Here is a 138,737-nt window from a genome sequence, read left to right on the forward strand (position 1 = left end):
ACTACTTTTTCATATAAGAAAAAATTTGGAGAAGCCTTTGGGATTGCTGGCCCTACCCACCCCCAACTGAATCACCTAAGGCCCAATATGAGCATGACTTTCTGCATATTTTTAGATTTAGATTAAGGGCAGTGGCCATGAGGGAAGTACTACTTCTCACCTGAAGGACAGAGGATAAAGTGCGATGGCTTGTTAGAATGGACAAGATTCTTCTTTTTCTTTCTTTCCTTTTTTTTTTTTTTTTTTTTTTTTTTGTGAGGTAAGGTCTTGCTCTGTCACCCAGGCTGGAGTGCAGTGGCACAATCTTGGCTTATTGCAGCCTCGACCTGCTGGGCTCAATTGATCCTCCCACATCAGTCTCCCAAGCAGCTAGGACCCCAGGTGCCCACCACTACACTAGACTAATTGGTGTATTTTTGAAGTGACAAGGTTTCGCCATTTTGCCCAGGCTGGAGGGCAAGTTTCTTAACATCTCCAGGTCTTGCTTATTTAATTCATAAAAATGAAAAGAGTAACAGTATCCATATAATAAGTTTGATGTGCATCTTATACAGGATGAGGCACATAAAGGAATTATTGCAGTGCCTGGAACACTCAATAAATGTTAGCTGATATTTGTTTGAATGTGCACAATCTGTCAACACGGGAGATTTAAGAACAATCTCGTATTTCCAGATTCCTTTTTTAGGTCCAGACACTAGGTGTCACTGCTGATGTTTAGTACTTTTCAAACAGAGGGTAAAAAAGTTTTAGCAGTTGCAACAAAAGCAAAATTGACAAATGGGATCTAACTAAACTAAAGAGCTTCTGCACAGCAAAAGAAACTATCATCAGAGTGAACAGGCAGCCTACAGAATGGGAGAAAATTTTTGCAATCTATCCATCTTACAAAGGTTGAATATCCAGAGTCTACAAGAAACTTAAACAAATTTACAAGGAAAAAACAACTCCCTTAAAAGGGGGCAAAGGACATGAACAGATAATTCTCAAAAGAAGACATTTATGCAGCCAACAAACATATGAGAAAAAGCTCAACATCACTGATCATTAGAGAAATGCAAATCAAAACTACAATGAGATACCATCTCATACCAGTCAGAATGGTGATTATTAAAAAGTTAAGAAACAACAGATGCTTGTGAGGTTGTGGAGAAGTAGGAAGGCTTCTACACTGTAGGTGGGAATGTAAATTAGTTCAACCACTGAGGAAGACGGTGTGGTGATTCCTTAAAGACTTAGAACCAGAAATACCATTTGACCCAGCAATCCCATTACTAGATATATAGGCAAAAGAATATAAATCATTCTGTTACAAAGATACATGCATGCGTATGTTCATTGTAGCACTATTCACAATATCAAAGACGTGAAATCAACCCAAATGCCCATCAATGATACACTGGATAAAGAAAATATGGTGCATATACATCATGGAATAATATGCAGCCATAAAAAGGAACGAGATCCTGTCCTTTGGAAGGACATGGATGGAGCTGGAAGCCATCATCCTCAGCAAACTAATACAGGAACAGAAAACCAAACACTGCATGTTCTCATTTACAAGTGGGAGCTGAATGATGAGAACACATGGACACAGGGAGGGGAACGACATACACTGGGGCCTGTGAGTGGGAGGTGGGGTAGGAGGAGGGAGAACATTAGGAAAAATAGCTAATGCAAGCTGGGCTTAATAGCTAGGCGATGGGTTGACTGGTGCAGCAAACCACCATGGCACACATTTACCTATGCAACAAACCTGCACATCCTGCACATGTACCCTGGAACTTAAAATAAAAATTAAAATTACAAAAAAGTTCTAATAAAAACAAGGTGCTGGGAGTGGAAGAAGAAGGGAAAGTAGAGATTGCCCTCTTAAGAACACAAACCTTGATGCATTTCTTTAAATGTTATATTAAAAGTGAGTTAGCCTTAGAAAAATTGTAAGGCTTAAATCAATGTACTTAGACATCAATTAAGTCAGTACGGTTTGCTGATTTAACCAATTAAAGTTGACACAAAAATAAATAGTGCTATTATATTTAAAAAGATGCTGCTTCTGCTGAAAGGCTGAAACAATGGAATCAGCCTCAAAAATTAGAGGCATGGAGGAAGAGATGGAAAAGGGATGTTAACCAACAGCTGAATAATAGAAGGAAGAAAAACAGTAAGAGACAAAACAGCCTACAGATCTTGTGTTTACATGATGGGTAACATTAGATAAATATGGGCCGGGCGCGGTGGCTCAAGCCTGTAATCCCAGCACTTTGGGAGGCCGAGACGGGCGGATCACGAGGTCAGGAGACCGAGACCATCCTGGCTAACACGGTGAAACCCCGTCTGTATTAAAAAAATACAAAAAAACTAGTTGGGCGAGGTTGTGGGGGCCTGTAGTCCCAGCTACACGGGAGACTGAGGCAGGAGAATGGCGTAAACCCGGGAGGCGGAGCTTGCAGTGAGCTGAGGTCCGGCCACTGCACTCCAGCCTGGGTGACAGAGCGAGACTCCGTCTCAAAAACAAAACAAACAAATATTAGATAAATATGGATCTTTTCCTTCCCATTAAATATTTAGTCAATTTATTCAAATGTTGAAGCCTTCTTTGAAATATTTTCCTCAGTCTGTATATGTATAGAACATCAGATTAATAAAAATATATAGCTAAAAGTAAAAATTCCCATATTCAGTGTATATGTAAGAGAAATGGAATTTCAAACTGTACTGATTTTGTTAATTGCATTTGAGGTTTGAGACAGGAAATACTACTTTTTAGCAAATATTGAGAAAAGAGGTGGTGGCGGGGATTTAGAAGCACACCTACTCTCCATTCACCATAGTTGATCGACTGCTGCGGAGAGTCTTAGCCCAGGAGGAGGGCAGGCATTTACTTTGCAGAGGAAAAAGAGTAAGAGATGGGCAGCTAAATAAATCTAAATTTTTCTCTAAGCACTGTTCACAAATCAGTTCATTTGAGGCTCACTATAACCCCATGATACAGGTACTATAATTATTCCCATTTTACAGATGAGAATGCTGAGGAAGGCCAGGTTAATTACCTAAAGCATTTGGGCTAGTTAGTAGGTTTGATAAAACAAGGTTTCATTAAGTTGAGTTACATGTTTCTAAAAAATATTGTAAGATAAAGTCAATCATGTTCATCTATCCACCATCTTTCTGATCTTCTTAATTAAACATTTTGTATAGTTTTAAGTACGTATAGTACACATTTGTTCCACTCTTCTCGTTTAGCATAACTTTATAAGTGTTGTCTTGTAAATACTTTTTTAATGTGGTGAACACTTATTTTTAGTGACAATAGGAATTATGGTGTGCTCCAGAGTGCCCTTAGAATTCTCAGAGTTGGTTTGGGGCCAGGAGTGGAGATAGGTCAGGAGCACAAACAGGCCGGTCTTGGTTCTTACCCCTACCCACTTGCTTCCTCTAGAGCTGTTGCTCTTTAAAAAATGAAGTATTTAAAATCAATTTGCATATTTAGTGCATACTATTCATTAAAGAAAGGATGCCATAGTCAAAATAGTTTAAATATCATGAGTTAGCCTGTAATTTAGAATTCCTCTAATGAAGAGTTAGGTTCGTTCCATTTGTTGTTGTTACAGAAAATATCGCTATGAGCAGCTTCGTACACATGCTATTTTTGCTTTTCCTCTTAACCGTTTCCTTACTTTAAATTTCCACTAATTTAGGCCTAGAGGGTATGAACATTTATAAGCATGTTAAGCAGCATTGACAAATTGCCCTGGCTAAGGCAATTTACAATTGCAATGCACGTGTACTTGCTGTTTATTTGCAACCCAACAGTGACAGCTTTGAAAAACAAACCAAAAAACCCTGCATATATAAAAGACAAAAAATAAAACAATATAAAACCTAGCAGTGTAAATTAGTGTATTTGGATCATCCTAATTTAAAGGTAGCTTGTCTACCATGTTCCAAGTGAGGCTAACTGGCCAAGCTCAATTGGTGCCACCAAATTTTAGCTCACAGAATGTGCTGTAGTAGGTGGCTGGAAAAATAGTGAGAAAAAAGGTTAGCTGTGAATAAGAAGCCTGTCAAGATTAAAAAAACAAAAAACAAAAAACTTCAAGAGCCAATTTAAAAAGCTATTCAGGAATCACAGAAAAGGGAAGACACACTGGTCCTTTTGGAATCTTGAGAGCCATCATTGAGGGGCTGCAATTTGGGCAACTGAACTTTTCCAGAAGATTTCTTCACTCTGATATTTAAATGGGGCAGAATGTAATTAGTGCTGCTTATTCACAAGGCTGCGTTGGAGGAAATGTTAATGTATTTATTTTCTACAGGTAGTGGTTTTTAAATATCACATTACCAAGGACAAAGAAAAATGGAAAGAGAAAAAAAATCACTCATATTTTCACCCCTTACCAGTGATAACTCTTACTATTTTGCCTTTTAGAAATTAAAATAAATGAGTCTTTAATGTATCTTGCTCTAATACAATTTTGGTAATTAGCATCACTTTTTATAAGCCGGATAATGCATTGGTAAATTGTTCTTATAAATCTCAGTTTTGCATAAATTTTTTTTTTTTTTTTTTTTTTTTTTTTTTTTTTTTTTTTTGAGATGGAGTCTTGCTCTGTCACCCAGGCTGGAGTACAGTGGCATGATCTCGGCTCACCGCAACCTCTGCCGCCCAGGTTCAAGTGATTCTTCTGCTCGGCCTCCCAAGTAGCTGGGATTACAGGCGCCTGCCACCGTGCCTGGCTAATTTTTGCAGTTTTAGTTGAGATAGGGTTTCACCATCTTGGCCAGGCTGGTCTCAAACTCCTGACCTCGTGATCCACCTGCCTCGGCCTCCTAAAGTGCTGGGATTACAGGTGTGAGCCACTGCACCCGGCCAGATTTGAGTAATTTATAATGTCCTTTATATTATGAAGGCTAAGGCTACTTTATATCCAAATGCGCTAGTTTACTTCTCTTAGTCAAACATATAAACCCACCTGCAAGCTCAGCAGAGAGGACAAGGAGCAATTGTACACTTTTCTCACCTCCATATGACATCACCCATGACACGGTAGTGGCAAATGGCTGAAGGATGTCACACACTGCCCTGCTGGCTGGTGCTAATCTCTCTTCTCATGAAGCAGAGACATTCAGTCTATGGTGTCACATGGATGCCAACATTAAGGTTGGAGCAAACCAGGTCAGAGTCTTTATTAAAGTTCAAGAAGACACTAGGATTTTAATTGTTAAAAGTCATATGTTTACCTTTTAGCACAGAAAAATTGGCTTTTAGGCCTGGCTCTATATTCAGTAGGGATTGGATTAATGAGGCCATAGGATACCCTGACTTCACACATTCACACTCAGATCCCATGAAGGAACCTGGAAATTGTGTATGTGATATGACGGTCTCTTTGGAAGAAGACTTTTCTTCACACCCATCACTTTAGTTCAGGCCTTTATTGTCATAACCTTCCAACTCTCTTGCTTCAGTCTGACTCCCTGACCACTATACTCATCATCGCTAGAACACAGAGCTGGTGGTATTTTTCCCTGGCCACACACCTTTCATGAGGGTTACATTGACAACAGAGCAGAGTCCAAACCCCTTATTCCTGCCTTCAAGAGCTTTCTTTCACTCTCTAGCTCCAACCCCTTTTTCCACCTCATTTCTTCCCATTCCCTGGCCAGCCCCCTTGTGTTCCAATCTCTCCAGACAACCTTGCCATTCCCTAAGCCAGCTCTGTTTTTCTCTTCTTTTGCTCTTGTGCATGCTTTCTTCCCTTCTATGAAATTCCCTTTCCTGGAAGAAAGCAGATTGCACTCTCCTTTAAGGACCAGCATAAAGATAGCATCTGAATCTTCTTTGACCATTCCTGCATTGAGCAGAATGAAGAGGTTTTTCAACTCTGCTCTGTTGTGATTTGTTCATAGCACTGTCCACCTTGTTGTGCAGTTCTTTGTATTCACATCCCCCATTGCTGGTCAACTGGAGCTCCTTAGGAGCAAGGGTGTGTCTATTACATGTTTGTATCCGCAGAACTAGCAGTACCAGACACATAGTAGGTGCTTGTTTAATACTTTGAAATAAACTCATTCATTTATAAATGAATATGGTCACTGTTAAATTAATAAAAAAGTAAATAATAGTTGCTTCACAATATTTGTTATTTATTTATTCGACCACCCTTTACTGAGTTCCTACTACACACAAGGCACTGTTATGGGCATTGGTATCAAAAATGAATAAGACATTGTCCCTGACTTGAAGTGACCCACTACCTTGTGAGGGAGATAGCTATATAGTATGGAAATATTCATCAATTTATTTTACAAAATAGAAAAACATTCTTACATTTGGATTTCTTTCTGCATGAAATTAAGGTGGAGAGTGGTATTTTAAAAGCAAAAGTAGAAAAACATATAAAGTATATGTAATTTCTGGTTGGTACTATTCAGAAAAGATAGGTTTAAGAATAAGTCATCTTTCCTCTACTGCAAGGGTATAAATCCTGGGTGTTTCTGATAAATGTGTTAGAATTTAGATTTTATTTTTCCACCAGAGACAGCCACCCCCACAGTAGACTGCACTGCCAGGGAAAAGAACAGTGAGCTAGGAATACACACAAACACAGAGAAGCTGCTCCCTTTGCTGCCAGAACCCTGCTGAGATTCTCTGCTATTCCAGGAATCCATAGTACCAGCAGCAAAGCAATGGTATCTCCATAAACATCCTTGGCCTTCTGATAAAGTGACAAGATAAAGAAGAGTTTGACAAGATAACCAGGAGAGAGTTTTGTATCAGTCTTTGATTTCAGCATAAACCTCTCTCATAGGCTTGGAGTGAGTGCTTGCTAGAGCTTTCCTCTAGTTCGGCCAAGTGAGACAAGGAGTCCCAGTTATTAATGAACTCTGACATGTAAAGAGAAAACCTGAGGTAGTCAACTGACATTTTATAAAGGTCAGAGGTTACTGTAAAAGAATGTTTGCAGAGACAACAATCATTCTTCTATTATACAAGGAGGAAAATCCAGATGCAAAGAATGGTAAGACTAGAGGAGACATCAAGAGGTCAGGTAGTTCAGCCCTTGCCTCCAAGCAGGAGGACATTCAATCATCCAAAAAAAAAAAAAAAAAAAGAAAGAAAAAAGAAAAGAAAAAAAGAAAAGAAAACAGCCAAGAGGAAATAAAATGAACTCAATAAACTGGATCCTATTTTGGAAATCAAATGTTTTTCTAGCAAATGGCATCAGTTAACACTTGCATTCTGTAGAGCTGATGCTCTAAAATAGCATGGAACCCTGGAGACATTTTAGAATTTTAAAAATTTGTATTATTAGTTTTCTTTACTCATTTCTTGAGGGCGAGTTTATTTTTAAGATTATGAAAGATAATACAGCATTGAATTTAATGAATAATGATGTATCCTGTAAGATGGGTGGCCTTTAAGATATCATGGAAACAAATGTCAGCCCTACGATAGGAGAAGGTGATATGGGAGTGAGTATTGACTCCAGTTATAGAAATGCAAAACTACCAGACACATGATGTAGTGGAGAATCAGAGGCATTTGTTATGAATATTTTTAGCAAAGCAATGATGAGCTATTCAAAGCATAAAAAATAGTATTTATCAATTTATTGGTCCTTCTATGATATCATTTGAACCATTTAAATTAATGTATTATCTCTCTTCTCTTTCCTCTCAGCTTTCCAGAAGTTCAGTACAACTTCTGGAAACAAATCTGATACCTTTTGCTATCATTTACGAGAGAAGAGTAATAGGCAGGTTGAAAAATTAGTCTGTTCATCTATGACTTACAAGTCTTTAGAAGTTGACCTGGGTAATGGCAGTAAAGACAAGTTTTGGCTTGATAATTAAAGACTATGACTTACACTAAGAGTTACACAAGCTAGGTATTATGTCTGAGATGAGAGAGCTTTTTGGAATGGATACAGGACAAAGGCCCCAAGAAACATGCTCAGAATGGGCATTGCACGAAGGTGGCTATCCTCCTTTTTATGAAAGATCTTTGAACTGTTTGAAATTGTGGTGGACAGAATAATGGCCCTGAAAGATGCTGACATTCGAATCCCCAGAACCTGTGGCTATATTACCTAACATGGCAACAGAAACTTCAGAGATGTGAATAAAGGTATAGACTAAGAGATGGGAGATTTCCTGGATCATCCAGGTAGACTCAATGTAATCACATACATTTTTGAATGCAGAGAATCTTTCCTGGCTGGGATTGGAGAAAGGAACGGCGATGACACAAGCAAGGTCAGAGAGAGTGTGCACTTTGAAGATGGAAGAAGTGGGCCATGACCCAAAGAGTGCGAGTGGTCTTTCTAAAGCTGAAAAAGTCAAAGAAACAGATTTGATCTTAGAGCCACCAAAAAAGGACCTGAGCCCTGCTGACAATTGCTTTTCATGCAGTAAGATCCGAGCCATGTAGAACTTCTGACCTAGGGAACTATAAGATAATAAAGTTGTGTTGTTTTAAGCCACTAAGTTTGTAGTAAACTGTTATGGAAGCAATAGAGAACATACAACAATGCATTGTGATAATAATTAAAAATCCCTGACCAGGTGTCTTGAGTCTAACTTACAGAACAAGGATGCAATGAACAGCTGGCTGTGGCTCTTCATGGTAATCTATTGGTAGGCAACTCCCATTCAGTAGTGGGCCTTATTAGAAGGGAATTAATCGTTCTTTTGGAATAAGGAGAAAATAAAATCTTCAGCCTCTGCCTGGAAAATCTTGAAAAGATCACACAAATTCTCATGGTGGAAGTTGATTCTCACTGTTTCAGTTAATTGCTGAGAATTAACCTTTACTTATCACTTTATGAAATATTTCAGTTAATCTTGACACCAATCCTGATTTGTGTTCTCCCATTTTTACATAAGAAAAACTGCAGGTAAGAAGTTAAGGCAACTACAGGTAAGAAGTTAAGAAACATTTTTACAACTCCAAACAGAAACTCTGTAACCATTTAGCAGTTATTCCCCATTCCACCTTTCCTTCAGTCCATGGTAACCTCTAATCTACTTTTTGCCTCTACGAATTTCTTTATTTTAGCTATTTCATATAAGCGGAGTTATACAATGTTTGTTCTTTTATGTTTGGCTTGTTTACTTGGCGTGTTTTCAAGGTTAATCCATGTTGTAGCTAGTATGTGCCAGAACTTCATTCCTTTTTATGGCTGTGTTATGATATTCCTTTGTATGCACATACCATATTTTGTTTATCCATTTATCTATTGATGGACACGTAGGGTTTTTTCCTCCTTTTGGCTATTGTGGATAATGCTGTTTTCAATTCTTTGGCTATTTTGGAGTTGAATTGCCAAGTCATATGGTAGTGTTTACATTTTGAGGGACTACCAAACTATTTTCCTGTGGCTGCATTATTTTTAATTCCCACCAGCAATGTATGAGGGTTCCACTTTCTCCACATCCTTCCCAACACCATCGTACTAGTTGTTAATATCTAAAGGTATCTTATTGTGGTTTTGTGTAAATGAACTTATACATTTACAGCAGTTGCTGAGAATGTCGGTTACAATGAATAGAACCATTCACGTCATCTTTCTATAACATTGAAGTTGGATCCTTTCTGTCTTTTAATTTTCCCGAGTTTTGTGCATGTAAAATCACTTTTGGATGTTTACTACCACTCCCTTGTTTCCCCCAGTCACTAGTGTTCTAGCTCTTGTCCTAGCTTAGAGAGCCAGGTCATCTAGGAAGAGACTCAGGAACAGGGAAGAAACTATAGATGGAGCAATTTTGTGCAATAGGGAAATGCATGTGGTATATAAAAGAAGGCAAGATAGTAGTGTACATAAGGAGTTATATGGCTATAAAGGAATATAAAAATTTATGTAGAGGAAAGAAAACATGGGTGTATGGATGGAAAAGCAATGGAGGAAATGATAGCAGCAAAGCAGGTACACTCTGAATATCAGCCAAGACTGGAGGAGCCATCCTTCAGAGTCATCATGTCTCTGACTTGTGGCTTCATTGTAGAGAGAAAATAGATATGGATTCCCTAAACCCCATTTAATGTAGGGTGATCATGCCCCCTCTTTTTTTCTCTCGGGCAGAGAGGTAGCTCCTGCAACCCTGATAAGTTTGGGAAATCCACTTCCCCAACCCACCTTGAACTGCCACAGTAGATCAGACATAATTACACAGTACATTGGCCCAGTGGATCTGGTAAAAATAGTCTGTGAGATTTAGGAAACCTGAAGTTCCACTCAAAAGGAAAAAATGGTGTTTCTCTCTCCCCTCCCCCCACAAGGAGATGCTCTTTATTAAAATCTTAGATTCTATATTTGATTGGTTATCCCTGAGCAAATGTGACCTCATGATGGGAGAGCATACTTCACTGTCTCTATGACACAAGATTTAACCTTCAAAAAAAATTATGCACCAGAAGCTTGACAATATGCATGCCATTTCACCTTCTGTAATTTATATCAAGAAAAAAAATCAAAGCAATGTGCCAATATTTATGTGAATATTATGCAAGATGATTGCTACAAAGTTGTCTATCAAGAAAAATTGACAACCACCTAAATGTCCAACAGAAAGAGTTTGTTAAACAAATTGTGGCTTACCCATTTACTAGAATACTATTTTGTCATTAAATTGTAAGTTGTCATTGTAAGTGTAAATTGTCATTACATTGGGGAAATTATTAATTCACATGAAAGAACATTCACAAATTATTGACAAAAGAAGTGAATTATGGAAGAATTAGGTCTCAATTTGTAATTATCTATATATTTTTATCAATCTGTATACCTCTCTATATATTTATCTTTATCTATATATCTACCTCTGTATCTTCAACCATCTCTCTATCTCTATCTGTATATCCATACATGTATTTCTGGAAGATTATACATCAATATCTCAATAGTAGTCTTTGGACAGAAGGATTATGGGTGATTTATGTTCATTCTTAAGCATTATTTGTATTTTCTAATTTTCATTCAATGAACTCACATTCTTCACCTACACGTCCTGGAAAATATCAGATGGTGGCAACTTCACAATTCTGGTAATAAAGAGGGCTTCTTCCCCTGCACAAATGCATGATCATACCCCTGTATCTTCCCATATTTAGAACAGTAACATGACATTCTGGGTGTCCTTTTAAAAAAAAAGTATTCTAAATTCTCCTTAGAGAAGACCAGCAAGATAAAATTCTACAAGGCAGCAAATGCTGATGTGGAGACTAGAGATGAAGATGGTTCAGCAATGACGCATCTTACTGGTTTGGTCACAGAAAAGAGTGTGTTGCCAGTTCCCGCTGTCGGGATGCCTTTTGTGTTCTGCGTCTTTTTTTTAGCTCAGGGATTATCAGGGCAATGTTTCCATGCCAGAGCATTCAATGCAACAGGGCCCACCTAAATTCAGAGCTCAGTGTGATTACTACCAGCTTTTAAGAACTTTGCTAGTTAAAAATTTATCTCTTGCCAACAGAATTTCTTCTTATGGATGACTTATTCATTCAGGAAGTAAGCAAATAATGCTATGGTGACTTCAATGCCCTACAAAGGCATTTACGCAGAGTTAATTTGAGTAGGGTATAATCTTTCAGTTGCTTTGTCAATAAAACATCCAAATTTTCTTTTCCACACTGACACTTTACATACTTGGCTTCCATAGTCTATAGGCATCTGGGGACTCACAGGACCAGATGATCTAACACCAGTTATGCTGTCAATAATGCTCTGTGGTGAGGATGGAACTCAATATTCCTTAGTTAATCTATACATTCATTTTTAAGTATAAATAAAATAGTAATACTGTATTTTCAAATTGTTATACTACAGAGTGAGATACAGATTTTTAAAAATTAACTAATTTCTTTTAGAGATGGGGTCTTGCTATGTCGCCCATGCTAGACTGCAGGAGCTATTCACAGGCATGTTCATGCCTCAGTACATCCTCAGGAGGATCCTGAGACCAAGTGATCCTCCTGCCTTAGCCTTCTGAGTAGCTGGGACTACAGCTGCACACCACCATGCCTGGATCAAAAGTTAATTTTTGAAGTTACTTCTGAAACATCGTGCCATGATAGGCAAGGTTGAGCAATTGTTCCGTCCCTAAGTCTGTTTCTCTGGAGACTCCCACTAACAAGGTCCTGAAACAAATTAGAACAGATCTAAAAAACATCAGGTCACAGATCGAGAAAGATGTTTAAAAATTGAAACCATAGCCAGGTGCGGTGGCTCACTTCTGTAATCCTAGCACCTTGGGAGGCTGAGGCAGGCAGATCACCTGAGGTCAGGAGTTCGAAACCAGCCTGAGAAACATGGTGAAACCCCATCTCTACTGAAAATACAAAAAATTAGCTGGGCATGGTGGTGGGCACCTGTAATCCCAAACTTGGGAGACCGAGGCAGGAGAATTGCTTGAACCCAGGAGGCGTTGCAGTGAGCAGAGATCGCGCCATTGCACTCCATCCTGGGCAACAAGAGTGAAACTCTGTCTCACAATAAATAAATACAAGTGAAAAATTGAAACCATGCACAAAGAATTGGGTTATTTACTCAGTCAGGTTAAGAGTATGCAAGAATATCTTCAACCCAGTAAATAGAAAATCAATTGAATTACTTTTTTCAGGTAGAGGGATCTGGGAAATCCCTTAGCAATATCTTTTAAGTGGGTTCTTGAAGTTTTCTATACCCTAGTTCTCATCTAAACTTGAAACAACTTTCTCATTTTCTCTTAAAAGTGTATCTTCTAAAAGACAATATATTTTTTTCTTTTCTTTCTGTCTTTCTTTCTGTCTTTCTTTCTTTCTTTTTTTCTAAGATGGAGTCTCACTCTGTTGCCCAGGCTGGAGTACAGTGGCATGATTTTGGTTCACTGCAGCCTCTGCCTCCCAGGTTCAAGCGATTCTCCTGCCTCAGCCTACTGAGTAGCTAGTACTACAGGTGCTCGCCACCACACCTGGCTAATTTTTGTATTTTTAGTAGAGACAAGGTTTCACCATGTTGGCCAGGCTGGTCTCGAACTGACCTCAAGTGATCCGCCCACCTCGACCTCCCAAAGTGCTGGGATTACAGGCATGAGCTACTGTGCCTGGCCAGACAATATTTCTATTTAATAGATTCAACAAACATTTGCTGGATGTGAACTCTGCCTCTGGTCTTTTATATGTGGTCCCTCAAAATATTCTTTAAGAAACAATGTTGCTCCAGAATAGCCTCAAAAAGTGTCACCAATTTGCATGTAGGAAAAGGATGTTCAGAATACACTAACCTTTAAAACTGGTCAGCCTTTGCACTAACCAGTTTTTCCTCCTCTCATCTTGTCCAATTCTTATCTATCCTCTTCTTTGCTGGTCATGTTACTTTAAGTAGACTTGTTCCATAAATAAAGGTTAGAAAATGGAAGATTTTGTAAGTTAATAATAATAAAAAATCCAGTGCATTGTCTATGTAAGCCTTGCATTCTCATTTTATAATTCTGGTTGACATTGTTTGTATTATTTCCATAAGTCTGCTTCTTTTTCCTTTCCCTAAGAACAACAAAATATCACTCAGAACAAAAACAAAACAAGCTTACCTTATCGACAAATGAATTGTCTGTATGAGTGAACAAATGTTTATTGAGTAGCTACTATATGTAAAGCAGTTAGAATATGATAATACAATGATGAAGTCCCTGACCTCATGGGAATCTCGAACATCAATTAGTAATTATTAGTGCGATACATGCTGGGAAGCAGAGTAACATAGGAACATCTATTGCTTTCCTTTTTTCTTTTTTTTTTAATAGCTCACCCTAAAAGTTAATGTTTCTATTTGTGCTTCTGTGCATCAAATGAATTATTAAGAAATATATAATGAATTCATATACAGAATACAAAGTATGTTCAGAGAATAAAAAAGCAACAGCTCGAGGCAGGAAGAATATATTACATTTCAGGAACTGTGATCTTGGAATCTCTCTGTCCATATTATCTATTCTTCTTTCAATGCTAGCAGCCCGTTGACTGTTTAATTTTTTTCTTTTCCTTTTTTTTTTTGAAACGAAGTTTGGCTCTTGTTGCCCAGGCTGGAGTGTAATGGTGTGATCTCAGCTCACTGCAACCTCTGCCTCCCAAGGTCAAGTGATTCTGCTGCCTCAGCCTGCTGAGTAGCTGGAATTACTGGCGCCCACCAGCATGCTGGGCTAATTTTTGTATTTTTAGTAGACACGGGGGTTTCACCATGTTGGCCAGGCTAGTCTCAAACTCCTGACCTCAGGTGATCTGCCCGCCTCGGCCTTCCAAAGTGCTGGGATTACAGGCGTGAGCCACCACACCTGGCCTTGTTTCATTTTTTTGTGTTAATTATCTCTGTATGGATTTAGCAGAGATCTATGGCATTTCTAGTATGACACTGCCATCTTGACCAAATCTACTTATAAGTACTGTTCTTGCTTCAGCAGAGCAAGAGATTTGCCATCTTTCTTTACATGCTGATTCCTTCATTACCATTTAATCTACTTCTTAGTATGTTTTTCTGACTACACTGTCGAGTTTAACCTGCCTAGGTAAACACAGAATTACACAACATCCCGAGGTTTGTAAACTTAAACGTCTCTCATTTCTGGCTTTGTTAACCGGTGTGACTTATGAAACTGTGCTTGTTAATTTTGGTTTATTAGATTACACAGTTCTTGAGGGTAGAGGTCATCTCATGAAACGTTTATAAACTTGATAACATAAAATACAGTGGAAATACCTTGAAGTCCTATTAAGTCATTTAGTAATATTTTGTTGTGGGAAGAAAGAAGTATTATTGTTTCTGCTCCAAAAATGACCAGATAGAAGTGATTTAATTTCATTTTTTAAAATCAGGCAGATATCTGTAATTCTCCTGTACTTTATGTACCATAGAATAAATATGAGTGCTTATAAAACGCTGCAATATCAGAGGTCACTTAGGAGCATATTGTATTTCTAATGGCTAGTGACATACATATTTATACTCATTGCTTTTAGACATACAAAGCAATCAAAAATATACTCTTTATTCACTTATTGCTTATCTACAGTTTTGCTGCTTAGATGCCAAACACACTTTTCTTCAGAATTTTAGGACATTATGACGACTTAGGAAAAATTAAACATAATTTGGCTCTAAGAAAGAGTACTATGTTTTAATAATTTATTTATTTTTGAGACTGAGTCTCGCTCTTTCGCTCAGGCTGGAGTGCAGTGGCCCGATCTTTGCTTACTGCAACCTCTGCCTCCCAGGTTCAAGCAATTCTCTTGCCTCAGCCTCCTGAGTGGCTGGGACTACCGGCACATGCCACCATGTCCAGCTAATTTTTGTAATTTTAGTAGAGACGGGTTTCACCATGTTGCCAGGCTGATCTTGACCTCTTGATCTCAAGTGATCCATGGACCTTGGCCTCCCAAAGTGCTGGATTACAGGCATGAGCCACTGTGCCCATTTTAATAATTTATATATATATACATATCTTTAAAGTGTATCTTGAAAGAAAGTTTATTTGGCAGTTAAGGGTTCAAACACCACCTCCACAAATACTGGAATTCCCATCCTGGCTTTGCTACTCTCCAGCTATGTGGCCTTCTACAGAAGCAGCTACTAGAGCTCTCTGAACCTCAATTTTCTCATCTGTAAAATAAGGATAATAATTGTACATAATTCACAGGGTTGATGTGATGATGAAATAAGATATGATTTCTAGGTAAGCCTAAACAAATATTGCTTGATTTCATTTAGGTATTTATTTAGCAAATACTACCCAATGTGCAGTCACAGTTCTAAGTCTTGGTAAATATTAATTAACTAATTTTTTTCATTTAATACTTCAATCTTCATAACCTTGTAAGGTAGGCAATTTTATTACATCTATTTTATAGATGAGGAAACCAAGGGGCTGAGAGGTTAAGATAACTATTCGAAGTCAAAAGACAATACCAGAGCCAGGCTAGCAACCTGGGCCATTAGGCTCAATAATTCATACTCATTTTTTTGTTTTGTTTTGTTTTGAAATGGAGGTTCACTGTTGTTTCCCAGGCTGGAGTGCAATGGCACGATCTCAGCTCACTGCAACCTCTGCCTCCTGGGTTCAAGTGATTCTCCTGCCTCAGCCTCCCGAGTAGCTAGGATTACAGGCAGGCATCACCACGCCCGGCTAATTTTGTATTTTTAGTAGAGGCGGGGTTTCTCCATTTTGGTCAGGCTGGTCTTGAACTCCTGACCTCAGGTAATCCGCCTGTCTCGGCCTCCCAATGTGCTGGGATTACAGGCGTGAGCCCCCGCGCCCAGCCAATAATTCATACTTTTAAACAATGCTGCCTTGTTTTATTTATATTTATATATTAATTCAACCAAGGTACTTAACTCCTACCACATGTCAGGAAATGTCCTAGACACTTGGGTTATAAAGATAAAGACGTCTCCAACCTTGACAAGATCATGGTTTAGTGGTAAAAAAAAAATTCGTGAACAAATAACTATAATATAATGTAGAAGACATGTGCAGTGGGCTATGTAAGCACAGTGGAGAGAAAGTTTAATGAAAGTTCTAACCTCCACATTTAAGGGGCTGTGGGAGAGGTACACATGGTTACACACATGGCATATGCCTAATAATTTGAACATTATAAATCAACTTTTATACAGCTACTTTTATAATGACAAAATTAAAAGTACATGTAAAGTTACGATTTTTTTGTGACCAAAAGTCAGTATAATATCAAATACAACTGATTTAAATATTCATGGATAAATCTGTGTATTCAATTGAATATTTGGTAATGTTTAGATGAGTAATAAAATAAAATAATTCATAAATAAAATGTATTTATTCCACAAATATATTTTTCTGGCCTTAATTTTAGCAAAATAGTGAATTATAATTTTATGATCAAGATTTTTACATAATTTGTATACTATTGACAGTAATAATGTAAATATCTAAAAATATACTTGTGTTCACAATGCATAGAATGTTAACATTTTAAAATCAACTTGTGCCAGATGTGGTGGCTCACGCCTATAATTCCAGCACTTTGGAAGGCCGAGGAGGGTGGATCACTTGAGGTCAGGAGTTCGAGACCAGCCTGGCCAACATAGTGAAACCCTGTTTCTACTAAAAATACAAAAATTAGCTGGGTGTAGTGGCACATGCCTGTTATCCCAGCTACTTAGAAGGCTGAGGCACGAGAATTGCTTGAACGTGGGAGACAGTGGTTGCAGTGAGCCAAGATCATGCCAGTGGACTCCAGCCTGGGCAACAGAGAGACTTTGTCTCAATAAATAAATAAATAAATAAAGTAAAACAATATACAAAATTAAAAATTTGTAATTTTCATATTTTTTAAAATGTATTTTTATATCATCTATTAAAAATAAAATGTATGATATAAAATCAAAGTATTAAACAAGACATTTTTGAAAAATTAGTTAAGGCTGAAATTTGTAATTCAATTTTTTGAAAATTTAATTACATTGTATTTTTATAAAAAGAAAACAATTCCCAATTCTAGCAATCAGTGTCCATCTAGTTGCCAACTGGATTGATGTGTCACACATGTTACATCTAGACCAACTTACATGCACATTTAAGAGTAATATGAATTGCTTAAAATTTCAAAATGTTCCTCAGCTGCCATGTGCAACTGCTATGAATACTCATTCATTTGTGAGTATCTCTAGAACCATAAATTTGAGCACAGACAAGAAAATGTGTACTTGGCTCTGTCTTCTGAGAACTGGGAATAACAGTTTATTTTGTAAGAATCTACTGCATATATGTTGTTTGAAGAGAATGACTACTGTGGCCTCTCTTGTCTAAGTGCTATTGCTGCTCAAATTCTCCCCATGCTCTGCAGCAGTCTCCATCTCCAGCATTGGCAGTGGCACAACTCACAAAACCTTGCCTCGTTCAGACACAGTGGCCTTTTGTTTCAAGGACATAGGACTAAAGACTTGGAGAGGTATTTCCTTGGGCCCTCAATCATTTTAGTTATGACAACAGATATTTAGGGCTATGGGTTCTGCTGTGCCAGTCTGAGCATCAGATACAAAAAGACAGTTATGTGTATATGTTTCTCAAGAAATTTATTTTTGTTTGTTTATGATGTGTGAGGTCCTCTAAAGTACAGGGTTTAGCCCAGGTCTCCTTCTAGTTTAGGTCTAAGGGTCTGTGTGACTATTTCTTATGGGACCAAAGAATTTTTTAGAATGACACAGATATTTGCTTGCATCTTGAAGAAGATATAGCACCATGAGACATGCTACTGACTGTGGAAAGGCACTGAGGAATATAATAGTGTAACCTGTTAAGGGAACTGAAGACACGTCTGTATGGCTGGAGCACAGGTTGCTTGAGGGGAGTAGTGGGAGGTGAAGCAGGAAAGATAAGTTAGGACACATCCCAGAGATCTCAAGAGCCATTTTAAGGAACTCGGAGTTTATCCTAAATCAAAAGAGGAACGTAAAGGGTTTTATACAGGGAAATAGTTGATTATATTGAATCCTGGATGGGGGAGTATAATTAAGAGAAGGGCAACCATAGAGGCAGAGGCACCAGTTAGGGTGGTGATTAGCCCTGCAAGAAGCAAGGATGACTTTAATAATGATGTGTTAGTGGACTTGGAAATGATGAGGGAAGTTAAGAGGGATCCGGGATAAGTTGAGAGACTGGGTGTCTGTGTCGGGGTGGCACATTTTAGTTGTTTAATAAATGTTGTTTGGGTAAAGTTTGCTCCTGTTTCCAGTGCCTCCAGCATTTTTTTTTTTTTTTTATTATACTTTAAGTTCTAGGGTACATGTGCATAACGTGCAGGTTTGTTACATATGTATACTTATGCCATGTTGGTGTGCTGCACCCATCAACTCGTCAGCACCCATCAATTCATCATTTATATCATGTATAACTCCCCAATGCAATCCCTCCCTCCTCCCCCCTCCCCATGATAGACCCCAGTGTGTGATGTTCCCCTTCCCGAGTCCAAGTGATCTCATTGTTCAGTTCCCACCTATGAGTGAGAACATGCGGTGTTTGGTTTTCTCTTCTTGTGATAGTTTGCTAAGAATGATGGTTTCCAGCTGCATCCATGTCCCTACAAAGGACGCAAACTCATCCTTTTTTATGGCTGCATAGTATTCCATGGTGTATATGTGCCACATTTTCTTAATCCAGTCTGTCACAGATGGACATTTGGGTTGATTCCAAGTCTTTGCTATTGTGAATAGTGCCGCAATAAACATACGTGTGCATGTGTCTTTGTAGTAGACTAATTTATAATCCTTTGGGTATATACCCAGTAGTGGGATGGCTGGGTCATATGGTACATGTGGTTCTAGATCCTTGAGGAATTGCCATACTGTTTTCCATAATGGTTGAACTAGTTTACAATCCCACCAACAGTGTAAAAGTGTTCCTATTTCTCCACATCCTCTCCAACACCTGTTGTTTCCTGACTTCTTAATGATTGCCATTCTAACTGGTGTGAGATGGTATCTCATTGTGGTTTTGATTTGCATTTCTCTGATGGCCAGTGATGATGAGCATTTTTTCATGTGTCTGTTGGCTGTATGAATATCTTCTTTTGAGAAATGTCTGTTCATATCCTTTCCCCACTTTTTGATGGGGTTGTTTGTTTTTTTCTCGTATATTTGTTTGAGTTCTTTGTAGATTCTGGATATTAGCCCTTTGTCAGATGAGTAGGTTGCAAAAATTTTCTCCCATTCTGTAGGTTGCCTGTTCACTCTGATGGTAGTTTCTTTTGCTGTGCAAAAGCTCTTTAGTTTAATTAGATCCCATTTGTCAATTTTGGCTTTTGCTGCCGTTGCTTTTGGTGTTTTAGACATGAAGTCCTTGCCCATGCCTATGTCCTGAATGGTACTACCTAGATTTTCTTCTAGGGTTTTTATGGTATTAGGTCTAACATTTAAGTCTCTAATCCATCTTGAATTAATCTTCGTATAAGGGGTAAGGAAAGGATCCAGTTTCAGCTTTCTACTTATGGCTAGCCAATTTTCCCAGCACCATTTATTAAATAGGGAATCCTTTCCCCATTTCTTGTTTCTCTCAGGTTTGTCAAAGATCAGATGGCTGTAGATGTGCGGTATTATTTCTGAGGACTCTGTTCTGTTCCATTGGTCTATAGCTCTGTTTTGGTACCAGTACCATGCTGTTTTGGTTACTGTAGCCTTGTAGTATAGTTTGAAGTCAGGTAGCGTGACGCCTCCAGCTTTGTCCTTTTGACTTAGGATTGTCTTGGCAATGCGGGCTCTTTTTTGGTTCCATATGAACTTTAAAGCAGTTTTTTCCAATTCTGTGAAGAAAGTCATTGGTAGCTTGATGGGGATGGCATTGAATCTATAAATAACCTTGGGGAGTATGGCCATTTTCACGATATTGATTCTTCCTATCCATGAGCATGGTATGTTCTTCCATTTGTTTGTGTCCTCTTTGATTTCACTGAGCAGTGGTTTGTAGTTCTCCTTGAAGAGGTCCTTTACATCCCTTGTAAGCTGGATTCCTAGGTATTTTATTCTCTTTGAAGCAATTGTGAATGGAAGTTCATTCCTGATTTGGCTCTCTGCTTGTCTGTTGCTGGTGTATAAGAATGCTTGTGATTTTTGCACATTAATTTTGTATCCTGAGACTTTGCTGAAGTTGCTTATCAGCTTAAGGAGATTTTGGGCTGAGACGATGGGGTTTTCTAAATATACAATCATGTCATCTGCAAACAGGGACAATTTGACTTCTTCTTTTCCTAACTGCCTCCAGCATTTTAACTACACTATCACATACCCTTGTTTAACTGTGGTTGATTTGCATACATTGTTTCAATACTTCGAATTGCAAAGTGGGTACATTCTTACCAAGAAAAGATTCACTCCAACAGAGTGGTGCCACTAAGTTCTCAGTGAAGCTGGTCTGTTACTGTTACACAGCTGTGTTCATTCCTATTATTAGGTCCTTGGGTCCAAGTTCATCTCATGGGTCCATCAGGTCATAGATAACTGTGATATAATGTACAATGCGCATCAACAAGTTTTCTGTACACAGGAAAAAACCTGCCATTCAGTTACCTTTCGTAAGACTCTGTCCACATTGCCCAGTGGGAAACATTTGGAATCCTTTTCAAATTTTCCAAATAGACTATAACTTCACAGAATGCTTCCTTTGTTCTTTAAAGTGTTAAATCATTTATTTTTAAATCAGGTTTAACCTAACACAACTTTAGTTTTGGTTTGCTTTATTTGATTTCAAGTAACCTTTCAAAACAGGTCGGGAGCAGATTTATAATAATGTAGCTTGAACTTGGCTTGGAAATTTGATAATGGCAGGCAAAGGGGACTATGTTGTTCTTGTATCTCTTTTTAAAAGCCCTCCTTATTTACGCCTTTTCATAGTTGGGTCAACTACACTGCTTGATGCAAACTCAATCCAAAATATAACCTGAGCTTAAACAAAGGAAGGGATATGAGAAGCCCACCCTAACAACTAGGAACTCCACACCTAGCCAACCCTGCTACTGCTATTGACCATGTGATCTGGTTCCAATAACTGCTTCTGTCCAATTCTGTGTATCTGAGTCCAGGCATTGTTAATCAAGGTTGTCTAAAATACGGACAATAATACACTTTCACTCATTTTTTTTTAATACAGAAATTGAAGTCTGGTTCCTCAATCTCAACTTTGGGACTGGGGCTCTTAATTGTGTGTCTACATTCTGGATTATCCAGCTGGTCCTGGCTTTTTTTCCAGGGCACACCATTATTTTGTATCTAAAGTTTTAGCATGGACTTACTATTTTTTGTCAGTTGCATTATCTTTTACGTATTTTAGTTTGTACAACAAGATGGCTTTTATTTAATGATATCTATTCTTCTCAAGTTAGGCCTATTCATCTTGCATATTCCTCATCCCAGGAGAAACGGCCAACAACAGGTTTCAAACCCTTCTATAGCATTCCAATTTGTTGAGCAGATTAATTGTATCCTGGAAGAGAGGCAAATTTGTAGCTCATACACCAGTAGAAAAACCTTGCTGGATAACTAGCAATAGGAAGTCAAAGTTAAATCATTATTCCTCTGCCTTCCTAGCATGTGGTTGTGTACATATGATAGTATGCATTTAATTCCAATTGGTCTTACAGTTAAGTCTCCTCAGTAGGATTGTAAGGTCCTTTTGACGGGGTCTATTCTTATTCATTGCTGTATGCCTTGCAGCATGAGGGTAGTGCTTTCCAGGTGGTAAATGCATAGTAAATGGTTGAAAAACTAAAGACATATAATAAAATTAGAATGTATAAGATTCTCATTAATAGGATCAGTGTCTTATTCATTTACCTTCTTTATACTAATGTAATATTTTCCACATAGTGAAATACCTAGTAAATGTTTGAATAGTAAAGACAGAATTAGAGTATCACTTTTTGAATGTATATTTACTCTCTAATTTTTTTGCTGCATAGAAATCAGCTGTCATATTGGTTTTTTTGTGCTTGATTTTTCATACAACATATTATTCTTTTTTTTTTTTTTTTTTTTTTTTTTTGAGATGGAGTGTCACTCTGTCACCTGGGCTGGAGTGCAGTGGTGTGATCTCGGGTCACTGCAACCTCCCCCTTCTGGGTTCAAGCGATTCTCCTGCCTAAGCCTCCCGAGTAGCTGGGATTACAGGCGCCCCCCATCATGCCTGGCTTATTTTTTGTAGTAGAGACAGCATTTCACCATATTGGCCAGGCTGGTCTTGAACTCCTCATCTTGTGATCCACCCACGTTGGCCTCCCAAAGTGCTGAGATTACAGGCGTGAGCCACCATGCCCAGCCCGTATTATTCTTTTTTATGGTGAGAACAGCTGCACCTCTGTTCAAGTCAACTACATTGAGTGCCCACTGTATGCTTTAACTTCTCAAGTTCTTCAAGAGACACAAACATGAGTGATTAGATGAATCACTGCCTTCCTTATTTTTTTCCTCTCACCTGCTCTTTTTGCATTCTGTTGTCTAAAAGAAGAGATATAGCTATTTAGGAAGTAGTGGCAGGAGGATCTCTTGAACCCAGGTTTGAGGCTGCAGTTTGAGGCCCTATCTTCTCTAAAAGAAGATAGAGTCTTTTTATATGTTTATCATATGCCTTATGAAGCTAGATCAACTACACTGCTTGAAGCAAATTCAGTCCTGCTGGTCTCCAAAACAAGAAAAAAAGAAGAGAGAAATCAAGTGCATGCGTACTATGAAACATGACAAAGGGGAAGAGCTTGGGGAGATGCTCATCTAATGTCCTGGGGGGAGCGCTACGCTGGGTAAGGCTTGTATCCAGCTGTGGGAACTTTCTAGAGGGGTGGCATTTGAAATCAACATGAAAGTATGGCCAGGATTTTGACTGAAGAAGTAGGAGACCATTGGAGAAGAGAAGAACAAGAGTAGAGACAGAGAAGCAAGATATGTCTAGAGAATGTCAAATGGGTTTGTGAGGCTTAATGTACAAATAGCAAACAAGTGGGAGGTAAGTCTTACAAGGACAAGGTAGATGGAAGACACATTGTGAACTTTAGGGAACCTGTACTTAACTTGGGAAGACAGTGGGGAGTCATAACCATGAGTGCGTGAGTGCATGAGAGAGTGTATGTGTGTGTGTGTGTGTGTGTGTGTGTAAGGAGACAGAGAGAAAGATAGGAGTAGAGGGAGGGCTCCCAACGATAGCAGGCTATTATAATCACTTGAGGATCTTTGAGAAAGATACTGAATCAGCCCAGATCTCTAGAGTGAGAATATTAAGGTGACTTGGGAAACTGTACTTACCAAAACCCCCAAAACTCCTCAGGTAATTTTTATTTCCCAGGTTTGGGAGTCACTTGTGGATTATAGATTACTGGCCAGGAAATTCTGTTCACTAATTTATCAAAAGTCTATTGAAGTCAGCCTTGCAGTGGATCATGCCTATAATCCCAGCATTTTGGGAGGCCGAGGCAGTTGGATCACCTGAGGTCAGGAGTTCGAGACTAGCCTGGCCAACATGGAGAAATCCTGTCTCTACTAAAAATACAAAAATTAGTTGGGCATGGTGGTGGGCACTTGTAATCTCAGCTACTCTGGAGGCTGAAGCAGGAGAATGGCTTGAACCTGAGAGGTGGAGGTTGTCCTGAGCTGAGATTGCACCACTACACTCTAGCCTGGTGACAGGGCGAGGCTTTGTCTCAAAAATTAAAAATAAAAATTAAAAGAAAGTCTATTGAACACCTACAATGTATCAGACACTGTGTGAATTGCTGGAAATATGGAAAGGAAGACAACAGACACTATCATTGATCTCATAGAGTTTACAGCCTACCAGGATTAACCAACACCAAATGAGTAATTACACAAATTATAACTATACTAAGTACTGTTCAGGAGAAGCACGGGGTGCTGTGAGAAAACGTAATGATGAGCCTGACAACTCTGGTTAGGGGAGACGACCCTGACGAGGTAAAATTTTAATCAAAAGCTCAGGACTCAGGCGAAAGGTTTGAGAGTCACTGTAAGTAATTCAGAGTGAAATAATGACTTGAAACAGGGACAAGAGTGAAGGGGGAGATGGATGAGCTTCTGTTTCTGTTTGCTTGGTCCAATAAAATCAAGGGGAAAAATATGTCAAGAAAAATCATCAGAAAATAAAGCAAAACTTGAGCTATCATTTTGGCAGAACTATGGATTTCCCAAGTTTTTAATAAAATTGGTGCCATTTCCCAAACACTTAATGCTTGGCTTGGGCTGTGGTCTCTGGAATTGAGTCTTTGTTAACTTCTTCGGTGCAACAGAAAACTGTATTTCTGCTGAAATAAGGAATTGAAAGTTTATATACCCTTCTTGAACACTGCCAATCTACAAAAATCCAAAAATATCCCTCTTTTCTCAATTTTAGAAAGAAAATAAATGCCTGAGAGATCTCTCGGCTCTAAACTATTTCTCTAGGTATAACTTCTCTCTTTATCTATCATTGAATCTTAGCTATCTAAGGAAGCAATAAATGTTTCCAAGAACTTCCATTTATTTTCTTTTACATGTTATTTAAGCTGCAGAGCTTTCTGAGACTTTTCATTTCTGTGGAAGTAACAAATGCTGCTGTTTAATCTGTGTTCTACCTGAAAGCTTAGATTTCTTTTTGAGGTGATTTTCTGATTAACTCAGTTAATTTTCTGATTTGTATAGGGATTTATTTTCCTGGAAATGGCTTAATGATTAGCTCTAGTATTTACAAAATAAAAATAACTTCCTGACCTGCTATTCAGTTCATATGGTGAGTGGAAGGAAATGGCTGTTTTTGATATTCAGTTGACATGCTAGGATTCTACCATTAAAAATTTCAGGGAAAATTCAGATTTCAGAATTGGGAGTGTCTTTCTCAAATGAGCCCAGTTCTAAACTTTACCTAGATTCACCTAACTTTACTCCTAGCCCAATCTTTTTCCTCTCTCATCTTCAAAGAAGTGGTAACCCTTTTTAAAGTTTCCATTTGGTTCACAATGGCCCCTAAACTGCATCTGCTCCTGCAGCCTATAGCCTATCTTCCTAAATGTCAGTGAATTCAATGGGATCTCCACCCCATGTCCAACCACAGTTGATAGGACCATAGCTGGGTCCTATCCAAGCCAGCTGGGGTGCTTTTCCTGGGAATATGGAACTGGAACTAGAAATACATCTGTTTCTTCATGTGGTAGGTATCATTGTTCCTGTAAAAGAAAAAATGTAGGAGATAGCTTGTGACATAGGAAGTTTAGTCCAAGAACACTGCTCTTGATAACAGAAAAAAAGAGGAGGATAATGATAAGAGAAATATTATGTTTGAAAAATTAGAAGGGATCACATCAAGCTCAGTGGTGACATTGATTAGAGCCATGTTTTAGGGATTTCCACCTTGCCAAGCAGCCCCTGAGCTACAGGAAGCTCCTCCTGCCTCATCATCTCTGTGCACAGTGGGGCTGGTGGGAACCAGCTTTGAGAGGCCATCATGAACCGTGTTTTGAGTAGTTTGAGATGTTCTTGTGACATCTAAATGGAGATATCAAATAAGCATTGGACGTGGGCATTTGAAACAGTCTTGGATAAAAATGTAAGTTTAAGATCATAAACCTAATAAAGGTTTACATAGCCTTTGAAGCCAAAGTTATGGATAAGTGAACCTTATTATAGCAAGTTTAAAATTTTGCCATTTAACTCTTTTTTCTTATATTGAACCTATGGTTTTTTGTTACATGATTTTTTTTCTTTCTTTTTTTTTTTTTTTTTTTGAGACGGAGTCTCGCTCTGTCGCCCAGGCTGGAGTGCAGTGGCCAGATCTCAGCTCACTGCAAGCTCTGCCTCCTGGGTTTTACACCATTCTCCTGCCTCAGCCTCCCAAGTAACTGGAACTACAGGCATTCGCCACCTCGCCCGATGAATTTTTTTGTATTTTTTTAGTAGAGACGGGGTTTCACCATGTTAGCCAGGATGGTCTCAATCTCCTGACCTCGTGATCTGCCTGTCTCAGCCTCCCAAAGTGCTGGGATTACAGGCTTGAGCTACCGTGCCCGGCCTACATGATTTTTTAAATAAGACTTCTTCTGGAACACACCCTTTGTATTAATAGTGAACAGACGGTACCAATTTATGCTCTTCTCAGCAACATATGACAGTTCTTATTTCTTTGCATCATTGACAGCACTGTGTATTGTTTTAAAATCTTTACTAATTTAAAGAATGTAAAGAATGATAGAACATTATTTTAATCTGTAATTCTTTGATTATTAAGTTGGGTCATTTAAAAATGTATTTATTTATTATTTGTATTTCTTCTTTACTAAATTGCCTCTTTATGTCTTCTTGACATTTTCTCTTGGAAATTCAATTTTTATGTTAAAAGTTGTGAAATCTTTTTACAAAGCAAGGACATTGTTCCTGTGGATGCCAGTTATATTGAAACATTATTCCCAGTTGTCATTTTCCTTTTCATTAAATTTTTTTATTGTTGCTGCTTTTACCAACATATTTAATTTTTCACAGTTCAATCAATTATTCTGCCATTTCCTGGGTTTTGCCTTTGGTGTTTTTGAATAAAATTCTCCTACCAAATATTATTTAAATATTTATGCATTTTCTAGCATATTGATGGTTTCATTGAAAAATTTAACCCATCTTGGATATATTTTAATATATGAGTGAGATCAGGTTCTAACTATTTTTTTTAAGTAGCTAAATGTTATTCTAGCACTGTATGATTCTGTTATGCATGTTTGCTTCTGCTGGCAATTTAGGTCATCTAATAACGTAATAGAAGGTAACATACTTAAATAGCATAACATGCTTCTACCTGTAAGGGGTATTGAAATATTTATTAATGACTTGGGAAAGATATACTCTAGTTTTTGAGAGAAAAAATAAAGCCATTTAAAGTTTGTTCCTCTCTAACATAACTGCTATATCTATCTTCTCATAGTTAGGGGATTAGCATCCAAGATGCCATTGTGAGAAAACTCTAGTTATTGGGGGAACCTACACCCAATATTTCAACGTAGGTTCTTTCTATTTTCCGTAAGTGTCAGCTGGCTAAGAAATAAAGAGAGACAGTATAAAGAGAGGAATTTTACAGCTGGGCTGCTGGGGGTGACATCACATGTTAGTAGGACCATGATGCCCACCTGAGCCTCAAACCAGCAAGTTTTTTTAAGGGTTTCAAAAGGGGAGGGGATATAAGAACAGGCAGTAGGTACACATGCTTCAAAGGGCAAAAAGCAGAACTACCAATAAGGGTCTAACAAAGATCACATGCTTCTGAGGGAACAAGACAAAGGGCAAAAGCAGAACTACTGATAAGGGTCCAACAAAGATCACAAGGCAAAGCGCAAAAGCAGAACTACTGATAAGGGTCTATGTTCAGTGGTGCACATATTGTCTTGATAAACATTTTAAACAACAGAAAATAAGGTTCAAGAGCAGAGAACCGGTCTGACCACAAATTTACCAGGGCAGAGTTTTTCCCCACCCTAGTAAGCCTGAGTGTTTTGCGGGAGACCAGGGTGTATCTCAGTCCTTATCTCAACTACACAAGACAGACATTCCCAGAGCAGCCATTTATAGACCTCCCCCGATGAATGCATTCCTTTCCAGGGTATTAATATTAATATTCCTTGCTAGGAAAAGAATTTAGTGATGTCTTCCCTACTTGCACATCCATTTATAGGCTGTCTGCAAGAAGAAAAATATGGCTCTTTTTGCCCAACTCCACAGGCAGTCAGACCTTATGGTTGTCTTCCCTTGTTCCCTAAAAATCAGTGTTATTCTGTTCTTTTTCAAGGTGCACTGATTTCATATTGTTCAAACACACATGTTTTGCAATCAATTTTTATAGTTAACACAATTATCACAGTGGCCCTGAGGTGATGTACATCCTCAGCTTACGAAGATAACAGGATTAAGAGATTAATATAAGACAGGCATAAGAAATTATACAAGTATTATTTGGAAACTGATAAATGTCCATATTAAAATGAAATCTTCACAATTTATGTTCCTCTGCTCCAGCTCCAGCTGGTCCCTCCATTCCGGGTTCCTGACTTCCTGCAACATCTAGTAAGTGCACTTGTGATCTGAGCATTCTAAAGTCTTCAAACACATGCCCTTTGTTCACCAGTTCACTGTTTTGGTACATGGTGAGAGTGTGCACATATTTTTGAGACTCCAAGTTACTCCTTATGACTTACTTCTTTATTGAAAGCAAGATTTTATACAAGAATCCTATGGCTACTTCTCCACATTTCTTTCAAACATGTTATATTTCTATTAAAATATTTTTTACTCTTTTTATTTTTTCCCTTAGCTTTAAGTCTAGGAACACAAAATCAGCTACCTTTTGTTAATTGGTTAAATACCTCCATCTATAGCTCCATTTTGCCAAAGTAGGTATACTCATTTGTACAGTAGCTATGTCTGTCTGTCTGCCTATCTCTTTGTGTATCTACTGAGATTAAAAATTGGTAACTATATTAAGAGTAATAAGAAAATCCATGCAGTGTCTCATGGAGATGAGTTGATAAATAAACATTTGGGGTTTATAGATAATCAAGAAGATAATGCTTATAAAATAAGTATTTCCTTATGCTTTCATGGTCTTGGATGCAGAGAATATTGATGGCTTTTAAAATGATTTTGGCCCTTTATTTATCCGATGATGTCTTCCTCAATCAAACTTTCTCTTCTATGCCCTTTTATTCTCATTTATAATCTTTTATTACCAGTAATAAACAATTCACTAAGGTTTGGGTTCTCTTTTTTAAAAAAATCTTTTTATATCTCTTCTGCAATGAAACCTTATATCAACCCAAAGTAATACTTTTAGAGGAGAAAGAAATAAAAGATAATTCATGAATGATACCAGAAATATACTGTCATTCCATTTGTAGGTATGTGTTATAAAGAATGAGGTAGAAAAGCAAAAATAAATATTATACTAGGATGCAAGATCAAGAGAGACGTGGAGTCCATTTTTAAGTTTTTAAATAGTTTAGAGCAGGGATCTTTTCCTGAGGTTCAGGAATGACTTTGTGATGGGAAAGGAAGCAAAAGACTGAGTTTCTAAACATTCTAAGACTCATTGCAGAATTTTGGCTATATTTGATTATTTGACTTTTTTTTTTTGGTAAGGAAGAGAAGTTTCATAGCTTTAATCACATATTGGTAGGAATCTGCCACCACAAAACAGAGAAAGACCACAGATAGGGAGTTCCTAGAGTTATAATAAATAGATATCTGCTCTTCTGAGTCATGTAAGGAAATTAAATTTAATGAAAATATTTCTTTTTCTTTATTTCCTTTGCTCTAATTCCTATTACGATGAATTTAATGTATTTTGAGTCATTTGCTAAACCTTACATAAATGAACAATGTAGAAAATATGAACAGTGTAGAAAATATTTTGGACTCACAATTTAACAGAAGGGTACCATAGTGATAAGTGTACAGCAGGGTATTTCTGAAGGGCAAGTGAAAAGACAGAAAACAGAATGGAGTAGAAGCACTCTTTATCCTTGAGCCCACGCTGGGCCTCACCAGCTGGCTTATCATTCTAGATGCCAATAGATGCGGCATAAAGAAGGTCAGCTGCCAAACATCATGGAAAAACCAGAGAATCCTTGCAGGATGTTTAAATTCTTTACGTAAGTTGACAAAGGATGCGGACGTACAAGAGGAGGGTGAGTCAGTGACACATATGAGTTACACTCTCAGATGATCCAATGCCTAGTCCACATACCTTCTCTCAACAGCTGTTTTTATCGGCTACTTCAGAGAAATTCATAATGCATCTCATGAGTTCTGCCAAATATATGAAATTCTGGCAGAGGCAGTAAGGGGAAACATGCTTCCCAGTTGGCATTTGCCTTAGGGATAATGTTTGATGGTCATAATGTATTTTGTGTCACATTTTTGCCCTTTCCATGATAAGACTTACAGACTTATATCTAAATGCTGGAATCCATTTTAACCTTCTTAAAAAATATTTGGACCATCAAGTCAAGTGTTTTTCAGATCCTTCCTATGAAACTTATTTCTAAATTGTTTAATTTCTTTCCAGAAAATGTTTTCAAATGAACATCTTTTGCAAATGTGTTTCTCAACTTAAGCTCATATCCCTCTTTAGCACTCACCTTTTGAGAGCCTTTCATAACTTTATAATTAAAATCCTATCAATACAACTCATGTAAAGTAATAACATCCTAGGCCAGCTGTAAGTGTTGTAGGCTTTCTCAATATTTGGCATATATAGAGTATCATACACAGTTGGATTCCTTTGCAAAGAAAGTATTTTATATTTAGAGATTGCATATGGGGGCAGAGCTAATGTGTTATTTGAGTCCGTTATATTTGTATTTTTTTTCAATTAATAAATTCTAAATTTCCCAACTTTGTGTAGAAAAACAAATCAATTTTGATTAAAAATAAAATAAAAACAAATTACATTTTAATAAACAGGATTCACCTAAATTCTAGGCCCCAAGTCAAATATTTCAAAAGAAGTCACTTAGTATGGTTTTTAGTTGTAAAACAAACACAGCCTTTGCAGAAAGGCTTACTTAGAGCAATGAAGAATCTGCTTACGGTTTTTAAAGCAATTTTACTAAAGCTTACAGAAATGAACAATTGGGCTTGGTCTCTACTACTTAAAATGAGATAACTAAAGTAAATAACAAGATTAAACACTGGACACAGGATTTGTAGAATTCTGGATGTAGATATGGCTTCAGCAATATAGGAGGAATAAGTTCTCGTGTTTTACAGCATAATAGGATGACTATGATGAACAATAATTTATTGTATATTTTAAAATAGGTAGAGGAAAGGATTTTGAATATTCTCAACACAAAGAAATTATAAATGTTTAAGGTAATGGATATGCTAATTACCCTGATTTGATAATTACACATTGTATACATGAATCAAAATATCACACTGCTTGCCTGGGCAACATAGAGACACCATGTCTCTACAAAAAAAAATTAAAAAATTAAGCTGGCATGGTGACATGCATCTGTAGTCCCAGCTACTCAAGAGGCTGAAGTGGGTGGATTCTTGAGCCCAGGGATTTGAGGCTGCAGTGAGCTATTATCACACCATCACACTCCACCCTGGCTGGCAGAGTGAGACCTTGTCTCAAAAAACAAACAAAAAACACCACATTGTACTCCATAAATATGTACAATTATTGTGTGTCAATTAAAGATATAAACAGCATAAGGTGAAGTGCACATCTGATTAAAAGATTGCATGATGTTTCTATATGATTCTAAGCACAAATGACTTCTTTAGCTTTTTTTTTTTTTTTTTTTTTTTTTTTTTTGGAGGCAGTCTCGCTCTGTTGCCCAGGCTGGAGTACAGTGGCGCGATCTCGGCTCACTGCAAGCTCCGCCTCTCGAGTTCAGGCCATTCTCCTGCCTCAGCCTCCCGAGTAGCTGGGACTACGGGTGCCCGCCAACACGCCCGGCTAATTTTTTGTATTTTGTTTAGTAGAGACAGGGTTTCACCGTGTTAGCCAGGATGGTCTCAATCTCCTGACCTTGTGATCTGCCCGCCTCGGCCTCCCAAAGTACTGGGATTACAGGCGTGAGCTACCGTGCCCGGCCGACTTCTTTAGCATTTTTATAAACCACTCACTTGTGACTTTTCTTCCAATTCTAAAGTAAAGATTCGCCATGCAAACTAACTAGTTGTAATAATGGCAGAGCAGCATTGTCCTTGCTAACGTGGGGAGAAGAAGTGAAAGCAATATCCAGAAGCATCATCCTCCTATATAAAAGATAATCTTTTTGATCACAGACAACACAAATGGTAGCAATGTTGGGCCAGCATAACGATATTAAATCCAGTTGTCATCTCAGTTGTATTTTTGTCTTCAGGAGTAAGCAAATGAATTTCTCAATATTTTATCTTCAGCTGCTTTTAGGTTGTTACATTTGAGGCAAAATACTCTTGCAAGTAAAGTAAGATTTTTGAATGTAAATAGAGTAGAAACTTAATGGTCTTAGAAACTGAATGCATAATAGAAAGAAAGAGATAAAATTATTAGTTCAAATAAACTGAAAAAAATAGACATAAAAATCACTCAGTTGTAATTTTAAAGAATTCCTCAAACTAAACTTGAATTTAAGCATAAGCTTATGCTTACAGATTACTATTTGCTAGCTTACTAATTATTACTTGAATTAGGCAGTAAGAACTAAAATTTAAGTTTCTTAGTTTTACAGGTTGATTTGAAGGCATGCTATCTTGCTAGTACTGAAATACATTTATTTCTTAAAAATTACTATTTTACTGGATTATGTCAGAAGCAGGACTGTGTTCTTGAGGAAGGACAAGTTTCTTCTCCAACTCATCAAAATGAAGCTCTCACTGTTCTGCCCTTCAGAGGTTGGGTTGGGCGGTTGTTGTGCTGAATGGGGACAGGGTTATCACCTTCAACATTTGACAGAAGACTGCGGAATTGTGCCAGCTGGAAGGATAAAATATTTTAAACATAGAAAGTTTTTAAAGTTACATAAAGCGTTTTATTTACAGTATTACTGTAAAAAAAGGTCAATATTACTAATGCACTAATATTTAGAAAACTGAGTTCGAAATTGCAGTGATATCACTAACAGGAAGAGAGAAGCCCCAGATCCTTTACATTCATTCCTTTGAACCAGGCATTTTGCTTTAATTATTGATGACTGGGTTAAAGTATCAACTTTTTTTTTTTTTTTTTTTTTTTTTTTTTTAGTTTTTTTATTTTCTTTATTTTTTACTTTTTTAATGTATTTTGTAGAGACAGGGTTTTGTCATGCTGCCCAGGCTGGTCTTAAACTCCTGAAATATGTGATCAGCCCATTTTGGCTTCCCAAAGTCCTGGGATTACATTTCTTTTTATTAAGTAATTTAATTAATTTATTATTTTTTTTTGGGGGGGGTTCGCCTTTTTTTTTTTTTTTTTTTTTTTATTTTAAGTTCTAGGGTACATGTGCATAACGTGCAGGTTTGTTACATATGTATACTTATGCCATGTTGGTGTGCTGCACCCATCAACTCGTCAGCACCCATCAATTCATCATTTATATCATGTATAACTCCCCAATGCAATCCCTCCCTCCTCCTCCCTCCCCGCTCCCCATGATAGGCCCCAGTGTGTGATGTTCCCCTTCCCTAGTCCAAGTGATCTCATTGTTCAGTTCCCACCTATGAGTGAGAACATGCGGTGTTTGGTTTTCTGTTCTTGTGATAGTTTGCTGAGAATGATGGTTTCCAGCTGCATCCATGTCCCTACAAAGGACACAAACTCATCCTTTTTTATGGCTGCATAGTATTCCATGGTGTATATGTGCCACATTTTCTTAATCCAGTCTGTCACAGATGGACATTTGGGTTGATTCCAAGTCTTTGCTATTGTGAATAGTGCCGCAATAAACATACGTGTACATGTGTCTTTGTAGTAGAATACTTTATAATCCTTTGGGTATATACCCAGTAGTGGGATGGCTGGGTCATATGGTACATCTAGTTCTAGATCCTTGAGGAATTGCCATACTGTTTTCCATAATGGTTGAACTAGTTTACAATCCCACCAACAGTGTAAAAGTGGAAAAATTCCCTTTGAAAACTGGCACAAGACAGGGATGCCCTCTCTCACCACTCCTATTCAACATAGTGTTGGAAGTTCTGGCTAGGGCAATCAGGCAAGAGAAAGAAATCAAGGGTATCCAGTTAGGAAAAGAAGAAGTGAAATTGTCCCTGTTTGCAGATGACATGATTGTATATTTAGAAAACCCCATTGTCTCAGCCCAAAATCTCCTTAAGCTGATAAGCAACTTCAGCAAAGTCTCAGGATACAAAATTAATGTGCAAAAATCACAAGCATTCTTATACACCAGTAACAGACAAGCAGAGAGCCAAATCAGGAATGAACTTCCATTCACAATTGCTTCAAAGAGAATAAAATACCTAGGAATCCAGCTTACAAGGGATGTAAAGGACCTCTTCAAGGAGAACTACCAACCACTGCTCAGTGAAATAAAAGAGGACACAAACAAATGGAAGAACATACCATGCTCATGGATAGGAAGAATCAATATCGTGAAAATGGCCATACTCCCCAAGGTTATTTATAGATTCAATGCCATCCCCATCAAGCTACCAATGAGTTTCTTCACAGAATTGGAAAAAACTGCTTTAAAGTTCATATGGAACCAAAAAAGAGCCCGCATTGCCAAGACAATCCTAAGTCAAAAGGACAAAGCTGGAGGCGTCACGCTACCTGACTTCAAACTATACTACAAGGCTACAGTAACCAAAACAGCATGGTACTGGTACCAAAACAGAGCTATAGACCAATGGAACAGAACAGAGTCCTCAGAAATAATACCACACATCTACAGCCATCTGATCTTTGACAAACCTGAGAGAAACAAGAAATGGGGAAAGGATTCCCTATTTAACAAATGGTGCTGGGAAAATTGGCTAGCCATAAGTAGAAAGCTGAAACTGGATCCTTTCCTTACCCCTTATACGAAGATTAATTCAAGATGGATTAGAGACTTAAATGTTAGACCTAATACCATAAAAACCCTAGAAGAAAATCTAGGTAGTACCATTCAGGACATAGGCATGGGCAAGGACTTCATGTCTAAAACACCAAAAGCAACGGCAGCAAAAGCCAAAATTGACAAATGGGATCTCATTAAACTAAAGAGCTTTTGCACAGCAAAAGAAACTACTATCAGAGTGAACAGGCAACCTACAGAATGGGAGAAAATTTTTGCAACCTACTCATCTGACAAAGGGCTAATATCCAGAATCTACAAAGAACTCAAACAAATATACAAGAAAAAAACAAACAACCCCATCAAAAAGTGGGGAAAGGATATGAACAGACATTTCTCAAAAGAAGATATTCATACAGCCAACAGACACATGAAAAAATGCTCATCATCACTCGCCATCAGAGAAATGCAAATCAAAACCACAATGAGATACCATCTCACACCAGTTAGAATGGCAATCTTTAAGAAGTCAGGAAACAACAGGTGTTGGAGAGGATGTGGAGAAATAGGAACACTTTTACACTGTCAGTATCAACTTTTTAATTTCAGCTGGGGTATGTTGGGCGAGTGATGTATTAGCTTGGTACCTTAGTTTCCATATAGTACTTACTTCACTGTGTTGTTGTGAAGATTAAATGGGTTAATACATGCAAAGCCCTTAGAATGATGCTTGACATACAGCATGTGCTCAATAAATGTCAGTTAGCAACAGGCTAGAATGCTTGTCCTGTGGGTTTGTTATGAGAATTGGCTAACAAAACATATGTAAGGCACATAATAAAAGTGGTTGAGCAACCAATGATACTTACTATAATCACAATTATACATAACAGTTAATGAGATATTTTGCTGAATATTTAAAAGTTTAAGCTCCACAAAAGGAACAAAAATATTTTGCCAACTATCAAGGTATGCCAGCTGAGAGCCACAGTTCCCCAAAATCTTATTGAAATGTCCACACAGTTTTTCTTTTATTTCTGAAATGCTTAAGAAGATATTTAACAGGTCGGATATTTCCTTATTAAGGAGGAAAGAGTAGTGGGAGTCATTTTTTTTTTTTCTGCATAAAGGTCAAAAAATTGTATTATAATGCAGTTTTGGATAGTTTAATAAACCGATGTCCCCAAATTATTATTTTTAAGTTGGGAGGAAAAATGAACTTCTCACAAAGCTGATTGAAATAATAATCTCTCTCACTGATACTACCAATTAAAGTAATATTCCTGCTACATATTCCCAGTTCCCATTCATTCACAACTCTACCTGCTCTGAGCTGACACTGATGCTCTCCTTACAGACGATCCAGGTTACACTCTCATAAAGAGGAGGATGAGTCAGAGAGCCAGAGTAGGTCCAGAAATCCAGGGATGAAGGAAAGAGAGTAGAGGGGTCAAAATCTGTGAACGGGGCTCGTTTGCCCTGGAAGAAAATAATACATCATTACAGCATGATATAAAATACTTATATGAATATATGTGACATATATATATATATATGCTATATTATCTTGTTATACATTATGTAGACATTTTAGCTAAGAGTCATTGATTTTTCTATTTAGTATTTCTTGACTGGTGTGTTTGTGGGTATAAACAGTAATATCAACAGAAGAAAAAAGATGAAAAATGTGTTACATGTAAGTTTTTGACCAAGACATCTTCTTCCTTCTTCATTTGGTTGCAGATAAGCAAAGATGCAAAAAACGTTTTTACAATCTGTATCTTTAAAAGATATTTAACTTCTAGTATAATGCTTTTATTTTTTCTCTAGGAATGATGGCAGATTCTATGTCAATGGCAAAGATCTTTATTGACATGCATATTGGTTGTTTTAGTTTTATTCTATTTATTCTTATCATCTTTTCTGATTATTACTGGTGTATAGGAAATGTACTGATGTTTGTATGCTAATCTTTTATGCTTTCTGTATTTTAGATGATTCTTCTGGAGTGTTCAGGTGGATGCTAATGACGATATCAACTGCACATAATGATAGTTTTGCTTTTGCTGTTTCAATATCTGTCATAATATGTACTCTTTCATTATTTTGTTGCACTGATTAGGACCCTTATTATAATTTTCAATTATGATGGTCACAGTGGCAGCTTGGTCTTGTGCCTGATTCAAATGAAAATGCTTCAAGTCTTTCACTATGAAGTAAAATGTTGATACAAGTTTCTAGGTAAAATTCTTTATCAAATTCAAGAAGTTTTCAGGCAGTTTTCTTTCATTTTGTTTCATCCTAAAGAAAGGGCATTAACCTTTATAAAATGATTTTTAAGCATTTAACAAGTGGATCATGAGGTTTTCTTCATCTTTAGTTAATATATTGAATTAATTTAAGATTTTCTAATATTGAGTCATTCTTGTATTTTTGGGATATACTCTACTAATTCAGAAACTACTCTTTTAATACACTGTTGAATTTGATTTATTATAATAAATTTTAGGATTTCCTTTAGCTATATTCCTAAGAAAGTTTATGCTGTGTTTTTTGTTTTGTCTGTTTTGTAGTTTTGATACCCGGTTTTGGTATCAGATTCCATTAAATTGACCGGAAGTTTTGTGTCTGTTCCTTCATCTGGGCAGTTTAGTTAACACTGGCGTGATTGTTTCTTAAAAGTTGAGTAATCCTTTTCCATGAAATGGTCTGGGCCTAGTCTTTTCGTTTAATACATTTTGACTATTGTTTACATTTACTTTTAGGTTCTCAGTCTATTTAGGTATTCTAACTCCTTGTGAGTCAATTCCCTTACTTCACATTTTCTTGGAAAATTATCCATTTTATCTAAATGTTCAAATTTACTGGCATAATGTTATAAAAAATTTTGTCTCTTAAAAGTTTCTTCTATATCTTTAGTCATGACCCATTTATTTCTAATAATGTTTTATATGTATGGCTTTTTTTCTCTTTATCCAGCTTCCCCATATTCTGACTTTTTTGTTGTTCTTTGAAAGAATCAACTTTTCAATTTATTGATAAAATTTTATCCTTTACTTAGTCATCATTTTTCTTTTTAAAATTTATTTATTTAAGATAGAGTCTTGCTCTGTTACCCAGACTAGAGTGCAGTGGCACAATCTCGGCTCACTGCAGCCTCCACCTCCCGGGTTCAAGCGATTCTCCCACCTCAACCTCCTGAGTAGCTAGGACTACATGCGTGCGCCACCATGCCTGGCTAATTTTTTGTATTTTTAGTATAGATAGGATTTCACTATGTTGGCCAGACTGGTCTTGAACTCCTACAATCTCAATCCTGAAACCTCAGGCAATCTGCCCGCCTCGGCCTCCCAAAGTGCAGGGATTGCAGGCATGAGCCACCACACCCGGCCGTAATTTTTCTTTCTTATTTTATTCTTTTCTGCTTTTATCTTCACTAATTATTTCCTTCTATTTTCTTTTCATATTTTTTTGATAACTCTTGAGTTGAGGGCTTATTTTTTATCTTCTGTCATTTATACTTTATAAGACACTCACTTAAGTTTAATCTTTTCTAGAATCAGCATAAATCAGATTTATTTTACACAAAAATATGACAGTTCTCCATGCTGCAAAAAAATGACAAATCTCTGACTTATGGTTTAACTACTTACCATTAAAACAATAAAGCTAACTTTGTGTATATCAAAAAAATCCATTTTTTGAGTTGACTAATAAGAGTTATGGTTATCAAAGATTGCATATCAATCGTATCTCAAAAGAATGCCCTTTACTTCTGAATTTTTGTACTGCTAAAAAACTAGAGATATCTTTATTTATCAAATGGAAAATCACAATTTCGTTAGATACAGTTTTTCAAGCAAATTTAAATGGCTATGTAATCTGCTTTTCTACAGGCCATATTCTGCTGAAATAAATAAACCATAACTATGAAAAACAAAAAACCAAAACAATTCCCTGCATTAGAGACTTTCTCAGAGGTAGGCAATGTTGAAGTAGCACCTTGATTTTTAGTTGGTAGCTTTTGCTATCGCCTTCCTACTTCCGGTTTTAATACTTCATTAAATGATTTCCATAGATTTGTAAATTCTTGTTCTCTGATTTAAACTACTTATTTAGTGTATTTACCTTGGTTTTAATTGCATGGAGGGCATCAAGTACTTTCTGTAGCTTTGGGTTGGCCTCACCAACCTGGAGATTTAAGAAAATAAAGTATGAGATAAAGATTATTGTCAATCAAACACTTCTTAGCTAAGCTTTAATTTTTTTTTTTCAATTAGCAACTGACGAGAGGTAAGGTATTTTCTCTCTGCTTTAGAAGGAGAAGTTTTTCAAGCTGTATGTCTTTGAGAGCCTTTGTACTCTATAAATCGTTTATAATATGTACCTACGGATAAAGTAGCAAACAAAAAACTTGATTAAACTTGATTATTGGCAATATGTTCAAAGTTTTACAGGGCAAAATCTAGAAATTTATCAAAACTGACATGAAAACGAATCTCTTATTTTGGTCTGTTATGTTAGTTATCATTACTACAGTTTTTGGCATATTGTAAGTGCTCAGTAAAGATTAGGTAGAGATGCTATAATTTCAAGAGTTACTTAGTTACCCAGGCATATCCAATTTAATAATAACTTTTTTGTAGAACTTTTCAGGGATTCTTCTATAGAGTATTTGAGCAACATCTCCCGTTTAAAAAAATCAACCGAATGTTCTTTGTAAGAAAAAATTCTCTTTATTTCTTTCCTAATGAGATTTTTAAATTGATAAATTTCTGAATCTATGGTTTCAGGTTTCCTTATTAATATTTAATAATATTTCTTTCCTGATGAGATATTAGATTAATAAATTTCAGAGTCTATGAGGTAAGAAGTTTAGAGGAAGGGGAATTTGGAAGAGCTGGAAAATAGAAATTCCTTTTTCCCTATGAACACCTTTCTATGTCACCTCCACCTGAAACTCATTTCTCTCAGAGGCAAAAGCAGAGATAAAACCAAGCAATAAAATACTAGGGAACTATTTTTTCACCTGTAGTCATCGGTTGAATGGGAACTTTAAAATAAGAAATTCTAAAATATATGTTGCCTTATTTCCTTCTATTTTGAGGTCTAATTGGAAGCAGAGCTGTGTAACTTAACTACCTGTAACTCACCTTCATCAAAACACCAATAACTGCCAAACCATCAGCCTTTGAGACAGCTTCAGCAAGGCTGGAGTATTTTGCAGAATTCCAGTGAACTACATGAAGCTAAAAATGATACTCTGGTTAATTAATTATTTATACCAGTATGACGACAAATGTAAGTTATAAGTTAACTTGTTACCATATGATGATGTATCTTGGCTTAGATACATAAAACTTATGTGAACCTTTATCCAGTGGATTAGAGGAGTTACCTTCTTATTCTTAGGAAGGGTTATCTGTGTGCCAAGTAGAGATTGCAAAACCTGGAAACAGTAAGAAAAATGTCCTTTCCTACAATATTGTTATTTAATATTACTCTTTTGAATATATCTCTCTTTGTTATGAAAGGATCAGGAAACATGACTAACTAGTTTTTGGGAAAATGATTGAAGTAATTTTCTATCACATGAGGTACTTTGTAGTAAATTCGTGAGAAAGGGTTCCTGGAGTATCTGGGAGTCTCGGCCAAGAACAGATTCTTTCAGGCACATTAGTGCCCTTTTCAGACACCTCTCAAATAAATATCTCCAGTTTAATGTCTCTGCAAACTTTAGATTTATATATCCAAGTATGTATGTATGTATTCTTGATTTCTCTACATGGATGTCTAACAGATGTTTCAAACTTAATCTGGCCAAAATAGAACTCTAAATTTCCTTCTTGCCAAACCTGCTTAAATTTACCTTCTTAGGATAAGGTTTTTTAATTGCTCAATCAATAAGTACAACAATTATCATTCATTTCTTACTTTCCCCACCTATCAACATTCACATCTTACAGATTATACTTCATCACAACTTTGAGTATTTGCATTAGCTTTTAATATTCTCTGGAATTTCCTTCCCCATGATCTTCAAGTGGCAGACTTTTGTCTTGAGTTAGGGTTGAACTCAAATGCCACTCCTTAAATAATTCTTTTCTGATCATCCAACATAAAGTAACCACCACAAATCAAAACAATTCTATCCATATCACTTATTTAATCTCTCTTCTTCCTATTCTCCTCCCTCCCTCCCTCCCTTCCTTCTTCCCTTCCTTCCTCTGAAATTTTTATTTTCCCTACCAAATGCAAGTTCTGATCACAAGTACTTTTTAAAAACAATATCTCACGCCTGTAATTTCAGCACTTTGGGAGGCCAAGGAGGGCGGATCGCGAGGTCAGGAGTTCGAGATCAGCCTGACCAACATGGTGAAACTCCGTTTCTACTACAAATACAAAATTAGCCGGGTGTGGTGGCGCATGCTTGTAATCCCAGCTACTCAGGATGCCGAGACAGGAGAATCATTTGAACCCGAGAGAAGGAGGTTGCAGTGAGCCGAGATCGCACCTCTGGACTCCAGCCTGGGTGAGAGAGCAAGACTCTTTCTCAAAAATAAATAAATAAATACAAACAAAAAATAAATAAAGAGAGTATCTGGCATATTGTAGGTGTTCAATGAATATTTGTTGAATGAAAAAAGAATGATTAAGACAGTATATTACGAGGGATCACTTATTGCAATTTCCTCTGACCATGCCAGTCTAGATTCTGTCCCTACTTGTAATCAATTATTCTTACATCTGTATTCCTGTGCTTCTTTGTGAATAGTCATACTGCCATTTACTACTGTATTTATTTAATCACAATAATTTATGCCTACACTTCCCTGCTTGAAAAGGGCTTGCTTGTGTCTCTATGGAAATGTTAAGTAACATTATTCAGCACATGCAACATAAAAGGTGCTGGTCTAAGTGTGCTCTGTATGGGTTTACTCTTTTCATGCTGTTAACAATCATTGAGATGGATACTGTTATATTATCTAGATTCTCTATATAGGAATATTGGAGTGTAGAGTGATTTGTTCGAAGTTGTACAGCTAGTAAGTGGTCGAGCTTTGATTCAAACCCTGGCAGTCAGCTGGGTACTTGCATTCTTAAGCAACAGGCTGCACTGCCTCTCAAATCTAGTGTCTTATAGGTATCCCAAGAAGGTTTATTGAATTAAATTTAATCACATGCTAAACTTTGTGGCTAAGTGTCTCTCATATCTAGCATGGGTTATATTGATTTTTCTCAATTTAGATGAGAGAGTCACTAATTTAGTTTTCTTGGATACTACCAACTGTCTTTCCAAAAAGATAATGCTAATTTAGGCTGTTAGTCTATTTAATTTTAATCTATCTTCAATTTTATGGAGGGGAAAATCCAATGAACAGATTCTTGCAGCATTGAAAGGTGTTAGTCATGCTTTACAACACAAGATAAAGCAAGTTTTATTTGTACACAATCACTGATATTCTATCAGAAAAAAAGATACATATACTTTGTAACTTGGCAATCTGCCCTGTAAAAATCTATCCTACATAATTACTTTCACTAGCACTTTTACTTTCACTTTCACTATATATGTACAGATACATTTACTGAAGCATTTTTTTAATAAAAGGAAAAGAAAGCAATTAAACAAAAATTGTATGTTGTGATTGTTCATCAATAGAAGGTAGTTAAATAAATTATGATGTATTCACCCAAATGAAATACTATGCAGAAAGGAAAAAAGTGAGGTGGAATTCAGTCTTCTGGTTTTAAAAAAATTATCATGATAAATGGGTAAATAGAAAAAAGCAGGTTGCAAAATTAAGTATATTATAGAATTCATTTTGATGAAAGCAAAATTAAAAAGTCAGCCTGCATATATGGGTACACATGTATTTTATAATTCACACAGCCAAAGCAAAGAGCAAAATTTCTCCCATTTTAATCTCCCAGACCCTCTGTTGACAGTTTGGTGTACATGTCTCCAATTTTTCTTTGGATGTACAGATAATAATGTCCTGAAATAAGTCACACATTCCATGTGAGAGCAGTTTAAGAGCCAGGGAAGCTCAGACCCTCATCTGGGTGTATGCTGTTCTCTGTGACCATTGCTATGGTTGAATTCAAGCTCTTAGTAGAGTCTCATTGAATTGTCCCAGCTTGGTCACAACCATACTGCTGGTGTGTCCAAACTTGAACATTTAAATAATGAGGAAATGGTGGTGTGTTCCATTTGGGGTTAGAGCTTTAAATGAGAGCTCTAACCTATGAAGCTAGCTATGATATCAAGGTAACAGTTTTTGAGGCATTCTCAGGGAAAGGTGAATCTTGGACTCAGGAGTTTAGCTGCCTCTTTCCACATGAAAAATTTCCCTCTCTTGCCAAACGTTATGTGTCTGTGCTTGATTTTAATGGAACCTGGGAGTTCATTACTGGAATACTCATTCCTTTGGAGTCGTTATGATGTTGTTTTAGGAGAGAAGGGAGAAGCTGCTTCTGGGAGTACTCTCAGGGTAATTATCTCTCACTTACTAAATTACATTACCTCGCTAGAATATTTCACTCCATCCACTGTATGTTCGGAACCACACTCATTTGTACTGCCCCAGTGAAAATGGAACTGAAAGAGCCTATAGCTGTCGGAGAGAGGACCACCTTTCAGCACTGGAAGAAAAGGGAACCAATTGTTAGTCTGATGCTCTGCAAACTCTAGCTTATCTTTGCATTTAATATAAACCAACACTAAATTGTGTTGACTAGAAGTGAAAACAAACATTAGTGCCTAAACTTTCATCTTGTTTTACCCCACATCCACGAGGATGACAGTCATATGTATGGTACACCCCTGACTGTGGCACTGATGAGATATTCCATGAGTTATATACATTTCCCAGCACACGAGCTGTAATTTTACCTATTTCTAACTCCTAGAAGGCATATTGCAAGGTGAGTGAATTATATCATTACAGGGCTGTCCTTGAATCTCCTTTTATTTGCAAGTTTATTCCTTCATTCTTTCAACAAAGATAATATGCATAAAAAATCTTTAGTAGTTTATTTTGAGTAATGAACCATTCATCACCTACTCTGCAACTGATGAAGACACAACAGTGTATCTTGACAGCTTTGTTGAGAATCCTTGACCAAGGACCAAGAGAGAGTACCAGTGGGGCAGTGGGGCACTTTTAAAACTTTGTTTGGAGAGCCTATCCAATGATAATATTAGTTAAATGCACATAATACCAGACCTCATCTAATATTAATAATGGACATAGCCCCAAGGTACTTAAAATTTAGGCCTCAGAAACTTGTAAACAAGTTTAGCATTTTAAATCAGTAGAACAGTTTTATGGAATTGTCATTTAATAAAATAGTCAATAAACCTTCATGAAAAGCTAACTCTGTAGCAAAATTTGTTCCAGATTCTGGAGTATAAGGATAATTCAGTCACTGCTTTGTTTTTCTTTTCTACTGTGCTTGTTCATCTTCATCTCAATTAGAAAATATTTTTCTTTTCAGTTGTTATATTTGTAATGACTGGTTCACTAGACCTTTCTGGATAAATACTGTTTATTCAGAGAGAGTGAAGTGAACACACAGATACCGGAATGACCAGAAGAGATGTGATGGTGACTTTGAGAAGAAAGGCTGAAAATACAGAGCTGGGAATTCCAAAAATTGTCTTTACCACCTGGGCGTTTTCCAGAAGTCCAAGATGTCTCACTAGATTACAGCAATGCTGCACACAAGCACAAAAGACTTAGAATGGGTATCATGTTTCTCGAGTACTATTTTTTAAACTTCCCCAGTAGACTGTAAGAAAAAAAATATCAGCAGGGTCTTTCAGCTCACCTGATCGGTTATCGGTGTCCTCAAAATTTACATGGAAGGAATGTCCCACATTGATAATTTCTTTGGCTGTGGCTGGGTTGTAGGAGACACTAATAGGTTTCAGAGAGGTGTCATGTTTGGTTTCACTGGTTTTAATATCAACAGGGGACTGGTTATTTCCATTGGCAATGGGATATAGCTTGCTCCATTGTTCAGGACCTACAAGGACAAACACGAGTAAAATCGATACTTTATCAAATGCCTGATTCCAAGTTTTAGGAGTGTAGTTACCTATTTGCTTATTAGATTAGGGTTTAAGTGTATTAAATGATATTCTGTTAAGATTAATAAAAATTCTGTGTTTGAAAATGTCCCTTTTCTTTCTTTCTTTCTTTCTTTCTTTCTTTCTTTCTTTCTTTCTTTCTTTCTTTCTTTCTTTCTTTCTTTCTTTCTTTCTTTCTTTCTTTCTTTCTTTTTTTTTTTTTTTTTTTTGACAGAGTCTTGCTCTGTCACCCAGGCTGCAGTGCAGTAATGTGCTCTCGGCTCACTGCAACCTCTGTGTCCCAAGCTCAAGCAATTCTCATGCCTCAGCTTCTCAAGTGGCTGGGATTACAGGCATGTGCCACCACACCTGGCCATTTTTTTTGTATTTTTAGTAGAGATAGGGTTTCATCATGTTGTCCAGGCTGGTCTTGAACTGCTGACCTCAAGTGATCCACCTGCCTCAGTCTCCCAAAGTGCTGGGATTACAGGCATGAGCCACTGCACCTGGTCTCTTTTCTATATTATACTATAAAATAGTGTATTTGTCAATACTACTAATATAGATCTATACTCATAGTATATAGGATTAGACTATACATGTTTTATTATCAGCAATAGATTTCTAATACAAGCATACCTCATTTTATTGCATTTCACTTTATTGTGCTTTGCAGATATTGCATTTTTTACAAACTGAGGATTTGTAGCAATCTTGCATCAAGCAAGCTTATTAGGGGCATATTTTCAACAGCATGTGTTTACTTCACGTCTCTGTGTCACATTTTGGTAATTCTCACAATATTTTAAACTTTTTAATTGTTCATATATCTATCATTGTGATCTTTGATGTTACTATTGTAATAGTGTTGTGGCACCATAAACTATGTCCAAGTAAGATGATGAACTTAACCTGTAAATGTTGTGTGTGTTTTCACTACTTTACTGACTGGGTGTTCCCCATCTCTCTCCCTCTCTATAAGTCTTCCTATTCCCTGAGACAACAATATTGAAATTAATCTGATTAATAACCCTACAATGACCTGTAAGTATTCCAGTAAGAGGAAGAGTCACATGTTTCTCACTTTAAATCAAAAGCTAGAAATGATTAAGCCCAGTGAGGAAGGCATGTCAAGAGTTGAGACAGGCCAAAAAGTAGACTTTTTGTGCCAGTTAGCCAAGTTGTGAATGCAAAAGAAAACTTCCTGGAGAAAATTAAAGGTGCTACACCAGTGCACACACAAATGATAAGAAAGCAAAGAAGCATTACTGCTGATATGGAGAAAGTTTGAGTAGTCTGGATAGAAGATCAAACCAACAACCACATTCCCTTAAGTCACATCCTAATTAGACAAGGTTACAGCGCTCTTTAATTCTGTGAAGGCTTAGAAAGGCAAAGAAGCTGCAGAAGAAAAGTTAGAAGCTAGTGGAGGTTGGTTCATGAGATATAAAGAAAGATGCCATCTCCATAACATGAAAGTGCGAGGTGAAGTGGCAAGTGCTGATACAGAAGCTGCAGATAGTTACGCAGAAGATCTAGCTAAGATAACCAATGAAGGTGACTACACTAAACAACAGATTTTCAGAGTAGACAAAACAGCCTTCTATTGGAAGAAGATAGCATCTAAGTCTTTCATAGCTAGAGAGGAGAAGTCAATGCATGGTTTCAAAGTTTTAAAAAACAGCCTGACTCTTTTGTTAGGGTCAAATGCAGTTGTTGACTTTAAGTCGAAGCCAACACTCATTTAGTATTCTGAAAATCCTAGGACCATTAAGAATTATGCTCAATCTACTCTGCCTGTGCTCTCTAAAAGGAACAATAAAGCCTGAAGGACAGCACATCTGTTCACAGCCTGATTTACTGAATATTTTGAAGCCCACTGTTGAGCTCTACTCCTCTGTAAAAGAAGATTCCTTTCAAAATATTACTGCTCATTGACAATGCACCTGGTCACCCAGGAGCTCTGATGGAGATGTACAAGGAGATTGATGTTATGTTCATGCCTGCTAACACAGCATCTATTCTGCCGTGTATGGATCAAGGAAAAATTTCAACTTTCAAATCTTATTTAAGAATACATTTTGTAAGGCTATAGTTCCCATAGATAATAATTTTTTTATGATGGATCTGAGTAAAGGAAATTGAAGTTGTCTAGAAAGGATTCACCATTCTGCATGAACATTCATAATTCAAGGGAGAAGGTCAAGTTGTCAACATTAATAGGAGTTTGGAAGAAGTTGATTCCAAAGTCATAGATAACTTTGAGCCTTCCCAACCTTCAGCAACCACCACCTGATCGGTCAGCAGTCATCCACATTGAGGCAAGACCCTCCTCCATCAAAAAGATTAATACTTGGCTAGGCGTGGTGGCTCACACCTGTAATCCCAGCACTTTGGGAGGCCAAGGAGGGTGGATTATGAGGTCAGGGGATAGAGACCATCCTGGCTAACACGGTGGAACCCCATCTCTACTAAAAATACAAAAAAAATAGCTAGGCGTGGTGGTGGGCGCCTGTAGTCCCAGCTACTCAGGAGGCTGAGGCAGGAGAATCATTTGAACCTGCGAGGCGGAGGTTGCAGTAAGCCTAGATCGTGCCATTGCACTCTAGCCTGGGCGACAGAGTGAGACTCTGACTCAAAGAAAAAAAAAAAGTAATACTTCTGAAGGCTCAGATGATCACCAGCATATTTTAGCAATAAAGTATTTTTAATTAAGGTATGTATATTTTTTAGACATAATGCTATTGCACACAATAGACAACAGCATAGTGTAAACATAACTTTTAAATGCCCTGGAAAACTCCAAATTTTATGTGACTTGCTTTCTTGTGATATTTGCTTAATGATAGGGGTCTGAACCTGAACCTGCAGTATCTCTGAGGTATGCCTGTACATATATCAAACATATTTTGTAGTCAGTCATACCCCAAAAGACAATGATAAGAATACACACAAAGATAGAATAATTATTTAAAGCAGGCAGTTCAACAATTAACCTATGGCTGTACTGTTATTTTAAATGCTTAATATCTCTTCTGTTGGAAATGGAAAGAAGCTATCATTTTGATCTATATAAACAGGAGAACTCTTACCATTTTTGTCATCATATCCCCAGTCTGGACTTGCCATTATCTTCTACTGAGTTTTCTTTTTCTGAAAACAAAAATAATACCTGGAATAACTAACTGCAACTGTGCGTGCAGGAGACACCTTAAATCCCTGCTTGGGCATTTTTATAGAAACTTATTTGCCCTTAAAAGGACATTATTTCATCATCTCTGCTTATCAGGGAGTACACATATCTAAAAAAGGTGTTGTAAAAAATTCTACAAGGGCTATGTTAGTTTCAATTGCTTTATTTTCTTATATTGTAAAAGAGAATTATCAAATCCTAGATTTTATAAAGCCAAGTCCTGTTTCACTCATGTTAGTAGAAGATATGACTTAATATTATCATATATAAATCTTTAGATTTTCTAAATGAAAAATACTTTGTACACTTAAGATTTCCAACTCTACCTTTGTTAGTTACTTAAGCAATACAAGCAAAAGTAATTTATCAGGAGAATAATTTGTGTGTTTACAGGCTGATCTGAATTAGTATCATAATGTTAATTTAAAATCAGATAATTAAATTACTAATCATTTGTAATATATGTTATTTATAATGGTACATTTTATAGATGTACAGGGTAAGAATAAAGTTCATTTTGGAGCAATATTGGGATTCATAAATGAAGAAGATTTTATTAATATTAAAGTTAAATATGGCCCAATATTTATTTGATACATCAAATTGGTCTACTAGAATGAAAGTCTTCTTTTTTAATAGTTCTCTATAGTTTATAAACCCCTTTCTTATTATTTTATTTCACCATCACACATACATACAAATCCTATATAGTAAGAATTAGCATTTTGTAATTGAGAGATGTTGAAGTACTTTGTCATAACTAGCAACAAGCCAAGAAGCCAAGACTTCAGCCTCCTAATCCAGTTGCCTTCTTCACTTACCTCCACCAAATGCCACAATTAATTCCCCTCCTATGCTCACAATACTCTTAAGTCCAAGTTAAGCCTGGACCAAGATGAAAACTGATGCCCATTGAATGATGAGAAGGTACACAGGACTTTTCAGGAAGGCAAAGAAAATTGATTAGAATGTGCCAGACTCTGACCAGTTCTACATATTCAAAGCTCTAAACATGCTCAAAGAAAAGACAACCAGAAAAATAAGCTTCCATAGTGATGCTTTTTTCATGCCATGATAGTCATTCCTCCTTTCACACTGTAAGGATTGTTTGAGCTGCTGCAACCCTTGAAAGAAGAGAGGGATCGGGGCAATTTTCACCAAGGCTGACTGGAGACACGTTGTTTGCTCCTTTGCAGTTAATGATGGTGCATTGTCTTATACGCAGAGTGGGCTGTGGTCATGAACATCCACAGAGTGGGAAGAGACCCAAGCTCCCATTCTATGGCTTCAGTAAGCATAAGAAGATATAGTTTAAAAGGGAATTATTTTTTTTTCAAAGTACTGTTTATTGAAGGCCCAATAGGGATCAATTGCTGTGCTAAAAACTTTACGTGCATCAACTTATTTAATTCTTATTATAACAAAATTGGGCATTAAAATCTGTGTTTTCGGCTGAGATGGGAAGATCTCTTGAGCCTACAAGTTCCAGACTAGCCTGGGCAACATAGTTGTTTCTGGAAAAAAAACAATTGTGTTTTACATTAAAAAAAATTGAGGCTTACAGAGGTGAAGACACCTCCTCAGGGTTACAAAGCTTGCAAGTGGCTGTTTATATCCCATAAGCCTAGGGTTTAAACCTAGATCTGACTAATTCCAAAGCTAATACATTTTCTCAACCTTCCACTGTCAACAATTGTCCACTGACCTCCAGTTGATTCTATTTTCTGGAGGATTGGATTAGGTGATGCAGCTTGGTTTGGCTCAAGATGACCAAGAGTCAGGCTTCATCCTTGGGCTTACTTCACTCTGGAAGCTCATGGAGTGACAGGAGCAGACTACCCTTTGCCAGGTAATTTGCCTCCTAATATTGTATACTTTGTGAAAAGTAACTTTAGCTTGAACTGTTCTATTAATCAACAAATTTGAAAAACAGCAACCCCCTTTCATTACATGATTATGTGATGATTTGTTACATGAATGCTTTAACATCCATATGGAATGGTAATTTATTTAAAGTTTTAGGTACGGAATGACACTGGACCCTAACTATTATCACCTTTTATTTTATTATGTACCCAGGGTGTGCTAGTGTACTGCCTCAGGCAGAAAATTATATAGAGAAAGGATATAAAGTTTAACGAGGCTTTATGAGTCCAAACACCCTTCCCATTTACCTTTATCCCTCTTTTTCTGCTTACAAATTTTGCTTTTCCCAGCTGAATCTATGCCAAATTCAAGACGTTTAATTTTGTATTCACTTCACTTTCACCAACAGTCTCCTCCCAGTATACTTTTCCAGGATGATCTTTGGGCTACTTTTGCCTACCAAGAAGGAATTTAATCTACATGGCCTCTGCTTTTTCTAAACTAAAATATATATATATATATATAATATATATTATATATATAATTTAAATTTATATATAATATAATTTAATTATATATTATATATAATATGTAGTATATAATATAATATAATTTAAATTTATACATATATAATATATATTAGATTATTACATTTGTTAACACCAATTAATTTCACCTACAGATTTTTTAGTACCCTAAAATGTGTTTCAAAAAAGCATTTCTTCAGTGTTTTTAAGTATATATTTAAGTCAGTTTTAAATTATATTTAAAAGCCTTAGTATTTCTTATTTTAACTTTTGTTCTTCTAGTTCCTTTGATACTTTTCATCTAATTTTTATTTTAATATTTTAAAATTAAAAACACGAACTCTTCTGGAAGCAAATAAATTATGGTGAGTTTCAAATTTAAATTTGTACTTTGAAAATAACTCTCTGGTATAAAAGGAACAAAAAGTGAGAAAAAGTGTCATCCATGCCTAGTTATGGGCGAGATCTGCTAAATGCCACTGAAAGGAAAAATCCACACCTTGGCAGGACCAAATTCCAGAAAGCCATAGCTGTTCTACAATGCTTAGAGTTCCACAACAATAAGTGGCTTTCCTGGGATTCATATTTTCCCTAAAATGAGGAAATATATATTCTGAAAATAAGTGCCATTGTTGACTATTAAATTAGGCCTGACTCTCACATTGCTTCCTAAATTCCCTGCCCCTTCAGAAATGGTATCATTTGGGGTGGCAAGATAAATCTTATTTCCAGTGGAGAAGTGGGTCATGGAAAATGGTGATATTAGCCTAGACATTTCCGCATTGAGACACCTAGACATTCTGATTAATCAACTGAAGTGGCAGGATGGGTTATCTGGATTTTACAGTTATCATTTTCTCTCAGTTGGGCTTTCTCATCACCAGTAACAAAGCTGTGTTGGTAACTTTATTCCTTCCAGTGTTTGTATTTGTCTCCATCCATACCGAGCTTGTTCCCATTTTAGGACCTTTGTGCTTGCTGTCCTACTGTCTAGGTTGCTCTGTACCCAGACCTTTGCACAGCCTCAAATATCTCCTGCTTAGATATGACTTTCCTGAACTCCAAATTCACATGTCCCCCTTTTCCCAGTCACTCCATTATATCATTCTGTCTTATTTCTTTTATAGCATTTGTTGCATCTTGAAATTATCTTGCTTGTATTATGAAATTAATTTACATAATGTCTATAACCATCTCTAAAGTGGCATCTCTATGATATGATAAAACCTTGATCATTTTTTTTCACCACCGTATTCTCTTCACCTATAACATGCCTGGAAAACAGTGGTACTCAATAGACACTTATAGAGAGGATAATTAAATGGTCATTTTAAATTTAAACTATTGTATATTTTTAAAGATAAAGAAGAACAGAATGCTTATCAGGGACTATGCTTACCCAAGTGCACTGATCTGAACTCAGGTTCTGTGCTACACTGATATTTGGGCATGTGAATGAGCTTTGCTATACTCATGTTTGTTTTTGGATTAAGGAAAAAGCCTTTCCCCTCTCAGTTCTATTAATGGGAGGAATGAAGTGACCCGTCTGTGTCTGTCAGTCATTACTGGGAGAATGAGAACACTGATCTTTGTAAGTGTCAAGTTTTTGACACTTTGTAAGTGTCAAAATCTAACTCTTCAAATATAGTTTGAACTTTTGACATATAAATTTCAAAAATCCATCACTCTTATGGCTTTTATTACTGTAACTAAAGAAAAGTTTCAACCTTTTATTTCCTGTCTTAGAACATTTTATTTTTAATGCAGTTGTTAAATCTGCTAATGAGTGTTTTTTATTAACAGCCAAGTCAACTCCCTTCTGTAATCATTTTAATACATGCATAGAGGCATTCACAATGTCTTACAATTTCATGTTTTTGAAAATATTAAGTTTTAAGTATATCTCATTGACTGTCATGCTTATTGAAATTACTAGCTAGAAAGACACACACATTCAGAGAATGTCTTGTGAACTTTTATGCTAATAATTAGGAATCTCTTCTACTGCATGAAGGATAACTTGGGCAGGTTAATAGTACTACCCCCAATTTTATTTTTAAAATTGAAAATATACTATTGTATCTTATCTTCTATAACTATTTGGGAAATAAATGAGTCTTTATAGAACAGATGATGACACTATTAAGTAACATTTTCCACCTAAAAAGAAAATAACATGCATTAATGATTTGTAAATCATAAACTTCTGCCAGACATGGTGGCTCGTGCCTGTAATCCCAGCACCTTGGGAAGCTGAAGCAGGTGGATCACCTGAGGTCAGGAGTTTGAGACCAGCCAGGCCAACATGATGAAACCCCGTCTCTACTGAAAATACAAAAATTTAGCCAGGCTTGGTGGTGGGCACCTGTAATCCCAGCTACCTGGGAGGCTGAGGTAGGAGAATCGCTTGAACCCAGGAGCCAGAGGTTGCAGTGAGCCAAGACCGTGCTGCTGCACTCCAGTCTGGGCAACAAGAGTGAAACTCCATCTCTAAATAAATAAATAGGAAAATTCTGCACTAATATAAGTGATCAACGTAAGCCTCAAAAAAAAAAAAAAAAAAGAGTTTGATTTTAACTCTCAGGCAAATAGATGATGATATAAAACAAAATAGTTCAAATATTGCATGTGGCCTGAAATTCAAACACTTGCTTCATAGATACCTGTTTGCTGTATATTAGACTAAATCCTACATGTAAATATGAAAAAAGATAAGTTCTCAAGTGTAAATATTAAGTGAGGTGAAGGTCAGTTCTATTAGTTACCTTGTAACATCCTTCATGCATCTGTTTGGGGGTTCTAGCTACCTAAAATCTTTTTAAGATTTAAAAAAAAATGTCTTCTTACTCCTGAAATCAGCTTTGTTAGCTCTCAAATCCTTTTATCAAAGACTAGATTTCTAAAATACATTTGTAATGATGTGTCTTTTCTTAATCCAGTGGGTTCCCAGTGTGTGGTTTGTAAATTACCTGCTTCAAAGTCACCTGAAGTGATATTAAAATACAATGTGTGTGTCTCAACCAATCCTTTATTTTTGTGAATGGCCTTGGCCAGTTTAGACGATCAACAAATAAGCTCTTTGAGTAAGTATTGGTAGCTTTGTTAGAGGTATCTGGGAGTTAGATGACTCCACCCCCACAATCTAATTACCAAGAGGTACATTTCAGTGAAAACAAGTCTTCAACAATCAAATTTCCCAAGTGTACATGTGTTATAAGCAAACAGCCAGAAAATAGTCATATGACTTGCCTGTTGTTTCAGGTGGGCTGGCTGCAAGTGAGGCTCACCAACGAGCACCTTGCACGAAAAGCTCACTCCAAACAGACGTCAGTGACATCAAGACCTCTTTTGGGTCAGGCAGCTGGGTTCAGTGGGGCTTAGACCTCACATACTCCATCAATGGCATTTGAGTGCTGGGCTTCTCCACTCCTATATTCATACAAGACATTTTCTAGGTGCAGAAAATTTTTCTTTCTCAGTTACTTCTCAGGTACTCTTGATACCACTAATTGTATAAAATTCTTTCTAACATCTTTTATAGTAAATAACAAAACTTCCGGTGTTGATTTCACTACAAATAACTAAGTAGCCACCTCTGAAGAGGGCAGGTCCTGATTAGGACACTATCAAGCATTCCTATTAGGCATTAGATTATATGAACAAAAGTTATTTATACTGAAGTGATATATAATTATAACACTACCGAATCAAAATCTCTGCATGCAAGACCTGGGAATCTATGTTTTTAACAAATATTTCCAGGTAATATTTTAAAAACATATTTGTAGACTTTTACAAACATTTTTAAAAATCCTAAATGCTGTTTTCTTGACTTACTTTCTCTTTTAGGAAGAATACTGAATTAATATTCACTTCAACAGCCACTTCAAAAACTACTCACTGTTTTTCTAAATGAGATTTCTCCCCATAAAATTTCTTGAATTTTTAATGCTTTTACTAATACCTAACTCCAGTGAAGAAATTTTTTTCATTCATTTTTTGTGATGCCCTTTTACCTATTGAGTCAGTATGCTAAATACAGGGTGGTGACTTGCTCTGCAGTAGTTTTTAAATCAAATGCTCAAGTCAGAGCCGTGATTAAGTGAAGACAGGTACAATAACTAAATGTGTTCTAGTACTGGAAATACCAATTGTTGCATGCAGGAGATTGTCATTTTAATTTACTCTTATCTGATCTTTGTCTTAGTAGATCTATCAAAGAAAAGTGGCAAGAGCACTATTTGAACTAATGATTTGCAGAACGACTCATTACCCAAGGGCAGAGTTCACAGAAAACGTACATTACAGAGGTCTACCTTACTGATCTTAAAAGAGTAAACAAAGACATACAATGAGGATGATGTAATACTACAATGCTCCTTTAGTCTCTAGACTGTCTTTTGCTTCACAGTTATTTTTAAGAATTAGTATTAACTGTAAAATTGTTTTTGTCTGTCTAACCCAATTTCTTTGAGTAATGCTATTTCTTTATGATAAACCTGAGTTAATAAGTATTAAATACCTAAAAATATTTTCTAAATGAGGATTAGCGATTAATGCACATAGCAGATGCACAGTAAAAGATGGCTTTTATTTTTTACTGAGTGTACTACTACCGATAGAAAACCGTGGGCTATGGTTGAAACTGAAATGCAGCCAGGTGTTAAGGAGGACACAAGGCTATGTCTGAGCTTCCAAGGATTGGATGATGTACATTAGCTGATCAGCCTTGAAATCAAGGGACATAATCCGACCCCCTCATCCTGGAGTTTTTCTAATAAATGGGGAAGGAATAAATGGAATGATTATAAGTGCTTTCTGATTTTTAAAAAATCTTTTTATTTTTAGCCTCTACACTAAGGACACAACAGGTGCTTTTAAAGAAAGAAATAGAAATAGCTTCTTTTTAGAGTAACCCAATAGAATGAGACCATTTTACTCCGGTAATTTCTTTATTCACATGATCTTAATGTATAACTTTTAAGAAGTTCGGAGGCTGAGAAAAACAAATATCAGTATTTCCATTTCAAAAGGAAGAAAGAGGCTTTTACAGATGAGAAAGTTAAGCCACTTGTCCAAAGTCAGATGAAAGTGTTAAAAGTGGAATGTCAAGTCTTTAAACTCTGGGTCAAGAATTCCTCCCACTATGGTAAATTATAAAATCAAACTAACAATAACTTTTTCATTACTTTTTACTTTATTATCACAAAATAGTTTAGTCATATGGGAAACTATTACCTCACAACATCATTGTAGTTTCCCTAAAACAGACCCTATAACTTTGGCTTGATTTTGTCCATGGGCACTGATGATGGGGTATAGACCATCATTTTCTTCGGAGAGAATGCATGCTGCATGCTGTGGTTTTTGCATCTCCACAGCCAGCCTGTCCAGCCCATGAAGCTATCACATGCATCCCTACTGAGGCTTTTTCAGGGCCTACTATTCCCACATTTGTGTGGAGAGACCAAGCTATTCGTGATCTATGCTTCCTGATTCCAGTGTAGCTGGTGAATGCATATCCTACATTTCCACAAAAATCTACTTATTTCTTCCAGTCCTAGGTGTAAAGGATCAGCCCACAGGATGGAACAAAATAGATCCTCCTCCCTTCTATTTCTAGAATAGGAAGGAGAAAAAAGCAAAATTATTTATTAGGATCTTCACAGCAAAATTTCAGAAAACAATCCTGTCCTCTTAGCTAAAGGCAAAATAGCAAGGTTTGAATGAAAGTTCAAACTTCCTGGTCCTGTTTCCTTTATGCAAAAGATTACTTGGGCAATTAATTTAGCTGGTCAAGGTCATGTCTTATTCTGAATTTCCTGTTTTACTTTCTAAAAATTTTTTTTTCAAGTTGCTCCAGGCAAATGAGAGTTACCTAAACATATTAAATAAGCAGATTTCTAAGATGGGTTTAGCTCTAAGTAAGTGAAGAATTTTCAGGCCTCTTAAAGATCTTTGATACCATGTGACTCTGTCCTCAGTGACTCCCACAGAAAGAGTGCAAGGCAGCTTTCCTGTGGTTTCTTAGGGCTCTTTTAGCTTCTGGAATTAAAAAACTCTGGAGAGGCTGCTTAGGCAACAGTTTTCAAGTGTGACTTAAAAGGCTCCGCATTTCAAAATCCCAGGGTTATGAGTGAAAAGGTGTTGAATGAAAGGTTCTTAATTACATCCCCTTGCACCTAGTTTATCTGGCCCGGTGATGGAGTTCCTTAATATGCAACACCTGGACATTGCAGTCGTCCTAATTCCTTTAAGACTGTCCCGGACTCTGCCTTTAACTAGTTGCTAAAGTTCCACACAGCCTTTGTGCAACTGCCTGAGGGTTGCAAAATGAGGGGATGACATGTTGGCAAGTGCCTCAGTTTTCCATCATCAGCCAGGAGGCAGCCAGAACCGGTCTGGTGAGAAAGAACTCCAGGAAAAACACCTCCCCAGGTTTGTGTCAATAACGCTTTTAAAATGGAGATCCAGAGAGTCCAAAGGAGTTCTTATGGGCCTCATAGACTAAGAACCAAGCTCAGTTAGAATGAAGCTTATTAATGTGGACTTCTTAGAATAAATAGGGCTGATTTTACACAGTGATTCGATCTGGGGAAGATGAATTCTTGGCAATGCTCTCAATTCCTCCTGTTGGTAATTCCTAGGGGTGCTTGCTAGCCAGGGTTCACGTTCGATGTTCTTACAATGCAATCTTTTGTCGCTCCTATCTCAGGCTCCAAGAGTCCTCATACAGTCCTCTGCAGAGCTGGACAGGATTTTACTGCGTGGTTGCTTGCAGCTGGCAACAGCTGTCACTACACTTTTTTATCCGCATTTATTTTTGTGTGTTAAGATTGTGTTTCTAGTCCTCCCCCAACTTCTGATACTACGCAAACAGTGCCAAATTGTTTGTTGGCGAACATGATATTATTAGTAAAGGCCAGTGGCTTCTTCCAAGGGAGCATTGACTGTTTACGTCGTGGCTTTATGTAGCCACTTCTGGGTATGGCACTCACTGTGCCGTTTATTTTGGTTAATGTTTTTAAAAGACTCATTTTGACTTTAAAATCAGAGGCGGCAAATGAAACTTTGCTTAAGGATTCATGTCCCTAAAATGTAATATTGGAGTGGTAAGGAAAAAAGGAATCATCTTTTAGCAGCAGCTAGGTATAAGGTATAATGAAGTTTGTGGAAAAGAAAAATAGGGTTTATTTTATTAGATCCAATATTGACAGCACTGCCCTAGCATGATGGACATGCCTTCTGTATGAGATGAGTATGACATCCACTCAAAAAACAGCCCAGTGGGGAGAGAAATGCCAGCAATAATAGATGTGACCTTTTAGTGCCTTGGCCATTGGCATTGCCTGAGGGTAATCCTAGATCACCCATTTTTCCATTTGGATGTAGCTGAGACTGACAGGGCAGGTGTCCTGCCTAAAGCAACTGATTTACTGATTTACGAGCAGCTTTCAGTCTCCTTCCTACTTGCCTCTTCCAAAGTGAACTTGAAAATCCAGTTCTTTTCACTACCTCTGCAGAAAACCCAGAGGCAAGCACAGGATTTATTCTTTGTTACTTGTAAGGCTGCTGTTGAAGTCATGCAAAGGTCGATGATTAAATGACATACCATAAAGATTTTTAGTATTGTTATTAAACCCAGTAGGATTAAAATGCAGTTACTGACGAAAGACTTGAACTGCAGTGTCTAGATGAAGCTAATTTGAACACAACTTAATCCCCTCATCATAATATGAACAAGGAACAAAACAAATGGTACCATGGCAGCTGGACACTGTCTCAGGCACCACAACTTCTGGTTGTTGAAATTAGCTATGGGTTGATTTTGTAACTCATAGTTACATATTACCATTAATGTCACCAACCTGTCTTGTTAAACACCAGGTCTGCACCCAAATCATTCAACCTAACCTCATGGGGTGGATGGAGAAAGTGTGTTTTGAACTCAATGACCCATGGCTTCTTAGGGTGTAAAATATGGACTAGACAGCTCTGAGTGTGGGAGGGGAGAGGATCACATTTGGCCTCGCTACATGTTACAAGTGGTGCTTGCAGTATCCTGGCTCCCTCTCTCTACATCCTCAGCAGGAAAAGTGCTTAAAACCATTTGAGGGGGCATAGCTTAGTTACATCCTGAATAGACATGTGTGAACCTGTCTTTTCTGGAAGCTAGATTTAGGTTAGCTTGAATGTCCAACCAATACCTGTATGCCTGCTTTCCATTCTGTCCTGTGCCATCTGGAGCAACTCAGCTCTCTGGACCTTAGCCGCAGTTTTCCAATCTGGACTGTGACCTTTCCTTTGACCTGTGGTTGGTCTTATATCATAGCCACCGACTGCTGCCTGTGTCAGGATGCATGCCCCTGCTCTGCCCATCGCCTTCCTGCTGGCTCAGCCCCCAGCTCCATTTTTTTTTTTTATTTGAGACATAGTCTCACTCTGTTGCCCAGGCTGGAGCGCAGTGGTGTGATCTCAGCTCACTGCAGCCTCTGCCTCCCAGATTCAAGCGATTCTCGTGCTTCAGCCTCCAAGTAGCTGGGACTACAGGCATGTGCCACCATGCTTGGCTAATTTTTGTATTTTTAGTAGAGATGGGGTTTTGCCAAGTTGGACAGACTGGTCACAAACTCAGCCTAGCTTCTAATCCAGGACCTCTTACACCATTCTGTTCCATGGTCTGATGCTGACCACTAGTTGAGTTCAGGCTCAAGTGACTGCTTAGACCACAGGCTGAGAGTTTAGGCCTGGGAAGAATACTGCTGAGGCACCCAAGACCCAGAGGGGAGAGTACAGGCTGTTTTGAGCCAGCAACAAAGGTCACTGTGTGCTCTCCAGTGGTCAAAAATTTGAGCAGAAATATCTGGCTTAAATGGGAGAAAAGTGAAAGCAAGAAGAATATGAGCCATTAATCTTGTGCCACACGAATAACTAACATGAGGCTATAGACTTGCAACTCAGCTCACTTGGGTAGTATTTGCATCTTGAGTTTCTCACACATTGTGAAAAACCACCCAGGGATATTTTTATTTATGATCTTAATTTTGTTGGACGGGTACTATGTTCATGTGGTTTCAAATTCAAAGGTATAAAAGGGTACAAAATTCAAAAAATCTCCTATTTTCCGTTCCAGAGAAAACCAAAGTTATCAATTTATTTCATACATTTAAAGAGATATTGGATGCATATACATGGGTATAACTGCATGTATCATTTTGCTCTTTTGAAAAAAATACAAATAATACACACTGTATACACTTTTTTTGTCCCTTACATTTTCCTCTTATACATTAGAATTTGGCCCTATTACTATACAAAGAGTAATTTTATTTTTCTTTTTGTTTTACATATTTTGTTTTACTTTTTCTCCTTAATCCATTATCTTGGAATTTGTCCATCATACAAAGAGTATTTTTTTTTTTTTTTTGGCTTTGCAATGTTCTGTTTTATGGATTGCCATTGTTTATTTAGCCATTCTTCAATCAATGGACATTTAGGTTATTTCTCATTGTTATGAACAATGCTGAAATGAATGGTACATTTCCTTGTATATGGAGAGGACTGCTACTAGATACAGGAAAAGGGGTCTAGTAATATAAACACCTTGTAAATAAATACATAGATTTTTGTTCTTCTCAATGACTTCTCACTACTTAGATTCTAATAACTATCCTGACAGGGAGGGAAAGGTAATACATACTTTTTTTTTTCTTTTCATTTTTTGAGACAGAGTCTCACTCTGTCACCTAGGCTGGAGTGCAGTGATGTGGATCTCAGCTCACTGCAACCTATGCCTCCCTGGTTCAAGAGATCTTCCCAGCTCAGCCCCCCGAGTATCTGGGATTACAGGCCTGTGCCACGCCCAGCTAATTTTTTTTTTTGTATTTTTAGTAGGGACGGGGTTTCACCATGTTGGCCAGGCTAGTATCAAACTCCTGACCTCAAGTGATCCGCCCACCTCAGCCTCCCAAAGTGCTGGGATTATAGGCGTGAGCTACTGTGCCTGGCCCATTTTTCTTTCTTTCTTTTTTTCTTTTTTTTTTTTTAACATAAGGAAAAATGTATATAAAGAGAGGCAAAGGTGACAGCTTTCTTTAAAGGGAAAGTTGAATGGAAATTCATTTCTTAGATACACCCCAGAGTACCACTTTTTAGCAGAGAAGTCCATTCTTGATTCCAGAAAAAGTGCTAAGACAAAATCTTGTTGGGATGATCTGTTTTTAGAACTCTTTAAAAAAATACCTGTTTCCTCACATATATACAAAGTAAAGGAAAGCAAATAGCTTATAGAACAAGGATGACTTTTACATGATTGAGAGCAGATTCAAGGTGGAGTCACCAGTGGAAGTCATTGAGACAACAGAGAAAACAGATCTTTCAAGGTGGCGAACCAGCTTCTGATTGAAGGGAGTGTGTGGTGGTGGGGAGGCAGGAGCAGTCTCATTGTCCTTGTAAGTAGCTCTCCAGGATAGCTTTTGTGTTTGATGTAAAGAGAGAAAACAAGTTTTGTGAGCACAGTCTTAAAACCAACGGAGCATACCTTAGTTACGTCCTGGAATAGACTTGTGTGAACCTGTCTTTTCTGGAAGCTAGATTTAGGTTAGCTTGAATGTCCAACCTATACCTGTATGTCTGCTTTCCATTCTGTCCTGTGCCATCCGGAGCAACTCAGCTCCCTGGACCTTAGCCCCAGTCTTCCAACCTAGACTGTGACCTTGCCTTTGATCTGTGGTTGGTCTTATATCATAGCCACTGACTGCTGCCTGTGTCAGGATGCCCCTGCTCTGCATGCCCCTGCTCTGCCCATTCCCTTCCTGCCAGCTCAGCCCAGCTTCTACTACAGGACCCTCTTCTCTCACCCTGTTTTATGGCCTGATACTGGCCACTAGTTGAATTCAGGCTCAAGTGACTGCTTGGACCAGAGGCTGAGAGAAATGCAGCAAATCAGGGCACTGAGATCACTGATTACTGTGCAAGAGAAACTGTAGCTGCAAAGGAAGAACTGGTACACACGAACACTGAGAAACATCACCCCAAAATTGCTCTTCTCTAACTGAAATATGAAGATGAATATACAAAGAAAGAAACTTTAAAGCTTAGTGAGAAAGCAACCAAACATACCTGTGCACTTATTTTTTTATTTAAGAATTAAAAACAAATTTTTAAAAGACAAGGTCTTGCTCTGTCACCCAGACTGGAGTGCAGTGGCACGACCACTGCAGCACCCAGGTCCTGGGCTCTAGTGATCCTCCTGCCTCAGCCTCCCGAGCAGCTGGGACTACAGGTACACACCACTATGTCTAGTTACCTTTTGTTTTCTTTTAGTAGAGACAGAGTCTTGCTATGTTGCTCAGGCTGGTCTTGAACTCCTGGGCTCCAGGGATCCTCTTGTCTCGGCCTCTCAAGTAGGGGCATTATAGGCATGAGCCACCATGACTGGCCCAAGTTTAAATTTTCACTTTTAAAAGTATATACTTTTTATTTTTAAAAAGTGATTAAGTGTATTTTATTTATTTTGTTTTAATGTAACTTGAAGCTAAGCTTACTGTGTGAACCAAGCCATTTTGATCAGTGATAAATTGCAGGTCTAGTTTTCTTTTCTTCTTATTGAAAGATCAAGAACCTTGGGAGGCTGAGACGGGCGGATCACGAGGTCAGGAGATCGAGACCATCCTGGCTAACATGGTGAAACCCCGTCTCTACTAAAAAATACAAAAAACTAGCCGGGCGAGGTGGCGGGCGCCTGTAGTCCCAGCTACTCGGGAGGCTGAGGCAGGAGAATGGCGTAAACCCGGGAGGCGGAGCTTGCAGTGAGCTGAGATCCGGCCACTGCGCTCCAGTCTGGGCGGCAGAGCGAGACTCCGTCTCAAAAAAAAAAAAAAAAGAAAAAGAAAAGAAAAGAAAAAGAAAAGAAAGAAAGATCAAGAACCTCAGCCTGCCATGACTTTCTTGGCTTCCTTTACTAGCATTTAATCCTTCTAGTATTTGACATAATTCCTATGAAAACATGTGGACTGAATATAATGTCCTTCATTTCACAAATGAGGAGATTGAAGTTGAAATATTTTGTCACTTGCCAGAAGTCCCATGTCAGGGTGGCAGTGTTGATATTTGATCCCACTTTTTGTGCCTCCAGTCCAAGAGTTTTTTCCATGACAATCAGGAACCTTGAGATTGAAAACACATTGAAGGTTGTCATATGTTGGTAAGAATAAAATACCAAAAAGAAAATGCTTTCTACACACAGCTTTTCTCATGTACTCACTCTAACCTTCTATTTGCACAATTGGAAGCAAATGTGTTAGCCTCATTGAACTTTAGTTCTCTTGTTTGTGAGGTAGAAATAATAATAACCTTACACAGTTGTGAGGATGAGTAAATAGTGTATATAAAGTGTTTCATGAAAAGATAGCACTCAGTGAATGGCAACTTTCCTATAATGATAATAATAATTATTATTATATATGAGATCAGGTAGGTGAAAATGTTTTATAAATTGCAAATTGATAAATGCAAGGTAGTCTTGTTATAATTATTTTCTTACATTTAAAAATATTTATTCACTATTTTTAGAGTACGTTTTAATGGTTGGATCCATTTAGTATATTCACTTTAGTGTTATTCTAAGCCATTATTTTAGGAAATTAAAAATTTTAAGTTAGTTTAACTGAGTGAATACCAACGCTTCTGAAAAGTGCTTTCCTTTTTTTTTTTTTTTTATTTTACTTAATCTTAAAACTAAATGTCTTTCTGCAAGAAGAAATAACTCAAAACTTCTGTTGGGATCAAGTATGATTAATAGCCTGAAATCAGGAATAAAACTGCTTTATAGAAGAGTAAGAAAATAAGGCACAGATAAATCTCCTAAATTCTTCTTTGTGTACTAGAGGAAAACAAAATAAAATTTTCTCAACCCTTAAAAACTTTGTGAGCTCTAAAACCATTCACAAACATAATTTATTATTACAGAATCCCAGTTGCACACCTGAAAACCCTGGGGCCACATATGTTTCAGAATTCAGAATTTCTCAGATTTTTTTGAAAGCAATGTAACACAAATACTATATATGAATGCCCTTTTCAGGGTCTGGGGGAGCACCTTGTAATTGAACACATTACTATTTTTGGAGCAAATGTATGAAAAGTCATGGTACATGCAATAAATAAAGACTATAAATAGCTTTGTGTCAGGTCAGGTTAGGCCCACAGATGAGTTCAGGTCAAATCAGGTCATGTGTTTTCAGGAACACTTTTGGTTTTCAGAAATTTTTGGATTTCAGAGCTGGAGATAAGAGACAGTGGAGCTGTATTTTTATCCCCAGTGTGGAGCGGGTCAACACAAAGGCAGCGTGTCTGGTAGGAAGATCATCAGATCTGGACTCAAGTAGGCCTGAACACCTGATCTACCTTTTACTCCTCGGATTTATTGTGGAAATTACTTCACCTCTATAGGCCTCTGTTTCCTTATCTGAAAATGGGGAAAAGAATCCTACCTTGCAGGATTGTGGTGAGGGTTAATGATAATATAGGCCAGGTGTCTAGTTACCTGGTACTTACAGTATGATTGATAGCTGCTATCATTGTTCATGAGAGGTAGTATCTAATGAAATTGAATAAAATCTTTTTTTTATTATTTCAAATTTGAAAGTAGCAGGGAAAAGGGGTAGAAATTTTGTATGTGAATCCCAGCAGACTTCCTAAAGAGAAAAGGGGCAAGGCCCCAAAGCTTTGTCTCTGGGACTTAACATCTATTGAAACCTATTAGGCTGGACAGGATAGCAACTGACCTCAGCTCAGAGTCAGGGAAGTTCCAAAGAGTCCTAAGAGCCCCTGAAATGAAACCCCCAGGAAGGTAGAAAGAACTTGCACAGTGGGTTGGTCCCAACTGAGAGACGGGCAAATGTAGTCTGGGCCCATGAGGAATTGGACATAGGAACCTGTCTCACCCTGAGCATCTGTGGTCATGCGTTCAACCTGCGCCAGTGACTATGTTAATTCATTTATTTATTCATTCAGCAATTGTTTTTGAATGTCAATGAAGCATAGATCTGTGAAAATATCCAAGAAACATACAGAAACAACTCTATCTTCATTAGCATTATAGTTTAAGAGGGACTTAAACAAGGAGCAACAGCAAATCACCCAAAATTGTAGTGAATTTTCTAAAGGGATAAACTTGGTGAGCAGTGGTAAGGGCAGGAATGGGCTACTTACAAAGAGGAAAGCAACAGGAGACAGGACAGCCATGACCGAGGCTGAGGTGTGGCCAGAACACTCCTCCTCTGTGACACCTCGCTGCTGTGCCTTCTCATCACCAGCTTTCAGATGGAGTGCCATCCCCTCAGAAGGCCTTCTTGAGCTCGCTAAACTGCATTTCACTCTCCACTTTCGCCAGTCACTTTCTCCCCATTATCCCAGTTTATTTTTTCAGAGCTTTTATAACCATCTGAAATTATCTTTTCTAGTTTTGCATGTATTTATTACATGCTTCCCCTCTTTAGAAAGATTCTTGAGAGCTCTGAACATTTTGTCCAGTGTCTGATGGTGCCTAAATATTTGTTGAATGATTAAGAGGAAGACTATGCAAAGACCTTAAAGCAAAAAAAAAAAAAAAAAAAGCTAGATGCATTCTATGAAATAAAACGAGGCATTTGGGTCTTGTTAATGATAATGGCCTCCAATGAATCCTGCCTCCTGGTATCCCTTATGTAGTCCCCTCCCATACTGACTCAGGGCATGGCCACATGACTTATTTGGCCAATGGGACATCAGCAAACAACAGAAGCGAAGGCTTGATAAGTGCTTTTTTAGAACACAGATGAGCCACGTGAGAAAGTCCTGCCTGGTCTGGTCTCCTTCAAGAGGAAATACCACTTGGAGTGTAAGGTGCTGACGTTCCAGCTGTCCCAGCTGAAATTCAGTCACCCAGCTGAAATTTGCTGAGTGAGTAAGTCCAGGCAAAACCAATAGAAAGATCCACCCATCCACCCTATAACAGTGAGAAGAAAAAAAAAAAGTTGTCACTCTAAGCCACTGAGTTTTTGGGTGGTCTGCTATGTGCAAAAAACCTGAAACAGAGCCGAGGCATAGTGAGCAGGCGAAGGTAGTGTGAGATGGTTTAGGAAGGAAAACAATTATTCAGAACCTTACACATGTCAAATTACTGTATGTTAAATACAATGGAAATTAACAGGTTTGAAGGAAGGGAAGGCTTATTACTGAAAAGATCAGTTAGGAGGCTATTCCAGATATCTTTCATTGCTTTGAGTAATGGAATATGGTGGAAAAGACCAGAGGCCAGTGCCCAGCCTTAGGCCTTATCAGACTGGCAACTTCTACTTCCCTTCTTTAGGAACACTCTCTGGGAAGCCTGAGCATCTGTTTAGAAAGCTGATTACTCTGCTGGAGCAATTACTTGGAGAGGCCCTCAATCACAGACCCCTTCACCCTGCTCTGCCCCCAAATTCAAGACGAGGAGATATACATCATCTTTCAATGGGAAGAGTGCAGTCCACCATAAGTTCCCAGATATCTCTTAATTCTCACAATAACATTATAATGTCATTAATATCACTCAAATTTTTACAGATGAAAAAATGAAGTATAAATGATCTAGATAGCTTTGTTTGAACTTTCACAGACGTAGAGGCAGCATTTTAATTTAGGTCTTCCTAATTCCAAAAGCAAGCTATTGCCAATATAAGATCTGGATGGGCTCTAGGTTGGCAATATATGAGAGTTTTGGTGGCAGAAAGAGAGGAGGTGAAAAGTTGTATTAGAGTTAGGGAGAAGATAAAAGGAAAGAAAGCAATATTCCAGGAAAGCAACTTTTTCTTCTTACTACTCCTCTCAAATTGTAGATGACCCTCTGTGACAACCACAACTAAGGATGAGCTCTGAAGAACAACACATGCTTATTCTATCTGGTTGGTGTACAAGGATAATTGTGGTTTTTGCCATTACTTTCAATGGCAAAAACCGTAATTACGTTTGTATCAACCTAATAAGTTTTCCACACTTACTATTGCTTCACATCCATTTAAAAGGAAAAATGCTTATTGAAGCATAGTCATCAGTAGCTAAAAACTAGAAACCACTTACATATCAGCCAACAGGAGAACAGACAAGTACATTGTGGCATTGTTATACAGTAGAGTATAAACAGAACTATATGCTCAACATACATAATTCTCAAAAACATAATCAAGAAAAGTTAGAGAACAATCTATATAGCACAATACCAATTTTATAATGTTTAAAAATATGCATAGCAATGCAACATGTAACTTACAAATTCATACTAGGTAGCAATCACATGAACAATAATACACTTGAGAAAAGTAACTACCTGTTCAGGTAATCATAGTTACCTCCAGGAAGAAAAAAATAAAGAAAGAAAATGGGAAATCTAGATTAAAGCTTTAATGGTATCAATAATTTATTATTATTTTTAAATGAAGCAAATATGGCAGGTAGAAACAAAAGGAACTGTTTTCAAGGTGATTTTGATGAGATCAAAGGCCAAAGCAAAGTTGTGCGAAGGCTTAGGTGGCAATTTGTAAAAATTTTAGCCCATTAGTTCACCAAGTACAACATAGGACCTTGAACACAATAAGAACTGGAAGAAATGAAGTGTCACTTTGTACCTTGATGTTGTGCAGTTGGGAAGGCACCCACACACTGTACCCTACTCAGCAAAGCCACGTTCTCTTAATGGTTTTCAGAAGCCAAGGTAGAGAGGAAGTGCCTTTTAAAAATAGCTTTTGAGGCAAGAAAGGCCATAACAGGAAGGCCAGATGGAAGAACAAGAACAGACTTGTTTCTGAGCACATGAAACATCCAGGAATTAACATGGTGGGTTTTGATTGGAGTGGAGTATGGGGAGAATCTTTTCCTGCAGGCCAGATCTATGAGTCAGTGACTTCATTCGGTGGATGAGTCCTAGGGAAATTCAAGTAACTCTTAAAAATAGAAAGACCTGGAATTGCTAACAGATGAAAAATAAGATTCAACCACTTGTAAATGATGATATCAGGACCTTTCTTATGTTAATTGGTAGACAGGGTTTGGAAGAAGAGACACTAAACCTCGAATGAAAAGGAAGCCCTGCATGGAAATGATGTGAGGCAGGATGGGGCAGCTGGAGAAACAAACAACCAGTTTCATCAATGGTTATCTTCTGTTTACCTTTGTTTGTGCAAGAGCCCAGAAGCAGCTGCTTGCAACAGTCTTTCACATATTGTTGATAACTTGGTAGGGGTTATAACAAAGGCTTATTCCACTAATGCCCCTAAAAATGTGGGCATGTATCTTATCTCGGTGCACTGGCCTCTTTGATATACCCTGGGACATCCAGATACCCTGAAACCTGAGTCCCAGGGTGTAAAAACCACTTACTGGTATTGTGTATGATTTACCAATAAGGAGACTAAATTACCTGGAAGAACATGGAGAATATGTGCTGATGTTCCAGACAAATTATGTTTTCTAGTTGTAGCACTTGTTTAAAAAGAAGATACTGAAAAAGCAAGCTATGAACATATAGAAAGAAGGATTCAAGTCCCATTGAATCTTTGTTAGCCAGTCTTTGGGAACAAATCCCATAGCTCTTCCTCCATAAATCCTTCTAGAGAGACAAAATATGAGATTTTTTAGCCTTTTACCTCCTCTAACCCTAACTTGCTTGAAATACTTAGTAATTTTTCATATCTTAAATAGAAAAATCAAGCCAGCCAGATTTTATTTATAAGAAGATGAAATACCGGTTTTCCCTGAAAGTAGGCCTAAATGTAAACTAACGACACTGCTGACCTTTCCTTGTCAATCTAAAAGGTAAAAAAAAATTCAAAATGGCCTGGGGACTCAACAGTAAAGCCTTTTTAGAAAATGATACAAGCGTTGGCTGGGCGCAGTGGCTCAGGCCCGTAATTCCAGCACTTTGGGAGGCCAAGGCAGGAGTATCACTTGAACTCAGGAATTTGAGACCAGCCTGGGCGACATGGCAAAACCCCATCTCTACTAAAAAACACAAAAATTAGCCAGTCATGGTGGTACGTGCCTGTAGTCCCAGTTACTTGGGGGACTGAGGCAGAAGGATTGCTTGAGCCTGGGAGGTCGAAGCTGCAGTGAGCTGTGTTCGCAGCACTGCACTCCAGTCTGGGCAACACCCCTTGTCTCTAAATAAATAAATAAATAATTTAAAATGATACAGGCATAACTCTTGTTTCTCATCTCCGGTAACTGTAAATGGCATTTTACCATCCCTATTTCTTAAGGAAGAAACCTAGGAGTCCTCTTTGAATATTTCCTTTCACAAAATCTATTGATCAAATCAGCAGCAGGTTTAATAGCTTCTTCCTCCTAAACATAATTTAAGTCATCTCTTTTTGCACCACCACCTGCCATCACCATTTCTCTTGCAGAGCCACCAGGCCCTGGGGAGACCACACTCTTGGAGAGAATATGGGTTCTGCAAGAAGTAATTGATACCTTCAGGAAATGCACCTTTTCCCTCTAAACACAAAGCAAAACCCCTGAAACTGGGAGCTGGGCCTTAGAGGCACATGTTGTCCCATCCTGAGAGTGGATGCCAATAATAACTCTGAGGCTCAGGTCACTGGGATGGGAAATCTGAATCTGTGACTCTTCTCCTTGGGGAGCTGAACTGATTCATGGTTGCTGATGACCACTGGCTACTGATCTCTTTAGGAAAGATTGTCCAGTTTAGGAATCTAGGACTCCCCCAAATCATCAAATAATGAGTTCATGAAGACCACCAGATACCCAAGAAGATAAGCACTGTATGTGTCAAAGATGTTTAAAGAGATAATAAAGAAGAAAATGTTAAAGAGATATCAGATGTGGCCAGGCACCATGGCTCACACCTATAATCTCAGCATTTTGGGAGGCCGAAGCAGGATGATTGCTTGAGGCCAGGAGTTTGAGACCAGCCTGGCTAACATGACGAAACCCTGTCTCTACTAAAAAATATGTAAGTTAGCTGGGCATGGTGGCAGGCACCTTTAATCCCAGCTACTCGGGAGGCTGAGACAGGAGAATCTCTTGAACCTAGGAGGCAGAGGTTGCAGTGAGCCGAGATCACACCACTGCATTCCCTGGGTGCAATGTGAGATGCTCTCTAGGTGACAGAGCAAGGCTGTCTAAAAAAAAAAAAAAAAAAGAAAGATAACAGATGTGAAGTATCGAGCTTGATGTCTAACACTCAGTGGGGCTTACTTACTATGTGGAAGCTCCGTTTGGATTGCACCTCATCCTTTCTTCACTGAACCAGTGCTATTAGCACCAATTTACCGGCTACTATCATCTGAAGGTACACGTTGATCATGCAAGTTACCTTCTCTGGGCAGGCAATCCACATCTTTATGGTATTGAGTTTATGGCAGACCATACAGAGAGGTAATATAGTAGTTTTCTACTGCTGCCGAAACAAATCACCAAAATTTTAGCCTCTTACAACACAAATTTATTCTCCTGATACTTCTAGAGGTCAGAAATCCAAAATACATTTTTGGGGCTAAAATCAAGGAGTTGGCAGGGTTGTATTCCTTCTGCAGGCTCTAGGGGAGAATTTGTTTTGTTGTCTTTTCCAGTTTCTATAAGCCTCCTACATTCCTTGGCTTATGAACCCTTCTCCATCCCCAAAGCGAGCAGTATAAAATCTTCTCTCCCTCCTCTTTTCTTCCTCCTTCTTATAAGAATCTTTGTGATTGTATCAGGCCCATCTAGATGAATCAGAATAATCTCCCATCTCAGGATCCTTCATTTAATCACATCTGTGAAGTCCCTTGTGTTGTGTAAGACAACGTTTTCAAAGATTCTGGGGATTAAATCGTTGGGGTCAATTATTTAGCCTACTACAGGTAGGAAGCGGGGGGAAATTTCTCAAGGACTCATTTAGTGATGGTGGAGTTTGGAGGTGGTGGTGGCTGGGGTACTGAGGAGGAAACAGGCCAAACGTGAAATAAAAGATGATTTTCGACCCAGGGTGTAATTGAATTGGCATATTTTGAGGGGGTGGGATTCAAGGAAATTAGCCTCACTGAGGGCTGAAAAAGATTCAGGGATTTTGCTTTCTAAAAAGCAAAATTGGGAGTATAATTGTGGTGAGGGGGAGAGCAAGGGGAGTTAGTGATGGCTGAAATAATATAATGTATAAATAGTTTCATTACTAAAGCATATCATTCTCTGGATATTGATGGATATCATTCAATTGGCTATAGTTGATATAGCAGAAAAGAGTTCTAATTGGTCATCCATTTATTCTATTGATTCTTTTGAAATTTTTAGGCAGTTAACTTATCATATATTGTTTTGATGAAAATATCAATGCTGATATTAGCAATAGATACATGAGAAGAAGCAATTAAAAAGATCTAAAGATGTGTGGTTTGGCAGAATGATTATCAATATAGTCATTTATGTGGACTGCTTACCTTCAATTCCCTTGTGGCACGATAGCACTAAAGCAAGTCAGGGTGCTGTAAGTTTTATTTTATAAAGGCTGTTAAGTCTAAATAGGTTTGCTTAGTCATCATGGTTGCTGTTTTGTGGCAATCCATTCACTTATAATTTAAGGAAAAAGTAAAGGGAACTTGTTTCTTTCTCAACACTTTTGCTTCAGGCAACCCCTTGTTGCTTTTACTACTAATGAGAGAAACTCCAATTCTTTAAGAGTTAATTTTAAGACAAAATTTTGCCTGCATCTTTCCAATCCCTGGAATACCATTCACAGGAGCATAGCACAATAAATCTGTTCATGCAGGTGATAAATGCTGTTGAGGGCTCTGCTTGCTAACCATTTAAGAAATACAGATTTACATACTTTCAAGGCATATCTGTGAAAATGTCAGTCCTTTAACTACACACTCAGCTACACAGCCTTTCTGCTAAAGGGAGCACCCCCTGAGTGACTTGCCCACACTCTGAGCTCTTCCTGCCTCCAAATGAATTGGAGATTGTTCCCCTCCTGCCTCCAGTGTGTTGGTTACTGTTGCCATCCTTATCGAAGGTAAGGGTCCAGGCCCACTGGCTTGGAGTTATCTGTGTCTCCTTCCCTTTCCTTAGGCTCTCGTGGTAAATGCTGCCAATTCTATCTTCACAACCCCTCTGGTGTTCTTTCCTTCCCCTTTCATCACCATTGCCTCTCACCTGCTGACATCAAATCACATCGTAACTGACCTCATTGCCTAAGCCTTTGCTCTCTCATATCCAGCTAAAGACCTACTGCAAGAATGATAGCCCTGACGCCCTGTTCCAGTCAGCTCATTCATGGTCAGGGAATTTTCAACAGCTTCCCGCTGCTTTGCATAAAAGGCAAATACCACCACCTAGCAGGCAAGGGCCTCAGATCTACTTTTCCAGATTTTTATTTCAATAGTTTCCTTTTTATTTTTCAGTAAAGCAGAACTATATGTTGTCCCTAAATTTCTTTTCTTTCCTTTCTTTTCCTTTTCTTTCTTTTCTTTTTTTTTAAATAGAGACAGGGTCTCACCATGTTGCCCAGGCTGGTCTTGAGCTCCTGGGCTCAAGTGATCTGCCCACCTTGGCCTCCCAAAATGCTGGAGTTACAGGCGTGAGCCACTGCACCTGGCTATTATCCCCAAGTTTATTCTGTGTCTCTCTCTCTTTACCTTCAGACTTCGCGATGTGCTGCTTTTTAATGTGAAATGCCCAACTCTTGTCCCAAATACACATATCCACTTGTGAAAATATAACCTATCGTTAAAAGTACATCTCAAATGATAGGTATTTCTTGAATAAAGTCTTTCATTTTTGCATTGCCTTAGAGTTTGTTTTACATCTTTCTTATGACAGCAATCACATTCAAACCTTGGTTATATTTATGTGTACACTGGTCTCTCCACCAGGTAGGTAGTAAGACTCTCAAAATCAGAGTCCGAATTTTATCAATCCTAGGACTCTTCCATTCTCTTCAGTAGAAAATCAAAATATTTTGTTAAATATTGGAATGAATAAGCCAGTGAATTGATTTTGTTAATTTATTTCTACAGAACATTAGTGATGTGGTGAAAAAACACTTTGAGCACATCCAAAGTAAAAACCATCTGGAGCTAGAGTAACAGTGTTTTTAATCAAGCTACACTGTAATACACACTGAGCTATTAAAAATTTCATGCTGGAAAAGGTGCCAGAATCTTACTACACTATTTTCAGGAAAGAGATACCATTTCTTTTCCTAAGACGTGACCTTGTCTTAGTACCAGAAATGTGAAACCTAACTGGAGAATAAATAAGTTTCAATTTTTAATAGCTCATAAACTCTGACAGGGCTGGGAGTGTCAAATTAACTTGAGCATTATCCACCCTGCAGTGCCAGCCGAGGGGCATGTGGAGAGAAAGGTGCTGAGGGTGGGTGTGGGTATGCGTGCTCAGCTTCTAGACGGTACTGGCAGCAACAGCTGCCGCTTGGCTCTGGAGGTAGCCATCTGCTCTCCCTCTGTGGGCAAGAGGTCCAGGATGAGATGGGGATGTGGGGGGTCAGATGGGGCAGGGGCTTAAGAGGAGGCCTCAGGCCCTGGTTGGAGATACAGCTGACCTATATGAAGCAGAGTAGTTATGGCATCACCGATATATAAAAGGGTGAGGGAATCTCAGAATTGAGTTATAGTACCTGCTTGTGAGACGATATTACATTAGTGATGACAAAGGGTAGCTTCTATGAACTTCCAGAAACAAAGGATTATCTGGGAAGTAAACTTAACAGATGCTTCATTTCAGAACAACATGAAAAAATTATAGGCACATAAATCTAGAAGTAGGCAGCTCCGTCTCTACCATAATGGATGATGAAAGGTGAGATTAAATGATTCTGAACTTTGTCTGACATGATAAACCTCTATGACTTAAGAAAGTGAACCCTGCTTGGCTGGACAGAGCCTCCCTAATATTATTATGGTAAAAGGAATTTCTCATATTGCAGGCTGAGGAAGCCAAATATGGACTTTGTGCCACAGTGTTCTGCACCCGTTCGTACACAGGGCTTTTGCTTTAAAATGAGAATTTGGAAGAACTGGTAAATCATTTTATGCACTTTGATTGTGTTATATTCTAAATAAATTTCTAAATGGTTGATTCCCTTTAAATCTTATTTTTAAATCATATCCTCTTCACCTTCAATATAGCCCAGGCTTGTTAATTTATTTTTAAGTTCAGGGCGAACAACTGTGGCCATACACATGAAGAAAATACAAGATATTGGGAAAGATGACAATTTCATTGCATATCCATGACCCCCTCTTCTTGTTAATGCCCTGCAGGTAAGAATCAATCAGTAGAATAAGCAAGGCCTAGGGACCTCCAAAATAATGAAGGCTTTTATAGACCCAGGCATAGGGCAGTGGCTCCCCTAGGTACAGGATTGATGTTTTGCCCTGGGATAAGGAACTCAGAACCCTTGGCTCCCTGAGTGGGTGCAATCAGTGAAACCTGGTAGATGTCTCTTGGTCTTTGGAGAAAAATTCCCTTTGCCAATGTCTTATGCACAGCTTGCGTCTGCAGGCCAACTGTAGCGGCCCTGGAGAGGAACTGCAACTTTGAGCGGAACTATTGTTAATCTACACAGTTAAGGAAGGGAGAAGCCCCACCATGCTCTTTCTTCCTTTTTTTTTTTTCTTTTTATTTATTTATTTATTTTTGTAGAGATGAGATCCCACTATGTTGCCCAGGCTGGTTTAGAACTCCTGAGCTCAAGTGATCCTTCCACTTTGGCCTCCCAAAGTGTTCGGATTACAGGTGTGAGTTACTATGTGCCACCCATTATGCTGTTTCTCACCTGGACCTTCAAAAGGTCACTTTTCCCCCTTAGCCTCCAAGGAAGGACTTTTGACCTTTTGCTCACAAAATAGCCAATGGCCAACAGTGCGAGAAAAGATCATCTATGTGACCCTTGTTTAGAGAAATGTAGATCAAAACAATGAGAGACCATGGGAGTGGGAGGCAAAATTCAAAAGACTGATAATTTTCCTGTGGAAACACAAAGTACTCCGGTAATTCATTTGCAGCACTTATTTAAATTATAAATGGACATAGAGTTAGATTAAAATTTCTCACTTTTAGGAGTCTGTACAATTGAAAAATTAACAAGAGTAATTGGAAATAAATGTGCAAGGATGCTAACTGAATCAATGTTTATAAGAGCAGGCATTTCAAAATAACTCAAGGGGAATGGAATTAAATAGTGAAACTAGACAAGTGCCTTTGTGCTACTTTAAGTGTAGAAAGTGAATTGAAGAGCAATGGCATAATGTGATCCTGATTTTGCATATGAAATGTTTTCGCATCTACACATTTATGCATTCAGTGAAGAGAGATTAGAAACACCAATCTGCTAACATTTGTTGCTTTGAAGAGAATAAGACTCTAAAAGAAGACAGATTGTTAATTTTTACTTGATTTACATCTGTATTGTTTGATAGTTGTAAATAACATATATTATTTTTGTAATAAAATTGTTTAAATTTTTCTTAACCTCATATTTAAAAGTTTATAAGATTTTGAGATATTAATCTGAAGAATTTCAGAGACAGATTATAGAATTTAAAAATTAAAAATTTCTTGCCTTAAGAACGAGTCAATATTTTAATAAAATCTTGTTTTAACCAATAAGAAAAGTTTATAAGAGGAAAAGAACCATTTCTGTAGTTTCTACATGTCTACTGACATGTCAATATAGCTATTGTGCCCCCTTTTGAATACTGTTTTATTGCCTTATAAAATTGGAAATCTCCTAACCAGATGAATACATGGAGAAGTTATTTTATTTTGTACCATCTACGTGATGATTATACTCCTAAGAGGAAAATAAATATACTTGTTTGAAAAAAACCAAGGGAGTCAGGGGAATCTCACTCAACTCTGTGGCATAAAAGAAAACTTTTAAATTAAATGATTGGAAAGAGAAAAACAAAGCTAGGGATAAGTTCTGAAACCTTTTAAAAAAATCTTTGCTTTGTGATTCCTTTAAGCGAGCGGTTCTCAAATATTTCTGTGCATCAGAGGGCTTTGTTAAAACACAGATTGCCCAGTCTGACCTTCAGAGTTTCTGATTCAGTGGGCCTACAATGGAAGCTGAGAATTTGCATTTCTAGCAAGTCCCAGATGATACTGATACCACTGCTCTGAGGACCACACTTAGAGAGCCACTGCTTTAGAAATATTCCTTGTATACCCCTTGTCAGAAACGGCTAAGATTTCCAGAAGCAAGAATAGGAATAAAGGCAAGATGTACACAAGTGATATCTGATACTGGGGTTGAGATTATGTATGATATACAATTTTTTTAAAAGTAAGACTATGACTAAGCTGTCTATTACACTACATGTGCTGCGGTAATATTTTGTATGTTGTATAAACAAAAGCATTAAATAAAACAAACGTATTTAAGAATAATAGAAAATTATTTGTATGTATTAAATCTCACTTTTTTTCATTGCTTATAAAGGAATATGAACTGTACAAGTTTCCAGCTAGTTATACATATTAGAAAATAAACAAAAACAAAATATTGAAAGAAGAGAGGACAGAATGTTTATGAATCGTTTGTAGTTTTAAAATTAAAAAATTAAATTAAATTAAATTTAAAATAATAATAATTATTATTTTGAGGCAGAGTCTCACTCTGTTGCCCAGGCTGGAGTGCAGTGGCGCAATCTCGGCTCACCACAAACTCTGCCTCCCAGGTTCAAGCGATTCTCCTGCCTCAGCCTCCTGAGTAGCTAGGACTACAGGCATGTGCCACCATGCCCGGGTAATTTTTTTGTATTTTTAGTAGAAATGAGGTTTCACCATGTTGGCCAGGCTGATCTTGAACTCCTGACCTGATGATTCACCCTTCTCTGCCTCCCAAAGTGCTGAGATTACAGGTGTGAGCCACCGAGCCTGGCCAAATTTAACATTTAAAAGTTTTACCTGTCTTTAGTTGTGGTACATGACTGCTTTAAAAATACGGAGGTGTTCTTTTCACATTTTCTTTGTGTGAAACAAACATAGTATGTTTTTAATGATTGTTTCATTGTGACTGAAGCAACTGAAATGCACAGCGTGCTCTTTTGAGTTTCCCTATAATTGTTCAAGATTGATTTTTCATTGTTCTTAAACTTTTTTTTTGGAGAAAGAGAAACATGGAAAAAAAAAAAAAAGAAAACTTTAGATAATTATAACCTTATACTATCTTCGGGGCAATGCCTCATTTCTAAGGGAGTTCAAGCACTGTGCATCAGAGCCAGGAGGTTCCAGACTTGTCACTGTCATGCCAATCGTATAACTTTCCAACAGGTCCTCCTTCCCAGATTTTCTACTTGAAGCGGTACCAAGTCTCTGGACAGAGCTTCAAGGGAAGGATTTTAGGGTCATGGGTTTTTTCCAGGGAAGCTAGAAAAAAGCTTCCCTTGCAGTTTGAGTTTGAAGGCAGTAGCTCAGTGGCAGATCAGGACACCTAGGAACATTTCCAAGGAAGTAGCCACTTCTCTCCCAGCCTTGACCCCTAATCTCTCGGTTCTTCCCTCTGAGATTCTCCCCCGTCTCAGCTAAACTGTGCATCATCATTGCATGGCTATTTGAGCTATTATTTTTAAATAAGATGTTTACTTTGTGAAAGCTCTTATGTTAGGGAAACCAGAGGTCAGCATTGCAGTTTGTTTACAGGTCTGTGAAATGACTTTGCCCTGCTACCCCCTTATTTACATCAGATTTCATCTTTCATGCTACCCTCTCTTTTCCAACTTCAGTTTTCTAATGCTCTTGGTTACCCCCACTTTGGAGATCACCCCGGCTTGCCTAGGACGCATCTCTCCAACTTTCAATGCGTAACCTTGGCTAGTTAACCATCTTGAAACAAATTCATATCAATGCATTAATGACAGAAAATAGCTTAATGTGGTAACTTCTAATCACATCTTTGCTTTACATGGTGATTTTAAAGATCTTAAGTAAAGACATGAATTTTGAACAATGAAATGCCATGGACTGGTAGGACCAGCAAGAAGGAGATGTTTAGCCAGAGCAGCTTCCCATGGTCCTTTGTATCATAACAGCTAGTCTATCTTTGGTTGATGCAAAAGTTGTACTTAAGAGAAAGCATGTGAACAGGGTTCTCTTTTAAAAGTATACTACAAATGACTGCCTGAAAGGGAAATGAATGGGAACCCTGGCACTATAGTGGGTCAATCTTGATGTTCTCCATTCATCCCTTATGCTTGTTACCCATGTTAGTCTGTTTCTTATTAATTGGAAATTACTTTCTGTTATAGTCCTGGACTTGCATGTAGAGGATAGCATTATAGTTCAACAAATAGCCAAGTAATATCTGACCAACTAAGTTAAGATCCCTGGAATCTGGTTACATAGGGTTTAATGTGGCTAACAAACTACTTCCTCTGTAGTGAGAAATAACATGACACCAAACCTTTCGGAATCAGGCCAGGAACCGAAATGGGGGGAAGTTGAATCAGCTGTCTTTGAAGCTGAACCCCGTCATTAAGGGCTAGATGGCACAGCCATAGAATAGGTTAGGACTGTTCTAGAGAACTAGTGATGGTTATATATTAATACCTGTAATTTATAAGCTCATAAGGATTTATACTTCTTGTATTTTATATGTTTATTTGTACTGGTTTTCCTTCACTTTGACAGTCTCAGTCTATCTCAGATTGGCAGGAAATCAATTGAAGTAAGCTTTGTTCAGACTTCATTCAGACCTCTGGGGATACAAATGGTAGTGACTGGTTGTCATGGGAAGAGTGAAATTCAGAGGAAATTGAATCAAAACCCTCTAAACGTAGGCATTTTTTAATAGTACTAAAACCTTGGAGGTTTTTTAAAAAAAATCTTTAAAAATCTTTTAGCTTTGTTCTATCTTATTTTTATTCTTTAGAAAGAGATATGGGAACTTTATGATCACCTTGGATGATTTTATTGTAGTTAGAGAGTAAAACATTCTAGCTCATTTCTGTAAATATGCAACTCAGTAACCATGTCTCAGTAGAAATGCTTTTTATTTACAGAGAGTAAATAGAAAGTAATTTCAATTTTCTAAAAATAACAAGTACTCTCAAAATTTATGACAACATGTAGTGTAAGTATGTACAGATACACTATTTAAAATTTATGTCTTAGACTTTCTTTTCTCAGCTAATATTCATTTTTATTGACTTTTCTCAGAAATTATTTTAATCAGTCCTGTATTAAAAGATGCACAATTTCAAATTTCTTCTTATCAGATTAAGACACAAAACAGGTTAAAATATAACTTGCCATTGTTAAGTTTAAATGGATCTTAGAAGTGTTAAATTTACATTTTCATACTATTCGGGATACTTCTAGGAATTTTAAATTTGATGTCATAATTCTTCTATCGCCTTTGGTTGTCTGCATTTAACATGTGACACAGTGTGATATCTGAATGCCTCTCTGAATAGCTCCCAGCTATAATGACTACTGCCGTCTTTGGGATGGATCCACGGATTCTGGATCTATCTTATGTGCAGGTAGAGGGAGTTTAAAGGAGATTTAAATTACCCTGTCAACTCCAATGACTCTTCATCCCTGGAGTTTGGTTAGCTGATTCTGTGCCTTGGTCCTAGTAATTGGGGGTTCTATCTCCCCTAAGATCTGAACTCATACCACAGATTGTTTCAAGACATGTTTCTTTCCCTAAAGGTAAGCCTCTGACTTGGTAATGATTCTGGTGCCCTAGGCTTTCTAGGTCTGTTAATCTTAATTCTTTTGGTTATGCATTCCTTTGAAATTATGATAAAAGTTAGGTTTGTTTCCTTTGAAAGTGCACATATTCTCAGGTACGTGTGCATATACACACATGCTCACAATTTTGAATACAGTTTCTGGGCTTTCATGAATCCTAAGGCAACCCCCAAAGAATGGGATCTCTGAATATTTCAGGCTTTAATGCCATGTGTAGTCCACCCAAGCAGAAATCAGCCCAGCTGAGGCAGCATCCTAAATCACATGCCATTGAAGCTGTCTTGCCCTTCCGTGCACCAGAATCTTGTCAACAGTAGTCAGGTAGGGTCCACCCAATACAAATATTTGTCTAAAGCAATACCCAGAGAGGTAATATGATTTACAACTTAATGAGAAAAATAAAATCATCTGCTGAGCATGAGTGAAGCTACTTTAGAGAATGAGAACAGTAACGATTGTACTGTGTTGATAAAGATTTAATTGCACTCAGTGAATTACAGGGCAGCAAGGTTCTGATATTTACTTTCAGTTTCTCTTCACTGAGGAACTTTTGAACTTCTATACGCATTGTGACTAAAAGAATTGTGGCCTGTCTTCTATGGATGAATTTAAGCTCAACCATCAAACATCCATTAAACACCAAATATATGTCAGGTCCTAAGCTGGGTGTTGTGGACAAAAAAAAAAAAAAAAAAAAAAAAAAAAAAGTGAGAAGCTCAAAATGTTGTAGGGGAGAAAGATGTGTAAGTAAATAATAATGAAAGGGATTGTTATTTTAAAGTGTAGCTTCCATGCTAATGGTTTCACATATGTTATTTCACCAAATCTTTAAAACAATCCTAGAGGTATGTTTATTTTTATCCTCATTTTATAAGCCAGGAAACAAGATCATGGACGATGGACCATATGCCATGGTAGAACTAAAGTTCAGACCTGAGCACAGGGAAGACCCAGGTTTTTGGGAGGCCCTTTTTAAAAAAGAATGCACTTTGTACTCATCAGATGGCTACTATGAAACAAAAAGAAAAGCCAACCAGACAAAAATACCGTAGAAAACAAGTGTTGGTGATGATGTAGAGAAATTAGAACCCTTGTGCATTTCTGGTGGGAATGTAAACAGCTGTCACCCTTCTGGAAAGCAGTATGGTGATTCCTCAAAGAATTAAACGTAGAACCACCTTACGGTCCAGCATTCCACTTCTGATTATATATCTGAAACAAGCGAGAACAGGGGCTTCAACAGATATTTGTACACCTGTGTTCATAGCAGCATTATTCACAATAGTCCAAAGGTGGAAACAAACCCAGTGTTTATTGTCAGATGAATGAATAAACAAAATGTGGTACTATATGTACAGTAGTTTCCCCCTTAACCAAAGCTTTGCTTTCCTCCATTTCAGTTACACATGATCCACCACAGTCCAAAATTATTAAATGGAAACTTCCAGAAATAAACAATTAATACATTTTCAATTGCATGCCATTCTGAGTAGTGTGATGACATCTCACAGCATCCCACTCCATCCTTGTGGGGCCGTGAATCTTCCCTCTGCCCATTGTATCGCCTCTGTACACGCCGCCTTCCCCTGAGTCACTTAGTACCTTCTCAGTTATCAGATTTGCTGTTGCCATGTTGCAGTGCTTGTGTTCAAGTAAAACCCTTATTTTACTTCATAATGGTCCCAAAGCCCAAGATTTGTGACACTGGTAATTTGGATGTGCCAAAGAGAAGCCATCAGTCCTCCCTTTAAGTGAAAATGCGAAAGCTCTTGACTTAATAAGGAAAGGAAAAAAGTCATATACTGAGGTTGCTAAGATCTATGGTAAAATCAAATCTTCTATCCAGGCAATTGTGAAGGAGGAAAAAGAAATTCGTGCTAGTGTTGCTATTGCAACTGAAACTGTAAAAGTTACAGCTACAGTACATGCTGGGTGTTTAGTTAACATGGAAAAGGCATTAAATGTGTGGGTGGAAGACATGAATAGAAAACATGTTCTGATAACAACCTGTTGCACCAGAAAGCACTGAGCATCTGCGAAGACTTCAGCAAGCAAGAAATGAGTGATACCAAGCCGCTTACTACAAGTAAGGGCTGATTACACCGATTCAGGAACACAGAAGGTTAAAAGGCTATGGCTACATCACAATGCTTACATCATTCACCTCCTGTCATCTCATCACAGAGACATTGCAACATCTCCCATCGCAAGAAGAGTGAGTACAGTACAATGAGATATTTTGAGAGAGACTACATTCACATAACTTTTATTATGAAATATTGTGATAGTTGTTCTATTTTATTATTAGTTATTGTCGTTAATCTCTTCCTATTCCTAATTTATAATTTAAACTTTGTCATAGGTGTGTTTATATAAGGAAAAAAACATAGTGTTTATAGGGTTCGGTACTATCCATGGTTTCAGGTATTGTAACGTATCCTAGCAGATAAGGGGGACTACTGTTCATACAAGGAAGTATTATTCAGCCTTAAAAAGAAATGATACCTGCTACAATATAGATGAAGATTGAAGATACTATGCTAAGTGAAAGAAGCCAGATACAAAAGGACAAATACTGTGTGAGTCCGCTTATATGCGATACCTAGAACAGTCAAATTTATAGTTAGAAAACAGAGTAATTGTTGCCAGAGCTCGGGGGAGGAAGGAGTGGCGTGTTATTGTTTAATGAATATGGAGTTTCAGTTTGGAAAGATGAGAAAGTTATGGAGATGAAGCGCGATGGGGGTTGCACAGCAATGTCAATGTACTTACTGCCACGGACCTGTATACCTTAAAATGTTTAAAGTAGTAAATTTAATTTTACCACAAAAAGAATACAAAATTAATAATAAAAATTAGTGACTAAAGTGAATATCTATTTAGAACAAGAAAATGATTTATAATAAATCAAATATTTTACAAAGTTAAATATCAAAAATATCACAAAATTTTTAAAAAATTTCATATTCAGCCACTGCCAGACACAATTCTCTAATAGTTTTTATCTATATTTAAATTTCATAATTCTGGATTATCTCTTCATATGACAAAAATTTTATATTATTTTCTGTATAGAGAATAGAAAGATATTTCAGTCTTATTTCAAGCATGGGTTGATTAAAATTTATGTTTGTTCTTATTAATATTGGGATTCATAAAACTTCACACACATTTGAAGTACTGCTATAGGTTTGTGTCTTAATACACAGGATTCTTTAATTTTGCACTATTTTCATCAAAAAAATTTTGTAACATATTATATGGTTTTAATTGTACATAAGGCATTATCAGATACATTCCTGAGAGAACCTGTCTTAACTAGGTTTTCTGGTCAAATTCTAAAAAGGAATTCTCTGCTTACAGTTTTACATACTGGATGGTTGAAATTTTTTTCCCTGGATTTGCTCTGTCTCTGTGCATTTCACCATCTGTTTCTCTTCAATAACCTACAAATTTCTGAACCTGGGAGCCATTAAGAAGCACACTTTCACTTTTCGATGTGACTTCTGGCCCTGAATATTTGTTTTGGCATAGTGGGTGCTACCCTGAACGGCTAGCAATAAATTATCAATATACAGAAATGACTGATACCCACATAAATATGTCCCACTAAAGCCCAACTAAGATTATTCTCAATCCAACATCCTCCCTTTCGGTCTCAAAAATGCCCGCAGCCTCTCCAACAACACCTGATACAGGAAATATGATGCCGGACATTTGTAGTAAAATGATAATGGGGTTGACTGATTGTGGTTAAATATCTTTTGCAAATTTTATATAAAACATTTCTTGTGCCCTTCTGGGATCTTGGAAGTAAATCAAGCCAATGAATGGTCTTGCAGCTTAAGCATCATTATTTTTACAATATTGCCACCTCTGCCTAAGTCTGTCTCACTCCAACATTTTTGCTTCTCTCCACTGTGCTATTCCACCTTAGATAACTGTAAAACATTAAGATAAGGGCAATGAGAGGAACCTAATTAGACAGTAAGGACACATTAAGGAAAGACACATAAAACAACCTGGAAGGAAGGCTACGGAGGGAAGAACTCACCTATCTCACGCTGGCCTGTCCTGGCATTGCACTGTTTTATTTTATGTATTTTGTTACCTCTTTCAGAAAAGTAACAGCACAGCTCTGCCCAACTAGCACATCTAATGCTGTGTCCCACTCACCTGCCCTACACTGACCAGTGGTGCCATAAAAGTCCGTTTTTATCCTTTTCTTTTGAAAAAAAAAAATTAGAACAAATAGAAAGCTTTGAACAAATGTTGGCATGATAGAAACAAGGAATAAAATACATAGAAACATCCCAAGGGAAGATCTACATGCTCTAAATGAGTTTGTGTCTCTTGGAGAGGAATAAAATCCAGAGCACAGAAGATGTTCAGATAAGATGGATGAAACTCAGAATAACTCGAGGTGCAGCGAAGACTCAGGCAGAACAACTATATCCTGGCACATGCTATCCCACATTTCAAAAATAGAATGGTGGATGTAGGTGAGTTATAGGTCATGAGCTTGATGCAAATGTAGGTAATATTCTAAGATACGGTATTCAGTAGATAATGTCAATCACGTAAGGAATAGTCAATAAAATGGCAATAGGATTATTGATATTGAACTGGATATAAAACATGTAAAAAGCAAGTTGACTCCAATCAGGCAATAAAGACATTAAATTCAGTCGAGTAGTAAGTAATATCCTGTAGAGGGAATTTCACCTATCAACTTACACAATTATAAGCTATAAAAGAAGCCGGACATGGTGGCTCACACCTTTAATCCCAGTACTTTGGAAGGTCCAGGCTGGCAGATTGCTTGAGGTCAGGCGTTCTGAACCAGCCTGGCCTACATGGCGAAACCCCTTCTCTACTGAAAATACAAAAATTGGCCGGGCATGGTGACGCATACTTGTAATCCCAGCTACTTGGGAGGCTGGGACACAAGAATTGCTTGAACTGGGAGGCAGAGGTTGTAGTGAGCAGAGATCACGCCACTACACTCCAGCCAGGGTGACAGAGTGGGATTCTGTCTCAAAAAAAACAAAAAAGTTATAAAAGAGGTAACTTTAAAAATTGGGTAAGGGGGCTGGGCGCGGTGGCTCACGCCTGTAATCCCAGCACTTTGGGAGGCCGAGGAAGGCAGATCACCTGAGGTCAGGAGTTCGAGACCAGCCTTACAAACATAGTGAAACCCCCTCTCTACTAAAAATACAATAATTAGCCAGGTGTGGTGGCACATGCCTGTAATCCCAGCTACTTGGGAGGCTGAGGCAGAAGAATCACTTGAACCCAGGAGGTAGAGGTTGCAGTTAGCAGAGATGATGCCACTACACTCTAGTATAGGCGGCCGAGTGAGACTCTGTCTCAAAAAAAAAAAAGAAAAAAAAAAAAAAGAGAGGCCAGAATATTATATTATCCTTTTCAAATTTCCAGATTTCCAGAGATCTGCTTGATAAATATAGAAGGTTTAGAAAAACTATAAGGGTTTTTTAAACTTTGCAGCTTTCATTCATTGAATAGTAATTAAGATGTAGGTAGGACTGTATTTTATAAGATTTAAAGATTCTTTTGGCAGTCAGACGAAACACTTCAATGCTTAGCCAGATGAAAGGCAGAAGTCTTTGTTACTTACAGTTCCGAATGAGAGAAGGCTGCCACAGAGGACCACACAGGGGGTTGCACCTGAAGACTGGATACCACAAGCTGGAGGGGGAAAGGGCAGCTTATGTATAGCAAAAAGGGCGGGGTTATCTGGGTTGAATAATTTTGAAAATCTGCACAATTTTGGCGGGCTTGGGGGCATGGGCGCTGTCCTTAACTGTCTGATGTCTGGCCCTGTGGTGATTAGAGTGGGTACATAGTGGCCCCGGAGTGTGAGAACCTGATAAGGGAAGTGGTTGGGGTGTGGATTTAATTGGCTGCTCAAGAAAGGAAACTGACCAGCCTCTAGCCGAGGCCTCAAAACTAGGTCAAGACAGCACCATAATGAATAAAAATACCATATATGAAATATATTTAGTCACTGATTCCTTTATATCTTGATGTTGATTTTGAACTCAATTATTTGGGGTATTTGAGTGGCCTGAATAGTGGAGGAGACTTCTACAGAATAGGGCCTAAGTTGCACTAAACAGCATGGAAAACATTTTGTTATGACAGTAACAAGGAAGAAACCAAGTAGAAATGTGACAAGTCCCGGAAGGCTGACTCGTAACCAGGCTCCCATTTGTTTGGTGTTGGCCAGGAGAATACATCAGTCTTGGCAAGTTCCTTTAGTCATATTTTGACTGAATTTCAGAGTGCGTTAAACATGTGAGGCATGTTTTCTTTAGGGTGATAGTTTTGTGATCCAGGCTTTCTGTTAGTGACCTCTTGATTGGTGGTGTTAACCCACCTACAACAAGAAGCTCTAATAATGTCACAGGCACCTCTTTGACTAGTTAATATATAATCAAGGACAAATTTACTCTCAAAAAACATTTTTGCCAAAGCTCCCCAGTCTAGCAGGACTAATATTTGCTGTAATTTAGAAATATGATATACTAGAGTTTTGGACATTTGTAGGGTAGCGTCAATTATTTTTGACTGTTGGGCTAAAGCAATGGTCCTTGTGGCCATCGCAGTGAGTCCTAGAGCAGTGGTGAGTCCCAGTATTATAGGTATGAATGTGGCACATCAATGATGTTTGGCTAGATGGGGAAAGAATAATTAACATTTATATAAATAAGAATGCCATTCAGGGTAATGGAAGGGCAAAGTAGAGGGGATAAGCACCTTTGTTGGTTGGAACACAATATAGTTTTGTGGCATTACCTTTAGACTGGAAAACTGTACCTTGATTTAGGTAAAGGGAAATTACTAAAGAATGGGACTGGAGGAAGACAGTGGCTTTTGTTGGGCATATGGTGAGAGTATGCAGTTGTTCACTGGGTAGCCCACCTGTGGTACGTATTGACAAAACACGAGTGCAGTTGCCACTTGCCAAGAGACAGCACCCCGATACAGGAGAAGAGGCCGTTTGGAAGTGGTTTTAATTTCTCAATATTTTTCATCTCTGGAGCAATTATCAGTTGGGTAAATGTGTGGTGTAGGTTATGTGGAAGCAGGCTGATGAATTACGGATAGTCACTGCAGAAGAGTCTACTTCAGTCAAATGTGTGTGTATTTTGGATGCCCGTATAAATATCAGAGAAACTGGGGCAGTGGATTTGAATTTTACTCATGTAGTCTTTTAGAGGGCAAGAGGAGAAGATGCTGTTAGGACGGAAGAGATGGGGGTGGGAGTAGGGATACTGACAATGAGAAAGGGAAGGGAAAAACGATGGAAGGGAGTGAATGGTTTGATAGTGGGAGACCAGCAGATGCTCCTTTTATTCCTAGGAGAGCACACAGGGTGGATACTTCAGTTAGATTACCCTTTAGGCAGGAGAAGTGGGTGGGATTAGCATGAACCCGAATCTTAGAAGCATTAAGGAGGCACTGGACTTGGTCTCATAAGGGCTTAGCCTGGTATAGAGTGGAATTACAATCAAAGGGAGCAGAACTTACAGTTTTATAGGTGTCTGTAAAGTCTGAAAAGTCATTCCAGTTTTGTGGGTCTCGCTTTTTAAAACAGAAGTCAGCAGTGTAACTAGCCACTGGAAAACCAAGAGCCTCTGGTCTCCTATGAATGGCAAGACATTCCATGTGCCAGTGTAGTTGGCACTGCCCATAGTTGGTTGGGAGGCAGGGGCATGCCATCTTTAATGGCGTGGTCTTGAGCTAGGGCAGTGTGGGACTAGGGTATTCTTCCAACATGGATACCCACTAGGGTTGATGTGGGTCATATTTTTGTGGCTCTATGGTGTTATAATGAGACTGAGTCATTTGTAGAATTTGAATACAATGTTGGGTCCTGGGAGCTTGATTTGCTTGTCTTTTAAGTCAAAGGCTTTGTGGGTACACCGCTAGCAAAGATGCTAGCATCCAGGATTCTTCTATAATTGGATCAAAGTGCCAGAATCTGAATGGTACGATCAAAGTCTCAATTAAAGGCAGCTAAATGTCCCTACAAAGGACAGGATCTTGTTCCTTTTTACAGTGGCATAGTATTCCATGGTGTATATGTACCACATTTTCTTTATCCAGTCTGTCATTGATGGGCATTTGGGTTGATTCCATGTCTCTGTTATTGTGAATAGTGCTGCAATGAACATATATATGCATGTATCTTTATAATAGAATGATTTATATCCTTTTAGGTACATACCCAGTAATGAGATTGCTGTGTCAAATGCTATTTCTGGTTCTAGGTCTTTAAGGAATCGCTATAATGTCTTCCACAATGGTGGAACTAATTTACATTCTCACCAACAGTGTAAAAGCACTCCTATTTCTCCATAGCCTTGCCTGCATGTGTTGTTTCTTGACTTTTTAATAATCACCATTCTGACAGGTATGAGATCATATCTCATTGTGGTTTTGATGTGCATTTCTGTAATGATCAGTGATGTTGAGCTGTTTTCACACGTTTCTTGGCCACATAAATCTCTTCTTTTGAGAAGTGTTTGTTAATGGCATTTGCCCACTTTTTAATGGGGTTGTTCATTTTTTTTTCTTATAAATTTAAGTTCCTTGAAGATTCTGGATATTAGACCTTTGTCAGATAGATAGATTGCAAAAATTTTCTCCCACTCTGTAGGTTGCCTGTTTGCTCTAATGATAGTTCCTTTTGCTGTGCAGAAGCTCTTTAGTTTAATTAGATCCCATTTGTCAACTTTTGCTTTTGTTGTAATTGCTTCTGACATTTTTGTCATGACATCTTTGCCTATGCCTATGTTATGAATGGTATTGCCTGGATTTTCTCCTAGGGTTTTTTTGTTTTTGTTTTTACTTTTGGGTTTTGCATTTAAGTCTTTAATCCATCTTGAGTTAATTTTTGTGTAAGATGTGAGGAAGGGGTTCAGTTTCAATTTTCTGCATATGGCTAGCCAGTTCTCCCAGCAACACTTACTAAATAAGGAATCCTTTCCCCATTACTTGTTTTTGTCAGGTTTGTCAAAGATCAGATGGCTATAGATGTGCAGTCTTATTTCTGAGATCTCTATTCTATTCCATTGGTCTATGTGTCTGTTTCTGTACCAGTACCATGCTGTTTTGCTTACTGTAAACTTGTAGTATAGTTTGAAGTAGGGTAATGTAATGGCTCCAGCTTTGTTCTTTTTGCTTAGGATTGTCTTGGCTATATGGGCTCTTTTTTGGTTCCACATTAATTTTAAAGTACTTTTTTTCCAGTTCTGTGAAGAAAGTCAATGGTAGCTTGATGGGAATAGCATTAAATCTATAAATTACTTTGGGCATTTCGGCCATTTTCACGATATTGATTCTTCCTATCCGTGAGCATGGAATGTTTTTCCATTTGTTTGTGTCCTCTCTGATTTCATTGAGCAGTGGTTTTTAGTTCTCCTTGAAGAGGTCCTTCACTTTCCTTGTTATTTGTATTCCTAGGTATTTTATTCTCTTTGCAGCAATTGTGAATGGGAGTTCATTCATGATTTGACTCTCTGCTTGTCTGCCGTTGGTGTATAGGAGTGCTTGTGATTTTTACACATTGATTTTGTATCCTGGAGCTCAAAGTCATTATCCTCAGCAAACTAATACAGGAACAGAAAACCAAACACCTCATGTTCTCACTTATAAGTGGGAGCTGAACAATGAGAACACGTGGACACAGGGAGGGGAACAACACACACTGGGGCCTTTCTTGGGGGTGATGGCAGGAGGAGGGAGAGCATCAGGATAAATAGCTAATGAATGTGGGGCTTAATACCTACGTGATGGGTTGATAGGTGCAGCAAACCGCCATGGCACTGGTTTACCTATGTAACAAACCTGCACATCCTGCACCTGTATCCCAGAATGTAAAATAAAATAAAATTAATAAAAATAAAGGCAGCTGAATATAAAAGCTCTCAACAGTCCCTGTTTTTTCTAGACGTGTGAAGAGAGGGGTTCTGCTGTACATGGGTTTTAAATGATATGGCCTGATTGGAGTGCACATGGTTACTAGGGTGTCAGGTTGTTTGCCAATTAATGTATCTATGGCTGAGGCTGGAACTCCAGTATTAGTCTGTAGGAACCCCTCCAATTTAACCAATTTCTATGTTCCTTTATAGTTCCTTTACCGTAATTGGTTAAATTGGTCAAGTTGACAAAGAGACCTGGGCGCCATTTCTGTATTGTGGGAGAGCCTAACCAACACTTTCCTCCACAAGAGTTTACATGAAACACTCGGACAAACAGGATTCTGCCCCACATAATAAAAAAGAAGCACTGCTGCCAAAGAAGTTACAGACTCCTGGAATAGGCTTCTGCCAAACACAGGCTATGAGCAGAAGCATGGGGAATGCAGACCCTGCAAAGTGCAGCTCAAGTGGCTCATCACTCCTAATGGTCTAAGGTGGGCCCCCCCGTACTAGTATATAGCTTTGGAGTTTAGCCAGTCAGCACTGCTCATTTTTAATTCCTATTCCAACACAGGAATGTGGATAAGGAGAGACTTGGCAACCACCCGAAGCACAGCAGCGCCAGCTGAAGCGCAGCTCACCGACAGGCAGCAGCTGCATCCCTAGTTGTGCTGGTGCGGGTCTGGAGCCAATGAGTAAGCCAAGAGCGGACCCTCACACCCTGCACCCTGTCCCCACAAGGAGCTACCCAAGAGTCCACAATCATGGCCACACCTTCCTGCTCACAGCACCAATTGTTTATAAGATTTGAAGACTTTTGATGGAGGACACTTACAGAAGTTGCATCGGGGACTGAGTAACTGAATAACTGCAAGCTATCGGGGGCAGCTTACATTTGACGCACAGGGTGGGGCTAGCTCAGTTTCATAGGCTCTCGTGGATTGGATGATTTAAATAATTTTGGTGGGCCCTGGGGTTTAGGGACTGTCCCTGGTTGTTTGGTGCTAGGTCCCAGGGCAGATTAGGGCAGATGTGAGAGTGAGAGCATGATAAGGAAAGTCTTCAAGGTGCGGACTTGATCAGCTGCTGGAGAAAGGGGATTTATCAGCCTTTAGCCAGGGTCTCAAACTGGGTCAAGACAGCACAATTTCAAAAAAAAAAAACCAAAAACAAAAAAAACAAAAACAACAACAACAACAAAAAAAAACAGAATAAAAAATAAAAGAAAACCCTATAATGCAGACTAAGAGACTCTTTCTGTGCATAAATACCCTCATAAACATTACAAACCAAAAGATGGAGGTAATCACCGAGAGCCAGCATTGGTTCACTAAGAATGAATGATGCAAATTTTGTGTTTTAGATCAGGAGTCCCCTGATTTAACAGGTCACAGTACAGGTCCCTGGCCTGTTAGGAACAGGGCCGCATAGCAGGAGGTGAGTGGCGGGCCAGCGAGGGAAGCTTCATCTGTATTTACAGCTGTTCCCCATCACTCACATTACTGCCTGAGCTCCACTTCATGTCAGATCAGCAGTAGCATTAGATTCTCATAGGAGTACGAACCCTATTGAGAAATGTGCATACAAGGGATCTAGTTTGTGTGCTCCTTGTGAGAATCTAATGCCTGATGATCTGTCACTCTTTCCCCTCACCCCCAGATGGAACCTTCTAGTTGCAGGAAATCAAGCTCAGGGCTCCCACTGATTCTACATTACAGTGAGTTGTACAAGTATTTCGTTATATATTACAATGTGATAATAATAGAAATAAAGTGCACAATAAATGTAATACACTTGAATCATTCCAAAATTATCCCTGCCCCCATGTCAGTCCATGGAAAAATTATCTTCCATGAAACTGGTCCCTGGTGCCAAAAAGGTTGAGGATCCCTGTTTTAGATTACCATGTACTCTCTTGTGAACTAGTGAGTTTCCTGCCATTCAAATTATATTAGAAAAAGCTAAAAGATTACTAATTACGAGTAACACTTGTAATGTAATAGACTATTTGTACATCAATTTCACATACTTTATTTCACAATTTTCTTTCCAAACCAGATTCACAGTAAATTCAGTGACCACATTTTTAACTTATTCCTTTGTAATTCCACAGATATTTATTGAAAATTAAAGATGTGCCAGTCAGGAAACAAGTGTTGGTACAAAAGTATGTCAATTCATTAAAATTAAGTAAGACATAGCTATATAGAACAACATACCTCATTTTGAAAATACATGCAAACAAAAAGATACATATAGTTGCATTATAATGGACACTTGTGCAGGGGAGAAAAATGGGAGATGGTTATGGGGATATAAAAAAGAATAAGTTAAAAAGTAATGTAACAAAGGGGGAAAAGAAAAAAGGGGCTTTCACAGTAATAATGGCAATTTCCCCTGAACTGAGAGATGTGATTAACTTGACCTTCTACACTTGCGGAAAGTACATAAATAAAGGAATAAAACATAGTCCCTGTCCTCAAGAAACTCACAGCTTGGCAGGCAGATGTAGGTAGAGACATGTGATTGTAACACATGATTAATTCGGTAAGCACAGAATGTTTAAAGTGGGTACCCTAGACAGACTTCAGGTGCCTAGTGTAGGAGGCTGTTGTCAGGAGAGATTTCTCTGGACAGGTACTAGTTAACCAGGTGACATGCTGCGAAGGCAATCCCAGGCAGAATATAAGATATGCAAAAGCACAGTTGAGAGGAAGAGAATGATTTGGAAAATTGCAAGTGCAACTCTGAGAGACTGATGTTGTTGTCATGTTTATTCATTTAAAATTATTTATTAAGCACTTACTATGTATCCAAGTACTTAACATGTACAAATTGAGGTTCAGAGCGTTTGTATTTTGCTTACACAGAGGTAGAATGAACTGGAGCTAGGACTCAGGCCAAGGCCTTCTGACTTCACAAATATCGTGTGCTCTTTCCTCTCAGGCCCCCTTCCACGAATGCTGGAGAAAGAATTTATTGAATTAGATAGAGAGTTGGGCTAGATAACCTGCAAGCTGTGAGACTGTGTTCCATGAATAACATCACTAGAGTACTTTGACTTTGCAAATAGTGCTTTGATGGTTTCTGACACTCTTGGATGGCCCATTTATGACACCTGTCTGCAGACATTTTAAAGATAGAGCAGTTGTTCTAAAAAGTTTCTGAAATAACTGTGCAGTGAGTATCAACTTCAAACATGCACAGGGAATGTTTTAATATCCTGTTCTTATGTAAATGCCAGGACCAGGCTGGCTGAAGGTCACCAGAGAGGACACAAGCTAGGCTGAGAGAATTTGACCTGGGCAATATTTGAGAGCCATAGACAACTGCACTTGTTAGGGGCAATGACAATGCATTGGTCTAGGACTGAGGCAGACATTCAAAGGACAGGAAAAGGTTCAACATCAAGACAGTAGGAGTCAGCAATGGGGTGGAAGAGTAGTTCCAAATTTACTTTAACTGATACAAAGATTGAAATCTCCTTGTGAGAAATTAGATTACTGATCCATTTGTCACCAAAAATGAAAAAGGACTCTGACTCAATCTAATGATTTTTTTCCCCACATATTTTAGTTATTTCCCTGTTGATTTCTTAAAGGGAATGTCTGTGCTCACTAAAATGCATCTTTATATACATTTATTTACATTTTAGGACACAAGTTTAGATACATGCTCAAAGAAGTCTAAACTTCTTCAGAGGTTAACAGGAATAGGCAACCAGCACATAGAAAATTTAATCTGTGAATAATTGGAATGCAATCATGTTAACTGCAAGTTATCTTCTTTTTAAAAATAATACCTGCAAAGCTATTTTCTCCTACTCTATGCAGCTTTTAACAACTAGCTGAAAGCCAGATAGAAACCATAGGAGAAGAAACACAGAATCTAGATAATTTGCAAACTCTATGTTCAGCTTTTACTTTAGTCTAAAGTTGGTTATAAATACCCAGAAGGTGATTTATCCTACTTTATTCGTAATTATAATGCTTTAAATGTGTGTTATTATGCAAACACATTAAAGACTTTAGTGTGATTTTCTGAATTAGTTCTGAAGTTAGAGTATCACTAAACCTAAGCATCGTTCTTCTGTAAGAAAAACAACAACAACAACAACAAACACCTCCAAAACTAAATATGTTCTTCATAAATCTCAGAGAAAAGGAAGAGGTGAAAGTTGATTACCCTAAATCATCATTTCAAAAGCTGCCAAGTCTGCAAATGTACAATCAATCTTGCCCTTGGGCCAGTGCCATGACTTGATGGAATTCAGACTAGGCTGTGATCTCAGATTTTAACTGACCATTTGGAACTATCAATCAGAACTAAGGACTCTGAAGCTAGAGTCTAAAAATCCTTATCAGCAATGATGGCATTTCTCTCAGCAGACAAGTGACTCCACCTGAAATTTAAGTCTGGCTTAAGGCTATATTTAATGTCCAGTATCATATCATCATCACTGGCTTTCTCTGACCACCTTGCCTTTTGGGAAATGTGATCATATTTTTATATAACACTGAGTTTGCTTCTGACAAAAGAGAGACAGGTGAAAAATGAGCAGTCAAATCTTTTAGAAGATAATAAATTAAAGCAAACTAAGATAAACAATATGGTGAAAATGTTTCTCTTTTGTATACACAATTTTACATTTTTAGTTACTTCATTCATTGGTAACATATTGAGAAATATTAATTATTGGGAGCCCTGCTGTGTGAAAGCAAGTCGTCTGCTAAAGTAACAAGCTCAACCATGGACTAGCTGTGGTTGTGGACCATTGACAAAGATCCCACTGTCTCTCACATTTAGTTTCCTTATCTGTAAAGTACTGACTCTAAATAGCAACTGCATTAGGTGCTTGTGAGACTTCAGTAATATAATGTTTTAAAGTACTAACACAACACTTAGAACCTAGCAAGTTCTCAATAAACTGTGGCTACTATTATTTTTTTAATATAAAGACTTTGTACGTTTGCATGCATAACTTTTGTGCTTCGCTATTTATTCTGTCTCAAATATTTGATGAAGAATGGTAGTTTTTCACAGACAATCTCAATTTTGAGGCCATAGCCCATTTAAAGATTAAAGAACTCCTACAAATTTTCATTTTGTTTGTAAATTTAGTGATTCTCACATAATTCTTTCCTTACCTTCAACAAAATCTCCTGAAATCTGATATAATACGTGTTAATAAGGCACTGTATATTTCCAGTTTAAGTAATTTAGAAGAATTACAATTGTAAGTATTACCATAAATATGCATATTATGGAATATTCATGTTAAATTCTTCAATAGCTCTTTTTGTAAAATTTATTTTAGACTTTCAGTTTACTGGCAGATAAAAAGATTATGTAGCCAGGAACTGATCAACTTGCTCTTTCCTTTTTTATTTTTATTTTTGAGATGGAGTCTTGCCCTGTTGCCCAGGCTGGAGTACAGTGGCACCATCTTGGCTCACCGCAGCCTGCCTCCCAGGTTCAAGTGATTCTCCTGCCTCAGCCTCCCCAGTAGCTGGGATTACAGGCACCGGCCACCACACCTGGCTAATTTTTTGTATTTTTTAGTAGAGATGAGATTTTGCCATGTTGGCCAGGCTGGTCTTGAACTCCTGACTTCAGGTAATCCACCCTCTCATCTCCCAAAGTGTTGAGATTACAGGCGTAGGCCACCGCGCCCAGCCAACTTGCTTGCTCCTTTCTGAAAGTCAGAACTATGCAGGAGATCATAATTTCCTTTCTGGCCCTGGCTTCCATATGTCCATTCTGTAAATGTATGGTTTTATATCTAGACTCTCAGTTCTATTTATTTGGTATAGCTGTCTATTCTTGTAGCAGTATCACACTGTTTTCATTACCGTTTCTTCATAGACCATTTTGAAATCAGGAAGTATGCCGATTTCTTCTCGAAACAAATAGATTTTTAAGGCTCAACATTGTTGTAGATTATTTTCCTTCAACTCTAAATAGCATCACATACCCTTGACCAAAGTACAGGATCCTCAATTAGGTAATGTCATCTGTCAGAATGTGTGCAGTATGTAGCTTTCAAATGAATGTCCATGGACTCAGATGATAAAACAATTCAGTAATGTAGCAAGATATAAAATTAATATGTAGAAATAGCATTTATATGCAAAATAAAAATAGCCAGCTAAAAGATAAAGTGATACAGAAAACTTCATTTACATAGCAAAAGAAGATAAATACTTAAAAGTGAACAGAACGAGAAATGTGCAAACTCTGTATGAGGAGGACACAAAAGCAGACTTGAACAAATGAAAAGATAGCCATTAATTTTGGGTAGATGACTCAATCATAAAGATGTCATTTATCTCTAATGCAATCTTAACAAAATACTAAATACAACAAAATGCCCATAAAAAAAGAAAACAACAAACCAGAGTAGCCAGTAAAATACTGAAAAAATTAAAAGCTATGAGGAGACTTTCTTTAACAACTATTAAAATATACAGAAAGCCTCTGTCATTAGCACAGTGTGGTACTGTCACATGAGTAGGCAGACAGACTAGTGAAATAGAATAGAAAGTCTAGAAATAGATCCAAATATATATGAAAATTTAATATTAATGAAAGTAATGTCTCAAATTACTGGAGTAAAGATAGACTTCTATTAAATTGCTGGGAAGAGAAGAAAGGTGGCTGGGTGCACTGGCTCATGCCTGTAATCCCAGCACTTTGAGAGGCCAAGGCAGGCAGATCACCTGAGCCCAGAAGTTGAGACCAGCTTGGGCAACATGGCAAAGCCCTGTGTCTACAAAAAATACAAAGAATTAGCTGGGTGTGGTGGCATGCGCCTGTAGTCCCATCTACTCTGGAGGCGAGGGTGGGAGGATCTCTAGAGCCTAGAAGGTTGAGGTTGCACTGAGCCGAGATCATGCCCCTGAACTCCAGCCTGGGTTACAGAGTGAGACCTTGTCTCAAAAATAAATAAATAAATAAATAAAATAATTAATTTAAAAAATTTTAAATAAAAGAGTTATGTCTTTTGGCAAAAGATACAGTCAGATTAATTCCTCACCTCTCACACATGAAAAACAGAAAAAAAGAAAGAATCCATGAAAGTACTAAAGGATGGATGAATTCTTCTATAATCTAGGTATAGGAAAAGACTTTTAAACTATGATTAGCAATCCATATTCAAAAGAAAAGACTGATGAATTTGACTGCATAAAAATCTGTCAAGGCAAAAACACCATAAGTGAATTGTACAAAAACCAAATAGCAAATTGGAAGAAATACAGATGTCAATAAAAATAAAGCAATTTGAGTGGGAAATTATGGAAGCAAATTCTTATTTTATTTACTGTACCTACCACCTCTTCAGAATCTTTCATCTTAAGTTTGGCTTACCTCAACATGATTACTCTGACACATGTTTGCAGCATTTGTATGTCAGGTTATTTTATAGGGCTATAGGAATTTCTGTCTGACAATTGCCCTCTCTCAAAGTCTTCTTAGAAATCAGTGCTGTGCTTCTCCAATAGGAAGCTGAGAGCACCAGCCCACCCTGGGCTTTTTTCTTACCCATCAGGTTTCTTTCTTTTCTTCCTGAAAAGCCATTGTTCCTTCTGTCCTTCAAATGCTTTCTTCTCATACAATCTCTCCTCAGGGGAAGAAGAAAAGACGAAGTGTGAATAAGGAATATAATTTATAACTATGCATATACTGAGTTATGAGATGATATAAACAAAGAAACAGCTTCATATTACTTTTAGATATAAAAAGTAAAATATGAATATAAATTCTTATTAAAAATAAAATGACCATATGTGAAATCATAAATATTTAAGTGTGCACTTCATTCTGAATTTAATTACAATAATTTATGTTTCATATATAATATGAAAATAATATTTCATATTTAACACCAGAGAGAGCTACATTTCCTCATTTAATTTACTATAATTATGAAAAAACAACCACAATAAAGCAACACATATTCTTGAATTTATGAATAATAAAACTTGTATTCTTTGATCAGTTGAATGCAGTTGAATTGAAGGGTGGTTAGGGAAGTTTCAGGAATTAAAGTTGTGTGTTTTCTTTATTTTTTTATTTTTTGAGATAGAAGCTCTCTCTGTTGCCCTGGCTGGAGTGCAGTGGTGCAATCTCGGCTCACTGCAACCTCAGCCTCCAGAGCTCAGGTGATCCTCCTGCCTCATCCTCCTGAGTAGCTGGGACCACAGGTGCACATCACCATGCCTGGCTAATTTTTTGCATTCTTCATAGAGGTGGGGTTTTGCCATGTTGCCCAGGCTTGTCTCAAACTCCTGGGCTCAAGTGATCCATCCGCCCCGGCCTCCCAAACTGCTGGGATTACAGGTGTGAGCCACTGCACCCAGCCTGTGTATTTTTTCAAAGGGTGAATTCAATTTTTTAAAAGCGTGCTATATTTGGGAAAAAATGACTTTATTATTTTCCAGAACTTTTTTGCATAATGGTTTATTTTTATTCATTTTCCCATTATTGGTTGAGGAAAATGAAACTTCGCTTTGCTCATTTTGGATAGTTGCTAAGAACGTTTTACCTTACCAAATTCAACTCAGTTTTGGCTTTAGTTTCCAGAATACATGTTACCTACTGGGTGCCTCCTTAACAAGTTACTGAAGATGAAACATACTGGTTCAAAATTTCAGTCTGTTTGCTCCTCTTTAAGTGAGATGCCATTAAAACAGTGATTTGAAAACTCACTCTACAGATTTTAAAATACTAATGTGGATTCTAGAACCTAGGCATACATGAAAATCTTATTATTTAAAATATGTTTAGGTCAGAAACTAGCATTTCTGTTTATAACTTTTATTCAGGCAATTATAGCAACATAGGTATTTTTTTGTTTTGTTTTGCTTTTAAATCAAAAAACAAACCAAGCATCTTTTGAGTCTTTCCCTCCTTCCAAAACTCCCTCCTTCTGTATATTCCTCCTTTTGTTTCTAATTGTTTCTGAGAGCAGAACTCTATTAACTAGATTTTGACACCTGGATGAGATCTTATTTTTCCAAAGTGTTTCTAAATATAATACATCTTACTTCGATAAGGAACACACACATTTGGGAACAAAAATCTCTTCTTTCCCCAGATTCAGGACCTTTTGTACCACAATGCCTGCTCACTTGTCTTGAAGTATCACTTCCTTGTTCATTAGTCTCTGAAGAAATGTATAGTTTTTTCTTTGCCTATAAAATTAAGTGATCCACTCTTCAGCCTCATTAATTAGAAACTGATTAACTCAAAGATCTTTAGAGATAGAGCAATACAACGTTAGAACATGTCAGAAACACTCCTACACTTAGTGATGGGAGAACTCGAACCTGGGGTTGAATATATATATATATATATATATATATAAAATATTCAATATATATACACTCTCTCTATATATATTATATATATATATATGTATTTATCTTATTTCTTCTGACCATCAGTCAGAAAGAGAAAGCTGAACCATCAATGGAGAAAGCTGAATATTTCTTATTGAATGACACATAGAAATTAGCTTGGAAGGTGAGGGACCAAGAATGTGGGCAAGAGCAGCTTATACTATGCCAGGTACAGCAATGTTAATGGCTTCTAGGGGCAGTCGTGATTCTTGGAGCTGTGTTTCAGCAAACTGGAAAAAAGGAAGAAAATCACTTCATTCTGCTTCTCCTCTGAGAGTAACTGTGCTAAATTATTCATGGATTATCTCTTTTAATCTTTGCTGCAAACTTAAGGAGTAGGAACTCTGATAGCTCTATTTTGTGCATAATAAGGTTAATCAGTTTGTCCAGATTAAACACTTAGAAAGTAATAGCATTGAATTCAAAACAAGGCAGTCTGACTTGAGAGTCAATTTCTATATGAATACTTTGTGTAGCTAGAGAAGGCCAAGAGGACCTCCCCCACCAGGACAAGACATGGATTGGGTTAGAAAATGCATATGAGTTTCTGAAACTGTTCAGACTGAAGGCTCTGTCTGATATTTTCTCCTTTTGATGCCAGAGGGCCAAAAAGACAAATTTTAGACTCTTATTTTGCAAAAGATCTTAGAAATTGTATAGCAGACAGAGTCCTTGGGAGGCTTAATGATTAGTCAAAGTCACCAAACCAGTCAGTTGAAGAGCTAATATTGAAATGTCCATTTTGGGGACTTTCTTTTCACCACTTCACTGTAGTATACTTTAAGTATCAAATGGGACTAGAAAATAATGTGCAGGAATAATTTTATGGGAGGTAACAAGAGTCAGTCTGAGTCAGCTGAGGAAGCAGACTGAGTTACGAACATTACTTTGAAGAATAGGTGGAATATTTATAAAAAAAAAAGTACAGGGAGATTTTAAGCAAGAGAAAGGCCCTTTCATTCACTACTCTACTCAGCAAACTTATAATACAATCATTGATACCTTCTATAAATTTCCATTCTACAGTCTTAAATTGCCTTTCTACTAAGAATGCTTTTATTCCTTTTGTCATTTCAAATCCTATCCCTTAAGGTCCACCTCAATACTTGCTTCCATGAAACCCTGCATAGACCATTTTAACCCTAAATGTTTTCTATTTTTCTTACCTGAAATTCCCCCAACCCTCGTGCTCAAAAACGGCAGACTCTCATCTTGTACATTACTACTCACCTTACAGTAGTTCCCCAATTGCACCATGTGTGAGCTTTCTGTAGTTCTCTCTTTACCTCTTTTGTTTCTCAAGATGTTTTTATTTGTGTGTTCACAAACCATTTATTGTCTCCTAGATTCCAGGCACTGGCCCAAGTGCTCGATACATGAAGGTGAATCAGACCGTGAGCTGGTCCTCAATGACGTGCAGAGAAGCAGAAGGGACAAGAATGCAAATACATTATTATAATTCAGTTATGAAAAAATGTATTGTGGAGCCCTGCTCTAGAGACAGCAAAGGGAACAAATAAAGAAGTTGTCAACTCTACTTTTCCTGTAACTCTATGCTTCATTATAGGTTGGGACAGTAGGAATGTTTTTGATGCAAATGACTTATATAGTGAATGTAACCATCTGTTTATATGGGATTCCATGTAAATTCACCAAAGTATAATATTGGAAGGATTTTGACTATTGTTCACAAAATTACAAAATTCGTACTAGATGATCTGCCAAAACCTGTACGATTTCTTTATTTCTCTAGTTTCAGTCCTCTGGAGTCTCTTTGTGAATGGTAAACTCTCAACAAGTCTCAGTAACCTTAGATAGAAATTCCATAATTGGAAGGGGCAAAAATGAACTCTAACTCACTTCTGACCAGTCTTTATAGATGGCTCTGCTCTTCCTAGAGAAACCAGAAGCAGAGAGGACTAGCACAGTAAGAAGAGAGTGGTGAATCCATTAGGCATATTCAAACTCAAATAGGGAGCAGGGGACAGAGTTCTGGGCCCACAGTAAATGTTTAATAAGCATTTGGTCAGTGAATGTCCTTATGGCATTTGCTCCTTAGAACTCTCTCCTGAGTTATGACTTTTTAAAAGGCTATCAGTCTTCTCAACCCACTGGCTTAGAAGTGTCAATGCGCAGAGGTTTAAGCTCTGTTCTAAAGTAGCCTGCAGAGCATGCTCGCATGTTCTGGCACAGAGACCAGCTTTGTACTCTAGGAAGCCTCCCGCATGGGGTGTCATAGAGATTCGAGAAATCAGATTTGTAAAAAAGAGAAGGAAGCTGCCAGCCCTGGAGAGGTTCCAGAGCCACCCACGGTTGGCTGCCAAAGCCTGTATTGGGCATTCAATAATAGCACTATGAGGGTTAGGAGGGGCAGAGAGAGATCAGCTAACTACACAGAAGTGTGTCCATAAATGGCCTGCGGAACAGGCCCTTTTCTCTACCCTGGGGTTATAGAGGCTGATGAAAAAGGGAAAAGTCATTTCAGATCACTCTATTTTTAGTTATATATATGTATATTCAAGCACTAGAAAATGATGCTAGTTAAGCAGAAAGGTGATATATTGAAGGAATATGGTGTAACTCCCAAACCCTCTGGAAGTCTAAAGAACCAAACTCATAATAAAGGAAGAACCAGGACAGACTGGATGGCCAGAGCTTGTAGAGATGGACCCTGGCTGCCGCCACTGGCAGTCCTGCCACGAGTGGCACTCTGTTGCTGGTCACCATTACTGCCTGTTCTGGGACCACTCCCCCTTAATATTGGACTCTTCTGCTGCCAGAGTCACAACTGATGAATTCTGCACTGTCCCCTCTTGATTGCATCATTCACTCTAGGAATAATGTCTCAAATGAGACCTTCCTCTGGCTGAACATAGGTCCTCTAGCTACATGGAGTTCAGAAAGGGAGTAGCAGCCTCCCGCCTCCTTCGTCTTTCAGGATGAGATGCAGGGCTCCACTTTCTACTAGTCTTGATGTTTCCTCACATACAAAAGTTGTCTAGATGCTGGTTATTAAGCAATTGTCTCTTTGCTCTCTTCTTAGTGGCACTGGGGCTGGAACTGTGCGAACCATATTCCTCCACTGCCAATTGGCCCCCTGTCAGATTCTACCAATAGGGGCCACTAGAAGGAGATGAGAAGGCTAGGGGATGGGGAAGAAACTTGTTCCTTCTTCATTTGCTCCCTGTGCCTGTCAGGCTCTCCCCAGGAATGATTATTCACCCTGTCCAGGGCAGTCAATTCCAGTCTTGAGTTTCTTCCCACGTTCCAAGAACCAACCTCATAATTGCCTACATCCTACCCTGAGAAGCCAACTCCAGCCTGCCCGTGCTCCATCTTCAGTGACCTGGGCCTTAGCTCAGTGGTGACTCCCTTCTGAGCTACTAACATACCAGGGGGGCTGTCCTTTCTCCTAAGTTGTTTGGGTCCCAACTCTAGAGGACCTTCTCCCTAAGCTTTCAGGTTCTCATAAGGCCAACCTCTTCCCTTTGCTGCTCCAAGCACAGGGATGGCAGATGCCCCCACAGTTATTATCTCTGTGTCACCTCAGTTGTCACCTTTGCCTTCTTTAGACCCCAACACCCATTTAACTAATTCCTTATGTTACATTCTTCCTGTTAAAACATTAGTATGGTTTAAACATATTAGATCTTGAATGATATAGCTTCCAAAATGACAAATGTCCTGCACAGCACATATTTGTAAATAATTTGATATTTCTAGAGCATAAAGTATGAAAGTGACCTTGGCTGGAGAGGCAGAGAAGGGCCAGATAATGGAGGACTCGCTTTCCTTCAAGCAGTGTATGCTTTATTCCTTGGGTAGCAGAGGGTTAGCAAAGATTTCTGAATAAGAAAGTGTCGATCAGATTTGTTTGTTAGTGTGCAACTGGCAGTGCATTAGGGGTGAATTGGGGAGGGTTAAGTTTAGAGAAAATCATAGGAGACAATTGTAATAGAACTAACACTATTTGCCTTAGTCTCTTCCTGCTACTATGACAGAATATCTTAGACCAGGCAATTACAAATAATAGAAATTTATTTTCTTATAGTACCTGAGGCTAGAAAATCCAAGATCAGGGTACCAGCAGATTTAATGTCTTGTGAGGGCCTGTTCCTCACAGAGGGTGCATTTTCTGTGTCCTCTCATGACTGAAGATACTAACAGTTTCCTTGCACCTCTTTTAGAAGGTCATTAATCACATTCATGAAGGATCTACCTTCATGCCTTAATCACCTCCTGAAGGCCCCACCTCTTAATACTGTCACATTGGCAATTAAATTGCAACATAGGAATTTTGAGTGGATACATTCAGACCATAGCAGTACTGAAGCAAAAACGTAACTGGTTTGAATGATAAGAAATCCATTTATAAAGAAAGAGAATATTGGTGGAGGCACACACATATGGAGTTAACATGAGGTGATCAGTTTGGGATGTGTGAAATTTGAAGTTCTTGTGGGACATACTGGTGGATGTTTCTAAGAGACAGCTAGAGACATAAATTTGTGATTCTTTAGTATGTATCTGATGAGATAATAGAGAGTTGAGGTGTTCTATCACCCATCAGTGGGGCTTGGGTGTGCTAGGCTGGAGGGTCAGCTATGTAGGTCAATCCTAAAGGACCATAGCTAGGTCTAAGCAGCTATCTTGAAACCTTGAGGAGGAGAAGAAAGAGCAAGAGGAGAAGAGTCTGTACATAAATGTATAGGAACCAGGAGAGCCAGGAGAGCCAAATCAGCAGATGAGATCAAAGGGTAGGAGTGGGTAAAAACTGGGAAATAAGTCAAAATAAGCACTCAAAATAATGGGAAGAGAGCCAGAGCAAAGCTGAAAAGTGTTCATTAGTCTATGCTATTAGTAGATAACTGTTGACCTTAGAGAACACAAATTCAGAGGAGTAGGGGTGCAAAAGTTTTAAAAAGTCAAAAACAGGGGTGCAGAAAACTGGATGGTAAGGGAGCAAGTTGAGTTAACAGGACAGACCCACTGCTGCTATAGAGGAAAGAAGAGAGAAGGGAAGAGAAAGTTACAGCAGGGTGATAGTAGGCCTTTGTTTGGCGTCTTGTTTTCAGATGTAAGTGAAGTAAGCTTATTTACCTGCTGAGAGAAAATAGATGAAAAGGAAATTGTCAAGGCTTAAAAAGAAAACTGTAGAAAAGTATGTGTGTAAGATTGAGGTTTGGAGCTCAGATGGATGGATTATGTTTGGTTGGAGGAGAGGTGTGGAGAGAGTGTGTGTGTGTGTGTGTGTGTGTGTGTGTGTGTGTGTGTGTGTGTCAAAGTGAAAGGAAATAATGCAAAGAGGCAAACAGACAAGTAATTTTGCATCTAGGAGATGTCAAGCAGTTGAAGAGGCTCAAGCCTGTAACATCATGTTCTCTGCAATCCCACTCTTGGGTGGCAAATGGGTGGTAGGTAAGATATGGAGATTGGGAAGATTGTTGTGAAGAACAAGGAGCGGAGGTAATAAAGGCAATAGAGGAGGATTTTTGTGTCTGATTAGAACATAGCCAAATTATTGTATGTGATTGCCAATTCTAACTTTCAGAGAAGAAAGTATTAATATTTGAGAACAGAACGTTTTGAAGTCAACAAATTGGAAGACAGTTTGGCAGTTTCTTACAAAATTAAATATATTCTTAGCTTATGACCTGACAGTTGTGCTCCTTGGTATTTACCCAAATTAGTTGAAAACTTATGTCTATACAAAAATCTGTCTATGAACATTTACAGCAGTTTTGTCATAATTGCCAAAACTTGGAAGCAACCAAGATGTGCCTTCAGCAGGTGAACGGACAAACTGTTTCACATCCTAACAAGGGTCTACTATTTAGCACTAAAAAGAAATGAGCTATCAAGGCATAAAAAGAACAGAGGAACTTTAAATTTGTATTACTAAGTGAAAGAAACCAATATAAAGGGCTACATACTGTATGATCCAACTATCAACTATACAACACTCTGGAAAAGGCAAAACGATTGAAATGGTAAAAAGATCAATGGTTGCCAGGGGTTGGCAGAAAAGAAGAATGAATTGGCAGAGCACAGGGGATTTTTAGGGCAGCAAAACTACTCTGTAAAGTATCATAATGGTAGATACATGTCACACATTTGTCAAAACCCATAGAACGTGCAATTGCAGGAGTGAACTCTAATGTAAATGACGAATTTTGGATGATAATAATGTGTCAATGTGCATTTATCGATTGTAACAGATGAATCACTTTAGTGAAGGAGGTTGGCAGTTGGGGACCTTTGGACATGTAGGGGTAGAGGGCATACAGGGACTTTGTATAATACTTTCTGCTCAGTTTAGCTGTAAGTAAAACTGTTTGGTTTAGTTAAGAGTCTACTTAAGAAAAAGCCAACCAATCAGGATCTTAAAAATTCTTGTTACAGTTCTTGTCTTTGAAACAAAGGCTAAGCTAATGGTGTGTATCAAAGGCCCCAGAGAAAGTATAAATTTCAGTCTTCAGTCTTGTGCTGATACAGTGTTCCCTTCCAGAGGAGGAAGGTAGCCAATCTCATGGCCGGCCCATAGCTTGTTAGGAGACCTGATGTGGGAAGCCTTAGCCAAATGTGAAATAGTTATGCCATCATGTTATTTCTCTTAGCAATTAGAATTTAGAAACATGAAAGGAATCAGTACTCTAACACAGGAGGAGAAGTTCATCAGCCACAGTGAGCAAGGCCATGAGGAAGGCAGGGCCAAAGTCATGAGACTTCTAATTTAGGTGTAAGCAGAGACCAGGGGGTAGGGGGGAAGACAGGAAGTAATGGTGGGCGGAACCACGAGGGTGAACTGGAGCTGAGTTAATGGCACATGAATTCCTGTTGCTGATGACACATCATATAAGTTGTCATCTTTCCAGTTCCCTTCTCTGTGATACATCTGTCCTATGGTTCCTGTTCTCAGATTCATTCAAATAAGTTCCTGTCAGCCTTAGTGTGAGAATTTTTATAATTCCCCTCTATTACTTGAGCTATCCTGATCGAGTCTTTATTCCACAGATCCAAAATAACCTGCCTAGCATGGGTATCATAAAGAAGAAGAGAGTACATTGTAATATTAAAACAAATTTCATCCACTTCATGATTTTAGCAAGTCATCTCTCCTGGTCATGAGATCTGTTCTTTGAGAGGAATTCTCTATAGGAATCAAACATTTTTTGCCAAGACAGAATTGCCTGAATCTTTCTGCCTCATATCCTCCTTATTAAATGTATGAGTTCCAAATAGAATATAGCTTTTGGTTTCTGAATGAAGTAAGAATTGGATAAATCAAATCATGTGGGGCATTACCTAACCTACAAATCTTTCCTTTCCTTTTTGCAACAGGCTCTCTCTCTGACACCCAGACTGAGTGCAGTGACATGATCACGGTTCACTGCAGCATCAGCCTTCTGAGCTCAAGTGATCCTCCCACCTCAGCCTCCCAAGGAGCTGGGACTACAGGAGCACACCACCACGCCCTACTTGGATAAAATTTTTAGTTTTTTTGTAGAGACAGGGTGGGCTCAAACTCCTGGGATCAAGCAATCCTCCTGCCTTGGCCTCCCAAGGTGCTGGGATTACAGGCATGAGCCACTGTACTTGGCCCAAACCCACAAATCTTTGTGATAACCTTAACCCATCCTTTTAATAAAGAACTTAATTATTATTTATTTTTTGTTTCCTTCATGCTACCATGGTGCCTGATTGAAAATAAACTTAAATACTGTCTTCACTTACGTTGAGTTGTATTTCCATGTTTTCTGAGTACAGAGATTCATTGATAAGAAACAAACTCACAGTGAGTAGAAAATTAATGCAGTCATGCAAATGTGAGCCATGCCTGTCTCAGGCCCTGGCTACTCCAAAATAAATGGCATGGTCTCTCCTCTCAAAGAGCTTACTGTCCAGTGGAAGAGATAAAGATGTAAAATAAATGCAAAATAATGTGACAACTGCCAGAATGCATATAGATGCAAAGTACTAAGCAGCATAGAGGAGAGAGTGAGTAGTTGTGAGGTGAGAGAGAAGATGAGGAGGAATAAGGGCAATTTCAGTTCTCTACATTATTGCTGATTTTATGGGGGATTCCAAGCTGCAAGATCTTGATATGCCAGTAGGGTTGTCCCTGTCAGATAAATACCTGTCAGATAAATAAATAGGGAGAAAAACACTAGGGAATGTGGGTGACATATTAATGACTATGGACAGAATTGAGACTTATTCCATGCAGAGATAATAGCATCTTTTAAAAGAGTGATGGGCATGGAGGCAGAGTATGGAATGATAGACAGTGGGGACTTAGAGAGGTTGGGGGATTGCCGGGGTTGGATGGTGGGAGGTTGCTTGGTGGGTACAATGTATATTGCTCCAGTGATGGATATACCGAAGGCCCTGACTTCATCACAATGTAATATATTAATGTAGCAAAATTGTACTTGTGCCCCATGAATAATACACAAATTAAAAAAATATTTTTTCAAAAAAAAAAGAGTGATGGGGTGAAAGAATATTTTTGTTCAGGCACTATAAGTAGATTGGTATATGTATCAGTTATCTTTTTGCCACAAAACGTTGTGTAACAAACCATCCCAAATCCAGTTGCTGAACAACAATCATCCATTCTTTCTCATGTATCTGTGAGTAGGCTGGATGCTTCTGCTGATCTCGTTGTACTCTGCTGATCTAAGCTGAGTTCTCTCCTGAATCTGTGATCAACTGGCCTGAAGTTGGGAGCGGATGGGTTTAAGATGGCCTCAGTCAGGATGACTTGTCACTGCTCTGTGTGAACTCTTCTCGTCCACCAAGTTGGCCTGGACTTGTTTTCATGGTGGAGGCAGGGTTCTAAGAAAGAGCATAAGACCGCTTGAGGACTGGATTTAGAACCAGCACACCATCACCTTCCATAAGGCAAAGCAAGTCACTAAGCCAGTGCAGATTCACAAAGGGGGAAAATAAGTCACTGCTGCACAGTCAGTTTGCAAAGGGTGTGGAGGGATGGAAAACTGGGGTCATTTGCACTATCAATCCATGTCACTATGTAGGAATAGAAGGTGCATGTGACTGCTGAGAGGAGAGTCCGGGAAGTTATAGAGGACCCCAGGCTTTGTAAGTGGAGGTAAGAAATGTGGACTGGCAGAGGAAGAGAGGCTTGGAAGAACTGGAGGCAGAGCAGAGATAGGATCAGTTTCTCACTTTAGGAAAATAACACTGGCTGCAATAAAGAGGATAAATTGGAGGGATCCAACCTTTTCCTTGTAAACAAATATCTGGGATGGAACTCTGCATAGTTATCTGTTTATTTATATCCCACTTCATTCCAAAAATGATATAATGCCACAACTCTTCCATAGTTGCCATCAAAAATATATGTATTTATGTCCTGTCTACTTCTAAAAAGAATTTGAAGCAGCTCTATTTGAATTCTTCCCAAAGGCCATCTTGGAAGTATGTCATTGTCTGACTTAACTGAGCTATCAGTAAATGAAACTCCCAGAGCTTCTAGCCAAAGAATATTCCTGGAGGCGAAATAAACAGAGGTGAATTTGGCTGTTTGAAAACACATGTAAGCTCTTTATTTAGAACTCTGATTCCATGGTAGCTGAAGAGAAAGAAAGGTATGGCTGGCAGCATGAGTTCAAAAAGAATATTTACCATTCCAGGCATCTTAGGAAATGCTGCAATAATTTCTGCTTAGCAAACACAAAAATAAGCTGGTAAAAGTCATAGCTTGCTTGTACAACAAAGCTGAGATAAGAAAAAGGCCCTGCACAGACTGAACAAGTAACCGGCAAAGTTTAGGTTGCTTTTCAGCTAGTTGCTCATATTGGAACAAACTTGAAAAGCTATGCTTTGCTTTCACTCTCACATCTGCATATGAAAGCAAAGTAGAAGTGATTTTCTTAGATTTTCGTAGAAGATTCTTCCTGAAACTCAATGTGTATTTTTTAAACCAAGAGAGAAATTTCTTTTCTTTTTTTTTTTTTTTTTTTTTTTTTTTGAGATGGAGTCCCACTCTGTTGCCCAGGCTGGAGTGCAGTGGAGCAATCTCAGCTCACTGCAACCTCTACCTCCCAGGTTCAAGTGATTCTCTTGCCTCAGCCTCCTGAGTAGCTGGGACTACAGGAACACACCACCATGCCCAGCTAATTTTTTTTGTATTTTTACAAAAAAGCAAAGCCACCGCGTCTGGCCGGGAAATTTATTTCAAGTTCAATGTTAGTCAATGTAGTAAATTCCATAGTTTCAGGATTAAGACGCTTGATCCTACCATTTTCATTTGTCCTACATACATTTACAGAAGATGCATTGTGTAGGTCTGTGTTAAATACTGGGGCTGCAGAGATCAGTAATATTTGATCCTTCTTCTTGAGTTGTTCATCGATAAACACAGAATAAGGTAAATGGCAACAGATCTCGCTAAGCTCTAGTTCCTAATTGTGAACAAAATGCTGTGAAACAATAGGTGAGAGAGTGAAAGCCTTGGTTTCTCTATATTAGTCACTTTGTCTTGGAGTTCATATTCTTAGGACAAAAGTCAAAACAGGAAAAGTGTTCTTGCTTGTAGCACACAAACATTTTCTGAGGATCATTTAATCATAGATTTCTGTTACCTCCACAGTAGGCTCTGATTCTAGCTAATACCAACACAGAGACTTCTTTTAAAGGAAACAATTCCAGGGAGATTGTAACACTACATAGTGCATATATATCATTTAGATGTTTGTCTTCTCATTTACAAAGATGATACTAATAGCTGGTGTAATGTAAGTCCTTCACTTGTTGGTGCAACCCCAGTTTAGGCCTGTTATCCCAACTTTTTTTTTTTTTTTTGAGATGGAGTTTCGCCCTTGTTGCCCAGGTTGGAGTGCAATGGCACTATCCTGGCTCACTGCAACCTCTGCCTCCTGGATTCAAGTGATTCTCTTGCCTCAGCCTCCTGAGTAGCTGGGATTACAGGTGCCTGCCACCATGCCTGGCCTTTTTTTTTTTTTTTTTTTTGTATTTTTAGTAGAGGTGGGGTTTGACCATGTTGGCCAGGCTGGTCTTAAACTCCTGACCTCAGGTGATCCACCTGCCTCGGCTTCCCAAAGTGCTGGGATTATAGGTGTGACCCACCACGCCTGGCCCAGATGATTTGTTAGTAACACCCCCCTCAAAAGTGTTCTGGTTTGGATAGTAAATTACAAGGCCACTGTACTAACAACAAATTTTCAGCAAAATGAGCAATGGAGCTGGTTTCCCAGCAGTGATTCTTCATTTGTGGATGCCAAATTATCCATTCTGTCTTGCACAATCCCTTCTCCTTCTTGATCAGGGATGTGAACTTTTATGATGTCTGGCCTAGACTAAAAATGCTTTTTGTGGCTATGCAACACGTTTTCTCAGAGTAGAGCTAACTACTCTGTGTAGAGATCATGACCATGGGAACCCATCAGTGCTCTGCATGAGCCAGGAGGGAAGCTGGCTCTGTTAACAGCTTGATAATTGCAACTTTGGCAAAGGGAAGGAAAGACACTCCCCTCAGCACACTTTGCACTAGAATTATAATTCACATACCAACCTTGAATTCTCACCACCATGTCAATTTCAATACTTGTGTAGTTGTCATGCTTCCTAAAATATACTGGCAATACTTGTCATGTTTCCTAAAATATAGTGAAAATAAAAGTTTTAAAGATGATTTTATAAGGTAATAGGGCAAAACATTTTATGCTTTTGTGAGTGAGGAGCAGGGCTGGGTTTTGGCTCTTTTCCTGTCACTAATCATGCATTTACTTTTTTCATGTATATTGATAGTTCTTCAATTAACTATCCTTGTGTACTTTACAAGTTACATGTAACTCAGTCACTCTCTGTTTGGTTAGTAAGCTTTTATAATTTGGATTTCTATAACAACTACTCTTTGGGATGAGCCTGGTTTGAGTTCTATTATGACATTAACTACTAGAAAAATAGACTATGGTCTTTAGAGCCAAACAGACCAGATTTAAGTACCAGCTTTGCTGGTCTATAGCTTTGTGACCTGGAGCAAGTTACTTACCTTTTCAGGCCTCAGTGATATCAATTGTCAAATGGGGACATTAAAGTTCAACTCTTTATGTCATTGTGAGGCTCATTACAAGGCTTTATATCTAGTAAGGTGCTCAACAAATAATTTTCTTTCTCTTTGCATCCCACTAAAGAAAATATAACTCAACCTCTGGAATGCTCCTACTTTACAATTTTGTTTTTGTTTGTTTTGTTTTGTTTTGTTTGAGACAGAGTCTAGCTCTGTTGCCCAGGCTGGAGTGCAGTGGCATGATCTTGGCTCACTGCAACCTCCACCTCCCAGGTTCAAGTGATTCTCGTGCCTTAGCCTCCTGAGTAGCTGGGATTACAGCACCACCACACCTGGCTAATTTTTGTATTTTTAGTAGAGATGAAGTTTCACCATGTTGTCTAGGCTGGTCTTGAACTCCTGGGCTGAAGCGATACACCTGCCTAAGCCTCTCAAAATGTTGGGATTACAGGCATAAGCCATTGCGCCCGGCCATACCCTACAATTTAAAAAATTTAACTTACCCCCATAAGACTTCTCATTACTAAAAAAAAAAAGCCTTGAGTACAAATATTTTTAGATAATATAAATATCCCTGGAGGAACACCAGATTTCTCCAGGTTTCTGATTTTAGGGTCTCTTTTGCTAATTCAATAGGAGGGGTCTGTCTTAAGGAAATTAAAAACAAAAACTGGTAGGCTGCTTTCTATTTGTACATATAAAGTATTGAATTTAACACTTGTTAATTAAATAGTTTTTCAAAATTAGCTGGAATTAAAAACATTTTTAAAATAATTAAAAATTATTATTATTTGCCATGTGAAAAGACAGGTTGCTCTAGCTGTAGAGAATCATGGCCCACATAAAAATAACAGAAATTGGCAACCTTGTTTTGGAATATATTGCAGCATGTGAAGAAGACGTAGAAGGGTGAACTTGGAGAGTATGTCCCAGAGGAAAAATTCTTCAGAGGACATATATCTATTACACGAGGCTCACAATATAAGTCAAATACTTTTTTAAAATGTCACTAAGAGGAACAAATGTCTCTCCTGCTGGGAGGACACATCCTCCATAGTAAGCGCAGTGGAAAGATATTTGATGAGGACTGGAAAAGGGACAAGTATGCATGGAAGTGTCGGAGGTGGAAGAGCGGCACATAAGAAACAATGGGGTGCGTGACAGGGGGCGGGAAAGCAGGTGCTGCATGTCAAAGGGAGACTTTGAAGGAGGAAACCTATAATGATACCAATTTCAACAGAGGAATCATATCATGAAAAGATCTTCCAGTTATTTGTGCAAATGCCACTTTTTCAGGGAAGAAAATGAACACCCTTTGTGAAATTATTCTCACACTTCTGATTTCCTTTCCTTTCTTCGCCAAACCACTAGTCACATGTTGATATGCTATCAAATTTCTCTATCAATTTTGTTTATTGTCTATCTCTCCTCAGTAGAACATTAAGCTCCATAAGGGCAGGTGCATCTGTCCATTTATTCTATTGTGCACTTTTGTATTCCTGGCATATGACAATATAAATTTCTTGCATCAGTCAATAAACGAATGCCCACATGAATCAACTATTGTGGGTGGAAGAGATAGTATCTTCTAGGAGGAGGGAATTAGTCATGTGAAGTCTCTTCAATATATTTATTGAGTTATATCCTCACGTGCATAAACACCGGCAGAATGTGAAGTGGAGATCTCCCAAAAATGAAACTCTGATTCTCACAGATACCCATAAAAAGTTTTTTAAGAGTGAATTATTTGTCAAGTTGCTTTTGGAACATTCTGTTTTTGTTCTTATTTCCCAGTGTAAATATTACTGACATGGCACATCTGTCTCCATTTGATACATACAAAAATGGCAGCAAGTATGCCCCAGATATCAAAAGACCAAGGCGGAAAATTCTGGAGGAGAACACAAATACTGGATACAAGTATTTCTCAAATGGAGAAGGAGAGATACACAAACAGATTTCAATGTGCCATATACTGTAAAAAGACAATTTCCACTTCCATCCCCACCTTCTCCCCCTGCAAAAGGACAGAACAGTTAAAAGGACCTGCTTATAGACATTAGTAAAAAATTTATAAATTCCATCATTCAATAAATATTAGTAACTGTAGTCCTATTTAACAAATTTTGTTTGATGAAATTTTAAGGGAATAAATGAAAAACAATCAGCTATTCTTTTCTAACAAGGAGAATGATCTTTAAATTGTAAAGGTAGAACAAATAAAAGGATTATAAAATAATACAATAAGCAATTGTATGCCAACAAATTAAATCACCTGAATGAAATAGACAAACTCCTAGAAGGACACAGATTACCAAAAGCAACTCCAAGGGAAATAGAAAAATGTGAATAGACCTATAATGAGTAAAGATAATAAATCTGTAATTGGTAAACTTTCTACAAAGAAAAGCCCAGAACCAGATGGCTTTACTGGTGAATTCTACCAAACATTTAAAGAATAATTGGTACCAATCTTTTCAAAATCTTCCAAAAAGTAGAAGAGGAGACAACACTTCTAAACGCATTCCATAAGGCCAATAATATCATTATACCAAAGTCAGAAAGATAGATCACAAGAAAAAATTACCTTCAGATAAAAATCCCTTATGAATGTGGATGTAAATAAGAACTACAATGAAATATAACTTTATACTCACTAAGATGGCTATAATTTTTTTAAAAAAGACAGGAAAACAGTCTGACTGCTCCTCAAAAAGTTCAACATAGCATTACTACCTGATTAATCAATCCTACTCCTAGTTATATACCCAACAGAATTGAAAAGAGAGACTCAAAGCCGATACTTACATACCAGTGTTTACTGAAGCATTATTCATCATATCCAAAAATGTAGACAAGCCAAATGTTCATAAACTGATGAATGAATAAACACAATGTCATATATTTGTACAATGAAATACTATTCTGCCATAAAGGGAATGAAGTACCAATAAATACTAAACATGGATGAGCCTGAAATCTTTATGCTAAGTGGAGGAAGCCAGACAACAAGACCATATATTGTATGATTTCATTTATCTAAAAAGTCCAGAATAAGAAATTCATAGAAAGTAGATTAATAGTTGCCAGTGCAAGGGGGTACTGGAGGGGAAATGGGAAGTTACTACTTAATAGGTATGAAGTTTCTTTTTGGGGTAATGATAATTTTCTGGAATTAGTGGTGATAGTTCCATATATTGTGAATATACTAAAAGACACTGGATTGTATGCTTTAAAATTGCTTAAATGGTGGATTTAATGTTAGTCACTTTATCCCAATAAAATAGATCACAAGATTTATGGGAAAATAGGATTTAAGAGATAATACTCAAAAACTTATCAGTGACACATAAAAAGCAGGTAGGAATTTAATTAGACAGAATGGAATCTAATAAAATGGGAGCGCAGTTTTACACATTCTAAATGGTTAAGAAATAAATGGATGCTATAATAGTTATGGTCTTTTACCTTGAAAAATATCTAAAGTTTGCTTGTGGAAGTGGGTGTCTGAACTCCCACTCCCACCAGGCTTGCCTGACTGGCTTCCTCACCCACCATCATGTGTGCAGGAATAAAAGAACAAGGCAGTAAAGGGTAAGGAGAGAGGAAGAGAGACGAGAGCAGAGAGGAAAAATATATAATAAGCAAGAGGAAATGGGACAATGAAAGAGTCTTTAGGACAGGAGTTTTTCCATATAATTGTGGCTATGTTTTGATATTATCCTAATACTCAAGCTTGTAGCTTGAAAGTTTTTGTAAAGTGGTGGCAAGAGGTGATCTGAAATCACATGGAACAATTGTGACACTGAATGCAGATGATGTGGCTCGATGTCCTCATGAGGGTGTGTGCCTGGAGTTTTTGGGTTCCGCATTCACCTAATGGTTCTCTTTGGAAAATATTCAGGCCTTCAAAACAAAACAGATTTGTTTTCTGGCTGGCAAAAATTCAGATTTTTCCATATGAAAGCAGAACTGACTGAATTTTGTTAGCTTTTTCATATAATTGTGGCTATTTTTTGATATTACCCTAATACTCAACAAGTTGTAGGTTCCTAAATATTAGCTTCAATGTAGAATCTAAAACTGTATTAATAAACTGTCCACAGTCTGTTACATTAAAATCCATGGCTTTGGATTTTATCTTGTACTTTAAATAGGTAGTTTAGCTATGCATGATTTTATAGCATCATTCTTTGTTCATTTGGAAAATATCAGTTCACTGAATTACTAGTCAACTGAATCCAAAGATAGAAAAAAAAGATTACATACTTAACTAAGTAGGATCTATCCTAGGATGTGAGGTTGTTACATCATGTGAAAATGAATCAACATAATACACCATATTAATAGAATGAAGGACAAAACTCATGTGATCATCTCAGTAGACGTGGAAAAGGATTTGATGAAATTCAACAATCTTTCATGATAGAAACATTCAACAAACCAGGAATAGAAAAAAAATTTCCCCACCTGATAGCATCTACAAAAACCCCACAACTAGCATTATGCTTAATGGTAGAAGCCTGAAAGCTTTCCCACCAGAATCAGGAACAGGGCAAGGATGTTCACTCTCACTACTCTTTTCAACATTGTACTGGAGATTTTTCCATGTAATTTGGCAAGAAAAGGAAATAAAAGGCATCCAAATTGGTAAGGAAAGAGTAAAACTATTACTATTTGCAGCTGACATGATATTATAAGTAGAAAATTCTAGGGAAGGTACAAAACAACAGCTACTAGTGCTAATAAACAAGCTTAGCAAAGTTGAAAAATACAAAATAATTATGCAAAAATTAATTGTATTTCTATGTAGTAACAATGAACAATCTGAAAGGAAAAATTTAAAAAGTCAATTTATAGTAGTATAAAAAAGAATAAAATATTTACAAACAAAATCAACAAAAGGAGTTTAAGACTTGTGTGTTGAAAACTGTAAAACATTGCTGAAATAAATTAAAGAAGATCTAAATAAATGGAAAGATATCCCATGTTCATGGATTGCAAGATTTAATATTAAGATAATAATTGAGCTACATAATCAATGCAGTTCCTATAAAAATTCCAGCTGTTTGCTATCTTTTCCTCAGAAATAGACAATTAATTTAAAAAGCATATGAAAGTGCAGGAAACCTAGATAGCTTAAGTAAACTTGAAAAAGAACAAAGACAGACTCATACTACCAATTTCAAAACTTCCTGTGAAGCTGCAGTATTAAAAACTGTGTGGTACTGGCATAAAAACAGATATATAGAGCACTAGGAAACAATTGAAAGTCCAGAAATAAACCTCAAGTTTATGGTCAATAGATTTGCTGGAAGGGTTCCAAGGATATTCAATGGAGAAAAAAATAGTTGTGTCAAAAATTTGGTGCTGAGACAACTAGATGTCCACATGCAAAAGAATAAAACTGTATCACTCACACGACATACAAAAATTAACTCCAAAGAGATCAAAGACCTAAATTTAATAACAAAATCTATTAAACTCTTACAAGAAAACATAAAGTTTTTTGACCTTGAATTAGGCAATGGTTTCTTAGACATGACATCAAATCATGAGCAGCAACAAAATAAATAAATAAATTAGACTTCATAAAATTGAAAACTTTTGTACTTCAAAAGACACTATCAAGAAAGTTAAAAGACAACTCATGGAATGGGAGAAAATATTTGCAAATCATATATTTACTAAGGGACTAGTCTATCCAGAACATAAAAGACCTTTTGCAACTCCACGTTAAAAAAAGACAGTGCAACAGAAAAATGGGCAACTACTTTTAATAGACGTTTTTAAAAGAAGATATACAAATGGCCAATAAGCACATGAAAAATGTTCAACAGCATTAGTCATTAGGGAAATGCACATAAAAACCACAATGAGATATCATTACACACTCACTAAGATGGTTATAATAAAAATGTCAAACAATAAAAAGTGGTAGCTAGGATGTAGGGAAATATGAACCCTTTTATATTGCTGATAAGACTTAAAAAGCTGCTTTTGAAAAACCATTCCTCAAAAGGTTCAATATAGAGTTACCATATGACTCACCAATTCTACTACTAGGTATACATCCAAGAAAAATGAAAAATATGTTCACACAAAAGCTTGTATGCAAACATTATAGCACCTTTATTCATAATAACCAAAAAGTGGAAATAACTCAAAAGTCCATCAACTGATGAATGGTTAAATAAAACATGGTACATCCATATAGTGGAATATTATTTGGCCCTAAAAAGGAATGAAGTACTGATACAAGCTAAGTCCTTGATGAACCTTGAAAAGATTTTGCTAACTGAGAGAATATAGTCACAGAAGATCATGTAGTAAGTGATTTCATTTATATAAAAAATCCAGAATGGGAAAATCTGTAGAAACAGAAAGTAGATTAGTGGTTGTCTAGGCTTGGGGTTTAGAAAAGAAATGGAAAGTGACTGATAATGGGTATAGCATTTCTTTTCACGCTGATGAAATGTTGTGAAATTAGATTCTGGTGATGTTTGCACAACTCTGTGAATAAAAGTCACTAAATTTGCACAGCTTAAAAGAATATGCTTTATAATATATGAATTATGTACCAACAAATAATGAAGAGATATGATGATTATTAGGAGCCAGCAATGAATCACTTAAGAATAATTTGACTAACATAATTTGTTATCATGTTTTCATAAGCCAACTAGACAAGCAGATTAGAGAAATAACCTATAGACAATGTATCATGATTTAAGTAAGTAATTTTGATCCAGTCATTGATTGTTTTGCTTGTTCAGTAATTCATTATCTTTTGGAAATTTACTAAGAATGTACCTGAATTGTGCTGGCTATTGGCGATTCAGAGATCAATATGATAGTTCTTCACAGAACTATCTATTAATTAAAAATTATGTTTTAAATATGAAAAGAGAAACTCAGAGAGGTTAAATAACAGTCCTGATGTCACACAGCTAATAAGTAACAAAGTAAGAATTTGAACTAAGTTATATAGGGCTGAAAAGTCCATGATGTTCCATTTTGGCATGCTTCCAACAGTAGCATGCTTGTGGGTAAGAATAGGAACTGAGTGATGATGTAATTCGGGATATTCACAAAGAGTTGAATAACTGAATGCAGGGAATGTTAACTCATTGACTGATCTCAGTCTTGAGGGACATCCCTAGAGTTGTCACAGGGCTCTGAGAATGGCTGGATCCCATTTGATAATCTTATTATCAACATAAATGAAGACAGAAGGCAGGATGACCACATTTGTTGTTGACACAAAGCTAGAAGTAATAGTTGATATGCTCAAAGAAAGAATCAGGATTTAAAAAGATCTCATCAGACTGGAACTATGGGCTGAAATTAATATGGGATTGAGGGAGAATTGGATTAACAGGAATTCACATGAAAAAGACTTGGATATTTTAATTGACAGTAAGCTCAATATGACTCAAAGGTGTTAGCCAAAAAAGCTAAGGCATTCTTATCCTGCATTAAAATATAGTGTCCAGGAAAAGGAATGTAATTGCACTCTGGTCATTGCTATTGTCTGACAAATTGTGAAGCATTTTGTTCAGTTTGGGGCGGCTATTGTTTGGAAGGATATTGACAAACTGGAGCATGTTCAGAGAGAGAACAGAAGAGTGAAACTGTGTCATGTGAAGACTGGGGATGTTTAGCTTGGAATAGGAAGATCTGGATGGTACAGTGGGAGTGGGGAGAAGGGAAGTAAAATAGGTATTTTCAAAGATTTAAGGGGATGTCTTGGGGCTTGGGTGGTTTAATTCAATTCTATTTACTTTAGTAGAATTCAAACTCAAACAAGACAGGGAGACAAATTTCTGCTCATGAATTATTTTCAGATAATTGGGAGTTGTGGAAAATGGAATAATCTACTTTGTAATTTAGTGAGCAGTTGTTCATGGGGATTATGCAAGAATATGAACACTATTAAATAATTTAGAGGTATTATTGAAACTTCAATGAAGATTGTCTCAATGTCTTATAAGATCCATTTGAGCTCAAAGAGCCAATAATAATTATAATATTATTGTTATAGTATCAACTAATATGAATTGAGAAAACTATTATAAAAATATTCTACATGCATGATCATATTTAGTCTGACAAAAAAACATAATATTTTATTACTCCCATTTTATAGATGCGGAAATTGAGGACTTAGACAGGCAGAGTAACTTTCTCAAGGATACATGGGTTGTAAATGTTAAAGCTAGACTTCCAACTCAGGTCACTGTAATTCAGAACTTCAGCTCTTAACTGCTCTCCTAAAACTCTTTTGGTCTCTATGTCATTCAGTGTTTTATAATAGGTTGATTGCAGTTAGATAATCTGGCTAGAATTCTACCTGCTTAGAGTGAATATATATATGGGGAGGAGTGCTGTATTGTTAAGACATTTGAGTAACTCAAGGTCAACAGGAACTCTTACCTTCATGGAGAGTAAATGCCTGTCCAATGGAATTTCAGTATCGACACGTTCAGTGTTTAAAAAAGCAAGCCGTGTAGCTCATATTTTCATTCTTAGATTATTTTAAGTGAGACAATGCCAGAGTACACAAAAGCAGATAGCTTGGTTTCAGATTTTCATTCCTGAATTGAGATTTCAATATGCATGCCATGCTAGGAGATGCCTACCAAAGAGTAAGGGATGGAAATTACCGTATTTACTCGTCTTAGACAAATGACTTTTCTGCAACTTGCATGGTGATTTTATTTTTCTCTAAATAGTAAATAAGTGACCAACAGGTGCTCTATGGTATGCTGTCTTGCAAATATCTGGTTGATTTCAATTTGAAGGTCCTGCCACAAAGTTTAAGTTTTTGGATGAAGAAAAAAATAGTATAGTATTTTTCTTCAATAAATTATTTTCTTGTTCAGTATAACTTTGAGACAGGCAGACCAGAAATAAATTGATTAATTCATTCTAGGAAACAGACAAAGGAAAAAGTACAGATTTTGATAAATGGAAGAAAGAACATAAATACTAACTCTCAAAAATTAAGAGGAGAATATACTTGGATAGGATAGTAAGAAAAAGCCAATCTGTGCTAGTGACTTTTAAACTGAAGCCTGAATGTAGGGAAAGAACCTGCAGGTGCAGAGCTTAGAGCAGGATCAGTCTAGATAGAGAATGCAGCAAGCTGAAAGGCCCTGAGGCTGGGAGGAGTTTAGCACATTCTAGTTACACACAGAACAGACGGCAGCGGTCCAGATGAGGGATGTCTACAGCTTGGCCTAGGATGATAGAGGTGGAGGCATATTTTGGAGGTACTCACACACTGGAATAGACTCTATACACATATGTCATATTAAAGTACATCATACATGCATACAAGTCGTTCTCCAATCCCTATTCAATTCTTCATAATCTCAAAAGTCTTCAATACATTTCAATCTTTTATCAGACAGTCTTAAACAGAAGCCATTCCTTTTCCTTGGTGTGAGAGAGGATATTTCTTCACACAATTCACTTTCTGTTTGTTAGAAATTCCCTTTCTCCCTTCTTCCCTTTCTTCCTGCATTCCTTCTTCTTACCTGCCTACCTTCCTACAACAATATTTAATATATGCCTACTTGCTGCCAAGCACTGGGCTAGGTATTGAATATACAGTTATGAACAAAACAGTCCTGGTTACTGCTTTCATGAAATTTTCATTTAATTAGGTGCTGATTAGCCCAGACATAATTTTATCTACTTTGCATTTCTATTTTGTAAGTTAATAATTACTGAATGCTTACTAAATACCAGGTAGCATGCTGAGCATGTTACTTTTATTTTTGTAAGCATTTTTCATTTTACTAAATAAATTTTATCATAAGGATGCGTTTAATGAATTGTTCATTTCTTGAATCTATACTATTTGAACCATTCCCACCTGTTGAACCTTGAGATGATTCACAATCATTTATAAAGACTCTGGCCAATTCAGTGGATGTGTATAGAAATAGCCTTAGGGTTCAAATACATCCTGAGAACAAAAGGGACACACACTGCCCAGAATTCAAAAGGCAAACATTGCTTTTAGACTTGAATGATAGCTCTATCTGACTCATCCATTTTTAGGAGATGGAGTATAATAATATCTTTAAAATAAAATAAAAACTTTTTATATTTAAAGGGTTTTTTGTCTTTTAAATTCTCTACTTAGTGATGATCTAATTTTATTGACACAAAATTGTATATATTTAAGGTGTACAACTTGACATTTTGATACACATATACATTGTGAAATCATCTCTTCCCAGCCAATTAATATGTCACCTTTATATAGGTACCAGTTTTGTATCCTTTGACCAACATCACTCCGTTCCTTTCTTCCCTTGGCCTCTCTGTATCCATGTTTGACTACTTTAAATTCCACATATAAGTGAGAACCATGCAGTATTTCTCTTTCTGTGTCATGTTTATTTCACTTGGCATAATGTCCTCTAGCTTCATTTGTGTTGTCGCAAATAGCAGGACTTAATTTTTTTTATAAAAGGCTGAATAATATTCTGTTGTTTGTGTGTGTGAATCACATTTTCTTATCCATTCATCCATTGAAGGACATTTTAGTTTTTCCCGTATCTTAGTTATTGTGAATAACGCTGGAATAAACACGGGAATTCAGGCATCCCTCCATGATCCTGTTTTCAATTTTGTTGGATATATATCCAGAAGTGGGATTGTTGGATCATACAGTATTTCTATTTTGAATGTTTGAGGAAGCTTTATACTGTTTTCCATAGTGGCTGCACTAGTTTATATTCCCACCAACAGTGTAAGGGATTCTCTTTTCTCCACATCCTTGCCTACACTTGTTATCTTTTGTCTTTTTTATAATAGTCATACTAGCAGGTGTGAGGTAAATATCTCATTGTGGTTTTGATTTTTCGTTTCCCTAATAATTAGTGATGTTGAGAACATCTTCATGCGCCTGTTGGTCACCTGAATTTCTTCTTTTGAAAAGTGTCTATTTAGGTTCTTTGCTCATTTTTTAGTCAGGACATTTGTGTTTGGGGCATTGAGCTAAATGAGATCCTTATATGTTTTGGATATTAATACATTTTGGATATATTATTTGCAAACATTTTCCCAATTCTATAGGTTGTTGTTTTCTTTATTGTGCAGAAATTTTTTAGTTTGATGCAATTCCACTTATCTATTTTTAATTTTGTTACCTATGATTTTCATACCCAGAAAATTATTGCCAAGACCAGTGTCAAGAAGGTTTTTCCTTATGTTTTCTTCTAGGAATTTTACAGTTCCAAATTTTATGTTTAAGGAAGTCCTAGTCAGAGCAATTGGGCAAGAGAAAGAAATATCTCCAAGTTGGAAAAGAGGTAGTAAAACTATCTCTGTTTGCTGATGATATGATCTTATACCTAGAAAACACTAAAGATTCCTTCAAAAGACTCCAAGATCTGATACATGAATTCAGTAAAGTCTTAGGTTACAAAATCAGTGTACAGAAATCAGTAGCACTGCTGTACACCAACAGCAACCAAGCTGAGAATCAAATAAAAAACTAACCCCTTTTACACTAACTACAACAACAACAACAACAACAACAACAACAACAACAACAACAAAAACCCTAGGCATATACTTAAGCAAGAAGGTGAAAGGGCTCTACAAGGAGGACTATAAAACACTGCTGAGGGAAATAATAGATGACACAAACAAATGGAAATACTTCCCATACTCATGGATTGGAAGAATTAATATCATGAAAATGACCATACTACTCAAAGCAATCTGTATATTCAACGTAATTTCTGTAAAAATACCAATATCATTTTTCACACAATTAGAAAAAAACTCCTAAAGTTCATATGGAATCAAAAAAGAGCCTGAGTAGCCCAAGCAGTCCTAAGCAAAAAGAAGAAATCTGAAGGCATCACATTACCTGACTTCAAATTATACTACAAGGTTATGGTAACCAAAGCAGCATAGTACTGGTATAAAAATAGATATGTAGACCAGTGGAACAGAATAGAGAACTCAGAAATGAAGCAAAATACTGACAACCAACTGATATTTGGCAAAGCATACAAAAACATACATTGGGAAAACAACACCCTATTATTCCTGTCTCTCACAATATACAATAATTAACTCAAGATGAATTAAAGACTTACATCTAAGACGTGAAACCATAAAAATTTTAGAGGAAAACCTAAAAAAAACTGTTCTGGACATTGGCCTAGGCAAAGAATCTATTAAGACCCCCAAAAGCAAATGCAACAGAAACAAAAATGAATACTAGGCCAGGCGCAGTGGCTCATGCCTGTAATCCCAGCACTTTGGGAGGCTGAGGAGGGTGGATCACGAGGTCAGGAGTTCAAGACCATCCTGGCCAACATGCTGAAACCTCGTCTCTACTAAAAATACAAAAATCAGCTGGGCATGGTGGTTCGTGCCTGTAATCCCAGCTACTCCAGAGGCTGAGGTAGGAGAAGTGCTTGAACCAGGGAGTCGGAGGTTGCAGTGAGCCGAGATCGCGCCATTGCATTCCAGCCTGGCGACAGAGTGAGACTCCGTCTCAAAAATAAATAAACAAACAAATAAATAAATACTAATAAATGGGACCAAATTAAACTAAAAAGCTTCTGCACAGCAGAAGCAATAATTATCAGAGTAAACAGACAACCTAGAGAATGGGAGAAAATATTTGCAACTTATGCATTCAACAAAGGACTAATATCCAGAATCTATGAGGAACTTAAGTCACCAAGAAAAAAACAAATAATCCCATTAAAAAGTGGGCAGATGACACTAATGGACATTTCTCAAAAGAAGATATACAAATGGCCAAGAAACAGATGAAAAAATGCTCAACATCACTAATCATCAGTGAAATACAATTTAAAACCACAATGAGATACTACCATCCTAGCCAGGATAGCCATTATTAAAAAGTTAAAGAACAATAGATGTTAGCATAAATGTGGTGAAAAGGGAACATTCATACAGTGTTGGTGGGAATGTAAATGAGTAAAACCTCTATGGAAAATAATATGGAGATTTTTTAAAGAACTAAAAGTAAATCTTCCATTTGATCCAGCAATCCCACTACTGGGTACTTACCCAAATGAAAAGAAGTCATTATATCAAAAAGACACCTGCACGCATATGTTTATCACAGCACAATTTATAATTGCTGAGATATAGAATCAGTCTAAGTGTCCATCAACTGATGGGTGGATAAAGAAAAAAATATGTATATATGCATATTATATATATACATAAAATATATATACATACACATATATATATGTGTGTCTCTCTCTATATATGTATATCTCCACACCGTGGAATACTACTCAACCATAAAAAAGAACGGAATAATGTCTTTTGCAGCAACTTAGATGGAATTAGATGGAGACCATTGTTCTAAATGAAGTAACTCAGGAACTGAAAACGAGATACCACATGTTCCCATTTATAAGTGGGGGCTAAGGTATGGGTACACAAAGGCATATAGGGTGGTATAATGGACATTGGAAACTCAGAAGTGGAGAAGTGGGGAAAGCTACCTTTTAGGTACAATGTTCATGACTTGGGTGAACTGAGATTTTAGTGCACAATTTGTCCAGGTAAACAAAACCCACTCCTACCCCAAAGCTATTAAAAATGTAAAAACTATGTTTAAATAAACGTAGGACTTTTTGTGGTTCCATATCAATTTTATATTTTTTTCCTATTTCTGTAAACATCATCAGAATTTTGATAGCAATTATATTGAATCTGTAGATCACCTTAGGTAATATGAACATTTTGACAATATCAATTCTCCCAATCCATGAACATGAGGTGTTTTTTATTTATTCATGTCATTTTAAATTTTCTTCATTAATGTTTTTTAATTTTCAGTGTACAGGTCTCTCACCTCTTTGCTTAAGTTAATTCCTAAGTATTTTATTTTTTGGTTGTTGCTAATGTAAATGGTATTGTTTTCTTAATTTCCTTTTTGGATAGTTTGTTGTTGGTGCATAGAAATCCCATTGAGTTTTGTATGTTGATTTTGTATCCTACAACTTTACTGAGTTCATTTATTTGTTTGAATAGCTTTTTTTTGTGAAGTCTTTGAGGTTTCCTACATAAAAGATATCATCATTTGAAAACAGATAATTTTACCTCTTCCCTTCAGATTTGGATGCCTTTTATTTTTTTTTTCTTGCCGGATTGCTCTGTGACTTCCAGTAACATGTTGCATAGCAGTGGTAAGAGTGGGCATCCATGTCTTGTTTCAGATTTTACAACAAAATTTTTTTATTATTTCTCCATTGATGGTTATGTGGGTTTTTCATATGTGGCCTTTATTTCCCTATTGATTATGACGCTAGCTTTGGGTTTTTCATCTATGGCCTTTTTGTGTTGAGGTCAGCTTCTTCCTTACCTATTTTGTTAAGACTTTTTATCATGAAAAAATATCGAATTTTGTCAAATGCTTTTTCCGCATCTATTGAGATGATCACGTGGCCTTTGTCTCATTCTACTACTGTGGTGTATTACATTGACTGATTCTCATAAGTTGAACCATCATGGCATACCAGGGATAAATTCCACTTGATCTTGCTGCATGATCTTTTTAATGTACTATTGAATTTGGTTTGCTAGTACAATCTTGTGTTGTTTTTGTCTGGCTTTGGAATCAGAGTGATGCTGGTTTCTTAAATGAATTTGGGAGTGTTCCTTCTTCTACTTCATGGAAGTTTAAGGATTGGTATCAGCTCTTCTTTAAATATATAGTAGAGTTCACCTACACAGCCGTTTAGTTTGGGGCTTTTGTTGGAATGATTTTTGTTTTTGTTTTTGTTTTAAGCCAGAGACTCCCTCTGTCACCCAGGCTAGAGAGCAGTGGCAGCATCACACTTCATTGCAGCCTCGACCTCCTGGGCTCAAATAATCCTCCTACCTCAGCTTCCTGAGTAGCTGGGACTACAGGCATGCACCACCACACCTGGCTAATTTTTAATGTTTTTGTAGACATAGGGATCTTACTATGTTGCTCTGGCAGGTCTCAAACTCCCAGGCTTAAGCTATTCTTCAGCCTTGGCCTCCCAAAGTGCTGAGATTGCAGGTGTGAGCCACTGCACCAGCCTGTTGGAAGGTTTTTGATTATTAATTCAATCTCCTTGCTTGTTATTGGTCTGTTTAGCCTTTCTATTTCTTTTTGATGCAGTTGTAATGGGTTGTATGTTTCTAGGAATTTGTCCATTTCTTCTCAGTTATGTAACTCCTTGTTTGGCATATAATTGTTCACAATAGTCCCTTATAATGTTTTGTAATTTCTGTGTTATCCATTGTAATATTGCCTTTATCGTTTCCGAGTTTATTTATTTGAGTCTTCCTCTTTTTGTTTCTTAGTCTCGTTTAGGATTTGTTGATTGTTTGGCTTTTTAAAAACCAATTCAGTTTTATTGATTTTTCTCTATTCTTTATTTTACATCACACTATCATTTTCCTCTTTTTGCTAAGTTTGGGTTTAGTTTGTTCTTATTTTTCTAGTTTCTTGCAGTATAAATCTGGGTTTTTAAATTGATATCTTTCTTCTTTAACATAGGCATTTAATACTAGGCATTAAAGTAGTTCCCTCCTAGTACCACATTTGTCCCATCCCATAAGTTTTGGTAAGTTATATTTTCATTTTTACTTGTGTTGAGATAATTTTTTAAATTGCCTTTCATTTTCTCTTTTACTCAATTGTTGTTTAAGAATGTGTGGTTTAGCTTACACGTATTTGTGAATTTTCCTGTTTTATTTCTATTATTGATTTCTAGTCTCATTCCACTGAGAAGATACTTGATATGAGCTCAATTTTCTTCAAGTTGTCAATACAACTTCAAGGCCACTGGGGACCATGGTGTCCTCTGCCATGTGGCTGAAACTGATAGGCCCTGTTCTTCTTTTATTCTAGTCATCTTCAGATATCTCAGCTGTGTTGGTTTCCCCAGCAATCTGGGTAGATGAAACCAAAGTGGGTCCTTCATGCAGTGCCCAGAAGGCTGGGGAATCTGGGCATTCACTCTGCTCTTCTTTTCCCTGTTTGGGAAGCTCATGCATGGGCTGGGGAGTTATCACTGGTTGCTGAACTGTGATGGCCTAGGGGATGAGATAACGCAGTAAATTAAAACTGTTCTTCCTACCGTTTTTGTGCAGTTATTTCTTGATTTTTTGCTCCATTGTGTTGTGACAATATCTTAACTACACTTCTGAGCTCTCCTAGAGCTATTTTCATTCTTGGATAGCTAATTTTGTGTGTGTGTGTGTGTGTGTGTGTGTGTGTGTGTGTGTGTGTGTGTGTGAAGGCTGGGATCTTCTACTCCGCCATCTTCCTGATGTCACTCCTCACATGTATTATCTTCACTAATCCTTAAAACTCTATTCTGTTAATGAGGAAACTGAGCTCAGGGAAATTGCTGGTCCTAAGTAAGTGGCAGAGTTAGTCTTAGTCTCAGGTCTCTGGAACTCAGAGTTACAGCTCTTAATTGCAATGCTTTATGTCTTCTTAAATTTTATTTTAAAACTAACCAAATACATAAATAAATGCAAACAAATGAAGAAATAAAAACTTGTTTTAGCATTACTTATTTCTTGCTATAGCTAAACCTATGTGCTTCCTTTAATGGGGAGGGAGCTGTAAAGTTTTATACTACCCTTTCACAGGCTGCTCTGGTCTACGTGATTTAAGATCTATTTTAAGAGAAATCGGCCAGGTGTGGTGGCTAATGCCTGTAATCCCAACACCTTGGGAGGCTGAGAGGGATGGATAACCTGAGGTCAGGAGTTGGAGACCAGCCTGGCCAATATGGTGAAGCTCCATCTCTACTAAAAATACAAAATTAGCCAGGTGTGGCGGCATGCCTATAATCCCAACTACTCAGGAGGCTGAGGCAGAAGAATCACTTCAACCCAGGAGACGGAGGTTGCAGTGAACCAAGATTGCGCCATTGAACTCCAGCCTGAGCAAAAGAACGAAACTCTATCTTTTTTTTTTTTTTTTTTTTTTTTTTTTTTTTTTTTTTTTTTTTTTTGAGGCGGAGTCTCGCTCTGTCGCCCGGACTGGAGTGCAGTGGCCAGATCTCAGCTCACTGCAAGCTCCGCCTCCCGGGTTTACGCCATTCTCCTGCCTCAGCCTCCCGAGTAGCTGGGACTACAGGCGCCCGCCACCTCGCCCGGCTAGTTTTTGTATTTTTAGTAGAGACGGGGTTTCACCGTGTTAGCCAGGATGGTCTCGATCTCCTGACCTCGTGATCCGCCCGTCTCGGCCTCCCAAAGTGCTGGGATTACAGGCTTGAGCCACCGCGCCCGGCCGAAACTCTATCTTAAAAAAATAAAAAGAAAAAAAAAGAAAAGAAAAAAATCATATAATGAGATCACCAGGAGTAATATCAATGACCTGTTAGTTAACCTGAACCTCTAACTGACAACCACGTCCCATCTCCTAATGTGGAGAAATACGAAGCATTGTTTAATATTTAAATTGTCTTGTTTTAATGATAGCAATATTGAAACGCATAATTGAGTTTTGTTTCTTGTTTCTTCTTCCACGTACAGCCAGACAAATTTCACTACTTGAATATTTGAAACTCTATTTGAAATCTGTAGCTTCATCACATAAAGAAAATTATGCACTGGAATCATAATAACAGAAATTACTATTCTCTGTTTGCTTTCTGCTTCCCCTTCCATTCCATTTCCTACATATCAGTCAGTGATCTGCATAGGTGAATTGGCTTGTGCTCCTCCTCAGCATCATATCCTCCAACTTGCCATTGCCCCAAAGGAAAAGATCAGCTGTAACCTGCAGGACCCTCTGTGTCCTGCCTCCTACCATCATTCCTAACTTCACCTTGCACCACCTTCTCCTTGGATTACTACCTTCCAGTCACAGTGTTCTTGGAGCTCCCATGGCCAAGAATACTCTTCCTTGAATTCAAGTGGCTAATGCTTTTCCATGCTTTAGTTCTTTAATTTCACCTCCACAGAAAGACTTCCATAATTATCTGTCTAGTGAAGATCACTCTTTTTCAGTATCAATAGCTGATTATTCCTTATCTAAGTTTTTCATTAGTGTTCATTCTAGCATGTATCACAAGCCACAATGGATATTAGTCTATTAATTTTGTCAGTACCACCCAGTAGAATGTAAGCTTGAGGAGAAACTCTCTCTCTTGCTCCTTGATATACTACTGTTCCTAGAACAGAACTTGGCACACAGAAGGCACTAAATAAATATGTAGAATGCATGAATAGATGATATTATTTCAATAACATTTGTTAGATATATTTTTAAAACTTACTGGATTTTGCTAAAATATTATTCCATTTGGAATTTATTGAATGTAGAATGTCAAAGACACTGTAACCAACTGAGGGGTTCTTCCTGCCCACTGCACAAATAAAGACCATAGCATTGCAGTAAAGAGATTCTTTAATTGACACAAGGCTGGCCATGCTGCGTGGAGATGGAGTTATTACTCAAATCAATCTCATCAAAGGGTCATAGATTAGGAGTTTTTCAAAGGTAGTTCAGAGGAAGGGGTGGAGATGGTTAGGCCATGGGTGAGTGCTTGCTGTTGACTAGTTGGGTCAGAGGTGAAATTATAGGGAGTTGAAGCTGTCCTCTTGCACTGAGTTGCTTCTGGGTGGGGCCACAGAAGCCATTGGTAAGTGGGATCAGGTGGTAGAGCCATGGGTGTCCAACATGCAAAAAACCAGAAAAGTTATCTCAAAAGGCCAGTGATGTTCTCTGCAGGAGTAATTAAAGAAATTGCATATCTTTTGACCAATCTGTACCTTAGCAAATTTGCAGGCTCCTCTCCTCTGCCTAACCTGGTGATCTCTCATTAGCTTTATAAAGGTGGTTGACTTTTGGGGAAGGCCCAAACTGCAAGATATTTAAATAAACTATAACCTCAATATCTTCCAAAGTTAACTCAGCCTAAGCCTAAGAATAATTAAAGCAGCTTGAAAGCTAAAGACAAGAGGGAGGGTTGGCTAGATCAGATCCCCCCGACTGCCATAATTTTCTCACCGATACAATTTTTGCAAAGATGGTTTCAATATCCATAGGAACTTTAAAAGTAGTAGCTTACTATAATTAGTCACCAGTATCACAGACTGTAGAAAGGTGTTGGCCCAGTCATTGAACAAAATAATATACTCCTATACTGTAATGAGTTAAAAATTGTAGAATGGGATGCAGTACCTCATAAGTTTCTGTTTGTTTGTTGGCAAAGAAACCACTTCTGAGAGACTGAAGATTTGCACTTAGATTTATGACATGCCATTTACTATATCTGTAGCAAAATTTAAATTTAAAATATATGCTCAAGTCAAAGCATATTAAATTTATAATTTTTATAATTTATTATAAATTATATTTTTATAATAATTTATAATAAATTATTATAATTTATATTTTCCATGTGATTAAGTGCTTACATTTCTGAATTTCTTTATTCTTGTGAAAAGAACAATGAATTTTTATTTTATTTTAAGTTCTGGGATACATGTGCAAAATGTACAGGTTTATTACATAGGTATACATGTGTCATGGTGGTTTGCTGCACCTATCAACCCATCATCTAGGTTTTAAGCCCCACATGCATTAGGTATTTGTCCTAATGCTCTCCCTCCCCTTGCCCCCCACCCGCTGTGTTGTTCCCCTCCCTGAAATTTTTACAGGATAAGAAGTAATGAACAACTTTCTAGTTTACCACTGCCAAAAAGATCTTCCTTAATTTATTTAAATAAGGCAACGTTAAAAAAAAAATCAACATAGACTTCAGTTTTTGTTGCTGGAATGTAACATTTCAGCAATGTGAAAGTGTAAAGAAATGAGTGTTCCTACATCAGAACAAATGGACTCACTTTCAAAAAGTTCAGTTTGGGGATTATGACACCTTTTAATGATGCTAAGGGGAAAGTATGTGCAACATCAGACACACTGGGCTGCCATTTATTCCTCTTGCCTCCTTGTCCCAGACGAGGCAGTGTCGTTGGTTGCAATCTGAGTACTGAACCCTAGTCAACAATACCCATTACTTATTCTTTCAATCAAACATCAATGTGGGAAGTTTGTGACTTAGGCCAAAGATAAAAAGATCTGAACAGCTGTTCCTCCCAGGCTCAGTTCTGATCCTTGTGGGTAAAAAAGAATACCTTAGAAAAGTAACTGTGGGTCCTAATACAATGGGTGCCAAACAAAAAAATCCAGCCCTGTTTATTTTGGAAGAGACGTGTGCATCAATCTGGCTGTAAGCAAGGTATTTATATGCGTGCTTCTGCCCAACAGGGACAGCACGGTTCACCCCTCTCATTTGAATAAGATTTCTCTGTGTGAATTGTTTGTCTTCTCTACCCTGGCACCTTCTGAAAAGAAGAATGTCTTTAACGTCAATAATAAATGATGACTTCTGTGTGTGAAACTGAAAACCAAAAATCTGGTCAGGATAGCCTCCCTTGAGGATTCAAGTTCTGACCATACAGAAGGATCAAGTGTCCTGAGGGTTACTGTCAACAAAACCTAAGAATTTAATGAAGGATTAGCAGTGGGGAGGCGGCAGGATAGATCTTCAAGCAGGAGCAGGGCAACTCATGTCTCTGCATCACATTATTCCCGATATGACCACTATTTCCCCACTAGTTCTTGTCTGTCCGTCTTAAGTATCAAGTCTAGATTGAAACTTTTTTGGCTCCTGAATTGTGGATATGCTTTCCAATTTTTCTATGTTGTTGACATTTATAAATATTAACTAATGATCATTAGGTGCTCTAGTTTAAAGAATGACACATGAAGTCTCTTCATTACCCTGGAAAGGTTCTCTGGCTGCTCTAAGCATTGTCATTCACTTTTACATGTCATGCAAGTGCTTTTCATTCACTTATATTCCTTTTTCAATAGGATATTCTGAGAAATTAAAACTCATTTAATTTCTGAGAAATTAAAACAAAAGCTAGCTCTCGTTTCTAGTAAGTAATAGCATGTTTCAAGGTTAAACTATACTAGGTCCTACAAAGGAACTTATTTAGTGTTGAATCTAAATTTCTCAGTCTTTTGAATTCATCTGATACTTCTGATGTACAAAGAAAAGCACATCTTACTATAGCTAAGAAACTACAGATATACAGATAAGAAACTATAATTCCAAAGATCGCAATTCTATTTACATACTGAATTGGCTCCAGAAAACGCATTTATTCTAGCATGTAACAAAACACATTTGTTTTAGACATCAATATTTATACTGATCTCTTTCAACACTTTTAGTATTGCAGAATTTCAAATCATTAGGTATTCATTTTGCATTGTGCTTTTCAAGGTCATAGAAAGAGAATTATCTGTATTTTTCTAAGATATAGTTAAAAACACTCCTGTTTCATTAAAAACATTCCTGTGCTAAAACAAAGTAAGTGGTTTCTGTACCAGAGCACATAGAAGCAGTTAGCTTCATATAGCTATTCTGGGCACTGCATGAAGGACCCACTTTGGTTTCATCTACCCAGATTGCTGGGGAAACCAACACAGCTGAGATATCAGAAGATGACTAGAATAAAAGAAGAAGAACAGGGCCTATCAGTATCAGCCACATGGCAGAGGACACCATGGTCCCCAGTGGCCTTGAAGTTGTATTGACAACTTGAAGAAAATTGAGCTCATATCAAGTATCTTTTTCTAAAGCCAGCAGATAAAAACTAATCATATCTTAGTCTTAGTGCTAAGACATTTGGTGAGATTTTGAAAAAGCAGTGTGTTATAGTTTAATTGACAGCATTTTTTTTTTTTTTTTTTTTTTTTTTTTTTTTTTTTTTTTTTTTTTTTTTTTTTTTTGCAGATGAGCACAAAATAAGTTCATCTTAGGATCCGTGGAGAAAGTAGAATACTGAGTAGCATTTTCTTTTTGTTTCCATTGCAATCTAGGGTATGGGGTGGTTAATTTATTTTCGTATAAATGTCAGAGGCACTTGAACCAGAGCAACTCCATCTTGAATAAGCGTGGGTAAAATAAGGCTGAGACTTACTGGGCTGCATTCCCAGATGGTTAGGCATTCTAAGTCACAGGATGAGATAGGAGGTTGGCACAAGATACAGGTCATAAAGACCTTACTGATAAAACAGGTTGCAGTAAAGAAGCTGGCTAAACCCCACCAAAACAAAGATGGCAACAACAGTGACCTCTGGTGGTTCTCACTGCTACACTCCCGCCAATGCCATGACAGTTTACAAATGCCATGGCAACATCAGGAAGTTACTCTATATGATCTAAAAAAGGGAGGCATGAAGAATCAACCCCTTATTTGGCATATAACCAAGAAATAACCATAAAAATGGGCAACCAGCAGCCCTCAGGGCTGCTCTGTCTATGGAGTAGCCTTTCTTTTATTCCTTTGCTTTCTTAATAAACTTGCTTTCACTTTACTCTGTGGACTCACCCTGAATTCTCTCTTGCATGAGATCCAAGAACCCTCTCTTGGGGTCTGGATCAGGACCTGTTTCCAGTAACATAAAGAACATACTTTGTCCATGATTATGAAGCTTGTTTACTCTCCATAGAACCTTACAGATATACATCCATGGCAACATGCATATATTGCTAAACAGATAGGTAGATATATAGATATAGATAATTGATTTTAAAATTAACCTCTGGAAACTATAAGTAATGAATTGTGGAAAGAGTTAATTGCTGCTAATTGACTGGAATCTTGATATTTTAACGTGAGATTCAAATTTATCTAAGAGTATTTTATCTGTTCATTTTGTTTCATTGTGCTCTTCATCATGCCTTTAGCCAATGCCATGTTTCTTAAAAATGTGTATGACAGACCAATCATATACTCTGGTCCTGCTTTGAGTAGCATTTTTATAGCAGACATGTTTATCCTTAAAATACTAAGAATTGCATGCATCATTATATCAGTATTTAAAAATTTTTAAGAATACATTATTTAAATTTTATTACTTATTTGGAATAAATGAGATAAAATAGCTTGTGGGGCATTATACTAATTGAAAGATTTCTATTAGTCTTCACTACTTAATTTTAGAAAAATAAATAAATAATTAACATTAAAGGACTATAAAATTCAAGCAATCAGTGCAGATATTTTTCTGCAGTGTTATTTGGAAATTTGGTGAAAGGCAATCTCCAATGTCTCTTAATGTCTTTAAAATGTTATGATCTTCAGTTCACCACGTTTTTCCTTGCAAAATGGCACTTGCAATTTTTTAAATGATGCTTTAGTTTTTAAATGATGCAATTTCTAAAAATCGTGCTTCCTGCAATGAAAACTCTCCAGATTTTAAGTATTTATTTAATTAAACTTATAACATGAGAATAATCAATGCAAAATATTAGTTTTTAAGTGCTTGACGTATATTACTTCATTTAGTGTTAAAAACCAAGTGAAGTATCCAGGGCAATTATTATTCTGAGAAGTCAGCCAACCAGCCTAGGGTAACAATGCTTTAAAGGAAACTTCAGATGTAGAATGGAAGTTTTTTGTTTGTTTGTTTTGTTTTCTTCCTAGCTGCTATAGACATGAGATAGATGCTTGATTGTTTTCCAAGGAAGCAAAATAATTTACATCACAGTGAAAATAATACCCCCCCCACCTCCACCCTCCAAATATGAGTCAATGCAACTCCAACAGTGGCTTGGCCTTGAATTAGTATGGCTGCAGGGAGCCAAGGAAAGTGGGCTAAAGACAATAACTTTTCATGTTGAGCTGTTTGAGTTCCTTATACATTCTGGATATTAGTCCTTTATCAGATGCATAGTGTGTAAACATTTTCTCCCATTCTGTAGGTTGTCTCTTTTTTGATTACTTATTTTGCTGTCTAGAAGCTTTTTGGCTTAATTAATTCTCATTTGTTTATTTTTGGTTTTGTTGCATTTGCTTTTGAGGTCTTAATAATAAATTCTTTACATAGGCCAATGTCTTGAAGAGATTTTCCTAGGTTTTCTTCTAGGATTTTTATAGTTTCAGGTCTTAGATATAAGTCTTTTAATTCATCTCGAGTTAATTTTTGTATACAGTGAGAGATAGGGTCCAGAAAAACAAATAATCCCATTAAAAAGTGAGCAAAGAACATGAGCAGACATTTCTCAGAGGAAAATATACAAGTGGCCAACAAACGCAAAAAAAGTTCAACATCACCAATCATTAGAGAAATGCAAATTAAAACAACAATAAGATACCGTCTCACACACATGGACACAGGGAGATGAACATCACACACCAGGGCCTATCAGGGAGTGGGGACGAAGTGGAGGGAGAGCATTAGGACAACTACCTAATGCACGTGGGGCTTAAAACCTAGATGATGGGTTGATAGGTGCAGCAAACCACCATGCACACGTATACTTAGGTAACAAACCTGGATGTTCAGCACATGTATCCCAGAACTTAAAGTAAAACAAAAAAGAAAAGAAAAAAGAAAGATACTGTCTCACACCAGTGAGAATGGCTATTACTAAAAAGTCAAAAAAACAGATGTTAGTGCAGTTTTGGAGAAAAGGGAATGCTTATACACTGCCGGTGGGAATGTAAATTAGTAGCACAACCTCTATGGAAAATAATATAGATATTTCTAAAAGAACTAAAACCAGAATTACTAATGGACCTAGCAATACCCACCACTAGGGATCTACCCAAAGGAAAAAGAAATGTTACATCAAAAAGACACCTGCATTTGTATGTTTATTGCAGCACTATTCACATTAGCAAAGACATAGAATGAACCCAGGTGTCCATCAATGGTGAATTTGATTAAGAAAATGTGGCATATATATACCATGGAATACTATGCAGTCATAAAAAAGAATGAAATCATATCTTTCAGAGAAACATAGATGGAGCCGAAGGCCATTATCCTGAATGAAATAACCCAGAAACAGAAAATCAAATGCCATATGTTCTCACTTATAAGTGGGAACTAAACAATGGGTACATATAGACATACAGATGAAAACAATAGGTAATGGGGACTCCAAAAGAGGGGAGGGTGAGAGGGGCAGTGAGGGCTGAAAAATTACCTGTTGGGCATTATGTTCATTATTCAGGTGACGCATATACTAGAAGCCCAAACCTCACCACTACGTAATATATTCATGTAGCAAATCTGCATATGTACCCTCTGAATCTATGAGAAATTTTTAAAAGTATGCATATTTTTAAAAAGTAACTTTTTCCACATAAAATATTGCATAAATACTCACTACCTACACAGTCTGCATAACTATAGGTATAAACAGCTGAAATTTGTCAGGTATAAATGAAGGAAAGGACAATTGAGCCAAAGAGAATAATGTGTGAGAAGGGCAAGAATAAAGTGTGTTATGGGAAGAGTAAAGGATGCTCTGTAGCTTAGCAGAAGGTGGGCAAATTTGGGAAGAAAGGCTGGGATAAGGCTGAAAAGTAAGTAGGCCACGAGGCTTCTGAAAACTCCTGAATGCCATTTGGAAGAGTTTGAATTTCACTTTAAAAAACTTGTTATTCAAATAATATGCCAAAGGAGTTTTAAGCTTTGTCGGAATTATATGATTTTTATTGTTTAGATTCTATTTGTTTCCATTAATTATGTTAGATGAATGCATTTTGTGCATAACTGGTCACGTATGGTTGAAAATGTTTACTTTGACTCCCACTATGGGAAGAGTAAACTGGTGATTAGATTATGCAGCTCAAACAGCTGAAGAAAAGGGTGAATGCTGTATTAATTTTTATCCTACATGAGCAGGACGTGTCCTTCATTTAAGTGATGTCTGCGGGTTAGCACCTATGCTTTATGACAAGCAAAGAAGGCACTGTTTATGGCCAACAAGGAACAAGGATTATTTAGGGTAGCTGGTTGCCCAGAGAGAAATTAGATGAAATGAACAAGGCCAGAGAAGGGCACTAACTTTGCTGAGTGCTAACTACATTGGCCTACTCAGTTGCCTTATATTTAGCATCGCATTTAAGCCTCACAAGAAGCCTGCAAGGTGTGTTATTTTCTCCATTTCAAAGAGAAGTGACTGGGGTCAAAGAAACATTTAAGCAAATGGCCACCTAAATGCTTCTGAAATGTTAAAGCAAAATTTCACTTGTTGGTTCTATAAGCAAATGTCATCAAGTTATTGAAAACTAAACTGGAGCATTTGAATTTGATCCTAAAAAATCATAAAGTTTAAGGAACTTTCTTCCATTTAAGATGTTATTACTATATTCTAAGGGAAGAATTTGTTTTTGAAAGAAAATAGTTTGCATTTGCTGACCCCGATGATGAAATCTTGCTGCACAGATTTGGGAGGTCTTCTTTGGATTCATGCTCCTATTCTCAAATAAAGTGACTACCTTAGGTTGATACATTCCGGTGAGGGAGACCAGTTGGGACAAGGCCCAGGCTGCTCTCCTACAAATTTGCCATGAAGAGGAGCCAAAATCTAAGACCTGATTCAAGTGGCCCAGCTGTCACTGGTGACACACTCAGAGGCTGGGCCTATCATGTTCCTATACAAGCTAAGTGAGTCAAGCTTTGGAAAATAACATTGTTAGGGAGGAAAGTAAAAGTTATGTTATTTGTGATAGTTCAGTAGATTAATCAACAATTTTAATTTTTATCAGCCATTTGCACCTTCCTATGCCAGAACTTGTTTGATAAAAATGAAAATGTAATAGAAAGTGTGTGCCTCTATAATATGTAAAATATCTAGGCAAAATTTTGCAATTACTTTGTGGGCAATTTCTCACTCTTTTTTTTTTTTTTTTTTTTTTTTGTGGTACAATAGAAATGCCAAATGGTAACTTGCAGAAGGTTAGAATTAGTTCTATTACCTGATATCTTGCAAAACAAAATGCCAAGTCATGAGTAAAATATAGTTAAATTTTATATCCTCAGATCTTTTAAGTTTATAATGTTAACGTACAATCCTAGATGAAACTTCTATATTGGACACTATTTCCCCACCAATAACTTTTGTTTACTTAAATATTTTCCTCTCTCTCTCTCTCTCTCTTTTTCTCTATAGGTGTACAGTCATTTCCTACAAATTGCCCAATATATCAACTTTTCAATAATGGCACTGTGAGAAATGCTGCCAATATGCTAGGAGATAATTTGTAATTAATCATCGCTCACTCTTTTTGTTTCTGGCATTATTTATCTCAGTGTATACCTAACAGTTTTCTTTTTCAAGTGAACTCCAGACATCTCAAAGTCTTGAACACACAGTTTAGAATTATCTGTTTATTGACAGAGAATTTTGAAATGTATAGGCAAACATGCTGGAGTAAATCAGCTAAGATGCAGATAGTAAATTTGCCGATGAGGTTTTTGAAAAATGTATTTGCCGAAAAATTTAGATGAAGTTTCTGAAAAACTTACTATGGCCTAGAATTACATGATTTAATATAAATTGTCTTGAAATTCCAATCTCTATTAACTTCTTATGAAAAAGTATAATGAAATACAAATCATCATTTTAAAGGCCACACATCTAAAGCTATTAAATATTTCACTTTGCAAAGTTTACCTAGCATTTATTTGAAATTATGTGCTATTGAGCACTTTTACAGTTAATCATAAATAGCACGTATTTTTTTTAAAAAGTATCCTTCTATGCATAAATAATAACATGATGAATTTCTAGATTGTTCTTGGTATAAATGTTATTAAGTGTCTTCTGTGTATGACTACTATATCAAATAACATGAAATTTAATTGCCGATCTTCTAACCACTCATACCAGAAAAAGAATATTGTAATGATTGAGTGGATTGATTTACTCATACAAATAATTATACATTTTATAAGAACTATAAAACATCTCCATTAACCACTGCAGTCTTTCTGATCAAACAGTGACAGATAGGAGCTCAGAGTTTAAGGGCATCTGTTTACTATGTTTGCTTGGATTTTCCGAACTGCCTTAGTTCCTGATTC

The 138,737-nt window shown here is 37.4% G+C and overlaps 1 protein-coding gene and 1 long non-coding RNA gene across 2 annotated transcripts; one reads left to right on the forward strand and one right to left on the reverse strand.

The window, feature by feature from the left end:
* Positions 1-32,545: 32,545 nt before the first annotated feature.
* CA1 (carbonic anhydrase 1) lies at positions 32,546-85,237 on the reverse strand. Its single transcript, XM_010381749.2, has 8 exons — positions 85,045-85,237; positions 48,176-48,236; positions 44,843-45,040; positions 43,536-43,654; positions 40,162-40,257; positions 39,137-39,199; positions 36,332-36,487; positions 32,546-32,988 (listed from the first exon to the last, which is right to left on the reverse strand). Exons 2-8 carry the CDS (start codon positions 48,210-48,212, stop codon positions 32,872-32,874), a joined length of 786 nt encoding a protein of 261 aa, XP_010380051.1. The 5' UTR covers positions 48,213-48,236; positions 85,045-85,237; the 3' UTR covers positions 32,546-32,871.
* On the forward strand, positions 81,457-100,263 carry LOC115899648. Its single transcript, XR_004059260.1, has 3 exons — positions 81,457-81,621; positions 89,931-90,051; positions 100,104-100,263. It is a non-coding gene; the product is annotated as an uncharacterized LOC115899648 (long non-coding RNA).
* The last annotated feature ends 38,474 nt before the right edge of the window (positions 100,264-138,737 follow it).

Source organism: Rhinopithecus roxellana, chromosome 9 (genome assembly GCF_007565055.1).
Source record: "Rhinopithecus roxellana isolate Shanxi Qingling chromosome 9, ASM756505v1, whole genome shotgun sequence".
Taxonomy (NCBI): Eukaryota; Metazoa; Chordata; class Mammalia; order Primates; family Cercopithecidae; genus Rhinopithecus; species Rhinopithecus roxellana.

Bases quoted from the DNA above. Each gene is read 5' to 3' on its own strand.
- CA1 (XM_010381749.2), bottom strand. From the start codon at position 48,212: ATGGCAAGTCCAGACTGGGGATATGATGACAAAAATG. The intron at 36,488-39,136 runs GTAAATACACTA...ATTTTCTTCCAG, and splicing joins TCCATGCAATTAAAACCAAG to GGCAAACGAGCCCCGTTCAC. The intron at 32,989-36,331 runs GTAGAGTTGTGA...TTATCCTTCCAG, and splicing joins TCAGTGTCAGCTCAGAGCAG to CTGGCACAATTCCGCAGTCT.